The 144,179-nt window shown below is 39.5% G+C and overlaps 1 protein-coding gene across 2 annotated transcripts; it reads left to right on the forward strand.

Moving 5' to 3' along the window:
- The first annotated feature begins 38,031 nt into the window (after positions 1-38,031).
- On the forward strand, positions 38,032-104,940 carry Plod2 (procollagen-lysine,2-oxoglutarate 5-dioxygenase 2). Of its 2 annotated transcripts, XM_038323573.1 has the most exons (20): positions 38,032-38,360; positions 66,328-66,419; positions 66,741-66,877; positions 73,839-74,002; positions 77,075-77,187; positions 79,222-79,285; positions 80,846-80,943; positions 85,573-85,674; positions 88,117-88,242; positions 89,763-89,884; positions 91,763-91,867; positions 94,227-94,352; positions 95,957-96,098; positions 97,183-97,245; positions 98,172-98,285; positions 100,313-100,378; positions 101,718-101,822; positions 103,049-103,195; positions 103,295-103,420; positions 103,581-104,940. In XM_038323573.1, the coding sequence occupies exons 1-20, from the start codon at positions 38,252-38,254 to the stop codon at positions 103,734-103,736; spliced, it is 2,277 nt and encodes a 758-aa protein (XP_038179501.1). In that variant the 5' UTR covers positions 38,032-38,251; the 3' UTR covers positions 103,737-104,940. The 2 variants fall into 2 exon arrangements, with proteins under 2 accessions (XP_038179501.1, XP_038179502.1); XM_038323574.1 differs by lacking the exon at positions 97,183-97,245.
- Positions 104,941-144,179: the final 39,239 nt, after the last annotated feature.

Here is a 144,179-nt window from a genome sequence, read left to right on the forward strand (position 1 = left end):
CACAGAGGAGAGGAGGAGGCAAAAGATAGTAAGAGCCAAATCACTAAGATATTTGCTGTGATATATTCTCTTCCAAATGAAAAACAAAAACAGGAAAGAACATGAAATATAGTGGTTAGGGACAAGGGCTAAGAGTGGGAAGTGAATATGATCAAAATATAAATAATGTCAAAATTCTCAAATAATTGATTAAACCACTATTTTGGAGATTCTTCTATCTGTCTGTCTGTCTGTCTATCTAGATCCTTAGGATGAAAATGGGAATTATATTCATTTAAGAAAGTGTCAGTCACAGGTCCTCCTTTAAAGTCCACAGCATCACCATCCATGGGTAGTTGGCTAGGTTTAGAGTACTGGACCTGAATTCCCTCCTATTAAGCAGGCCTTCAGTTCAATTAGGCAGCTGTTAGTTACTTTAGGGATATAAATGCCTCTATAGTACCCCAGGTATATTTTGGTATTCTGGTCCTTGTTATGGTTTCTAAGCATTACAGCTGTGTCTTAGTGCTGTGGTAAAGCACCACAACCAAAAGCCACTTGGGGAGGAAAAGTTTTCTTTTACTTAAACTTCACAGTCTAGAGACTTCAGGGTAGAAGTTAAGATAAGAAACTAGAGGCAAGGACTGAAGCAGAGGCCATGGAGAAGTGCGGCTTACTAACTTACTCCTGTGGCTTCCTCAGCCTGCTTTCCTATAGTACCCAGCACTCCAACTCAGAGGGGACACTGCCCTCAGTGAGATAGACCCTCTCACATTAATCATTAATTAAGACAATGCCCTAGAAACTTCTGGCAGTTCAATCTTATGGAGTCATTTTCTCACTGAAAGTTCTTCATCCCAATGACTCTACTTTATGTCAAGTCGACAAATACCTATCCAGTGCATGGTCGGTAGGGATATTGATTACTTTTCTTCCTTGGCAACTTGTATTGCACCTTTCAATACTTTGAAAGCTAGCCCTCGGGAAGGAGGCCTCCAGGTCAGTTCCAGCTCAATTCCTCCAAGTCTCTTGTCCTAAGTGTGTGGTATCTTCAGCAATAAAGTTTTCCCTTCTTTTTCTGAAAGGCACACATGGGCAACAGTGCCCTTGTTGATTTTGCTGTCAACTTGATTCAATCTAGATTACCTGAGAAGAAGGAAGCACACGATTGAGAAAATGCCTCTATAAGATTGGCCTTCTGGTAAGCTTCATAATTAAAAATTGATGTAGAAAGACCCAGGCCATTTGAGTGCTGCCATCACTGAGCAGGTGGTCACCATCAGTTTAAGGATATTTAAATTATATCTATTTCCTACCTATTGTAAATAGAATAGTGAATGTGGCTGAGCAAGTATCTGTGGAGTAGGACATTGAGTCCTTTGTGTATATGACCCAAAGGTATGACAAGGTCATATGGTAGTTTTACTTGTAGCTTTTTGAGAATTTTCTGCCTGGATTTCCAGAGGGGCTGTACCAGTTTGCAGTCCCACCAACAGTGAATGAGGGTTCCCTTCTCCTACATCCTTACCAGTATTTGCTCTTTATTTTTTTTTTCTTACCATTAGCCATCCTGAGGTAAGATGAAATCTCAAAGTAGCTTTAGGTTTCATTTCATTAATTGCTAATGATGTTGAGAACTTTTGACATATTTCTTAGCTATTTTCATTTCTTCTTTTGAGAACTCTCTGCTTAGATCCCTAGCCACTGTTTTTTTTTTTTACTTTTATTAAAAATAGATTTTTCTCACATAACATATCCTGAATATGGTTCTCACATGTTACTCTTCACAAAAGGATCAGGAGTTACACCTTAACTATATGCTGTGTTCTTCTGGGTAGTGTTCGGTTAATTTTCATTTTAATGTCATATATAAAAACAGAACAGAATGGCAGCGTGTTTGATATTCTGGAATACAGCTGAGAAGGACTGGAGGCAGGAAGGAGGTCTTCTCTGAGGTGTGCTCTCTTCATAGTTCAGTATCATTCCTGCTAGTGCCACAGTGGTGCCAAGCAATCATACTTCCTGTGTTCATACATGTCTTTACACATGAAATCCTAACCAATGAAGACAATATTTTTAAATTCTCCACAAGCAATGTAATTTTTTTACCTATATCACAAGAAAAATAATATAAAACATTATATAACTAGTAGACAATATTAATTATAGCATAGTATATACATACATAATTCTCTTCTTGTCCACTTAACAGCGGGTGAATTTTTCTAGTCCACTCTTTCCATCATGTGTACCTAAAGGGCTTGGAGAGTCTCTGTTCTTTTGGTTTTTCGAGACAGGGTTTCTCTAGGTAACCCTGACTTTTCTGGAACTTGCTCTGTAGACCAGGCCGGTCTTGAACTCATAGATATTCACCTGCCTCTCCCTCTTGGTGCTGGAATTAAAGGCATGCGCCACCACCACCCAGCCCAAGTCTCTGCTCTAAAACCACACCTTGTTAAGGCGAAGGCTGACCACCAGCCTCATCAGGGATGATAAAATTGATGCTGTTTGTTAATGGAGACAGTGGACTCCCATCCAGCCTCTCTTCATAGTCAGGTCAGACGACTTCTCACTTTTAACTTCTTCCCAATTCTTACTCATCTAGAATCAAGCTGTACTCTGCCATCAGTATCTTTGGTTTATACTTCAGCCAGAATTTCTAGGCTTCCTACAGCAAGAGAATTTTGTAATCATTTACTTTGCAATCATAACAGCAATAGAAGGGAACTGCTGAAAACAACAAACCAACAAGCTAGCATGAAATTTGGTACTAGGTAAGCATGGGAAATTCTATAATATACGTATCAAGCAGTTCCATTGTGCTTGTGGATCATTACAGTATGGTAGGCCTCTGTTTTCTATTTGAAATGACATCATCTTTCAATGATCACATCATTAAATTCCAGGTTGTATTTAAATCTTAAAACTCCTAATATTGCTGTTAGATAAAAGATTGTTGATGCAGAAACACAACTCTCACCTCAAAGGGAACAAGGGAGAGTTTGTTCTGGAGCCAAATGTGTGTGGCCATGAATACAGATTTAGTAACCCCTAATTCCGTGTTAAATGAAAAAAAAAAACAGTTTCAGGAAGCTTTCATAGTAACAGACAAAAGAAAGTCATAAACCAGATACACTGGTGGGGAAATCAGAGAGGCAGGCTATAGCAAAACAGAGAACCTCAGCCATGGCCTCAGGCTCTCTGTGTTGTCTCTTAGCCTTTGATTTGGTGGAAACTGGTGTTCTGCTAAGTTAACATGTTCCAAAGGCTTTCATCTACCACAGTACATATTAGGTCCCACACTGAGGTGGTCAAGATACAGCTATTTAGGGGCTAAAGCTAGCCCAGGGTAAATTGCAATTGAGCTCGAGAACGTTTCAACCTCCCCACAATTGTAGACGTTCCAATTAGCCTAGAAGGTGCTTCAGGTGGAAGGTACAGCTTCTAAGAACTTTTGTCCCCACCACATTCATTATCCTAGACTCAAATAAAGTCTTTTGCCATCTTCACTGAACAACCTTTTAAAAACTTGGCCCAAATTGTCTTCACTAACAGTCATTAAGAACAATTAGAGTTTCAATTCTTGCACTGTAATATATAACAACAGAATTAAAATTGTACTCTCTTTCATACTATTGGTTTTGTAGCAATGCATAAATGGAGGGTACTCTGGTAAAGCAACTGAAGACCAAAGTATTGTCTGCTTTTGCAGCCTTCCTACCGCTGGAGTCAGGAAGCTGAATACGATGACGGGCGACAGGGGGCAGCACAGGCTTATGGGTTTCACTCGCAAAGCACACTCATTCTCAGCCAGACTCAATCTGTTGCCGTTCATGAGGTTTGAGGATTTGAGTCGGGAAGGGACCTTTAGGATCTACACATGAGGGAATTGAAAGAAACAGAGGTGAGACATCAAGGTACCCTGGAAACTCACCGCAGAAACGAGAGTGAAAGCACAGGTCTGGGTTTTGTTTTTTCTTTATTTTCTTTTCCATGTCCTTGCCATAAAACCACGACTTTCGCAGAGTTTTGAAAACATTTAACGCAACATGATTCACAACGTTGTTATTTTGAATTATTCTTAGTTTCCAAAGGTGTTTTCCAGCATTCATGTGGTCATTCTACATAAGTAACCTAGCACGTGTAGAGATACGCTCTCACTGCTGGGGCTGTCCAGTCCGCAGGGCAAGAAGAAAGAACATCAGCAACAGTTGCGTTCTTCTTGCTGCTTTGGAGGTCAATTTATCCCAGGGTGGTGAAAAATGCCAGACATCAGAGTTGTCCATCAGTCATTTGGTGGAAAATTATTCTTTCCAGAGATTCACTGGACTGATCCCTTAATGTGGACCCTAATGAGCTCTAAGGAACACCTTGGTCCTGAGGAAGAAGCCATTGTGTGTGGCTTCTTTGGGCTGCATACCATTTCTGCGGTAATGAGCTCTGTAATAACGGGAGCTCTGTGGGCGCCGCTGATGACTGAAGGCTTTGCAGGCAAACCTGCTGCATGAAGGACAAATAAACATGGTTTTGTTAGGAAGCAAACACTTTTTACAGCTTTGAGACTTTTTTAAATTTTACTTATTTTATGTGCATATGTGCATGCCCGCTTGTATGTATAAGGTCAAAGAGGGCATCGGATCTATTGAAACTGGAATTATAGGTGGCTGGCAGCCCCCATGTGGGTACTGAGTCATCACTCTAGCTCCTGTAATGTTTTTTTTTTTAAATAATGAAAATGATCCATCTGTTCCAGGTAACTGTTGGGCAAATGATAACCTTCCTGCATAAAAACACAAATTTAAAAATTTAAAAAGGGTATGTTTCATTTACATGTGTGTGATGACATTTTCAAAGCAGGGAAATCTACGACCATATTTCACTTGAATAAATCTATACTAGTCCTATATCCCTAGCCATGTCCTCCAGGTGCCTAAGAGAAGTTTCAGACAAGCAAAAATAAGATTTTATTATATTATTCATTTATTTTATATTTTTATTATTTTATTATTTTCATAATAAATTAAGGGGTTGCCTTGAATTTAGTAGATAAAGGAAATAAGACCAATGGCATCATTAATCTGCCTACATGTGGCCTGGCCTGCCTGCTGACCCAGCAAACACCTTTTAGACAAATGGCTGGGGTGTGAAAATATTTTATGCAAAAAGTTTGACAAGTCAAACGTGAAGCCTTATCAGCTGTAAAGATGGGGTGGCTATTTGATCTACTTGATTTCCTTATTACTTTTTTCTGGTTCCTCTGCTTCTACTATCTTCTTCATTCCTTTTGGCTTTCCTGTGGTTTTCTGTTTCTAAAGTGTCCCTGTTATTTCTTTGAAATATGGACAGAAGAAATCACATTCAGATGGTGTTGTTTCTTCACTTTATAACTTCTATAGAAAAATGCTTTTATCACCAGTATTTTGTGATCTTCCTGTGTGAATAAAATCAGTTTTGAAACAGGTACAGGAAGAAAACAAACATCACTTTTATCCTGGTTAGGCTAATTAAAGAACATGCCATATTCTCTTATAACAATCAGCCTAACGATGCTACAACAGCTTGAGTTTCTTCCCTGTCCCAGGCGACCAGAGGCCCCATAGAGTCTTTTCTATAAAATAAGTCCCATGGGTGTGCTAAGAATATGCACTCTCTTAGACAGGCTGCCTCCCCAAAGACACACAAAAAGGGGCAGATCTGCCCATGCCCACTCTTGCCTTTCACACTGATTCCTTGAGAAAGTCAACTCCATCCACAGCAAGGACACAAGGGCTGAAAAGTACTCAGGCATCTTCTCTAACACCTTCTCTCTGCACAAGAATGCTGTAGATTGTGAGTGACCGAGGTGGAGATAGTGCTCATCCATTCAAGCCTGTTGCCTGTTTTCTAGGCAACACTGCAGTTCTAATTTGCTATGAAGCCTGGGACACAAAGTGTTTCTGCACAGAGATGGAGACCTGGTGACTTTCCATTCTGTGCAATAGTAACTGGCTCTTATGTTTTTGTCAATGACCTTCTCTGTCTTTTTCTTTTCCCTGTGGACTCCAGTGTCAATGTCATGGTTGACACAGAGAGTTTCTTATACTGTGCGCAGATCTTAAGAACAGAAATTGAATGATAGAACAAGATAACAGAAATATGGACTTCTACCCAAGACTTTTAAAATAAAGTAATGCTATCCCATAGCTGTCAGAAAATCCAGTGGCAAACCTGCATGTAAAAAATGAAGAATATGTTTTTTTTTTTGCTCTGAAGAACTTTTACATTTAAGCACAACAACATATTTACCCCTGAATAAAAATGCTTTTCTTCAAAAAAAATTTAGAAAGAAATATAAGTGTGGTGTGTGTGTGTGTGTGTGTGTGTGTGTGTGTGTGTGTGCAGCTACCGCTAAAGGCCAGAAGAAAATGTGGGATTCCTTGGAGCCAGAAGTAGTCCTGCTCCAGTGTACTAGAAGTTTCCTTGGAATATGTATGAATAAGCATCTGTTCTTAGCTACTGATTTAGTTGTCTAAAGATAGATGCCAGACAGTGTTCTAAAGACTCTTGTGGGTTTTGTGTTGGTTAGATCAAGAGCTATTGAGCATTGGTGTCCAATTTCTTGTGATTACACTTGGAAGTCACCTGGAAGTTGTGGGAAATCCTACATCCTGACCAGATTCCATAGCAACAGCAGGGAACCACAGTTCCCCAGAACTCTATCTTGACTTCAAATTTAAGAATGTCTGCCTCCAGGAAATTTTCACCCAATTTGCATATAAAACAATAAAATACACTTTCTTGCTTTCATGAATTTTAATGAAATTACTACATGGAATACAAGAAGTCTATTTCAATGCAAATTTCAAACCGAGTGTGGAAGCCCAAGCCTTGCAATCTCAGCCCTGTGGAAGTTAAGACAGGAAGATCCTGAGCTCAAGGCCGCCATGGGCTGCATAATGAGACCCTGTCAGTGCACACATAAATGTCAATTTCAGAAATCAATATTTTTAAGTATTATTTTCAATCATGTGGGGGGTAGCTGTATAGGAGTCTGGACATACAGGGTCTTAGAGTTGGAGTTAAAGACAGTTCTGAGCCACCCAAATGGGAGCTAGGGAGCTATTTGGGTCCTTTAAAGGGGTAGTACATACTTTTAATGTCAGCCATCTCTCCAGGCCCCAAGCACCAGCATTTTAATAAAGACATGTTCTAGAAAATACTTGATACTTACTTCCACTCACAATAAAATAGTCTGCTTTTCTGAATACGCTTGATGAAAATCCAGTCTAATTGGAGAGCATCCTGTAGTATTTCCCTAGAATTTTACCTGTGAAATCTTGCAACCCTACAGACACAAAATTACTCTAAAAGTCACTGAAGAGCAATTCTGTCTGAAAAGAAGGAGAAAGGGGGTAAATTTTGGGGGAGAGAGCAGAGAAGAATCTCTTAGGTAATGTTGACTGGAAATGTCTATCTCTACCCTTCTCTACAAGTCCTGAATATTGAACAAGCTTCCCTCACTGAAAACAATAAATAGGAAGATGACTCCCAAACCCAACTCAATTCCCTTCCAACTGTATTAACCAAGTGAACTTGCTTTAGCTTTGCTAATCTTGTTTTTCTTTGTTTCTTTTTTTTAAATCTGAATCATGCAAATGGTTCTAAATCAAGACAGTACAGGTAGACTGGTGTGTGTGTGTGTGTGTGTGTGTGTGTGTGTGTGTGTGTGTGTGTGTAGAAAACTCAGGTCTTTTCTTGCGACTTACTATGTGGAAAGAAACTTCAGGGTACATATGTGTCTGCTCAGCTAGGAATTCAGAGAAACATATCTCCTGACTGATGATTTCAATGTCATTTTCCAATATAAACTATGCAATCTTCTTCTGAAGGAAAGACTATAATCACTGCCAATGTTAGAAACTCTGCTTCTCAGAACTTTCCATTAATCACACAACAAGAAATAATGAAAAATAATAACAAATGCTTGCACTGCAAATGAATGATATTCAACTGTGAGAATTATGCATCTCCCTCTCAAGTTCTGGGTGTTTTCTAGAGTCACAAGGAGTAACTGCAATTGTTCACTAGACTTCGTGGCCTGAAACTTGCAGCCACCCTTGCTAAAATGCCTACATCCTAGGAAGAAAGTTCTGTGCTCTCCATGGCCGTGTCTAGAGAATTAACTCCACAATGACCTAATTGCTTTGATGACAATGCTATTGTGAGAATTTTCAGATAATTGGATTTTTTTTGAATCTTGATGTAGCAATGATGTAAAAATGAAGAAAAAGGTTTTTCTTTGCTCTGTGTAAGGCAGGTTAGACAGGCTTTTGTACAGTCTCAAAGCAAACTGACCCAGAAATATCCAAAGAGATAAAAAAAAAAAAATCTGGTAACAAGGCTAACTGTAAGTACTGATTTTCTGAAGGGAAAGAAAAAGAAAAGATGAAAGCCAAGCCACAAGATTATCTCTTCTGAGACTGCAGCCATCCTAACTGAGAAAATAGTCATGTTCCCCTCTAAGTGGAAGCATGAAGTCATTGGAACCTACTGCTGAGTCACAGACAAATTTACCGGAATATCCTTCCAGTCTGGGAGACAAAGTAAGGGAAAATTGAAAAACTTTGGTCCCTTAAGTCTTGGTTAGCTCCTTCAAAACTCTCAGTAAGCTTCAGATTCCATTTCTGTTTTCAGAGCTCAGGGAAATCACATTACTTTAGGGTCCTCTTAAGTGATATTAAATCATTCCAAGCTTAAGAATTGTTTTACAGTATTCATGAACTAATCAAGCCACAACACATCCAACCATTCAAAAAGAAATATGACTACCCATATTATCTGTCTAGGTATAATTCAGATGTTTTACAATTAAAACATCTTTAGAATTCTAGAAATTTTACAAATGTGATCAACTGCATGTGTCTATCTATTCTAAACTAAATATTTATTCCTAGTGAAGAATTACTTACTTGGTGAGGAGGACTGCTTAGAGGAATGTGTTGTGGGATATTCAATGCATACAAGTTTCATTTGGGTTAATTAAAATTAACCTTGAGGCAGGAGGTCAAGTTAGCAACTAGCTGGCAGAAGGTAATCATAGAGAGTCAGAGACTTAAGCTTCATAAGCTGATTTCCAAAGAGAGTTTGGATTTGATGATCACACCTTGACCAGGTGTTGTTTAGCAGCTTTGAACACTTGGAACAGGTTAAAGAATCAAGAAAGAGGCCTGAGTCCTTTACTAAAATTATACAAGGTACCCAAGAAGCCTTCACTAATTTTTTTCATAGATTGACTTCAGCTGTCAAAAGAATGGTATCATATCCAGTAATCAGAAAAATATTAATTGAAGTTTTGGCTCTTGAAAATGTTAATTTAGGATGTAAGGGGATAATTAGGCCTTTAAAGATAAGATCAGCACCCATAGATGAATGGATTAGAAATACACCTGACACTGGACATCACATTTATGATGCTGCTTTAATAGAAAAAGTGATTCCTAAAATATTTAAGAAAAAATAAAATATCAGATATTTTAATTGTAAGCAAGGTCATCTGAAGAAGGATTGTAAGCAAGGCATTCCTGAAAACAATGGTTTGTTTTGTATTTTCTAGATATAATCCAAATAAAAGACCCCAGCCTTCTGGAGTATGCAGAAGGTGTGGCAAAGACCAGTGTTGGACTGATGACTGCAGATTCACAGGGGACAGTCAAGATAACCCTTTGCCATTAGAAGCACCTTAGGGGACCTCTCAAGGGCCCCAATATCAAATTTGTTTCAATAATTTTCTGTTAGCATTGAATAAACTCATCCACAGAACAATTAAAAGACTTAATGCCTGTTTTTAAAAAAACATATTTCTCTGGATAACAGAACAGCTTCAGTAGATAAAACCAAAAATTCAGGAGAGAGCATAAAATAAGCATTTTTGGCAAATTTCTAAAAATAATTAGAGACAACGCTAAAAATAAGAATAAATGACATTGTAATTGAAGATTTAGTAGACACAGGCACAGATGTAATGATAGTTTCATCAAAAACTTGGCATCCAGTTTAAACTCTTCAAGAGGTAAATATTTAGCTTCTAGTGATTAGAACTATATCTCGGCTGAACAAACTGAAAAATAGGTTAAGTATATAGGACCAGAATAAGAGATAGAAAAATTAAAACATATGTGGCTTACATAGCAATTGAATTTGTGGGAACATGATTTACTGCAGCAAGAAAACATGGATTAACATTCCTTCAGTCTCAGAAACAAGCCATAAAATAAAGACTGCGTCTGAGAAAAATATTAAAAGGTGTTATTAAGCTGGGCGGTGGTGGCGCACGCCTTTAATCCCAGCACTTGGGAGGCAGAGGCAGGCAGATCTCTGTGAGTTCGAGACCAGCCTGGTCTACAAGAGCTAGCTCCAGGACAGGCTGTAAAGCTGCAGAGAAACTCTGTCTCGAAAAACCAAAAAAAAAAAAAAAAACCCAAACAACAACAACAAAAAAAAAAACAAAAGGTGTTATCAAGAATTGTCAAAGATCATTCAGGTTGTGTTTAAGCAGAGCACAACAGCTGCTGATATTTCAAAGGCATCAACAGCCCCACTTTTAAAATGGTTAAATGGGAAAGAAACAGACAAGAGACAACAGAGTCGGGAAAGCACTCAGTAAATAGTGGAAAAAGCTTTGTGTTTATTTCTATAGCCCTTATATACCCTAATCCATAAATGAGGGGAAGGCAAAGGACTTCTTTACCAAAATGCAAAGAACAAAGTAGTACCTTCCTAATACCCATAATATCCAGTAACTACATCCTAGGTAAGAACATCCTGTTAGTTGCCACACCTTAGGTCAAATCTCTTGTCATAGTGCCTTGAAGGAGCAAGAGTAGGTCTAAGCTCTCTGACCTTTAGTTAAGGTGGAACGGATTTACTACTGTGGGTTCCCACAACTGACAAGTCTGTCTGGATGGAACAATGACCTTGGACATCATAAAAATTAGATCCACACTGGAACTGTTGGTACAGGAGCAGTTAAATGCTCAACCAGTTAGATGCTTGACCAGTCCTTGGAAATCCCCTCTATTTGTCACTAGAAAGAAAAATGGAGAATGTTGACAGACATATAATAATCCTCCTGGATATTGGAAGTAGACACGATCGCCGGGCAAAAATTGGGAACTTGAGGGTGGGGCGAGACGGGGCCAAGGGAAGAAGGGGAGAGAAAAGCATGAAGGGGAGAATGGGGGGAGCTCGGAGGAATGGGATAATTGGGATGCAGGAAGGGTGGATGTGGGAGCAGGGAAGCATGTATCTTAATTTAGGGTGCCATCTGAGGGTTGTCAAGAGACTTGACTCTAGAGGGGTTCCCGGGTTTCCAGGGAGACGCCCCCAGCTAGTTCCTTGGGCAGCTGAGGAGAGGGAGCCTGAAAAGGCCAGCTCCTATAGCCATACTGATGAATTTCTTGCATATCACCATAGAACCTCCACCTGGCGATAGATGAAGAAAATGACTGAGCCCCACATTGGAGCACCAGACTGAGCTCCCAAGGTCCTGATGAGGAGCAGAAGGAGGGAGAACATGAGAAAGAAAGTCAGGACCGTGAGGGAACCTCCACCTGGCAATAGATGAAGAAAATGACTGAGCCCCACATTGGAGCACTGGACTGAGCTCCCAAGGTCCTGATGAGGAGCAGAAGGAGAGAGAACATGAAAAAGAAAGTCAGGAACGTGAGGGGTGCGTTCACCCATGAAGACGGTGGGACAGAACTAACGGGAGATCACCAACTCCAGTTGGAATGGGACTGATGGAACATGAGACCAAACCAGACTCTCTGAATGTGGCCGACGGTAGAGGCTGACTGAGAAGCCAAGGACAAAGGCTCTGGGCTTTGATTCTTCAGCATGGACGGGCTCTGTGGGAGCCTTCTCAGCTTGGTTGATCACCTTCCTGGACCTGGGGGGAGTTGGGAGGACCTTGGTCTTAACATAGAGTAGGGAACCCCGATGGCTCCTTGGCCTGGAGAGGGAGGGGGGGGGGTATGGGTGGAGGGGAGGGGAGGGAAGGGGGAGGAGATGGAAATTTTTTAAAAAAATAAACCATATTACAGCAAGTGAAAAAAAATAAATAAAATAAACCATATAGTATATATGTAATATATATTTATTTTTTTATATATTTATATATTTATTTATATATTTATTTATATATCCATAAATAAAGTGATTCAACCAACAGGCACTTTACAGCCTGGAATTCTCCTGCCTCCTCCTCTATTACCTAAAGTATGGTTTATTATAGTGACTGATTTAAAAGAGTACTTTTTTAAATTACACGTTTACAAGAACAGGATAGAGAAAAGATTGCCTCCACAGTGTCCACTCATAATTCTCAACCTGTTAGAAGGTACCAGTGGGGAGTCTTGCCGCAAGGAATGTTAAACAGCCACCCCTTATGTTAATGGTTTTAAAACAGCCATTAGAAATCTTAAAATTTTCCTCAATCTATAGTTTACCATTATATAAATGATATCTTAGTGGCTGATTCAGATGCACATATCTTAAAAATGTTTTATGAAGAAAAGAGAATGTTGCCTTGTTGGAGATTATGAATTGCTCCTGAAAAAAAATATAAAGATGAGATTCTACTAATACCTAGGATATAAGACAGGTTTCCAGAAAATTCAACTACAAAAGTACAAATCAGGAGAGACCAATTACAAACTCCTAATGATTTACAAGAATTACTGGGAGATAGTAATTGGCTATGACCCACAATTGGTTTGACCACCCACAAAGTACGTAATTTATTTCAAAACTTACAAGATGATAAGGACTTAAATGTCCAAGAAAATTATCAGCTTAAGCTGAGAGAGAATTGGGTTTAGTAGAAAAGAAATTACAGGATGCACATGTGGATTGTTTGGATCCAGAGTTATTGTATTTTGCTTATTTTACCTTCCACTCATTCACCTATAAGTATTCTTATGCATTTTTATTTTTTTTCATGGGAGCAGAAAAGCTATGGATACCATCAAGACTGATAAAGATTAGATTTGAACAGAAGAGAATGCTTGATTAAGGAGGGATGATAGTTCATCAAACCGAGTGGCCATTCAATCCAAACTAAGTTATAATACTAATAAATGCTTTTCATTTTATCAAGATTAAAAATGTATAATAATAATAATAATTAATAATAGTATTTTTTGAATGATAATTTCCTGGAACCACAATTGCCTTATTGGCATGAAAGAAAAAATGGGTTTCTTAATTCAATATTAGAATGTTAAATTGTAGATTGCCATATGGCCCACACCATCTTGGACATCAGCGTTTGAGTTTTCTTATCAAATAAAAAGGATGTTTTTGTATTTTTGTTGTTTGGTATTAAAAACCCAGTTAAGAGTTTTAGAATGATTTAAGAAAACTCAAAGGATTACTGTAAAGATAGGTTATAATTCAAATTAAATATATATATATATATATCCACATAAACCAAGATACATTTAGTTTCAAAAAATTTTCCAATTAAAAAAACATGCTTTTTCTACTGCTAAAATACATTTTGCCTTAACAAAGATATAACCTGTCAAAAAAGAAACTCCTCAATGTTAGGTTTGAGGCAGAGTTTGTTTTTGTCTTTCCAGGAGAATAAAAACATTCAACTAAGGAATCTGGAGAGCACTGGACAAATGAAACATCTGAAGAAGAAGGATGAAGCATCCAGAGAAAATGCTCCAAGAAAAAGAGTAAACTGGCCTAATGGTATAGCACGCTGCCAACAAGATGGAATTTCATAAATCTTCCCAAATGCCTGTTTCTGCTGCTCTCTGAAAACATAAAAGGCAAATCGTCTTCTTTTGGTCCCTCAATTCAAGCAAAAATTAAGCTTGCTTTGGAGTTGGAACATGGATTTCTCATTCTCTAAACCAATGCATGCTTGTTAAATAAAAATTCAAAATCTCTGTCTTATGTCAGAAGGGCCACATGGAATGGGACAGAAGAAAACTAAAATTAAGTGACCATTCTATTGCCCACAAATCTGTTATTTCTTTAGTTTTATTCTGACCATTTATAGCTGTTCTTAAGATATAAGTATTATCTCATAATCTACAAGATTAATTGCATATATGTATATATCTTTAACTTGTATCTATATATCTTTCTGCCAGGATATTAAGTCATACAGGGTACTAACTAATTCTAGAAATAAGCTTCATCTAGCTTTCTGTACATGATTTTGGGTTTGAGTTTGAAGCAGGTAATTAGGAATTAAGTTTGTATACTCCAAATGCACTTAATAGATTGTGGCTCTCTAACCTTTCAGATTTCATCTGTATTTGGCATTTAAAATATTCAAGCTTTCTGCAGTGAACCATGGCCATTCCTAATAGCAACATTTGAGGTCTCCAAAAAGATTATGTGGCCCTACAATGACAAATCCACCCGAAGTGTGGTAATGCCATTAAGCTGACAAACGCCACCCAAAGATCAGTTTCAGACTACATACTACCCAGGACAACCTCAAAATTGCTAGCTGAGAAGGTCCAGCCTCACAGACAACTCTATGCAGGACTTCAGATAAGCCCTGCACTTTCCCATTACACAGAGACTGGTCAATAAATCACACAGCTAGTTCTCCTAGTACTTGACCATTATCCCAACTTTCTTAGGGATCCTCTAAAGATGCTGTCACCACCAGACAACAGGAAGTAATTTTAAGAACATGGCATCCACATTCCCAAGAGATGGCTGGGTATTTTTTGGTCCTTTGGTAGGTTATGATGTCTGTCATTGTTTGTGGAGGGGGGGAGGCATTGGTTGCAGGTTGCAACTGGTCACAGTCTGGGAAAAAAACTAAGCAAAGGAGGTTAGATTCAGGGATCTCTTTCTTAAATGAAAATAAGGGGGGATATAGAGATGATAGGATAAAAGGTAGATTATTGAATCTACTTTTAAACTTAAAAGGAACTATCAATCTCAAATAATTTACATTGTTATGGATTTTTGTATATTGCTAGAAATTTAAGGTTATTCTTGTTAGAACTATATATATATATATGACATGTGCTTGTCAACTATGTTCATAGCAGCATTGATTGTCATAGCCAGAACCTGGAAATAACCTAAATGCCCCTCGACTGAAGAATGGGTAAGGAATATTTGATACATTTACACAATAGAGTACTACACAGCAGAAAAAAATTCAGACAACTTGAATTTTGCAGGAAAATGGATGGAGCTAGAAAACATTATTTTGAATGAGGTAACCCAGACACAGAAAGACAATTATCACATGTACTCACTCCTAGGTGGTTTCTAAACATAAAGCAAAGAAAACCTGCTTACAAACCACAATCCCAGAGAACTTAGAAAACAGTGAGGATACTAAGAGAGATTTACATAGATCTAATCTACAAGGGAAGTAGAAAAAGACAAGATATCCTGAGTAAATTGGGAGTATGGGGACCTTGGGGGAGGATTGAAGGGGGGAGGGGAGCAGAGAAAAATGTAGAGCTTAATAAAAATCAATAAAAAAGAGTAAGAGCAAAAAAACAACAAAGTACATGTGAGGGCTTTTAAAACCTAGAGGCTGAGCTGAAGATATGACTCAGTGGTTCACAGCACTTACTGTTCTTGCAGCAGATGCTACATGGTGACTCAGAACAATCCTTAACTCCAGATCAAGACATCTGATGTTCTCTTTTATTCTATGGGCACTAGGCATGCGTGTGGTGCAGATAAAAATTCATATGTGTACAAACAAATACAAATAAATGATTTTTTTTTTAGAAAAACCTAGAAGCTCCTTGTTATATTTTAAGGGAAAATTCTTTGATGAAAAATTTGAAAATCTAACTTAAACTCTGCCTTCTAGTACATTTATTTTTTCTTGACTCCCAGAACCTTCTGCTATGAAATCTAAGATTTTTTCACCAATGTGTAGCTGTTTTACTTTGTTATCTGTAGGGCCCGGGTCTGCCCTTGTTCCTGGGGCTCACCTTGAGGACGGTTTCTGGTCAGATGACTAAGCATCCTGTTTGTTCCTGTGCTCCCTCTGCCCCGCCTGGTGATTTGTTGTAGGGCATTGTTGACTCTATTGTTGGTATGGTAATTTCTCACCTGCCTAGGTGGGAGTCCTTGTGCAGCAGTTAGATATGGTAATTTCCCACCTGCCTGGGTGGAATTCCTTGGGCAGGAGTGGGGTATTTAAGATTTTCCCCAAGGCTAAATAAACGGCATTCGGCTGATCTCCTTTCGAATGACCCAGGTCTCTTTGTGTGTTCTTTCAATCTCCAGGCCCTTGTCCGACTCGCGTAAGGTACAGTGGCGCGCGAACTGTACCGAGGGGTAACACAGAATCGGGTGTTACAGTTATCTGTAGCCTTGTATGATGAATGAAAATTACTTTAAATGTGGATAGGATTCCATTCCTATGACTCACTCTAAGATGTGTTCTGTAGAACCTCAGCTGTCAGATGTTGTCCTTGGTCTATCCTCTGCCGGCAGCAGAGCAAAACTTGCTCTCCAGGCTTAGAGATGGTCCATGTAGGACACACTGGCTTCAAAGTACAAGACAGATGATTAACATACAAGTTCTTTCTTCAAAAATGTTTCTGCCGAATTTCATTTGGTGTTCTAGACTCATTAAAAATGTCTCTGGTTTCATGAGAATAACTACGAATACAATTTCATTTGTGATTAGGTCTACTTGCCTGTATGAGGCCAGAGCAAGCCAAGTTTGAATGTGTTGCAGATAACTCAAGTCCATTTTTATTAATCCCTCAAAACCTACAACTTGTCCTTTAAAAATTCTCACAACTCAGCAGCCTGGGAAAATGTCAAGCAGTGTACAATGAGCGACTTACAAGAGGAAACTCTTGCAGCATCTGCTGCTCGTAGTGCTCGTGGGGAATTGACTGGCTTTCCCAGTACTGCCATGGCTTCTCATAAAGCTAGGAAGCACACAGTTTTATAAACTCACCATAATTTTATAGTTGCTGGAGGGCAGTTTTATGAGCATCAATTCCCCCCCCCCCTTTTCCTACTGACTTCATTATTAGATTCGAAAGGTGCTCCAATAGATAAAAATTTTGGTTCTAATCACATCTCATTTCAAACTTTATTATTTATTTTTTATTTTGGATAAAAATTCACACTATGTTGTAAAATTGAAAAATGACATCATATTTTGCTTATACTAGAGACTTTCAAAGTTTTAGGACACAAAATATGGCCCAGCTGAACTTCAGGGGTACAAAAATGCACAGCATACAGAAGTTCTCTCTGAAAGTCTTTATTATCAGCTTAACCCTAGGTTCCTAGAAGTGTAACTAAAAGGAAGTGGTGACATAGAGATTCACATACAAAGATTAAAAGAGAAGAACACATGAAAATAATGAGGCGCTACTATAATAACATTAAGAATATGGATTCGGGTTCAACATTACAAGAGATGAATTCTTGCTTTATTAGCTGTCACATGGAATGTAAAACAGATAGGTCTTAAATACTGAAAGCCTGCTCAGAAGAGTGAACCAATGAATTGAGTCATTATATGTAGCCAAAAGGAGAGAAAAAAAGTAAATGTGTTCATTCATTCATCAGGTGGTTATTACATGCCTGCACTTTCAAGGCTCTATGCCAGGGATTTAGGGGAATGCAAACAAGAGTCAGGCATGTCCCTGACTGAAAAGAAAATACAGCCCTTGTATGAGGACCGTAGTACACTCAGAAACATTGCCATTCCTCTGTCATGTTAGAAAATTAAATAAAGTTTGGACATTGCTTGAACATTTGCTTGTTTCCTTACTCTTCAGATAAGTAGATCTTGTGAGCATCTGGTGATAATCATATGTGTGATAATATTAAGCAATTGCTCTCAAAAAGATGAGATAATTTATCAAGGAGAAATGGGTGCAGAGGGATGCCAGAGGAGAGGGGAGCTTTCTTAGCTGCAAAGTTCCGGAAAACTCTTTAACTGATGAAACTGTTTACTGTGTTCCTTTTTCTTCTGAAATTTTGGTAATATCAAATTAATTCTTCAGTGGGGAAATTAATGTTGATAATAAAGTTTTAAAAGAATATATGTTTACTATGTTGGTCACTCAGAGTTTATTTGCAGGTTTCCAAAAGCTAACACTTGGCTAACTGTAAGTTCAAATTCCACTGTGAAGCAAAGCAATTCTTAAAAAAAAAATTAAAAAAAGAATTCATGATTTAGGTTATTGAATTTAGGGGATCCAGCTATGCAATTTTCATACAAGTGAAAAAGTTGCTTTGTCCTCTGTATAGAAGATGTGGGCCCGAACAGTGGTCCAGCTTTGACTGTGTATCAGTTAAAAGGAGATTTACTCCCTAAAGACTGTGAAGTACAAGAGCTCAAATAAGATCAGCCTAACAAAGGATAACAAATCAATGCCACCCTGTACTGAAAAAGCACACAGCTTTTCTTTCTTATCCTCTTTAGGAGCCACAATATTACAGCCAGGCTTAAAAGCTGCACTTGAATGCTTTTAAGGGTTTAAAAGCTAGGCCACTCCTGTTTTTAGAAAGGAGGTCCTTTGTCTGGAGATAAGATATGTGAAAAAGAAGAAAAAGTGGACATTGGCAGTTGGAGCTGTCCCCAACAGAATGGTTGGCTTCTCATCCATCAACCTGTCTATCCACACTGGACCTGACTTCAGCACACTCATCTCTCTCTGGTCTTGTAGAATATCTTCTTGTTGCATGTTAAGGAGATTTGGGGCATTTGAGGTAAACCTTCATATTATTATAGTGTCTAAAGCAAAAGAGCTAGAAGATAAAGATGTGCAGGCATGAAGTGGGTTATAACAAGCACAAAAAAATCATCCATATGTGACACACAAGCAATATATTTGAATAAATAAAACAATTTTTATTTAACAATAAGAATTCAGAACAATAGATTATTAAAGCTCAAATTATGACACCCAAATGTTGAGAGTGGCAGATAAATTTATAGGATTTTCTAAGAAGCAAGAACATGAAGGAAAGAAAATTCTACAAAGCAGTAGAAGATAAGAACATCAGAGGAGCAAATGAAGGAGAGAATAGAGAAAACAGAGAGGAACAATTTTAAGAAAATAATCCAGTGAAAACCAAGCACTGTGTGGCAAACACTTACCTGTGGAACGCTGCTCTGCCACCGTTAGTGAACTTTAGAGTGTAGGAATCACACAGGACTTTAAAGAGGAGAACAAAGGACAGATAAGACAATGTGTTTTAAACACAGACCTAATCCAAGTCTGACTGGACAAGCTATCCAAGATTCTGGAGGATGGAGCAACCAATCTAGAGTTCTGTGTTCAAGAAAATATTAATCAGAGCATGAGAAAGGGCAGGACTGAACATTGTAGTGTGTTGAGTTTCAAAACACTTTCATCCATCTTTGGGAAGTAACTAGAGAATGAGCACTCCCAAAATAGAATAAGGGGCCATGTGGACTTGAGGGATGAAGAATTGAATGGGAAGAAATAGCTCTATCTGTCAAGTTAGGTCCAGGATTTAGAGCAAGCATTATGTCTAAGAAGAAAGGAAACCAAATCAATATGACTTGACCATCTTGGTAGATATTTGACAGTTTATCTTAAAGACTAAAAATGTTATGATAGCATGTAGAAAATGAAGCATTAGATTTAAAAAGCTATTGATAGTTCAACAAACTCTAAGCAAACATAAAAGCTGAAAATTTATTTAAAAAAAAGAACATTTAACCATATAGCAGAACAGTGAACATTTGTACAACTATAACCTTGCAAGTCATAGGTGTTTATCTAATTAAAATAATCACACACTTTGAGCAAATTGAGGTAGTGAACACGTACTGCCTGTGCCTTCAATCTCCTCTCATAGTAGCTGATAGATATATAATGGTTATGTAATCTTTTATGCACCTTTTCTAATGCAATCTACACTTGCTTAAATTTCCAGAACAAATGTTCTCTCATGTGATCCAGAGAAAGATGAGCTAACCCGAGTGGAAATTCCTTTAGCTTGGTGTGAATGCTGAAGGAATGACCGTGGAACCAAATTCTGGACATAAAAACATAGAGATAGAGACCTAACTCAGTATGCTTGGCAAAATATTTTTATACTACTGGATACCCTTGTATGCTCAATGAACATTTATTTTAATATTAACCCAATCAAGAAACTTGAGAAAATAGACCATAGATCACAGATATGAAGTGGTTGAGTTAGGTTTGGATTTCTGGTTGGCCTGAGTTAAGGGTCTTTTTTGGTTACCGAGCTTGAAGGTCACAACCTATCTCTAAGTTAAGTCCAGTCACCTCTCATCAAAAAGCCCATCAGGAGTCAAATTAAAAGTAGAAAACAGAACAAAGAGATTTATTCAGTGTGGCCTTATCAAGAGTGGGAAAAATGATTTAGTAAATTCCCCAAGTACATCTTCAGGGTCCTGAAGGGAAATGAAAGTTTAAATAGTGGGGCAAGGGCATGGACATCTTAGCAGTCCTACCAACGTGTGGCCACGCCCACCACTGACTCATCTTTGACAGGTCTTCAGTTTCTCTCTGAGATGTGGTCTGATAGGTTGTTAGAACTGAATCCCCTCTCAGGAAGACAAGCTTTAACCTTGGTTTGTGCCTTTTTATTTCTCCTCCCAGAATGAGATTTCTGAGGGAAAAGTCACCTTTCTTTGGAGTTCATTGTATCAACAGTCTGTTAGATTAAGAGACACAGTGTCTCTTTAGAATATCTTCATGTTTGCCAGGCTGGTTACAACTCTAGTTCATGCTTTGTTACTGTTGTGAATGACCAAAGGGCTGCAGAGATAGCCTGGTTCTTGAAAGCACTTGTTGCTCTTACAGAGGATCCAGGTTTGGTTCTCAGAACTCACATGGTGGCTTACAACCATCTGTAACTACAAATCCTGGGTGATCTGACACCCTCTTCTGGCATGGCAATGTGCACAGTGGTACACATACACACATACAGGCAAAACACTCATACATATAAATAGGTTAAAAACAACAATAACACAGACAAAAATCAACTTAGGGAGAAAGAAATATTTGTATATGACAGCTTAAAGTTTATCACTGAGGAAAGCCTGGACAGTAACTCAAGAAAAAAACTGGATCCAGGCACTGTAGCAGAGACCATGCGGATACATTGCTTACTGACTTGATGTGCTCTTTCTCACACAGCCCAGAGACACCTGCCTACAGAGGGCACTGCTCATACTGAGCTGAGCTCTACTATATCAATTAGTAATTAAGAAAATGCTTCACAGAAATGTCCATAGGTCAATCGGATGGGACAACTCCTCAACTGATGTTCTCTCTCCCCAGATGTGTCGAACTGGCATGATATCAGCCATTACAAACCTGAAGTAGCCACAGAATCCTATTGTTTTTGATGAATTGTCTAGATAGAAGGAATAAACATGGATGTGTAAATAACTCTATAATCGTAAATGGAGTTCTTTGGGTTGAAAAGTCTCCCAAATTCTATTAATGTCATAGACAGACCAAGTATGACAGAGACTCTGAGGAGTGTTCAGGCCCCAGTGCCATGACAGACATCATGGCAATGAGTTCTGAAGAAAGGAATATGGGCCCTTGTAGCATAAGAGGGTCTTTTCTTATAGATTTGTGAGGATGGGACTGATTACATAGCACAGTCCCGCAGCCAGTCTCTGATGCTCAGACAAGAGGTCAGGAAGAGTGTGGTGATGTAGGTGTGTCTTCTATCTATCTGTTGATTTCACTGGTTAATAAAGAAACTGCCTGGCCCATTTGATTGGCCAGCCCTTAGGTGGGAGGAGTAGACAGAACAGAATGCTGGGAAGGGAAGTTAATAAATCACCATACCTTTGCTCTCTGGATGAGACGCAATGAAGCTCCAGCCCAAGATGAACATACGCTAGAATCTTCCCGGTAAGGCACCACTTTGTGGTGTTACACAGATTATTAGATATGGGTTAATCAAGTTGTGAGAATTAGACAATAAGAGGCTGGAACTAATGGGCTAGACAGTGTTTAAAAGAATACAATTTGTGTGTTGTTATTTCAGGTAAAGCTAGCCGGGCGGCCAGGAGCCAGGCGGCAGGAAGCGGCCCGCAGCACCTCACTACAGTGTGGGGAGCAGAACAGATGGCCAACAATACCCCTTTTGATACCTGAGTGAGAAATCTAGGCAGCTGGAAGTTCTCTAGCTAGAGATTAATGAGAAAGTTCTCAGTAGAGTCATTGTCAGTGTCTTGTGAGAGGGAGGACCGCTCTAGGTGTTACGGCCTGGGAAGCAGTCTGATCTGGACTCTGACTTCACATTCCCACATGGATATATGCCCAGGAATGGGATAGCTGGATCATACAAACAGTGATTCTACTTTTAACTATTATAAGTCCTTCATATTTGAACTTGTACTATTTACACTTCAGTGAACATGGTTTCCTTTTCCCACACACTGATCAGCATTTGATGACAGCCATTTTGGGTGAGTTTTCATCTTCATTTACTTGATGGGTAAATGTGACTGGAAATTTGGAAGAAATCTTAATAGAATTGATACATGTTATCTTGGAAACTGGGGTCTCCTCCTGGGGTTGTTGGTCTCATTAATAAAATAATTTAATAATAGATTGAAAAGGAATCTGGAGGGTAATTTTGTTAGATTTAAAAGAAAATCCCCAGTGCAGGCAAGCTGTAAATCCTGGCAGCTGCCTGGCGGAGGAAGATGGAGCAGAGAACAATGAACCATGCAGTTGAGTTAAGTAGACATGGATGCCAGCCACACAAAGAAGACCTGCAGCCACATGGTGGCAGGCAGGTGAGTTTTAGAGAAAGTGAAGAAAATCATGCTTAGAAAAAAGAGAGAAGAAAATGACAAGTTATGTTCTTCTGACTAATTCAGAAGCAGATGGCCTGTGGCTCTGTGAGCAATTATGAGAAGAAAAAGTACATTGTCTACAATCAATCCACCCATTTCTTTAGTATAATTAAAGATGAATGCCCTTCATGCAGGGTGGTCCCTTGGCTGGATGATTGACGTGCACTCTTGGAATGTTTGGTCTCGACCCTGGCCAGAGATTCTAGCCTCTGAACCAAAGGAATTTTTCCTAAATGAGTTTTTATTGTTCCTGCAAAATAAGGGTGTTGAAATGGTCATGGTGTCTCTGCACAGCAACAGAAATCTTAAAACAGTTCATTATACCACTTGTTAATTTATTGGTTTTTCAATTGTTGAATCATTCCTGTTTCTCCAAGACAAAGCCAATTTGAGGTGGTAGATGACCTTGTTTACATGTCTATATTTGGGCTGCAAATACTTTAAACAGGAATTTTTACATGAATGTTCATCAGGGAATTTGTTTTGTTGTTGTTGTTGCTTTGTTTTTACCTGGGTTATGGTATTAGAGCAATACTGGCTTTATAGGATTTGGGGGCCCTTCCTTCTGTTCCCTTTCCTTCTCTCTTTCTTCCTTTTTGTCTTCCTCTTCCTTCCTTCCTTCCTTCCTTCCTTCCTTCCTTCCTTCCTTCCTTCCTTCCTCCTTCCTTCTTTCTTTTCTTCCTTCCTTCCTTCCTTCCTTCCTTCCTTCCTTTCTTCTTTTCTTTTTTTCTTTCTAAAAAATTTAAGAATTGCAATTTTAAATCTTTAAAAGTCTGGTAAAATTCTACTGTGAATCCATCTGGACCTGAGCTTTATTTTTCTTCAAACTTTTTATTAGTTTTATCTCCTTATTTGTTAATAGTTTGATTAAATTATTGAACTATTGTTGGTCTATGATAATAATTTGGATAAAGCTAGAAATTTGTCCATTTCTTTTAGATTTTTCTATCTTAATAAAATATAAGGTTTTTAAATTGGCCCTTATAATAGTCTGGATTTCATTAGTGTCTGTTGTAATATTTCCCTATTCATCTCTGATTGTGTTGGTTTGGTTATCTTTTTTTTTCTTTTGGTTAATTGCACTATGGGTCTGTCAACCTTTTTAATCTCCTGAAAAACAAACAATTTTTTGAATTTGATTTTTGTTATTAGGTTTTTTTTGCTTTGTTTTGTTTTGATCTCGGTAATTTCTGCTCTGATTTTATTGTTTCTTCCCAAGCTCTTGGGTTTTTGTTTGTTTTCTTACAAAATTCTTCACTTGCATCTTTACATCAGGCTTTTTTTGTTTGTGCATATTTTTAATTTTTTAAAAATATGTAGGCACTTAGAGCTCCAAATTTACTAATTAGGTCTGTTTTAATGTGTTTCTGAGGTTTTTATATGTTGCATTTTCACTTTCTCTTACTACAAGCATTTCAAAAGTTTTTTTTTTTCTTAGTTTCTTCTTTGGCCTACTCATCATTTAGTAATGTGTTGCTTAATATCTAAGAGTGTGTGTAATTACTAAAGATAGTTATTTACAATCTCTGAACTTGTTAAGATTTATTTTGTGCCCTAGTATGTGACCATTTTAGAGAGGCTCACATGAGTTGCTGAGTAGAATGTACATGTTTGTTGTTTGTATGGAATAGTCTGTTTTTAGCTAAGACCACTTTAGATAGTTTTTTTTTCTGAATCTGTCTGTTTAGTATTTTGTGTGCATGTACACTTGTATCTGCATGTGTATGTCTTTCCTTAATTTGAAGAAGTTTTCTTCTATGGTCTTGTTGAAGATCTGGTCCATGCCATTGACTTGAGCTTCTTCTTATCTACTCATAAGTAAAGGATTTTGTCTTTTCATTGTGTCTCATTGATGGGGGGGACTAACCAATCCCTTGTTTGAGGGGCGTGACCCCTCCGGGGCTCCAAACAGATCTTTGATGGGATTGAAGATTAGATAATTGTAGCTACCTTCTACATTATTTAGACTCCTTGAAGTAGAATGCTTAATAAAACTTTTGTTATATGTTTCTTGCTTAATATTGTTTGCTGCTTGTAATTTTATATTTATTATCTGTTCTTATTGTATATAGTTGTATTTCGTTTTAAATCTGTCTTATTTAGACAAAAGGGGAAGATTATGGGGGACCTGACCAATCCCTTGTCTGAGGAGCGTGACCCCTCCAGGGCTCCAAATACCTTTAAAAGAACCGGTTTTGTTTGTTTGGACCCTCTTGGTTTCCTGCTCTTCACTGGAACTCTGGTTTTGTAAGTTTCCCCTTTTTCATCTTTTTATTAAAACTAAATCTTTAGCCTGGTTAATTCTGTTTGTCATTCGTTTACACCCGTACATCTCATAGCTTCTGCATGCTTCTTTCTTGTGTGCTTTGTTTCTCTAGTTCACTTAGTTTATCTTTAGTCTTGATATTTTATCTTTAACCATTCTACCTGTAAGACATTCCACTAAGTTTTTTAATTTAGTTATTGAGCTTTTCAATTTTATCTTAATTCAACTTGAGCTCTTTTCAATAATTTTATTTCTTTATTGAAATCAGTTTGCAATTTCTGAATTGTCTTCATTAGTCATTTTATCTTTATGTTTGTATTTCCTTGGGTATCAGTTTATGAAATGTTTTTGTCTTCTTTAATATCCCTGAAATTTTTTATGAAGATCATGATTGTGCTGTGCATCAGATATTTCTCATTGGATTCCATTTTTATAAGACTTGTAGACATGGGATGAGATATACTTTAATGAGTGGGGTATGATTGGATTTTAAACCTAGGCTAGGTATGGGATTAAGAAAGGTGCAGGCAAGCTAGGGTGTAGAAGGCTCACCATAGAGGATGTGAAATCCATGAAGGCTAACTGTCCTAGTAGGCATGCTTGGGTCAGGCTGTCTCTCCAGGTTGGACTGGTATACAGGATCCAGAAAGAATATATTCTAAAGTGACACTATGCCCCTCACTCTGATGACAGAACTATTAAAGCAATAGGCCACTAGAGACTGTAATTCTCCATCGGAATCTTATACTGAGAGAAGGGAAAGGCTGATGTCGGGTACCAGAGAATGGTCCTGCCTCTCTGAAAGAGATTTTACACATGTCTAGAAACTTACTAGATTAACCTGATGATGGAGAGATGGGGATAAAGATGGGTCAGTGGAGAACAGGATCACATCTTGACTGGGACTACTGCTGACAACTCTGGTGCTCTATTTAATCTCATCACAGGATTCCAAAGATAAACTGGAACAGGATCACTGAGTCTCTTTTTCCTTTTCCCCAATGTCTTCACATTGTGCACATCTTCTGTCTTATCCTTTTTACAATTTATTTGGCTGTTCTGATTGGCTTCTCAAAGTCAGGTGGGTGAACCAGGCTTCTGGAAATACAGACTGTGACTCCAGTGTTTGGTAATAGTTTCTACATTTCAAGTTTTACGTTAGGATCTTGACTCATTTTAAATGATTTTTGCTCAGAGTGAGACATATGGATTTTTTTAATATGTAAGTTTTCCCAGTAGTTTTCATACAAAAAAATGGAACCAACCTAGATGTTGATCAACAGATGAATGGGTAAGGAAAACTGCTACATATGTTCAATGGAATTTCATTCAACTGTAAAGAAAAATAAAATTATCAGGAAAACAGAAGAAACTTGAAATCATTGCATTAAGCAAAGTGGCCCAAACTCAGAAAGGTAAATACTGAGTATTTTCATTCATATGTAGATTCTATATAATAATTTTATGCATGTGCACGTGTGTGCATATATGTGTGTTATAAAAGTGGAAAGGAGATTATGGAAAGGGAAAAAGTGTTAAGGGAAGGTTGGGAGAGAAAAAGGCAGAAGCAAATAAAGAGAATAAATGTGATGCAAAAATAAAAGGTAGTCTGGAGGTGAGATAAGAGGGTAGGGGTTGAGAAGTGGGAATGGAGGATCAACCAAAACAAAGCCCGTGCAAAAATGCCACCAGGAAACCCACTACTCATGTGCTAACTTAAAGAGAAAGAAATTAAGAATATTAGATGAAAAAGTAAAATATCTTCATGAGAAAGAACTTAGAGAATATTTAAGTTAGGTGGCAAGCCCTTTTGGTCAACAGTAAAAACTACAAATAAGAAAGACAAAAGGAAGGAATAAAGGAATGAAAGAAAGAAGAGAGAGACAGACAGACAGAAAAAAATTGTCTCCTATTGTTTATGCTTGACATCAATATTTGGTCGTTATTATTTTTTAAAGTGATAGAGGGTTCAAAATTTTATATTTCTTTAGTTTGTTTTAAAAAATGAATGCTGTAAACTAACATAGACAATATGTTGGTCCAACGGTTGACAAGAAGACTCAACAAGTGAAGATGCCTGCTGCTGAGCCTGATGACCAGTGTCCAATCCGCAGGGCCCACATGGTAGAAGCAGAAACTGACTTCTACAAGTTGTTCTCTGAGCTTCCCGCATGTGCTGTGACATGGACACACACACACACACACACACACACACACACACACACACACACACAAAGCAAATAAAAATTTAATAATTTCTTTAAATGAGACAACACAAAAGATCATAAACCTCACGTTTTATTATTTAATGATATAACAATATCAAGCACATCTTAAACTATAAACAAGTTATCTAGATAAAGTTATTCAAATTATTTTCTAATCTAGGATCTTGAAATATCTTTAAAATCTCTACTATCCAATACTCAAATAGCATTTTCTACCTTTTATTGAGGCATACTATAGATCTGAGAAACCCAGCATTGTGTAGGTATTTGAAGGGAGAGTCTGACTCTTCTTGGAATCTGGCAGTGTCTGGAATGTGATAGCAACTCGACCTTTGTGAGCTAGAGCCATGCCTCTGGTAAAGACGGTTCCATTCTGGTTAATGCTGTTCCATTCTGACAACAGCAACACTTCTTGCCTTTCCTGACTTGCTGACTCCTTCGACCTTCCGATGATGTCTATGTGACAGCTTTGAATGGAATAAAGAAAAAAAAGAGGTTTTCCTACTTTTAGGATTTTTTTTTTGGGCATTCTTGCTGCATGGCTGTTATAAATGTTATTTGTTTTGAGTTAGGCAATAAATATTCAGTGCCTAAAAGCCAAACAATTCAAATGAGCCATTAAAGTAATTCATTTCATAGTGTTTTCCATTTTATGGATTTAAAGCTTTCATGGAAAAACTGAACCTTATTTAAAAACACACTCTAAGTGATCACATGACTTTTAGAGCTTATACCTGCATTTTTGGGTAGATGTGGATTATCCTTTGAACTTAGTGGTTTTTACTTTGGGGTAAAATTCATGTTAATTATCTCTAAATTGTGACTTTTAGCTATCATATTAATGGCTACAAGAGAAAACCAGAAGTGCCCACGTGTTTTAACAAGGTAACATTACAGCTATTTAGGAAAACACTGTGATTAAGTGGAAGATAAATTAGAGGGGCAGCTTCCAAATGGCAGCTTTTTGGTGCTGGAGGGTATGATGAGAAAGTCAGAGGACCTTATAAAGCAGGTGTCTGCAGGAGCTGGTGAGCATCTCACGTGCCGTGAGCAAGAAAGCTGCATGCTCATTACAGTGAGGTTCACAAAGGATCAAATGGCTCTGAACTTTGCCATCTGTGCCTGGAATACGGAAAATTACACCTGATGTGAAGTACAGCTTTAGAAGCCTGTAATGTAATGGAAACTTTTCCGAAGGAGACGGCACGGGCTTTCTGAGGTGGTGTGCACAGACTCAGCATTCATGGCCACGCTACAGCGTTTTCTCAGTTGGTACACCCTTTCAAGCACATGCTCCTTTTCAGTTCCATGGCAAAGGCGTCTCCTGTAGTGTATGCCACCGCACTCATATTCCAGACTGAGTGTGGCCAGTGTTTGCATGACATATGTCTGAATAATGGTCACTTGTCTAAGACCAAAGCTTTATAACTTCTGTTATTTCATATCCTGTTCAAAGTATATTATAGTATCATTATTGACAATTATTTTCATTACTGATGGATCTCTGTTTTTTTAGACATTAGATTATACTTCATTTCAGAGTGACATTCTTGAAGCACTCACCATAGGGCATCATAATGGAATTATGTAACTCAAACTGCTCAAACTGCTCTTGTTGTACCAAACAATGTAACCTCTCTCTCTGTCTCTGTCTCTCTGTCTGTCTCTGTCTCTCTCTGTCTCTCTCTCTCTGTCTCTCTGTCTCTCTGTCTCTCTCTCTCTCTCTCTCTCTCTCTCTCTCTCTCTCTGTTTGCGTCTACCAGAATCAGCTCTGCAAGTATAAAGATTGGTACACCACCAGCAGCGGCAGGGCATGAAAGGAATCACTCAGTAGCAGTAAGTATGTAAAACAATGGTTTGTGCCACCAAGAGGGCAACAGGAGGTAGAGGCTCAAGGAAATGGTAAAATCACATTGTTTGGGACTGTATGTAATGGTAATCTCAGCTTGAGATACCTCAATGTAAAAAGCACAGCTCTTATCTCAATAGGACAAGATTACTCTGGAGCCAAGTATGAATAACTATAGACACAGGTTCATAATTCACAAAATACCATCTTCCAACATGGTAGCAGTTCCATGGAGTTTTGATTGTAACAAAATGAAGTTATATTATTATAAAAATAAATTTGTGGGAACAGCAGCAGGTTATAGAAAAGTAGGAAATCTCTGCTATAGGTCTTGGCTGCTATCTGATGACATTCTTAGCTTCTGGGTTGATGGAAGCTAGTGGTCTCTTATACACTGCCAATACATTTTCTTAAAAGTCACAAGGATGGATATTAAGGGAAACTGTTGGGGCAGCTGGCCCAATCCCTGCGTTCAGGGGCGTGGCTGCTCCAGCGGGGTAGCCATGCCCCTTAAATAGGATTGGGGAGCCGGAAGGCGCCCCGTTCGTTTGCCCCGCGCTCACTCCGCTGGACCCTTGGTTCTGTAAGTTCCCTTATCTCCCTTTGTATTAAACTTAAATAATTATAAAAGGACTATTTTTGGTTATTTCCAATCTTCGCCACATCAGGAAACACAGTGGTGGGCAATGGATGACCATAATTAGAGTTAAAGGAAACCAAAGAACTTGGCTCTTGACCTGACACATTCCAGCTCTCCACAATCACAGACATTCTATTGGCTTTTTTAATCTTTTTGCTTTATGTGGGTTCTGGGAGTCAAACTCAAGTCTTCAGTCTTGTGAGGCAAGCACTTTAACTGCTGAGACATCTTATAGACCCTATCTCAGAGGGTTTTTTTTGTTTCTTGCTTTTCTTTTTTAAATTTGTTTTTTAGAGACACCCTTGACTGTTCTGGAACTTACTTTGCAGACCAGGCTAGCCTCGATCTCAGAAATCTGTCTGTCTTTGCCTCCCAAGTAGTGGGATTAACAGCATTAACAGCATGTGCCACCCCCCCCCCCCCCCCAGCTGCACAGAGGTTTTTATCTGTCAACCAGCATTGAGGAATCTTTAATACAGCTGTGACTTTTTCTTTTAAATATCAATCCATAGTGGAATTCATCTAAATGTTTCATTCTAGTCCCTATTCTCCAGCCACAGCTTGCTATCTGAGTTGAAGGGTGAGGAGGGAAGAGGAGAGGCGAGAAGGAGAGGAGAGAGGAACCAGTTTATGATCTGACAGGGACTGTTTCTATTTTTCTCATGGAGACCAAGCTGTATCCTGCTGTAAGTGATTTTACACTGTATAAACAGACTGTGTCTTTTTTTCAGACTGTGTTTTTCCTTCATAGACTCCATTCTTTTTAATTAATTAATTATATTTAATTGACATTTTTTCACTTATTTTGCATACCGACTAGCTTCCCCTCTCTCCTTTCCCTCCCACACCTCTCATCTACCCCTCTCCCCACCCAGTCCTGCTCTGTCCTCATTCAGAAGGATAGGCCTCCTATGGGCTTGAATAAAGGCACATCAAGTTGAGACAGGACCCAACTTCTCCTCCTGCATCAAGGCTGGGTAAAGTAATCCAACATGGTGAAGAGGTTCTCAAAACCCAGCTAAGTGCCAGGGACAGATTCTGATCTCACTGCTAGGAGTCTTACAAATAAACCAAGCTACACAACTGTCACACACATGCAGAGGGCCTAGGTGTTCAGAGTTCATGAGAGCCATGAGCTCAGGTCAGCTGTCTCTGTGGGTTTCCCCATCATGACCTTGACCCTACCCCCTACACCACCCTTCACCCCCCCACCCCCTCCCACCCCTGCTCATACAATTCCTCTTTTTCTTCAGGAGAACTTCAAGAGCTCTGCCTGGTAGCTGGATGTGGATCTCTGCATCTGCTTCCATTAGTTAATCGATAAAGGCTTTCGGATGACAATTAGGATAGTCGCCAATCTTATTACAGTAGGTTGTCGGTTCAGGTACCCTCTCCACTATTGCTAGGGGTAGTAGCTGGGGCCATTCTTGTGGCTTCTTGGGAATTTCCCTGGCACCAGGTTTCTTCCTAATCCTGAAATGCCACTCCCCCATCAAGACAGGTAGACTCTGTTTTGCAAGAAGGGTTTCGTTCCATGTTGCAGAGAGAGGATAATTGCATTTGGTGGACTTGTAAACACTCTCATCTGCCTGGCACTATACAGCAAGCGCAGAGTGATACTTAGCTTATGCAGAAAAGCAGAATTACCTGATAAATTTATAAAAACAACTGGGACTAGTGGAGCATAAGGGAAGGTAAAAATCCTATCAGGAAATGGAGCCCAAGAACTTACTGAACTTCAGGCTGGGGAAAAGGTTAAGCTAGCTCACTTGGACCCCATGAAGTGGAGGACACAGACACTGCCATGGTGAGAGGCCCACAGCCCTGCCATCTGACCACCCAGTGTGTACACAAAGGAGAAGTAGGCAGAGAGCTCCCAACTGTCCTAGGGACTTCAAAAAAGCTCTGTGGATATAGCCTACCTATACTGCCATTCATTCATCACCCTTTGTCTGTCTGTTTGGACCTGTCACCCAACTGGGCACCCATTGCTTCATCTGCATCTGGTCCTGCTCTTCCCTCTATAGCTAGTACAGTCCCACACCTCACTCCTGCAGCTGAACTCTGACCTTACATTCTGTCTCCATGGCAGCAGCATTTCCATAATATCTCCAGTCTGGGTTCTCCATATTCCTCCTGCAGAGACTTTCATGCATCTCAGTTTCCCAGCCTCTTACTCTCAAGATTCTTTGAAACTCTTTAAACTCAGCTTCAGTCTCTTTAACCCTTTTAGCTATTCTGCAGCTGACACAAAGGTTTTATATTTATGGTGTGATATGGAAAGCGTGGTCTCAGAGCAGTTGTTAGCTATTAAGATTGAAAACAAGGAACATGTGTTTAAATTTGGCTAGAGTCTTAGAATTTCTGTTGATGCGATGAAATGCCATGACCAGAAATTACTTGTAGAGGAAAGGGTTTATTCCATCATACAGGCAAGCCCATCATCAAAAGAAGTCAGGGCGGGAACTTGAGGAAGGAACTAAAACAACCGTCATGGAGGAGTGCTGCTTATTGGCTTCCTCTCGTGGTTTGCTTAGCTTGCTTTCTTTTAGCATCCAAGACCATTAATCCAAGAGTGACATCACCCACAACAATCTCTAATTAAGAAAATTGATTACAGACTTATCTTCATGCCAATCTATGGAGACATTTTCCTCAATTGAGAGTCCCTCTTCACAAATGTCTGTAGCTTGTGTCAAGTTGATGTCAAACTAGCCAGCCCAATTGGCGGTCAGAAAAGTGGGCCTACTTTCCATACCCTATGAGTTAATGTTTGTTCAATAGATCCTGACCCTGTTGAAGGACCCAAGCATGTTTGTCTATGTTTATAAAGCAGTGTGTTCATGTACTGGTCTTTTAGTCAAAGTCTTCTTTACACAGACCTGTGTACTTTTTTGGTGTAAAGAAAAGAATCCTAATACTTTACTGGATAAATGAAACTCAGGCTCTGGGTCACTGAACTGCCTCAGTGACTTGAAGCCTTTTAACCAGAAGCCATCCCTGAAAGTCAGTGTAAAGAGATAATTCACTCCTACAAAATTATTCTTTGAGCTCCACCCCTTACATACCTGTTGTAGCACACATACAACCCCCTGCTAAAAATAAAATATTTAGGCCCTCTATCTAAGAGTTCTATGGCAGTGGCTAAGAGATAATTTTCTTAATAATTCATGATTGTGACGTGGCTTTCGTCCCAAACAAGACTAAGCTACAATTCCCAGTCACTCCTCATATTCACAGCATATTTATGACACTTGAGATTTCTTAGCTTCAAGGCAATGTACCCCTGGGCCATACTTACTTAATTAAGGAAACATGAAAACCGAAAACAAGAACCAGAAAGAAATCACTAGAAACTACTGTTGAACAAGAAAACATGACAATATCCCATTGCTAGTCAAAGTTAGTGGAGTTTTAGTTATCTGTGTCAACAGACATGTTGACTGTGTCAACAGACATGTTGATATGACTGGACTTCAGTGAGACATGCTTGGATGGTAAATGTAGCCACCACAAATGTCTGCTGCTGGGCTTGTGGGATGACTCACAGCACAGACAGCTCTGTCCCAATCATTTTGACTAGTCAGAAAACATCTGCTAGAATCATCTTCTCAGAATATCGTGCACGATTTGGCTCTCCTTTTGGTCCTGGCCTACTTTTTTTTTTTTTTTTTTTAACTTGGCTCAGTTAGTTTTCTGTCTGACATCATTTTCCAATGTACATGGACTTTACAACTCATATCTACTTAGGGAAGATCCCACATAAGGTAACTAAAGCATGTAATTAAGATTTGAACAATGATATTTAGTCTGAAAGTGTTGGTTAGGAACAACGATTTCTTATAGAAAACTATATGCTTATTTATCTCTAATGAAACATAAGAAATGAAAGTAAATTTCTAAAAAAGATCACAATAAAAATCAACCCACGCTTGTTGTTTTAAGTAACTAGCTTTGCTGGCTGAGAATTTGATAGGCTAGGCAGCTCACTTAATTTTCTCTTACTGGCTGAAAAGGCATTCGATCTTTAGTGTTTAGGGTGTGTGTGTGACTAGAAATCATCTTTGCTTAGTTCATAGCTTGAAAACCTGGAAACTGGCTGGGGACCCTGGAGCATGTTACAGACCTTCCATACTTGAAGGGCAGTTCCAGCTTTGTGGTAACTTAATCATCCCTAAGTGGGGAAGGCTGCACTCTGATGTGCTCAGAAAACGCCTGGTTTAGAAGGAGTCACAAAGGAATGCTCTGCTGTTTTCTCTCATTCTCCACCATCTGGCTTCTGCTCCCTTCTGGGGCTTAGATCTTAAACTTGTATCCCGACCACTCAAACCACTCTCCTTCCTCTAAACTCTTTTGTGGATCCGTTTTGTTTGTCTGACTTTATCCGTTTCCTCCCTCTCCAGAAAGCCCTCTTTCTTTCATTTCATTTCTCGGCTGTCTGGTTATTTTCCTTCCAGTTTGTTTCTTATAACGTTCCCCTCTCTGTCCACCCCAGGTATGAAGTATGTTCCTAGAGCATTACTTCTCATTCACTCAACAAATATGCACTGAGTAAATATTCCTTGACATTTTTTTCCTCTCACACCCATATCCAGAGCATAAAAGTTGTTGGCTGTACAATAAAACTTGATGAGAAATCGACTTGGATTTACTAGTGCCAATGCGGTTAAAGCCACTATGGTCTCTTTGCTGGCCTTCAGTCCTTAAATCGGTCTCTAGTGGTGCTTTTCGCCATGACCTATCCCTTGGTTTTTCATCTAACATCTGGAGTCTCATTCTTTCTTAACCCTCCTCAAGGCACACCTCTGCTCTGCTGACAACATTGACAGGACTTTTTGTTCACCTAGGTCAAAGGAGGAAGTCAGGCAGGTTCTCCATATGCTCAGGTGTTTGCCTCTTCCTCATCAGTTCTTTTTTTATATATGGTTTATTTTTTTATATTTTAAAATTTCCATCTCCTCCCCTCCTCCCCCCCCCTTCCCTTCCCTCCCCTCCGCCCATACCCCCCCTCCCTCCCTCTCCAGGCCAAGGAGCCATCAGGGTTCCCTACTCTATGTGAAGACCAAGGTCCTCCCAACTCCCCCCAGGCCCAGGAAGGTGATCAACCAAGCTGAGAAGGCTCCCACAGAGCCCGTCCATGTAGAAGAGTCAAAGCCCAGCGCCATTGTCCTTGGCTTCTCAGTCAGCCTCCACCGTAGGCTTTATCTCACTATTCTTACATAATACGGAAGCCAGTTTGGTCTCTTGCTCTCCCCTAACTTCAGGGTCTCTGCATGTCTGTTTATCGTGCCAGGATCGCCTTGCCCACACTACACAACCCAATTATGTTCTCTGTAATGCTGTCCCAGAACCGTTTACTAAATTTACAGCAAATTTCTTCTTTCATGTTTTTACTTTTCCTGATTTCTCTGTATCACTTATTACATTCATAAACTTAATATCTTTTTCCTCACTTGGGAGTAAAAACGCCATAAATTTTTCACTTATATTTAAAAAATGTCTAATAAAGCAGCAAAGGAAATCGGCTTGAACAAACACTTAGCACGACATAAACTCCTTGAATATCCTGCTCTATCCAAGTTGTAGGCAGAATCTCTAAGGAGGAGGAGTGGGTTGTTTGTTCCTTATCTTTATACAGAAAGGTAACATGAACAAGGAGCATAGGCTTACTCTTGATTTTCCTTTGATCTTACCATTTTGAGCATGCCATTCTGACTTCTTATACTCCAGATTTACACAAACATTGGTGGTTGCTGTATCTCTGGGCACAGCAGGCTGGGAATGTGTGGAAAGCAAGAAGTGTTTCATGGTCCCCCAGTCAACGAATGATAGTGTTGGAAGTGAAGATAGCCCAGATATCTTGTACCTTGGCTAGGCTATCTATGTGGGGTAAATTTTACATCAGGTCTGTTGAATGAAGGGTCCCACCCACTGGGTTAGACTACAAAATGGATCAACCCCCAATTTGTCTTTTCTCAAATTTTTCAACCTCACCTACTCAGTTTCTTCTGAACACCACACAAAATGCTGTTCCTGTATTCTTGGGTCAAGGTTGGCCTATACAGGAACCAAAATGATGTCAATGATTGCTACACAAACTTTGCAGTGTAAAAATAAAACATCTGTCCTGCTTTGGGAGACAGCAAGCCAGATCAAACAAGTATAGGATATAGAATGAGGTGGCTTAATATCTTAGTGGAATTATCTGAATTCTAGTCTAATGGGTTAAGATTGTGTCCAGATCTTCTGTAAACTCTTTTTTGAGTCTAGAGATGAAAAAAAAATCATGAGTATTATGGGTCTAGCAATAAAATAGAGTGCCCCAGTTTGGGACCCAATGCAACCACAGGAAAGTTGGCCAATAAGAATAGAACTTGAGCTGTAGCATTAGGGGTGTGTTACTTTAGCAAGCAAGCAAGAATGGAAAGAGACAGAGAGAGTGAAAAGGAAAACGGTAAGACCTCCCTGGGTGGGTGGTCTTGAGAGCAGAGTTGTTGTTATTTTTTTCTGAACCCATGTGACTTAAAGCATCATTAGCCAAGACAAAGAAACTAGGTGTGAGATCTGGATTTGATGAGCTAAGTGTTTGTCATGGGGACATTCAAGTAGACTTACCAGCAGAAGGCAGGGCTGGCAACCTGAGATGACAGGAAGGATTTGTTTTCACAACGGGACACTTTCAGGCTGTGATTGAAACATCTGGCTATTTTGAAAATCTCAGAGACACTTCTGACATTGAGACTCAACAGAGCAGGAGAAGGTCATAGTAGCCAATAATTATTGGTGGACTCTACAGGTGAGCATACATGGAAATTCCAGTACTAGCCAGGCAAATTGAGGACTTCAGAGGTTCCGGAAGCAGGAAGTCAAATTAAAGGACCTTGGTAGTGAGAAGTCTGGAATTCTGGAAACATAGTTATCCAAAAGACTGGCCATTCTTCTGAAGGCTGGATATGCTTGCCCTGCCTGGATTCATGATGCTGTACTCGCCACCCACATTGTAAAGAATCCATCCCTCAGGGATTCCTTCTTCAGAGGAACCAAACCTCACTTCATCCTTCCTTATTTTAGTCTTCTCCAGTCACATTTTCCGTCTTTTTACTTCTACACACATCTGACTTTTCCGCAACTTTTCTTTATTACAAAAAGAGGGCGTGGGGAGGGAGACAGACACACCAAAATCTTCAAAACACTGTAATAACCGCCTTGGGTCTAGTCTCAGGAATTTTTTTCCCCTCTAAATGTCAGACTCCAAATATTTAAAAACTTTCCTACCTGTTTTTAATATGCCAGCTACTATTCCTCTTGTTTTTAATGCCAATTTTACAAAAACTATGATCATGAACTTGAGTAATTTTAATTTCAAAAGTTCTGAGTTAGTATGAGTATTTCCTTACTCCTCTTATTTCAGGGACATTTAAGCAGAAGATTCTTGAATGCGGTCAATTTGATTCTTTTTTCTTTCAGTAAGCATACTATGGCGTGTGTGAGACAAAGTTATCAAAACTTTCATTGACACACAATTCAGTTTAAATTTTGGGCTAAAGTGTGAGAATACAGGAAAAAATGACTGCATAGGCACACTTATCAAAACCCCAAGTACTGGAGGTGGCTCCCAGGAGCCCAGGAATGGGCTCCCCTGCACCGTCAGAAGTATTTTTCCATGTGTTGGGCAGGAAGATCTTGTAAGACGCAGCCTCAGGTTACAAAAGCTGGCTTGGATTCCGCCGCATTTACAAGCTTCGTTACTGGAAAGAGTCTATGGCTCTCCTGGCATTAGCAGCCCGGAGAACTGTTGATCGGACAATGAGAAGTTTCTGTTTACAGAATAAAATCAAAGCATGGCCTTCTCTGACATAGTGATAGCTAAGCTAGGAAGCCAGAGTGTCCGGGGATGGATTCCCCATCACCCTTGCTGGGAGTGACAAGTCAAGCAGACTGAAGCTCCGCAGCCACCTCTCACCACCGCGCGAGCGCCCGGTTCAGCAGAGGAGGTCTGGCCAGGGCGCGCCTCGGAAGCTTCTAGAATGCGGGGAGTGGGAGCAAAGCGCTCTGCCCGCAAGGGAGCTCCGGGGAGCCGGGGCGTGAGGCGGTGCACGTAGGCGTAGGCGACTCCGAGGGTGGGGGCTCAGCCTCGACGGCCGGGGACGCGGGGTCCTGGAGCAGCGCCCCGCCCCCGGCCCCGCCCGCCCGCCGGGGCCGCTCTTAAGCGGGAGCCGCCGGCATCGCCGGTTCGGCCGTCTGCTACTCGCGCTTCTCCGCGTTAATCCCTTCCGTGCCCTCCGCCCGCTCCGGTGTCCGTCCAGTCCACGCCATCCGCTCGCCACCGCCGCCTTCCGCCGCCGCCCGGGCTCGGGTCTGGCCCAGCACGCTCCGGGGTCTCCGCGTCTCGCGAGAAGTCGCCGCCGCAGGCCTCCCGGGCTCCCGGGCGCTGGGGAGAATGGGGGGCCGCGGAGCGAGGCCGGGGCTCCTGCTGCCGGTGCTCGCCCTGCTCTCGTGGGCGGCGGGCCTGGGCGTGGCGGAGGAGATGCCCTCGTACATCCATGCAGGTGAGCTCCGCACGTCGGCTTCCACGGGCGGGTCTGGCGGGCACCCTGCACCTTCTCTTGCCGCTTCGGGACCTAAGAGCGGGAGCTCCGTGCTTTCTGATGGATGGTGACAGTCACCCCAGCGCCCCGGGAAGCACCCGCCACCCTGCCTCTGTCCCTAAACCGCGCTCGGGACCCACTGCACACCCACCCACCCACTACTTCTGGTCCATTTGGGGACGCGGAGTCAGGCTTCCCTAAGCCCTGGCCGTGGCCGGTTTCGGAAGCTGAACCAAAACTAGTAGTTGGAGGCAAGTTCGTGTGAACAAAACTTTTTGGGTTCAGCCAGAGGAGAGCCCCGCCGCCTATTTGTCTAAGCACGACTTGCTGCGCTTTATCGCGCAAGGGAGTTCTTTGGCGGTTTCCACCTCTGTGCCCTGGGCTCAACTCCCTGGAACAGAGCCTTGGCTTTAAATGACCTGATGTAGCGTTAGTGGGTAGATGCGATAAGTCTGCCTTCTTGAATAACTAGTTAGATCCTTTTCTCCTGGAACCTAAACCCACGAGCAAACATTTCCACCTCGGGATTCCAATTAAGAGGGTGACATTTGGCACAAGTCCAGCTGGTCTGTGTAGCCCATCGTTTTGTCTTTCTCTTTGGGCAGTTCATGAAACTTAAGCGCTTAACAGCCCCTGCGTCTGTGAACAGTGCCTGCTTTGTTGGCTACAGAAATGGATTTCTTTATTCTATCAGTCACAGGGAAATCTGAACCTGTATGATTATTGTGAATTGGAACTAAATTTAATCACACATTGAAGGTTTTTCTTTTAGCATAACACTTGAAAACCACACAAATGCAAATAGAGACATACAATGTAAAAACCTACCTCGAAAAGTTTCTTTGTTAAAACACCCAAATAAGCTTTTATTGATAAATAAAAATAACCTTGAAGACTTGGCCAATTTCAGAGTTTGGTGTCAGAACTTTTTTGTGTATGTGTTTTATGCCACTCCGATGCCACCTCTCACTTTTTACAGAGGATATCCATGCCACGCTGCTACCTTTAAATTTGTAGTCAAAACTCAATTCCTTCCCTGTGCAAAATTTCAAGTATCATGGAATCAGATGTTAAAGTTCTTAATGGAGTGTAACATCAGAGGAAGGGAATTTCAGATATGAATGTTTTCCATATAAAATCCAGGGTTGGCATCTGAGACTTGGTTTCTTTGGTAGGTAGGCACAGAGTTCGATTATAAACTAAAGATTGGAAATGTTAGTGTGTACCAATGGAGCCAAGCAGAGCAGTCTCCAGTCTTGTGACCTACGTACATAGGTGCTCTTTCATGCTTTGTGATAAGCTAAGAAATGCAGGAGATACATTGTTTGGTAATTTTGTTAGATTGATCAGCGGTGGTTAGTTTTATCCCTGAAAATCATTACATAAATCTGGAAATAATCTTTAAGGTCTAAATTGTTTAGTAGGCTTTCAGCAGAGTGCTGATCACTTCTGACCCCCGTTATTTGTCAGTGTGTCTGAGCTAGTCAGTAAAATGTGTTCAGAGTGGGGGAGATGGCTCTGTTGGTAAGGTACTTGGCCTGAAAGTGTGAGGTCTGAGTTTGGATTCCCCAGGGTCCACTTTAAAGCTGGACATGGTGGCCTATGCTTCTAATCCCATGGACGATGAGATCTCAGACAGACCCAGGCAGATCTCGGGAACTGCGAGGCCAGCTAGTTTATGTAGCCTGCGTGGCGAAGATGCATGCTAATGTGAGACCCTGTGTCAAACAACGTGACTGGTAGACTCCTGAGGTTGTCTCCATACAAGGCAAACCCATGAATGTGTTCTCACCCTCCCACACTGAAGGAATGGATTCACTCAACATTTCTTGGTTCTATTGATACTTTGAGCCATTTTTGCTCTTGGTGGCTGTCTTATGCATTGCAAGTTTGACTGTGTCCTTGACCTGTACCCACTCAGTAGCACCCAGCAATAAATGTGAGAACAAAAGAAGTCTTCAAAAAACCAAAGGTCCGTCTTCTAAAAGGCTTGAGAATCCCTGTGCAAGATAAATCGCTGTCCTACAAGCAACACAACTAATGGTATGGGGAGGATAGTGGCTCCTCCTCTGCCCTTCCATTTATTTTGGAGGGTTTTTGTGGAGCTCCTGGGTTCCTGTGATCCTCTCACGTCAGCTTCTAGAGTAGCCGGAACTACAGGTCTTCACCCCTTGTCTCTCTTTGTTTTTTTGGAAAGCAAATTTTTCTAGCAATTTTCCACTATTATAGTGAATGTGCTTTTGGAATATACTTTCTGGCTTTGGGATGTGTGTTCAACAGTTGGGAATGTCTTACTTGTTACAGCAACTGAAAGGTCTGCTAAGTGCGTGCCTTTTGGCCACCCCTGCATTCCAGACCCAGAGAGAATGTAGACAAGATTTCAGTGAAAACCATCATTTGTACTCATTCGTCCTTGAAGCATTTGTCAGAATTATCTTTCTTGGAGCTTTCCCGGGGGGAGCTCTTCAGTCAGGTTCATATGTGGATGCTTGGTTCTGTGCTCCGTGCCTTCTAGATGAGAGGAGGAGAGTGTGTTCCTGCCAAGCCTTTGCTGCCTGCATACTTGAGTGCATCCAGACTAGCGTGCGCTATTAGAGGCACCCCGACTATTTTATGAACTAAATTGGGCAAAGACCAGAGCAAACTTGAAGGAAATGGTTTCAGACATTTCTGTTAAGGCTGGTATTTTTCAGCGATGTTCATTACAAGCTCTTTAATTTGCCGTGGTGCATTTGAAGAAGACAGAAAAGACTTGTCCCTATCTGCTGATGGAAACCAGCACTTTACAGGGTGGAGATGGGGAGAGGAGTTCCTGGAGAGGCTGTGGGGAGGGAAGGAGGGAAACTCCTCTGCACTTTGTCTCTCTGTCTGTCTTTCCTGTATTTCTCCCAGTCTCTCTGTCTGTCTTTCCTGTACTTCTCCTAGACAGTCTAGCACTGAGGACATTCCTCCCCTTGCTGTCTTGTTTTTGCTTGTCTTTCTTTTACAACTTTTTAATATGGTTGGTTTACACAACTCAAATCTGTTTTGCTTTGTGTTTATGATTTAATTACTTATAGATTGTTTGAAATATATTTTTGCTCATTTTTGCAGTCTTTAGAATGAAGGCCTAACCGTTTCACCACAAAGAGATTCACCGTTTATTTTGTTTAGTTTAAGGGCTCCTTTAGGAATTATGAAAAGTAGCATGCAGCCATTGAGGTTACCAACTGTTCTTTTCTCGGACTTCAACTAACTTGGCCCAGCGATTTTTTTTTTTTTTCTCCCTTCGGGACCCTTGCTACCAAGACTGAGCAATGCAACCATGTCCCTTCAGCACCTTGTTTCCAAGTCATTGTTCGTGGGTCTTGGCTACAGCTCATGTTTTCTCCCGATTCCTTTTAATAAATGATGGTGCATTCAGTTTTCCTTCAGGTGCTCGTGTGCCACAGTCCATTATAAGGGCTGAGCTGAGGTTTGAGATGGTCCACACCTCCCACAAGGCCACTGGGGAGCAATAGGAGTGCTTGGACCCTTTCTCCAGGCTGTTCTGTTTCTCCATGCCCTCCCTGCCCTCATTACTGCTCTGCTAAGTATGGGAAAGAAATAGCTGGGACAGTGACTTAGAGAGAAGGGCGTTTAACAGGGAAAGCGTGCTGTTCGTAGGTTATGTGCATAGTTCTATATGTGCAAGACTGACCGCCAGTTTGCCCCTCAGCCAGGGACAGACTGCAAAATCCATAGATGACGCCTGGCTATTTGTTTTCCTAGTGCCTTCCAACAAAAAGACTTCCCATTTTGGGGTGGATGGAAAAGATCAGAAGGAAAGTAATACATCATGGCATGTGAGAACTTTATGAACTTTACTCTGTACTGGCTGCAGCTGCATTCATGTGCTGGCACACTGTCTGTGGTGGCATTTGTGCTCCCAGGCGGAGTTGAGTAGCTCTACACAGATGGCATTGACTACTCGGTCTAAAATGTTCGCTTGCCTGTGCTGGTCCTTGCTGTAGGAGATGACATTCTCATTGAAGCTGTAACACATGTAGATGGCTCCTCTCTTGGAAAGAGCCACTTTTGGGACAGTAGCAGCTGGCTCTGGGCATGCCAGACACCTGGTTTTCATTTTAGATCTTGCCAGTGATTTGTGCAATTTCTGAAATATAACACTTGAATCTAACTCAGTATATACTTTAGTGTAGATAACGTTTATGTAGTCAAAACAAAATATGTTTACTTTGGCCAGATGGGAAGGAGATGCATTTTTCTTTTAAATTTATATTCTAGAAATTTGTTCAAGGACCTTGGTGGTGAACTTTGGCTTAGTCCTTTGAATGAAATAATTAGTACATTTGTCATTCAGAATTTTTAGTCTCTTGTAACTGTGACAGTAAATCAGACTGAATGGAGAATGTAGTGTCTTTTCAGGTGACTTCAACTATTTTGTGTTTGTATTTTACTTTTTTTCCTCGGTGAACACATTATACAGGAGTGTTTCCCAAAGCTGTTGAGATTGTAGTTAGCCCCACATAGTTACTCGGAGTAGTGGAATATGGGCAGTATCGCTGTCCTGAAGCTGCCCTGAAAGCTTGCTTTGTTAAGCCATTGCTGACGTTCAGTAGAGCGCTGTTAAATTATTACCCTACTCACTGGCTCACAAGGATGCGTTTTATACTTGGGAGCCTTTATTATTTCAAAATGTAACTCCAGATAAGTTACTGTTTATGCGAAACTGCAATTTATAATTTAATATATAGTAATTTCATCTAAGTTTTAATATTTTTCATTTAGGGTAGCTTCACTTAGATTGGAGATGCATTATTTTCATGCAGAAGTGTATTTTTTCCTTTCTTTAGCATTATGAGTATTTTCATTTTAAAAATCAGTTCAAGCCAGAGTGTTTACACACTTGCCTGTTTGGCTCATGACTTGCAAGTTTCCTCATAGTCCTAAGAGTGTTGCATTCCCATTAACATGAATTTTCTTAGAGTTCTTAAAGGAGATGATATTATGGGCAGAGTGGCCTATGGTGACTCAGTTTGTTAGTTTTCTTTAGAATTTCTGTACTTGCTACCCAGACTTTAACTTAATACCTGGTCTGTTACCCAGCCAGTGAGACTTCTATATAAGGAGGCCTTGGGCATCTTTACTCATCATGGCAAGTGCAGCCAACACTGAAATTATTCCTTTCACTGCTCTTCTTGATTGCCACTTCTCACAAAACAATACCAGCATCTGTGCAAGTTTCTGAGTGACAGGGACAGTCCCTCATTGCCAGGATGGGGAGAGCTCTTGCCTTGGAGTAGCCTTCCCGTCTGCCTGTAGATTTTTGTTCCTAATAGACAGCTGTACTTAAGACTCTTTACCAGAGATGCAAGTCAACCAACCACCACATTTCAGTTTTTTATGCACATGATTATTACTATAAACAGCCCCCTGTGTTGATTTTTCGTTAGCATACAGTAATATGTGGGGCTAAATGTGGACTTGTCAGGAGGTATTTCTGTCAAAATAGGGTGAATTTCTCAAGTAGGCCAGAGTTAAAATTCCATCTCATTTGTAGTATTGATTACTTATTATTTTAGTATTATCTAGTTTATTTCTGGATGCATAAGCCATCCATTTATTGTGTTAACTTACTTTTGACTTACTTGCTTTAGGGTTGCATGTCAAGTGCTGCTTCTTAGATCCCCACAGATGGGGTCTTCACTGCCACTGGTCTCTTTCCTAGCCCCTCTCTTTACCACCTAGCATTTCCAGACAACTTGGACTGCAGAGGTGCTGTGTGAGACAAAACTATAGCCATGGTTGCACAGATGACCCTTCTCCAGGAGTGCCCTTCGAACCTTGTCAACACTTCCCTCTGCCAGAAGTACAAGAAAGGATTTCCCTGAGTCTTACTGGGTGATGTCAGCCAACCTTCGGCCTATTTTCTTATTTACAACACCTCCCCTCCCTATAGTCTCACCAAGGACCTTAAAATAACTAACTGCTCTTTCTGGGCTGATTAGAACTTCCCTTTCACCCCAATGTCTGGTCCCATTCTCCAATAAACCTGGCTAGAAAATTGGTCCTACTTGTTGCTCTGTTGGGTTCTTTTCCTTCCTGTAACCTAGTAGTATGCAGCATGGTTGACTCTCCTGCAGGCTTAGCAATAAGTGATAGAAGTGCATGGGTTGAAGCACTCAGTTCCTGATGCTGGAGCATTGTTGGTTGGTAGGAAACATTCCCACAAGCCATCCTTCTTCCCTCTAGAGCCCAGGGCACATCTCTGCCTCTGACTTTAGTTTAGTTAGCTTGGAACTATAGTTTGTATACGGTTTTTGGGTGCTAATTACTTAATACCTATCACACAGAGGTGAGCCAGTTATTAGGTACTTCTCCTTTTTTTATGGTAACGTCTCACTTATATAGCCCAGGATGGTCTAAACCTCTGGTCCTCTTGCTTCTCTCTCCTTAACGCTGGTTACAGTCCTGTGTCACCATGCATGCCTTCTATTTTCAGTGTTCTAGATTGAGTCTCAACAGTTCCTCAAGCATTTAAAAACTCTTTTTCTGTAAGTATGGTAAACACCAGCAGCTATTTTGTCTTGAAAAATTCTGCAAACAGTTATTTAAATCACATCTTTGAAAACCCAAATAACCTGGCTAACCCACTGTCCCAGGAAGTCTTGCAAGCCCTTGTGCCCAGGGCCGGCTGGTTGTTTGTTTGGGTTTTTCCAGTCCTGCCCAGGCCAGCTCTGAGGCCTCTTGTCTTTAGAGGTACCAGCTCCTATTCCAGCCAGGCTGGTATTTCCTGGCTGCTAGGGCACTGTGGCTGTGACCAGAATGGCCTGCTCATCCAGGCCCTACTCATTCCTGCCGGCCCCTTCTAGAGGACAGTTCTCTTTTTCTTCTTAGTTTAGTTTAGATGAGGTTGGAATTTTTCAATCAGTGACTTTACTAGGTAACCAAGGGCAAAACAAAACCAAACCCGAGTCTGGAACATCACCAAAGCAAAGCAATGAACAGACATACGCAGCAGACAGAGTTCTCAGTGTTTTCTGACCTCGGCGTCCTCAAAGCCTCATGCTCCTGGCACAGCCTGGGTTCCGAAAACCCTTGCCTAACTTTATTTGGCTAATGCTTTATCTCCTAGTTTTCCCCAGCACAGTGTTTCATAGACAACTGTTTTCCAAGGGAGGAGTCCATGACATTCAAGGTAGAAAAGAGCTAGTGGATGTCATATTTGGGACCTCTTGGCAACACGTTACTTGCATAACCCTACCCAGTTAGCAGTCCATTTTCTTCAGCAGGAGGAAGACTGTGTTTTTATTTATTTACTTATTTGTTTTACATATGTAGTTTCTTGTTTTCTTTATTAGTTCTTTGAGAGTTTCGAGTCTGTACATATTTTGATCATATTCATCTTACCAACTCTTCCCAGATAGAACTCCTTCCCTACCCACCCAGCTGTGTCCTTTTTACAAAACCCTACAAGACCAGTTTGTGCTGCCTAAATATTCTTCCAGTGGAGCTGGTAAACTAACGCTTCTGTTCTGCTGTAATTCTTGGTTTTGAGCAGTGATCTACAATGGCTTTTGTGATTCTCTAGTTTACTAAACACTAATTTAATTAACTAAACTATTTTTCCCCTAATAATACTTTTCTGTTGGTAGCTAACAGTACCACAGGGTGCATTGTTCAATACTCTAGATACAACAGTATTTCAGGGCTCAGATATTTATTAAATGATGTTTTGTTGCTTTGTGTGGAGGGAAGAAAAAAGTGCCACAAGCAAACCTACCATAGGCGCAGTTCTTTTGTACACTGAAATGGTAGAGATCTTGATAGGGAAATAATTCATATGTAAAGCTGAAGAAATCAAAGACCCGTTAGGATAAATCATGGGAAAGAGTGTAGACAGCTGGCGCCAGGAGGCAGGGATCTAAGGTCCCTTGGTTCTGCAGCCGAGCCCCTGGCCCCCAGCAAACTTGATTTGCAGTGTATGATCCTTCCCTCACTGATACGTGATACTTCTTGAATTCTAAATGTAGGATGAGTGGCAGAAACCAAGTACTGCCAGAATCAGGAAAAAGGCCTTGGGAAACTTACTGTTACTTTATTAGGCAAAAGAGGACAGAGATGCACAGTGGTCTTGTCTTTTGAAATCTGTGTTTGCTCTTAGTTACTGTAGCTCACATGGGATTTGACTGAAACTTGATGTGGCTTTTTTCTTAATGAGTTTTTGCTTTAGAGGTAAGATAATAATGGCAACAGTTACTAGAATTAAATTTACATTTTAAAGTATCACAAATGCTCCCTGAGAGAAAAACAGTCTAGTATTTATATGAAGCTATTTTCTGTCTTCTCAGAGGAGTCAAAGAAGCCAGTTATTTAAATATCGTAAAGCAGTTTAAAAGAACTGTATATTCTGTTGCTTCCTTCCTATTTAAACTTATAAATCAACAAGGGCGGACGCTGGTAACTGTAGAATGTTCAAAGTAAGCCTATATAGTGTATGCTATTTAAAATTGGCCCTCTTCAGTTTGTTACAGAAATAGTTAATTTGTCCTATAGTTTTAAAATATGACATTTAGTGAGACAGACCCATAAGTTCAAAAGAAATCACGTTATACGAGAAAAGTGCAGGAATGTATGTGCTCACCTATATGCCTGCACCCATGCGTGTGCGTGCATGCTTGCATGTGCTGTTAGCTACAGAGATCACCCTTAAGCCTTTAGAATGGAGTGACCCGTGAGCATGCTTTCCCTGATACGTTCTGGACTGCTGTCTCAGCTGTGTTTGTTCTTGTGTTTGTACCTCCAGAACAGAATGTTATCTAGTGAGTGGCACAATCTTACTGATAATTTTTTTTTTATCTGCTGTTTCCAAAAGGACCACACCCACCTCCCATAGTACCATAGGACCAAACTTAGGGTCTTGTTCTTGCTAGGCAAGCGCTCTATCACTGAGCTAAACTCCCAGCTCTCCAAAATGACTTTATGTAAATTAACAGAAGAAGTTCAAACAAGACAGCTAGAAGAAAAGAGTGTAAATTGAAAAAGCAAAATAATTTTTGTTATGATACTCTCAAATTGCAAAAAAAGCATTTGTCTTATATATTGGGGAATTAACTATAACTTGTTAAGGGAGCAGATAAACATTAACAATTATTTTTCTAATATGTTATGTATTAAAGAAATATCTGGTTTATTAAATGATAAACTTTTATGCATAGGTGTGCATGTACATTTACACATGTATGGGTTCATGTGAATGTGGGTACACATGAGCGTGTATGTGCATGTGTGTGAAGGACATAGATTGAGGCTGAGTATCATCCTAGATCCCTCTGCACTTTGACTTATTGAGCTCTCTCCCTGAACTCAGTGCGTCAGTATTTTAGCCAGCCAGCTTGCCCCTAGGATTTCCCAACTTCCTCCATGTACTGACATTATTAGTGTGCCATATCCACTCAGTTTTTAATATGGATACTGAATATTCAAATTCTGGTCCTCAAGTTTGGGGGCAAGCCCTTTATCTACTGAGCCCTCCTCCCCTTCCCAGCCACTAATTAACTAATCTTTATCTTTCTAAGTATTGCATACTTGATAGTTTTTATGCTCTTAAGTGCACTCATTTTCCACTACTGGGTGTTAGGTCTTAAGTAGCCACTCCCATCATATAAATCACTTAATGACCCAGTTACCTGACTGAGGTGCTTGTGTGGCTTATGATGATGTTGATGGGATTAGATGCTCCCTGCTGAAGTATGAATGTTTTAAAACATGCACTAACTAAAACAAAAAACAAAAAACCCATCACTGATAATAATACATTTCCTTTCTTCTATCCAGGCTTGAATCTTATAGGCCGCTGTGAGCAGCTCAGTGTTAAGAGTGCTTGACTGGCCTGTCAAGGACCTGTGTCCAGTTCCTAAGACTGAAAATGAAAGTAAACAAACTCCTCACGCATGCAAGACGTGCGTCTGTCTCAGTAGTCGTGAGCACCCACGTGTGAATTAATTGAGGAGTGCTTTTGAGTTTAGGAAAACCTTTTGAGAAATACTCATGCGAAGAGGTGATGGAGAAAAGGCAGAGAAATCTATTTGAAGTGTGGAAGAAAATTACAAAATATATGATCTGAAAGGGTGCAGCCAATTAAGAAATCAGAAGCTGTTGATAGGCACTGGCATTGGAGGTATTTTGATTATGTAACCTAAACCTTTAATTCTATCCAAAGTAGAAATATGTTTTGGACAGTTTCACTGTAGGGTTTTATCTAGGTTATGCTAAGTGATGCCATGGCATTTATATTGACCATATCGGATGGACTCTTCCAGCTGTTGTTGCTAGACCATGTTAGACACACACACACACACACACACACACACACACACACACACACACGCACGCACGCACTATGTACAGACACACACACACATATGCACGCATGCACTATGTACACACACACACATTTATTTGCAGGAAATCAGCTGGCTGCTTCCATGAATAGCAGAGATAAAAAAAAAAGTGTGGATATTATCTACTGTACGTGGTTGTTCTGCGGGGAACAGGACGCTGATTCACATGTCTCTTGGTACTTCTAAGTCTGCTCTGCTGTGAATGGCCTTAATAGCTGTATTAATTCCACTTCATTCTCTTGAACATTACAATGAATTTAAGGACAGTATTACTTTATTTTGAAATGCTGAGAGAAACGTAGAAGGAATATGGAAGAGTGCTTGCTTTCTGAGAATAACCACAAAGCACTGATAGATTCCAAACGGTGAGTTAAAAATACCTATGATGTTGCCTCTGATACTGGGATACATGATGTACTTGAAAACCAAAGCCTTTATAAACGGTTCGCATAGTAACTGAGTGACAGATGATGTAGAAAGTGTAGGGCTCTAGTTAAGAGGTTAACGCTTTTGAAAGAAAACAGAGACTTAAGAAGATGTCACGTTAGCACGTTATCCTCTGCAAAAGCTTCTTAGCCTCTGAATTATCATAGCTCTCTAACAGTAATATTGAGACCTAGGCAATTATTTAAATATAAATATAATAATACCTGTAAAAGAAGCATGCCTACAAATAGAAATTGCCCAATTTGTGCTATTTTGTGCCACCTTAAGAAATATAATTCTAGTTAGCATTTTTAAGTTGGAGCCTAAAATAGTAGAATTACTCTTATGTTCAGATAATAAGAGAAATACAGGATTCAGTGGGTTTTTAACAGGCTAAGATATAAAGACAATATTTTCCTAGGGACTCAAAGGAAATAAATAATACATTTAACAATGTGGATACTGTCTTTCTGGTGATTCTGATTACTTACTCAGTTTCAAAAGTTAATTTTCTCGATTTTTCTGTTATACTATTTTTTCCCCTTCATTTTTTCCCCCAGCTTTCCTTGGAACCAATGATCATGAATCTGATTCCCCTCTCCCCTCCTGAGCCCTGCAGATTCCCCTTATTATTCCAGGCGCTCAGATGTTGTTTCAGCCATTATTGCTGTTACCCCTGCTTTTTTAACTTCAGTAGAAGACTATGCACAAGTTATTAAAGGTCTCAGGCAGGTAAGGGCTTTAAATAAATAATCTGAAGCTGTGACTGTCTCAGTTCTTTGCTGCTGTGTCTCAGAAATCCTCAGAAATCCCTTCTCCAGGAGGTCTGCTCGATCTAGTCTGTTATCTCTGTTCCTGACCTCTCCTCACAGCCGGCTCCACTGTACTCTGGGTTGCAGAGTCAAATCTCTCCTGCTTAGGGGGTTTCTGAAAAGTCAAATAGTGTGAGGTTTTTCAGAATCAGGGAATTTTAACTGAAATCTGTTTTTCTTCTTATGGTAGGGAGAGAGAGAAGGAAGGGTGGGAGAGGAGGGGAGGGGAAGGGAGTCAGGTCGACTGACTGAAACCCCAGAGCTTCTTTCGCACAGGACACAGGGCAGGGAGAGTGTGACTCAGCTTATCTCTAGTTACAGTTATACAGTGTCTGATTGTCAGCTGTTTATTTAATTTTCCACTGTGTCCTTTTTACAGAGTAACTTTTGTTAGATTTTAGCAAATACTTAGTAACTCCAGTTACTTTTCTGAGGAGGCATCAGGTCTTTCTCAGGAATCTGAGAAGGGTCAAGAGATAACAGAAAAATTCTGCCTCATTGATTAGAAGGAGGGAGGGACTTGACTTAGCCTCCTAGTGCTCAGGAAACTGAAAGTACTGGAGCAAACTGCCTTACTAGCCAGGAGCAGCAACAGCAGCAGCAGCAGCAGCAGCTAGAACTGCTTACTGTTTTCTCACTGTTGCTAAGTAGCCACTGAGTAGCCTCTCCCTAGCTTCTGGTAACTATGATTCTATTTTCAGGGTCTAAGAGATCAGTTTATTTAGATCCCATATCCCATGTATGAGTGAAGTCATGTGTTGTGTCTTTCTGTGCAGGCTCTTTTCAGTTAACTAAATGATCCCCATTTCGTCACTGTGATTCTTTAACTTCCCCACCTCCAATACTTTTGGGTTTCTCCTGGTTCCTGTCCCAGAACTCACTGTGTAGTCCAGGCTGGCCTCTAACTCAGAGATCCACCTGCCTCTGCTTGCCAAATGCTGGAATTAAATGTCTATACCACCATTTCTGGCCCTTTAACTCGTTTATGGCTGAGGAACATTCCATTGTGCATATGTGTCATGTTCTCTCAAGCCACTCAAAATGAATTAAAGACTTACATTTAAGGATTATACACGTTTAGTCAGCTGCATGGCAGTTGCAACTTTGTGGCTTTGCATGTGTGGGGTATGCTTGCACTGATATGCATGTGCTTTGTGACTTTGCCTGTGGGGGGTGTACATGCAGCAATGTGCATGTGCTTTGTGGCTTTGTGTGGGGGGTGTATGCATGCATGTGCTTTGTGACTTTGGGTGTGGGGATGTGCAGGCACCGATATGTATGTATTTAGAAGATGCTTTTAAAACCTATTTGCTTTCTTTAACCTAAGATCTGTTTGTTTTTAGCTATGTGTACACCGGTGGGGTGGGGATGTGCTCTTGAGTGCAGTTGCCAGCAGAGGAAAGAAGTACCCCTTCTTTTGGGATGTCATGGGGCTGGAGTTAAGTGGGCGTGGCCTGTGTGGTGCTCGGTCCTGGAGGAGATGGTAGCACTCTTAACTGCTGAGCCTTCTCACTGGGCCCAGCTTTCATTTTTACTGAAGGGAAGACAAATCTTTAGTGAGTCTGGATTTGTTTTGACGCCATGTGTCAGTGAGTGCAAGCTTTCATCTGGAGCATGTTCTAAAGTAAGAGGCGTCAGAGCACCAAGAGAATCATGAAGACTGATCAATATACATACTATATCTTTACTTAAAACTGTGGTTTTTCTCACAGTGAAATGGATTTCTGTAGCTGAAAGTACAGTTGAGAGTAAATTAAATATGTGTGTGATTCAACTATCAAGTAATAAGCAGAATATTGTGATATTTTCCTGTTCATGTACTTTCATGTGTTTTGTATCAATGTTGACAAGCATTTGAAGGCAATTTTGTATTATGTCTTGCTTCAAAACATTGCTCATTTTTCTGTAAGTATTTCTCAGGGTTTGTTTGCTCTTAGGTTATGATTTTATGTGATATTTTGGTGTCTCTGAAGGGGTTGCTCCAGACTGCCTATGTCACTGCTCACTGTTGCACAAATACATCATTTAATGTGATGTGTAATATTTAATTAATAACTAAATTGTAGTAATATTATTGAAAATACACTTTGGACTCCATTTTTACTTACTTGCATGTGATTTGTAAAAGAAGGATGTGTTGTGGAGCATGAACTTTTTTTTACATAGCAGAAAGCTGGGTGTATTGTCACCTGGCCCTCACTTTTGTAGAATCATGGCAGCTCTGCTAATACCACAACTACTGATTTATTTCTTGAATTTGTAGTGATTTCTTTACTTTCTATTTACCAGAATAAGATTTTTTTTCTTCCCTTCATTTTTTTTTTTCTCCTGTGAGATGTCATATCATTTTACTGGAATACACAGTCAGGTTTAGTGGAGGAAGCACAGTAAAGAATTATATCAATGAATGTGAATCCCAAAGGGGAAAGAGAGAGAGGGAGGGAGGGAGGGAGGGAGAGAGAGAAGGAGAGAAAGAGAAGGAGAGAGAGAGAGAGAGAGAGAGAGAGAGAGAGAGAGAGAGAGAGAGAGAGAGAGAGAGAGAGAGAGAGAAAGAGAGAGAGAGAGATCTGGTGTAAGAATGATGGAGTTGGAAAATACCATTTTAGGTCTCTTCGTGGCTTTGTTCCATATTTGTGCTCTAAGTGGGCTGGGGGATGCATTGTTTTTGGAGAGGCGGCTGCAGCAGCAGAGCTTAAGTAACAGCTTCTTGAGCCCTGGGTGTGTCTGCAGAGTAGCCAGAGCAGTGGGCTTGTGGTGGGTGGTGCCCAGAGTTCATACCCAGAGCTGGAGAGATACGACTCAGCAGTTAAGAGCACTGGCTGCTCTTCCAGAGGTCCTGAGCTCAATTTCCAGCAACCATATGGTGGCTCCCAGCCATCTATAAAGGGCTCTGATGCCCTCTTCTGCCATGCGGTGTATATGCAGATAGAGCACCATGTACATACAATAAATAAACCTTAAAGTAAAAAAAAAAGAAAGAGTTCAGGCTGACAGACAGACAGGGAAGGAACACAGCGGCAAAGAGTCTGGACTTTACTGAAAACAAGAGTAAAACTGCTGAACTTTTCTGCGAGGAAAGAGAACATTTGTGTGGCTTGTCAGGCCACCTTTCTAATGACAGTGTAAAGAACTGATTGATGAGGTTGCAGTGATTGCTGTGTGGCCTTTTAGAATATAGGTTCTCGTGTCCAAGGGAGGAGGTGCTGGTGTCAGAACAGGAGAGGTGGCCAGGGGAGCCTGGGCCAGTTATGCTGATAGAACTTACAGGCAGGTTGCACATGAACATGAGAGAAGAACATAGGATATAAGATGTCTCTAAAGTTCACATATAAATGACATGTTAAATGTTTAAATTTGCTTCAATTGTCACAGAGTAAAAATGCACTCTGCCTGCTCTAAAGTATATTCTGATGTGGATGTAGACTAGAACTTTCTGAGAGCCGCTGGTGACTGTTTTAGTAATCACTTACTAAAGTGTTTAGCCTTTTTGTCCCTGCAATGTTATCCGAGGGCTTAATTTAGCGGTGTGCTGGGGTGGAAAAGCTGAAACAGGATTCTGCGATTCTGCAAAAGGACATGGAGCGCAAAACTCCAGGAGTATCTGGAACAGCTGCCGTAGGTCATTGACCCCATGAGTTTGGGACACAGCATTCTGCAGAGCTTTAGTTTTAGAACTGAGAAATTAGGTTCCCTGGAAACTCGTACAGTCCCAGCAAGGGAAATGGAAATAAGCAGGGGAAGCTCGCTCCAGGGCTCTAAGATCAGTGCTGATGTTCCGCTGAGTCAGCTGAGTCTGTTCCAGTGTGATAGCGTATTTGATTGGATGCCTGATTAGCATGCTACTGGCTGACACTCCTCCCTCATCCCTCATACTCTCTTGCAGTACACTAATTAGAAACTTTATTTTGAATTTATCTTTTTATTTACTTATTTACTATCTTTTACAAATTAAATTTATTTAAAGGCAAGCTTCGCTTTGTATGTTTCAGTTTAAGGATTCATGTTCCCTGGGAATCCTTTCCTCCTGCCCTTTAGTTTTCGGGGTTGCTTTGCAGTGCCTGATGGTCTTTTCTACTAAACATGCAGCTCAAGCAATTTTAAAAGCATGTTTAGAGGCGGTGTCGGTAAGTGTTAGCCCTAGCTGTCAGTAAGGGACGAAAGGGGAGAAATAGCTGGAAAAGAGACTGAAAGGAAGAGGAAGAAGAGAACAAAATGGTGTTGAGAGGCATCAGTGGAGAATGGATGGACGCAGCTGGACCGTGAACTTGGCAGTAGGCAGCTCTGCTAATAGACAAGGGAATTCATTACATTGAATAGTTTTCTACTTTGTGAAGAAGGGAAAACTTTTTCTACACACTCCTCACTCTCAGTGGCTGCGATACAATACTCTGATAAAAGCAGGTTAGGGAGAAAAGGTTTTTCCAGTTACAGTGCCTTTGGTGGGGATACCACAGTGGCAATAGCTTGAGGGACCTGGTCACATTGTGTTTACAGTCAGGAAGCAGAGTGTGATAAATTCTTATGCACAGCTCTCTTCCTCCTTTTTGTATAGTCCAGGATCCCAGGCCAGGGGATGGTGCTGTCCACGTGGGTGGGTCTTTCTACTTCAGTTAGCTTAGTTAATCTCTCAGGTGAATGTGGATCTCATCAGGCTGACAGTTGATAGTAGCCATCACATTATTCTCAGTGATTCAGAAAGTAGTTTTCTTGGTGACAGAGGCTGGTGGTAAGAGTCGGTTCATGGCTGGAGAGATGGCCCAGCAGTTAGGAGTATGCAGAGGTCGTGAGTTCAATTTCCACATCAAACCACTCAGTCTGACTGTAACTCCAACTCGAGCACAGCAGCCGCTCTGGCTCTGTGGCCCCTGCACTCACATGCACTTACCCCACCCCCACTTAAAACTAAAAACAAACCTTAAAAAGAATATTTTTAAATGATGTGGTTTAAATAGTAACAATGGTAGTTCGGCTACAGTATGTTTAAAGGTACTTTCAAAGGTATAAACATTTTCTTGATCATTTTTAATTTATAATTCTGAGGGACTGGAGAGATAGAGATAGCTCAGCAGTTAGGAGAATAGAAATGACTCTTACAGAGGATCTCTGGTGTGATTTCTGGTGCAGCCATGGCGGACCACAGCCATCTGTAACTTTGAGTCCCAGGGGATTTGACTTCCTTCCCGAGCACCAGACAGACATGTGAGTTTCTTCTTTGAGAAATCTTGGAATTAAGAGCATTTGGGAGCCGGGCGGTGGTGGCGCACGCCTTTAATCCCAGCACTCGGGAGGCAGAGGCAGGCGGATCTCTGTGAGTTCGAGACCAGCCTGGTCTACAAGAGCTAGTTCCAGGACAGGCTCCAAAGCCACAGAGAAACCCTGTCTCGAAAAACCAACAACAACAACAACAACAAAAAAAAAAAGCATTTGGGGCTCACTGGGAGAGGTCAGCGATTCCGAGGAAATACCCATCGCTAACACTGCTTCTTGGCTGTAGAAGTCAGACATGGATGAGTAATAGCATGAAGCTTTGAAGCACTGGGCAGAGTGCCCCTGCATTGTAAGAGATGCTTGGAGCGCTTGCCATTCTGAGGATGCTGGTCAGAAACTGGTCGAATAGGATACTGGTTAAACTATCAAGAGTGAGGATGACCCCATCTCCTGCTCCACAAGTGCCCTACAAGAATTGCTGACTGCTCAGATATGCTGACCAGTGCCTCTGGGATTTATATACCAGTGCCTTGTGTGGATTTATACACAGAGGTTGGATTGCATTCAAAGAGCTATTTTACAAACATCTGCTTTAAATGTGCATTATCTTTATGACTGATTGGTGCATTGCTGTGTTCTTCTGGAGTAATCCTAGTGTTTAAACAGCTACGCGGCCTGCCACTTATTTCTATTATTTTGTAGCAAGAAACTAATTGAATATGACCGCACAGAATACAGGGCAAGAATTGGGGGGAGCCAGGGAGAAAAGGGCTAGCTGGGTGACATTTCATTGCCATGGTCCTCGTCAGTGGTTTTTGCCAACAGGATATTCTTTCCCAGGCGCGTTTCAATGTACGTATTCCAAACCGTGTAAACATTGTTTCAGCAAGGGTGCACTTATGTGGGAATGTACACCAGTGACTTGTTTAGTCTACAGATTAGTTTAAAATGAGGATAAGTCCCTGAATACCGACTGCCCAAGTCTGGTGAAATTTGAACTAATGTGAAGGGCAGAAAGTTTTGGTTCTGGGATGAGCTCAGTCGCCACCGTTCACACAGGGCAGTGAAACCCACAGTAGCACATTTAGGTTTCTTGCTAGTTTCTGTTCATGATTCTCCTTGGAACAAGCAGATATCAGCACAAGAGAAGCTGTTCTGGCAATGTTCCTTTCTAGAGGGAGAAAGGAACATCCAGGTTCTTTTAGGATCTGCATTGTCACCGTAGATAACTTCCCATTTAAACGCTTACCATTTACCCATGCAGGACACTTGTGTTCTGGTCAAGTCATCTTAAATAATTTGGAATTCCTTCTTCCCTCCCTTCCTCACAAACTCAATGTAAAATGCCAATTAGTTCAAAACACACCAGATTGGTTGCTTTTCACATCCTTCACTGCTACTGTTGGTTCCCATCATGATCTCTAGTCTCGAGTGTTCCTGTAGACCCTTTCCTAGCCAACAGTGCCTGAATTTATCATTGCTTCTTTCAGCGAAGCCAAGCAATCCTGTTAAACTTTAGTCAGATGATGAGAAAGCCCTCTTGCATAGCACTAATTGCATGGTCCCCAGAGCCAGATTGTCTGGACCCAAATCTGGGATTCAGTCAGTTCAAATACATTTATTTAGGGCAGTGTATTTGATGTAAACTAGAGAGCATTAGTAGTTGAATCTGATGAATAGTAAGTAGACATTGTTAGTATTGCTATTAGCAGATGCTGATCTTGGCATCTGTTATGTTATCCCTTTCCCCAAAATTCTGATAGCTTCCCATGTCAAGGTTAAAATCTGCAGTGGCCTGTGAGTCCCTGTGCAATTCAGGAGCAGGTCTGAATTTTGCATGTGTCACATCTTCTCTTTCTTGATGACTTCTGGCCATATGCATGCCTTTCTTGTCCTTCCCCAAACTAGACACCATGCCATACTTTGTATCCATTGTTCCTCTTACTAGAAAGCTTCCCCATGTTACCTGCATGGCTCACTGCCCCAGCATCAGACCTTCCTCTCAGTGTGTCATGTGTATGACTCAGAACTGCGGCGGCCGTGATTCCCCGTGTCCTCTCCATGGCCTTTAGCGCAGAAAGCTGGAGCGCTGTGCTTTGTGTTTGGCCCTGACAGCAGAGGTTGATTGTTTTCTCTTTTACTCATTTTGGAATACCATGCTTTTAGGACCCTGTCTGCCACATGGTGGAGTGCAACACACATTGAAGCAGCTGGTGAAATTCTGGCATCTTCAGAATGTGTATCCCTCATTTGCAAACCTTTCAGAAACGCACTCTCCCCACCCCCAACTCGGGGCCTGGTACTTCTCAGAGCTCTGCATGGCCTTTTTCATTTTGGCTTCCAGATGCCGTTTCTCTCAGCAATACATTTAACCATTTCTTTTCTTTTTGAAAGCAGAAGATGGAATTCTCTTGCCTCTATTTCTTATTATCTAAATCTTACCTCCTTTTCAGGAACTGCCTAGTTTTTTTTTTCTTCTGTAGAATAATCCTGAATATTCTTCAACTGCTTCTCCTCCTCTGTCTTGTTGTATCTCATTGTGGATATTTGCTGGCATACCTAGGTCAGTAGTTGTATAATGTGATTACCTGCTTCATCAGTATCTCTTGGTGCACAGAAATTTGGTTCTCTGCAGTTCCTTGTACACATTAATTGAAGAGCATTGTGACCCAGCATCTATCTATGCCTTGGATAGTTCTGACACATGTTGATAAACCAGTTGACAAGGACATTGTCAACTGATGGAACAGACTGGCCGTACCTGACATTAAGGAACTAGTTGGTAAATTATTATTACTAGCACTGAATTATCAGGATTCAATGGTCCCTTGGTGTAGAAAAACAAAAGTGGGAATGGGGGCCCAGAACTTTAATGTCCCAAGAAAGAGTAACATGATCATTTCTCTGAATGTATGAGAAACAGAGAGATGTCCCACAGGACAAAGGACAGTGAAGGAGATGAAAATCTGTCAATGTTGACATCTGTGGTTTGGACTGTCTTCTTTTGAGCACATTTTGGATAATAGATGGTTAGCTGCCTCACTTCCTGTGGGGTTTGCTGTGGGCAGATTTTGAGACTGGTAAGCCATGCTAAGGCTAAATGTGGCTCACATGGCTTCCTGTGATGGATGAGTGAGTACCCTAGGTTCCAGTTTCAAGATTAGAGTATGAAAGGACTGGGGACTAATGGGGAAAAAGTAAAAGAAGGACAAACTTTGTAGAAGAACTTAAATTGAAAAGCAAATAGGCTAAGGGTGGTGTGTTCTTCTGGATAAGGTTAAGTGGGCTCAAGTATGGTGATTGCTTCTTAGCGACAAATTATATATATATTATAATCAAAGTGTCTTTTGGGAGCTGTGCATCAATTAAGTATTTGTCTTGGAGACAGGCCATGTATGCTATGTATCCTTGTATCTCTTTAGACACCTGAATAATTTCATCATTTAATCTAAAAGATAAATTATAAAGAAGGAAATACCAGTCGTGTGTGTGTGTGTGTGTGTAATATTTTAAGTATTTTTAAAAGAACTTTTGTGCATGAGTGTTTTGCCTGAATGTGTGTTTGCACCACTTGTGAGCCTGGTACCCACAGATGCTAGATCTGCTGGAACTGGAGTTAGAGCTGGTTGTTAGCCCCACCGTGTGGGTGCTGGAATCAAACCTGTGCTCTTAATCACTGAACCACTGCTCCAGCCCTGTCTGTGTGTAGATATATAAAATCTTTGACTTGGTACAGTGAAACTAGAATGTTTGTTTTCCTTTCTGAAACACTCCAAAAACTGTTAACTTTTTTCAGTAAGGTAAGAAGAATGTGATGTTTGGTGCTATAGCATACAGATGATTTTTGTGATGACTGTAGTAATTCCACAGAGGTTCAATCTGTAATGGTGACATTATGAGTCATTTGGGAGTTACCTTTATAGCCCCAAATTATCATCTCCATATTTTTAGTAATCTCTTACATGGCAGTTTCTTCTGAATAATGTGACTTGGAGTAACAGGAAGGACTTAGAGTCTGGCTTCCTGGAATCGTTGCTGAAAAACCTCATAGACAGAGGAACTGCTTCTTACTTTAATGGACTTGTTTATACATAAAGGCAGACAGGTTGGGCATCATCACCTGTTTCTGTTTCTGAGGCTTGTTGTGTTGGGAATTAAAGCCAGGCCATGAACATGCTAAATAAGCAGTCTCAGAGCCAAGAAACAACATTCCCTGTCTGATAGGTCAACCCTTTAAACATAATTCTGTAGTGTTCGCACTGAAATGCAGGATGGAAAACAGCTATTCCTTTGTTACTGAAGATGATAAGTGAAGTTTAGGATTTTGTTTTCATCAGATTTCAGCAGCACATGTTTCTGGGTCTTCTTTAATTGGAACATTGTCCTAGAGCATGGTCTCTGAGGTCCAGCACAGCTGACTACGGCCTCTGTTGCAGGGCAGCTCTTACAGTGTGTGAGCTGCTGGGAATATATGTTATCTTTATCTCTGGTTTTTTGTTTGTTTGTTTGTTTTATTTTGTTTTAGTCCCTAAATAGTCCCCCTTTTGTATGAGCATAGGGAATATTTTTAGTGCCTGTATAACATACAGAATAAACAGTAACAGGTCAAATGTGTTTCAACAAGCTACATAATCTACTTCCAGATTTTAGGAAGTCTCTGATGAAGCATTTGGCCTGCAGATGGGCTGGTTCATCTTTCTATTTTGGAGATTGATGCCTCTGAAGCCTTGGAATTGGATAATATATACTCTTATGGGGGTAGGTGGGTGGCAGCTCTTTGATTCATTGACATTAGAATTACATTTAGTGTTCACATTTTGAGATATTTGGAGATATAGAATATGCTGTCAAAAATTCTGGAAAATTGCCTTGTAATTTAGGACACACATTAGTTTTCTTATGTAGCTCATTTATTTTGGATACCTTTTATTGTTTGTGGTACTGACACATCTTCCTCAGTTAATTACTCCTCTCCCATCATAGCCAGCTCTCTAAAATTATACAGAAAAAACTTGGGCCCCCCCTAAAGGAAATGAGTTACCACAAACAGTGGCTGATTCTTTTTTCCCCTCTTACCCAAGCAGAACTTCTCAGTCCCTCAGTTATTACTGTATAGAATGACTTCCAGATCTCTTTTGCTCTGGTCAGATTTCACACACTCCACTCCTCTATGTAGCTATCTGTGTCTTGTGATTTTCACCTCTGGGGTGGAGCTGACAATTGTTACCTGCCTTGTTAACATGGCTGTTTTCTCTGCTTGCTTTGGCATGAATTTTTTGAGTCTACGTTCAAGTTCGTCAGGTTTTGTGTTGTGTTTATGTTCATTTTAAAAATTTAACTCAAGCTTTACTTGCTTGAATTACAGCCCCATTTAGCATGATCATTCTTTGGTGTCTGAATTTTGTTTTCACATTACAAACTCCAGAAGGAATTTTTTGGATCTCTGTATATAGTTTTTGGCTACCATCCAATCCTTGCATAATTTTTTATTTCAATGTTTCTGGGAAGGAATTACTGTGGATGTGGGGGAGTGGGTCCCCTTCATTTTTCTTCTCATTCTTTATCAAATTGAGGTTGGGCTCTTTTAACATTCAAGTCTGAGTAATTGAAGAGAAGCAGAAGTGTGAGCCTAGAGTATCAGATGTTGGTGAGCTATTCTTACAAAGTAATTCGGAATGAAGTGTATCTTGTACAGATTAAATAAGTTATATGGCTTATGTTTTATGAATCTTCTTCTTAAGCATGTGAATATTGTTGTAACAAGGGCATAAATTTATCTAAACTTGTCACTGTGTGATGGCCAGGTTTTCTCATTTTAATTTCTGTGATTAGTGGTTGTTATCATTGCTATAAAGTACATGACCAATAATATTTTATATTGAAAATTCCGTCTCATGTTAGGATAGAGTTTTATAGATTTAATCTTGCAATCGTTTTTACTATAAAATATGTTAATTTTGATTTTAATTGCAATATAAATGACCTACTTGCATACTTGAAAATGTCTTTAAGCTTCCACAGGTTTGTGCAAGTTACTTTGTCTTCCAGTCACTATATGGCTATCTATAATAATAAATATAAAACAAATGGCTACATATATTATCATAAGAAACGGTCTGTACGGGAAACAGTATATCCAATACATGTACTGTTTATGTTCTGAATTCCCGTATGTGTTCAGTTTAGTTTGAAATAGGTCTATAGAAACATGTTACGGTTTGGAGTGTTTGGGGAAGAGCCCTTGTAATGGCCTCAGTGATGTCTGTCACTGCTTGAAACTTCTGCTAGCCGCCTCTACTGGTCCCAGAAGAGTTGATCTGGCAGAAAGAAACTGCCTTCTGCTAGGATAGATTATCATTTGCTTTCTTGCAAATGGCTAGTGACATCCACCCTGTCATCCACAGTGAGCACACTGCTGTGGCAGTGAGCTTATCCTGGTTCGTCTGTGCATTTCCCACACTTAGAAAATTGTTGAGAAAGAGAGATGGTGACAGGCGCCGCCTATTCCGACTACTAGCCCTTCTCTCTGTACACTCTCTCTCTCTTTCCATCTTGCAGCTGAGTGGAAGCGCAGATGAAAACATGCTCTTGTCTCCCATTGTCCTTTTGAACTTATGTTAGGAATTGCTCTTGAGGCCCTTTTGTCCTGAAAAGTTTCACAATTTCACAAAATAAAAATTACTCCCTAGCCACCTACACTGCAATGCCTTTAGCTTGTTAGATTGTTTGTGTGGCTCAGTACTTAGCAACAAATGCTACTGGAAGACCTAGGAAAAGATGTTTTAAGATTTATCTTTTTCTCTGTATGTTTTCCTGTGGGTGTGTGCCATGTGTGCAAGTGCTCCCTGGGCCAGAAAAGCATTGTCAGCATTCATGTTCTTAACCACTGGGTCCTGTCGCCAGGGTTTGTTTGTTTGTTTGTTTGTAATCCAAATTTACTATTAAACTGGTAGCTGCAGGATCCTAGGAAAGTCTTACTTTCTCTTTAGACTACCTTTTTTTCTTTTGTTTATAAGAAGTGACTTTGTTATTCTGTCCCTGAGATAGTAACTACACTGTTAGGCAATGAGTGTTAGTGGGTGACTAGGGCATGCTTGCCTTCTGCATGACTTATGGGTCTGGCATCTATTTGTGGTCTTCTCTGAATTCTGAGTCTTGAAATGATGGACAATCATATAACTAACCTGCTGGCATTTTTGAGGGTATCAGGTCCCTCCTACACCTGTCTCTCAGGGATGCTCCAGGAAGACTGAGGATTCAGCACTAGTTATCCTCCCACCTCCAAGTTTATCAGGCTGTTTCTAAGCAAATGCAGCTCTTGGAGATCTCTGGAGAGCCACATGTAGGTCCAAGTCTTTCCTGGTGAAGTCAGACAAGACAGGGTTCCTAGCAGCCAGCATGTGTGAGATGTTGGTAACCTGGTAGCACAGCCTGTGACATTCTCAAGCTCCTTACCACAATTACAAAACCCAGCGAAACAATCAGATGGTCAACAACATGGGCAACTTAGGTACAGTGAACAATGCTTCAGAATTGCAAATATTGTAGACAGGGCCTGGACTCCCACTTTCCAAACACCACCGAGGACCAGCCCTCCAAGCAGGCCTTTCTCAAGAGAGACAGCCCAGGCTTACCATTCCTTCTCTGCACACACAACATTCCAAAGTTTGCTTTCTGCTCTTGAAGCCTTTGCCAGATGAGACCACCTGAAACAGTGGGAACAGACGGAATGTACAGATTGACACCGATGTTCTCCTCCTTGCTCTGCAAATAGCTTGTTTTGGTGACAGTAGCTAAGTCACTTATCCTATTTAAATCTATTCTCTGTATCTGAATGCCAGATAATGCTGTGTTTGTAGAAAATGATTATGAATACATATGCATGTGATATATAAAATCATTTGTCCATGAATCCACTTAGTCAAAATGTTTATACATGCAATATATATATATATATGTTTGAAAATTTTTTTGTGCTCCATTATATGTGCAATTTTATGTATCATTGATAATAAATTTAAAATGTTTATTAATCCACGGACTACTCGGTGCTATAGAAAACCTGGTGGTCTAGTTAATGGTTGAGGACATCTTGACTTTTGGAATACCATCTAGTTGGAAAGAATTTGAACATAAGTTTTCTGTTCTAATAAACTTGTAAGTGCAGTTTCTGGAGATTGTTGGAAGGGAGCAGGGGAGTATGAAAACCGTATGTGCTCTTGACTGCTGAGTCGTCTCTTCTGCCCTTATGTTGAGCTCTTGAATTGGGTGTTGAAAGTTTTCGAGTGGTTCACACCAGCACTTTGTTTCCCTTTCTCTAATATTAATTACTTAGGTTCGTTTCTCTTAATAGTGATGCTGAAATGCAGGTGAGAAGGCAGCTCTCTGTGGGTGACAATAAAACACACCTGCCTTTACAGCAGCTGTGGTCATTCTGCATTGGCTATTAGCAACAGTACAGGAGCAATAAGGGTCTTTATTTGTCAAATGAATGATAGACAGTGTCACTTGTGAATTTTTTATTGGGCTCGCTAACATTTTTATCATCCTAATGGTCACACTGAATAATGAGTCCTATTAAGATGATAAAAATTAATTTATGCTAGTAATGGTAAATGTAACCATCTATTCAGTCAAATCTCTGAACTTGTAGCAGTTTTTGGTTCATGTAGAAAAAATGTTTTAAAGTCATTATAGAAAAAGAGTCCCTTATAAAAGTATTCTCTTCCTAAGATCTGGTGCTGGGTTTTAACATGAACTGCGAATGGTGAACTGCCAAATTATTAATCAGTGAAGCCATGTTTTAAATATTAAAAGTGAAATTTATTCATATTTATTTAGTTTATGTCTTTATATGTCTGAGTGTATTGTTTATGCTTGTGTTCATGTGAAAGCAGTCATATCACAGCATTCCAGTATGGAAGTCAGAGGAAAACCTTGGGGTGTTGTTCCTCACCCTTCTACTTTGTTTAAGTCTGGGTCTTGGGCTAGAAAGATGGCTCAGTAGTTAAGAGCACTGGCTGCTCTTACAGAGAACTTGTCTGTTTCCAGCATCCACACAGCAGCTTTCAATTGTCTGTAACTCCAATCTCAGGGGATCCTAAACCTGCTTCTCTGTCCTTCGCAGGTAGGAGGCACACCTGTGGTATACACACACATGCAGACAGAGCACCAATACTAAGAAAGCAAATAAAATAGATCTTTAACACAAAGACTGGATGCCACTGCATATGGCCTGCTGGCTGAGAGCTTCTGCAGATTATCCTGTCTGTGCCTTGTGTCCCCCACTGTGAAGTATGCTGGCATTACAGACCCTTGTACTGCTGCTGCACCCAGCCTTCCTTGGATTTTAGAGAGTCAGCTCAGGAGGTCACACTTACCCATCTCTCCAACCCTGGAAAATTTTGTTCTCTAAAAATAATAATTTAAAAATATCTTTAAGATACCGTTATTCAGTATCTTAGTTACTGTTCTGTTGCTGTGAAGAATCATGGTGAAGGCAATCTTCAAAAGAAAGCATTTAATTAGGGACTCGCTCACAGGTTTAGATAGTCCGTGATCATCATGGCGGGAAGCAGAAAGGCATGGAGCTGGAGTAGCAGCTGAGAGCTTTACAACCTGATATTCAGGCACCAGAGAGAGATGATGGGGCTGGGGCTGGGGGAGCAGACAGACTGACAGAGACAGAGAAACAAGGCAGATGTTGGACTTGGAAGGAGCTTTTGAAACTTCAAAGCCCACCTCAGTAACACCTCCTCCACCAAGGCTGTAGATCCGAATCTTTCCCCAACTGTTCCCTGCCTGGTGACTAAGCATTCAGATATACATGAGCCTATGGTGGCCATTCTTATCCAAGCTGCCGTACGCAGATCCTCACGCCATTTATTACTAGATGGCTTTATTTTTATTTGCAACATTATTTATTAAACCAAAAATTTTGTAAGATACACTTCTTTTTTAACAGAAATCTAAAAATGCATTACTTTCTTGATGAAAATGTTTTTCCTTTTGTTTTGAATAATGAGTTTATTTTATCTACATTATACTGGTTTTCTATAGTAAATTATTTTTAGAACTTGAGATGCAGAATTATCTTAGTTTATTAACTGATTCCTATGTTTCATAAATCCTATGTCTAAAGATTGTGTATGATTTAGAGGTCATGCAGGACCTTTTCAGTTTTCTTGTATCTCTAGGCAACAGAGAATTAAGAGGGATAACTTGGTGCTTATAATGTTGAGATGTTAGTTTGGCTGTTTTAGTCCATGACTGCTCGTAATTCTGGAAACAGAAAAGCTCCCACTCTTTAGTTCTTGCTGGAAACGATGAGTCTTTTATGAATTTTCCAACATCCTTTTGTATGATAAATATTGTCCATCTGTCTACAATAGCTTTTATAGATATTTGTCAATAAATCTTTAGTCTGCCTGCCTCTATTAAGAATTACTAGACTAAACAAAAGGAAAAGCCACTATAAAAAGCCACTAAAAGGTGCATATTTACCATTGTTAGCTTTGCTAATTTTGTTCCAATTACAAATAAGGGATACAAATGTAACGACTTTTAAGATTTCTAGTACAAGATTTTATGAGTAGGAGGAGAAGTAAGACTTTTTCTGAAATCTGCTTTCAATTTGTTACGTTTATTTTAGAGGCTAAGAATTAGACTTGCAGTTAGGCCAATGATTTCCGCTGCTGAGTAGATAAGAGCTCGCTAGGCAGTCACGTCATAATATGCCTCAAATCTGGTTTACAGGTAAAGCTGGCTGATGAAGTGATAGCCACAAAAGTTTAACCCTTACGGGTAAAATAGGCATTTTATGAAAACTTTTCTCTTGTGTTTGAAATCTCACTTCAGAAGCCGTTTTCACTGAACCACTAACGAACTTTTTGCTGTTAAAATAATTTCTTACTACATGGCTTTCTCGTTAGATAACTCACCTGAAGTGCCTTTATTTTAGTAATTCTTTGTTTAGTCTTATCTAAATTAACTAATCAAAAGCATCCCCATGAAATGATGAAGTTTGTAATCACTATAGTATAGCATGGTGTGGTGATAATTTCTTGTTGAATCTTTTTTTTTTTTTATTTTTTGCAGATAAACTACTAGTCATAACTGTAGCAACAAAAGAAAATGATGGATTCCACCGATTTATGAATTCAGCCAAGTATTTCAATTATACTGTGAAGGTATGATTTATCTTTCAATAGTGGGACTTGCTAGAAGGTTTCTTCATTTAAGTTTGAAAAACAAGAATAAGAGAAAATGAGAAATACTTTCAGATTCCACTTCTATGGGTTAGAGTCAACTTTTGAAATGTGTGGTATGGTGTATTAGTTGTGGGTGGCATTGAAGAATTATGACCTGCTTATGTATTAATTTTCTTTTCTCTAGCATTGTGCTTTTATTATAAATAAAAAGTTGGTTACTATCCGTGTTTCTTTTGACATTTTTATGCTATTGTTACCATTGGCATTTTCCTCAGGATGAATTTTTTATTTCATTCATAGGTTCTTGGTCAAGGGCAAGAGTGGAGAGGTGGTGATGGGATTAATAGTATTGGAGGGGGCCAGAAGGTGAGATTAATGAAAGAAGCCATGGCACAGTATGCCAGTCAGGAGGATCTGGTTATCTTGTTTACTGAATGGTAAGAGAATCATCCTATGGGTTTTTCAATCTGTATTGTATTACTTTGAAAGATGAAATTTGTAACTGAAGTTTAAATGTTGAATTATTTTACTGACAGAGAATCATTATTGTAATAAGTCTATTTTTCTCAGTTATAACTGGTTTCTCTAATAAGCAACCTCTGTCTAAGCTCCAACTTAAAAGCAAGATTGTTTTATGCTCATTTTTTTCATTAACAGGAACGTTTTTCTATGTAAAATAAATTTATTATGCATGAAAAATCACAAGTGGGCCAATCTTATATTAAAGGCAATGAGTTATAATAAGAACTAATGAGAAAAAAGGCGTAGTTTAACGTTTTTGTGAAATTCATTTTAATCTTGAATTAAAAGTTCAATAGAGATTATACTTAAGTACACAATTGAGGGAGACAACCAAATGGATTCTGTTTAACAATCAACAGAAGTATCTTGTAAAATAACAAATACAAAGCCGGGCGGTGGTGGTGCACGCCTCTAATCCCTGCACTCGGGAGGCAGAGGCGGGCGGATCTCTATGAATTCGAGACCAGCCTGGTCTACAAGAGCTAGCTCCAGGACAGGCTCTAAAGCTGCAGAGAAACCCTGTCTTGAAAAACCAAAAAAAAAAAAAAAAAAAAAAAAAAAAAAAACAAATACAAGATAGATAAGAGACCCTGTGCTGTTAAGAAAAAAATAACCTTTCAGGCATTAATTTCTTTGCACTTATTTACTTTTGAACTTGAGCTGAAATCCAAAGGAATACACATCCTAAGCATACATTTTGTCGTTGAGCCATCCCACAGTCCCCAAATGCCATTTGAATAGTGCCATATTCTCCTAATTAGTTTGAAATACCTATACTCTTTCCTAAACTTCTTATGTATCTTAAAATCACAAAGTTGTGCCATTTACATAACCTCTTTGTGTCTTCCTATTGTTACAGTGTTGGTGCTGATCATTCATTTTCAGTCCTGTTGAGTTTACCTCATAGGTATAGGAAAGTCATCTTAAGTCTTTTCTTTTTCAGTAAACATTATTTACAGATAAAAATAAAGGTGGTGGTTCTTTAGCAAAACTCTATGTGAGGATGGCATAAGCTTTGACATACAAGTAGAAATAATGACGTTCCAGTGCCACACTTTATTAAAACTTCCATGCTTAGAATTTGATGTCTTCCAAGCAGGAGCTTTGCTTTCTTGTTTGTACCTTTTATTACAAGATGAATTGTGATATGGAAGGTATGTTATGGCTTGTGCACTATGAAGTTTTCTACATGATCTAGTATTGTCATATGTGTGTGTGTGTGTGTGTGTGTGTGTGTGTATACACACACACGTTATAGACTATCTAGATTAAATGCTGAGCACATATTTCCTCACATCACCAAGCTTGAACCTGACCACAAGCAAATTTGGATTTCGATTTGTAGTAGATAATCTGTAAATAAGCAACCTCATTGAAAGTAATCTGATGCTTAGGTTCCTGAGTCACTGAATTTGAGGAACCTGGTTTTCCCTATGCTTCCCTTCCCAGCCTCCTTTCTTCCCTACTCGTAAGATTTAGTCTTGGAAAGTTGGCAGTTTGGGAGCCATCTGTTCCTGACAGATAGAAGGGGGGCGTTATGAGACACCCGTGTCCTGGGGCAGGTCAGTGTGGTTCACCTCTATTGTATTGAAGACTCAACTTGGTAGAAAAGACAAGAGTAAGGAAGGTCCGGTGTCTCTAGGTACAGTCAGGTCAGTCATGTGTCAGCGGACTGGCTAGATATTCCTGAGAGCAAAGCTTTAAAAGCAATACCTATAGTTTTACGTTAAAAAAAAAAAAAAAGGTTTATTTGATGACGCCTCCTCCCTGGCAGTAGTGACAGCTTAAGTGTGCAGACATGAAGGGCTTGTTATTAGTGATGGTCAGATTTCATTTTCTTAGTAAGAAGGAATCTAAGCACACCACTGTGGATCCTTGTTTCTGTACTAACTCTTTATTTTTTTCCAAGAAAGGCTGAAATTGTTAGCTGTCTCTTTAAACTTAGTTCACTGTGGTCAGTTCATTGGTGCAAATGTGCTAAAAGAAAAGTTAAATAGGAAATGGGTGTGTTTTTGGTTTTCACACTGTGTGTTCTTTTCGATATTCACTGGCTTTAGGGAGTATAGTCATGGACACACAGAAGTACATGATCTCCAGAGGCTTTTTCAGCGTGTGATTGCAGATGTTTGCTATATAGGATAGCTGTGACTGGTGTGTGTGTGTGTGTGTGTGCTTATCTTTGCAGGTACTTAAGGTTTTATAGTGTTGCATTGGGGTTTGTCTCTAGAAATTCCAAGTTGCGTCTGATGATGGAGACCTTAGACATAGTTTTCAGGTGTGGGCCCGCATCTGTTTCATTTTGTTAGTTTTTGTTTCAGCCAATAACTTACAGTTAATGGTTCCAATGATTGTAATTTCTGTTTAATTCTATGCATGTGATGATCAGTAAAATATTGGATTAGGGAGGAATGGTATAAATTACAGGAGACTTCTGTGGCTCATCTCCTAGGCTACCCAATAGCCTTTACTTCCTGTTTAGATACGATGTAATTCATTTATTGGTTGAGTCACATAGTTGTTTATGTTCAAGCTCCTACTGGGCCCGTACAGATGATAAAGTCCTGACTGAGTTCAGCTTATAAAGGAGAAGATGAAGACTGGTTTAAGGAAGGCTTTCTTTATGAGGTTCATAGAATAGAATGCATGTTTTGGTTGGTAAGGAGAAGTAAAGGATAGTGGGAGATAACTGGAAATAAATGAGTTTTTTTCCTGCCATGTTGGTGTCTGGAGGAGCTGACAATGGAAATGGGCCTTGAAGGCAAATGGTTTGGACCTAGGTAGAAAATACATGTCAAGTAGATGCTCATTATGAAGACACAATTGAATCCACATGCAAGAACTGAGAATAAGTTCTGAATAGGATCATACCTGGAGATTATTTGTGTGAACCTGATCCATGTGAATTTTATTTTATAAGACAGGGATTCATGAATGTGTCTTGTGTGGCCAGTTATTGTTCTGTAGCTCAGGGACCTACACTTGCTTAGCTCGTTTGTGACTGCTTTTGTACCAGCCTGGCAGAAATAAATTTTTTGATAGAGTCTATATGGCCTTCAGAGTCCAAATTGTCTTCTGCAGGCTACTGTAAATATTTGGTGACTCGTATATTAGGCCATAGCAATTGACTCTGGGGTTTGTTGATTTCAAGAGAGTGTTAGACTACTTGAACAAGGAGTGTGTATGACAGGGATGGTAGATCTCAGGGAAGGTGCATGTGAAGCCTGGGGGGGGTCTGTCTTCAGGAGGACGAACTGGACAGTAGGGTAAGATGGAATCAGTAGGACAAGGCAAAACGATTTTGATGGAAGCTGCCATGAGAAGAGGCGAGTCCAGGATGGATGACGGAACTTCATCCAGTCTGGGTAACTGTGGTTGAAGGTACCACAAAAATAATACAGAAGCACAAACACTCATAAAAGTCTCAATGACCTGTTGGAGATAGAACTGTGACATGCCTGGGTTAGTCTTATGGGTTTTGCAGGACTTGGGGCTATTGACCATGCTTAAATGTGGAAAGTTTTATTTTATTCTTCATATTTAAGTGGGCTGAGTTCCTGTGAGAATTATTTTATGACCTCTGTGCATTTGTTTTTTTGAAAAAATACATTTTTTTTTTACATTTTTGTGGTTCAAATAATTTTAAGTAGAAAAACTTTCTTTGAGAAGTTTTAAATAAGCACAAAGACATTTTCTGAGGAATTTAAACAGACATGTGCTAGAATGAAACGGGGAATGTTTCACCATCCTTACCTTTTTAGCTGTGTGCGGTGGCACCTGCCGGTACTGCCATTACTTGGGAGGTGAAGGCAGAGGGATCAAGAGTTCAGGGCCAGCCTGGGCTTCTTAGTGTGTTCTTGGCTTGCCTCAGCTACATAAGACCCTTTCTCGGAAAAAGAAGTATTTTACATTTTTAGCCAAAGTAATATTTTTACTTGTATGAAAATAATTTTTTTCATGGACCTTTAAAGAATTATATTTTAAAAGTAATGTTTATAAAGTACTAACTTATTAAATGGAACCTCATACTCCTTGTATAAGCTATTGACCTCTTTAATAGTCTGAGATACAGTTCTATCTTAGTTCTTCACTAGAGTTTCAAAGATGAAAAACATTTGCCTCCCAAATGGTAACTTTTTGGGGGCAGTACTGGGGATGAAACCCAGACTTACCTCACTGGAGGCCAGTGGTGAACCTGGAGTTAAACTTCCAACCTCATTGAGTATATGGTGCTACTTTCACATTTTCTAAGGTTAGATTAGAAATCGTGGTTCTTTGACCTACCAAGCTACATTTCTTTACTGTTTTCAGAAACTATCTTGGCCTCCTGAGGCTCACTGTATACCTGACTCAGAGTTTGAATTTTGGCATCATCTTATTTTTTTCTCTCTAACACACACACACACACACACACACACACACACACACACACACACCACCACCACCACCGCCACCACCACCACCACCACAACAACAACTAGTGCTTTGGAATAAAACAAGTATGTTAAAGGTAGGACTGATAAATTCAGTCATACTACAAAGTGTGTTTGGCTTTTATTTTTTTGTAAATCAGGTTAGTTTATTTATTTAATTTTAAATAAACCACATCAAAAGTTAATTTTGATTTTCAATAAGAACAATTTTTTGATCTAAACCTTATTGCTTAAAATACACATATTTTAGCTGGGCAGTGGTGTCACACGCCTTTAATCCCAGCCCCAGGGAGGCAGAAGCAGGCAAATCTCTGTGAGTTCGAGGCCAGCTTGGTCTACAAGAGCTAGTTCCAGGACAGGCTCCAAAGCAACACGTAGAAATCCTGTCTCAAAAAACAAAATAAAACAATCACATATCTTTAAAGCTTATTTTAAGCTCATGCACACACACACACACACACACACACACACACACACGCACACTTGCTCTGACTTTTCTAAGCAGTTCCTCCTCCAGTTAATAACCAGCAGCTGTCATGTTTGCTCACACACGTACAGTGTGCTAGCAGCTGTTAATCAACAACGTTTCTAGTCTCTTACCCTGACTTATGACTAAGGAATTAAACACGGTTAAACAACTGGCTTACTGCTCTGAAAGCTGACAAGCAAAGCTTGGATCAGACATCAACCACATGCTATGATAGATCTTTTGACTCTGCTCTTAGTACTGCTAACAACATCTCGCCTATTGATTGTGAAAAGACAAAACCTTTATTCTACTGTGTACCATGTGTCTGTAATCTTTCTGTGTCAGTCTGCTCATCTGGATTTTCATGAGCAGAAACTTAATTTTGGCATGCAATACTTCATAGTAGAAATAAAAGTAACTGATAAAATTTAAATTTTCTGGAACAATCACAAGTAAGAAATTAGCTGATGTCAACATTGCTTTTAGCTGTTATTAGAAAGGGGGAGATGTCAAGAGTCGTGGATTGTATGAGTAATTTCAGCCCTTGGGGTTGAGCTAGGAGGATTTCAAGTTTGGGCCATTCTGGGATATATTGTGAGACTCGTCTCAAAATAAATTAGTAGGTATTAATTTTGATTAACAGTTACAGAATTTAGTTGTGCAGTTTTTACTCGTCTTTGAGTCTGCTGGTCTACTTTGTAAAACACGTGCTTTCACTGGTCAGCACCCTGTGCGGAGGAAAGAGCAGAGCGGTGCTGCCAGTGTCCTTTATAAAGGGCTGGGCCTGCTGGGGATGTCCTAGTTCCGTCACACTGCTGGGCAGAGTGAGTCATGTGGCATGTCTTCCTTTGCAGTACTTTCTACTAGGGATTGCCATGGGTTCACCTTACGTGAACGGTCCACTATTAAAGGGACAGGTATTGTGTCTGCCTAATGGAGAACAGAAACTTACAGTATTTTTGCTAAAAGTTACCTCAAATATTTTTTGGCTTTAAAAATATGTCATAGAGATAAGCAAAAATGTGTTATATTTTGATAAAAGATATAAGTACATTGAGCTATAAGTTACTAAGTCTTACATGTGCATATCCAGTGAATACAGCTGGAGAGCATAGATGGAGTAGCTATCTTCCTGACTGGTCCTCATAGTGAATCTGCAGTGTTAGCTCCTAAGGAGTCCTTTGCAGAGCTCAAGTTTATGAGCTTGCCCTTCGCATTGGCTACCTAGGATAACATTATCTTAGTGTCCTGCAGGCATTTGGCTTTCAGGTACATTGATGTAAAAACAAATACAGATAAATTTGACGTTGTAATAAGCTGGGACTTTCTTCGGAGAGTTTACATTCCTCATAATGGTTTTCACAGTTAATTTTCTATTGGGTTGTGATTCAGTGAATTACTTTGGAACAAATAAAGTCCAGGAAAAAAAAAACTGGTAAAACATTAGACCTTAAATTATTTTATTAATTTTAACTTTGATTCAAATTTATGGAGCTTTAAAAAGATGAATTGTCTGATGAAGAGTCTGTATTACATAGTATATGCTTATGACAGTGTGAGACATTTATCTAAACCAGTTTTCAGAGATAATGGTGGGTTGGTATACATGTCACTGAAATATTTGACTCTTAAGATGGAAACTTTTATAAGTGTTTATGCCTGTGCCTACAATTTATATGAATCGTAAGACTTGCACACTGACTTACAATTTTTATTTTGGAGATAAATTATTATCTATTTTAATGAAAAATATCACATATTTCTATTTCATTTGTCAGTATAGAGTAAAAGCAAAATCTAATGTAGTTTATATGATGTGAGGTGGGAGGAGGTTGTCTGACTTGTTCTCAAAAAAGATGTTAATCCTGTGTGGATTCTAAATTCTCAATTTTTTAGGGATTTTTTTTTCCTCATTGTGTGCTTAAATTCTGAACCATACATTCTAAAGCTTGTTTGTTTGTTTGTTTTTGGAAACAGTTTTGATGTTATATTTGCTGGTGGGCCTGAAGAAGTCCTGAAAAAGTTTCAAAAGACAAATCACAAAATTGTCTTCGCAGCCGACGGGATTCTGTGGCCAGATAAGCGGCTGGCAGACAAGTACCCTGTAGTGCACATTGGAAAGCGGTACCTGAACTCGGGAGGTATGAATGATGCTGCTGTAGATGGGAGGCATCCAGCCTCACAGCCGTGATCTTGCTATGATATGCTCTGAAAGTTTGTGTGCATCCCCTGCCATATCCATGTGTGTAGGCCATGGGGATGTCTGAATTTCCATGGTGCAAGTGAGAATTCAGGGCTTCTGATTACCAGAAGGTTTGGGGTTGAGGACATTAAGTGTACTGCACATGATTAAAAACAGCCACTTGTTAATGTGATCTTTAAAATATATTGTGTTTAATTGCTTATTTTGGCTTTGTAGCCAACATTTTAAATAGTGTCTGAGTGTATAGAAATGTTGCATTCTCTAGTGAGTCACCACAGATTAATTAACAATGATCACACACATGCCTTTAATGATAAATGAAAATTTGACATTGGGCGTATTGTGACTACAGAAGTTGTTTTTCTTGAACTGAGGTTAATGCAAACACATTAGGATGGAGGACACTTGTTTTGTGTAAGAATGACCTGTGAAAACCCTAATTTGGTTTCAAATGAGTGAGTTGATTTAGTGTAGAAAAGCAAAATTAAAAGAAAAAGTTGCAGATAGAAAACCAAGCATCAAATTAGGCATTTACAGTATGCAGCAGTATCCTGGCTGAGAGAGCAAACAAGGAGACACCATTGTCAAATCAAGACTCACAGCATCCCGCAGAAATGGAATGGGGAAGAAGCAGCAGTACAGGGTTGCTAGAATCCCTCCCTCAGTGAGCTTCTGGTTTCCTGTTGCATTATGGGATAAACAGTGGTAACCAGTGTTGGTTCAAGCTGTTCAGTTAAACAGTATGTTTACTACCTTAGCTGTTAACTGTTTTTCCCATTCCAGAGCCAGGGGTTAGCCTGGCCCAGGACATAGTTTTGGATACATGTGATGAGAACCTGCTTGAATCTGACACAAGAGAGGGCTCTTAGCAGTTCAGCAAGCTTAAATAAGACATGCTAGTTTACCAGGATAGTGTATGTTATAGCATGGCAGAGAGATAAGATAGGTCCAGTTGCAAGCCATGATGGGAATTGGGTGTTAGGAGCAGTCCTTGATCCACAGTGGATCTTGTTCAGACAGCTCCATAAATACTGCTTGAGGTAAGCATGTGTGGGTGGCAGACATAGCTTAGTCATCTGTGGTGACAAGCTTGTCATTTCTCTGCAGTGACTCGAGCTCAGCCTTTACATCTCTGCCATTTTACCCATCCACCCCACAGTCATAATTTAGAACCTCTCAGTGTATGAATCATGGACCTCTGAGACCTCAGGTTTCAGCCTGTACTTTTAGCTCCCCTTTCTGCCATCCCAACACATATTGTCTGTGCCTTTGGGACCTCTCGACCCTGGTATATCTTACCAGACTGTTCACCATCTCCAAGGGGCATTGTTGTATTCAAGTCAGTTTCTAGGATTGGCTGTGTTAGTCTGCTGACCTCACTGCCTTGTTATGAGCTGGCTGCTCACTCTTTACCCTTTGGAGCCATTGTCATAGGTTTGGTGCTGTTCCTCTGCCCTGACCACTGAGCTATGAAGCCCTCAGTCACAATAAATAGTTCATTTTGCAGTTTAGCCCTTATTAGAGGTTTTAAAACGTAAATTTTAAAGATGATATATAGCTTTGGATTAGGTTGTATTTTGCATTCAATTATTTTTTTTCCTGGAAATTGCATGCATATCATATCCTATGGTAGACATTCTTCTGGATAGCAAGCTGTAAAGCCACTGAGGGAAATTTCTGAGGGACTGTCAGTGCTGTGGAAATGGCAGCCATTAGCAGGTAAGTGCTGCTGTAACTGACACAGGGAAAGTCCTCACAGATAAAGCACCAAGCTTCTATCTCCATGGTTTATTAGAGAGAGGACAGCAATATGAGTGTGTGCAGTCAGAGTGTGTGATTGCACAGACAGCTTGTGAGAGACATTTAAAGGACATGAGTTGTGACTTAGTAAAAATGTACCATTTAGTTTAAGACATGTTAATTGAAAAATAATAAATTATGAATGCATCTGAATGTAATTTTATTTTACTTATTTAGAGGTATTTGGCCTTAGAAGAAGGGTAAGGGAGCAATTTTTTATAAGAATAATATGTCAGTGAAAAATGACACATCAATTTTTTATTATTGAAAATTATTCATAGTAATTAAAAATACATTGTCAGGCTCGAGAGATGGTCTGTGGTTGAACACTCACCGCTTGTCCAGTTCCTGGCATCCCTATCACATTGCTGAGCTCAATGTAAGTCTAAGTCTTGTAACTCTAAGTCAAGGGAACCTGGCATTGTCTTCTGACCTCTCTGAGCACCTGCACACTCATGGCTCACATACAAACAAGCAGGCAAAATAAAATAAACTTTTTAAAACTGTGGTCTGTGTGTGGTGAGTGTTGTCTGTCAGTGCAGCAGAGCAGCTGGTTGCATGGCTGAAACTCGGGAAGACCTAGAAAATGACTCCGTTGTCTCTGTCTTTATAGACATGTGCTATTAGCAGATTCATCACAAAGGCTCCAAGGCCAAGGGGAAGACTTCAATTTTAGATTTCCTTTTTCCAGACAATGACATGTAAAATCTAGCCAGAAAAATGATCTACCAGGCACAGTAAGACTGGTTTCAAGTAATGGAAAATATTCCCAAAATTCCCTGGATAGAAAATTTCTTGAGGATTTTTGTAGTTGATGACAACCCCTTTGCCTACTCTGGAATCTTGGCACAGGGGGAGACATTTCCTCCATTCAGAAGCAGTGGTTCCTTTTCAGTAGGTTCAAGAAGGGCCGTTCACAAGGTCTAGAGGATTCCATTTCACCCTGCTATGTCCCCAGTTAGCCTTTCCTTAGTAACCTTGCACAAAGTAAGTTCTTATTTATCAGTTAACTTCAGGAATGCATATATTTAAAAGCATCCTCGATTAGCTTGCTTTGTATTATAATTAGTATTGTCTCTCCATTATAGCATACATACATAAACATTGGACCTCATGACTTTCCAGCTTTGTCAGCTATTCGAATGAACTAACGATGGCATATGCTTGGGTCTTTGCATTCTGAGCTGTCTGCTGTGTTTGTGTGTTGCAGGCTTCATGGGCTATGCTCCGTACATCAGCCGTCTTGTCCAGCAGTGGAATCTGCAGGATAACGACGATGATCAGCTCTTCTACACAAAAATTTACATCGACCCAGTGAAGAGGGTGAGGGAGAGCTTGCAGTTTCTCTTTTTGCTGCTTTGGTTGCTTTGAATTTTATATTTTCCTCAGTGAGGGGTCAGAAACAAAAAGATTTTGGGAAACTGAATTGCAAATTATTTTTGTTGGTATCACAGTTGAAACTCTCCACATCGGTGGAATAAGCAGTGAGTAGGTGACCTCGGTATCCCTCCTTTGTATATGAGAAGTCTCTGATTGTCTCTGTGTCTGTCCAGTGGCTGAGTCAAAAATCTTGCCCAATTTAGGTTCATTAAAGAGAAAAAAATAGGTTTAAGACCCTGTTATTTGCCATGTTGTGTGGAAACACATCACACGACTAGAAAATTCAGGGCCACCCTCTACCAGCGTGCAGCCTCAGCTGCTGTAGACTCACTGCCAGGTCTCTTGATATCAGAATGGGAGAAATAAGTAAAGTTTCTGAGCCTGGAGACCAAACCCAGCTCCAGACAATGATGTCTGTGTGGAGCAGACATCTATCATTAAGACACGATGTTCTAGCAGTAACACTTTTAAAAGTCTACCATGGTGCCTGGCAATGCTTTGTTTGATACTTTGAAGTGGCATATGGATAAGCCCACTGAGAAAGAGTTTGTCACACTGGAATGAACATCTCTGTAAGACTTTTTGGAGTTTGAGGGTGCCTCACCATCGTCCAGGTGACTGGTATTGAAGATATAGCATGGGACATGGTCCTACGTAGACAGAGCTCATTGGGTTTTATAGCCAGCTGGAGGACTAAGAATGTTTGCAAAGGGACTGAGCAGGTGGCTAAGTGGGCAAAACATTTGCCTTGTCAGCTTGACAACCAAGTTGGGATTCTCAGTACTGCATAAATGCCAAACAGGCTCACCTGTGGTCTCAGTTCTGAGAAACAGCTGGAGGTCCCTAGACAGCTGGCTAGCTAGATTAGCTGAATTGATGTGAGAGACCTTATCTCCACATTAGGTAGAAAGCAATTAAAAAAGATGCTCAGTGTCTACTTTTGGCTTCTAAATACATTTATACTCACACTCAGGCAAACACACACACACACACACACACACACACACAAAGACACACACACACATAAAACACACATGTACACTGGCCATAAAAGGGGGAACAGAAAAAAGTGCTTTAGAGTATAAATTATGGAATGAATAGATCATGAAATTCCAGAGATTATGGCCTGAGATTCTAGGGGCCAGAGACAGAGCCTTATTTCCTAATAAAAATATTGTAATTATCACAGATAGAATAACTAAACATAGTAGTGGGCTTAATAAGAAATATATTTGTCAATATGTTAATTTTTTCCCTCTGAGATAGTGTCGGCTCCAACAATGGTGTGCTACTTTCCAGCAAGGTAGCTATTCTCTGTTCCACACTACGTGTGGAGTTTGTATTTTCAGTGTCTCTGTGACCAGATGGCTGTCGGAGCCCTGGTCATGACAGTCAGACAGATAAAATGCAGGTTGGTTGAAAAAACAACAAAGTGCCATTTAAATTCGTGAGGTCTCTTTAGCTAGCCTTTCAGGAAGAGCCAGGAAGTACACGTACTTATGTGACAACATATCAGGTAACTACACATAACACATAAATGCAATTTCATGCTTTTCCCAATACATAGGCCATACTGAAAATCTGGGGACTGTTAAAACCGGTCTGCCACAGGCTTTATAGAGAGAGTTCATAAGATTGATTTAATCTTTAATTCAGAGAAAAAAATGGAAATTATTTGAATAATTTCAAATTTAAAATAATTTGAAAAAAATATTTTAAATAATGTGAAGTTACATTTTCTTTGTTTTCTGTGCATTTGTGATGTTTCTTGCATTGTGACTTCTGCACCCTGTCAGCAGGGAAGCAAGGCCTGTCTGTGTGTGCGTCTACCTGCAGTGCTGTCTGTCTTAGACATCTGAATATTTTCATTAATACACTGAGCAAGTATTTTAAGCTGTAAATTACCCCAAAGATGCATACATCAATTTGACTGTTTCTGTTATAATTTTCAATGTTGCCTATTTCCTTTTCTTTTAGGAAGCATTTAACATCACATTGGATCACAAATGCAAAATTTTCCAGGCCTTGAATGGAGCTACAGGTATAGATACACACACTGTCTTCTCTTAGTTGTGAATGCCTGTATTCAGCGTTCTCTTCTGCAGTAGACCATTTGAAGCTATGACCAAGGTGCCAGCCTCGAAAATGTTAAAAAAAATCAAGAACTGAACTTAATTCGATGTTTTCATATAGTTCAGAAAATTCCATTCCTAATATGAATATGCTTCTGCAGAGTGTGTGTATGCATCCAAACACTTATGGCTATCTGCATCGAGTGTGTGCACATTTGTGAGGACACTTATAGTATGTGTATAAATCTGCACACTTATGAGTATACTGTGTGCTCATACCTGCATATTCATAAATACAGTCTTACAGAGCATGCTCACTCTGAGTGCACTTATGAGTACATATAAAGAACATGTACAAAGTGACATACTTGTGAGTATATGTACAAAGTATGTGAACACACATGAACTTAACATGACTATACTCAGAACATGTGTTCACACTGACAGACAAGGGAGTACACTTTAGCAGAGTATGTACACATATGTGTTAGTACACTCCCATAGTGTATGCATATAACAACCTGCACATTTATGAATATATACACAATGTGTGCACACACCTGGATCTGTTAGTACACTCAAAAAGCATGTGTGCACAGCAGTTTATATGTGCTCACAGAGCATAGGGGCATACATGTACACTTGTAAATACACAAACAAGCATGTTTGCGTACTTGTGAGTGCATGTACAGAGTGTGTGCACACACTTGTGAGTATATATGCAGAGCATGTGCACGAACCTGCACATGAATGTGCATATGTCATGTATATATACCTGCACATTTTTAAGTGCTGCCTCAAGAACATGTGAATAAACCTGGATAATTATGACTAAATATACAATGTGTGCACCCAACTACGCACATTTGATTACTCAAACAGAACTGTGCATACAGTTACATATTTGTGAGCACACACACAGAGAACATGTCCACACCACCGTATGTGGGTACATCTGCACAGAGATTGCCCATGAACATGCTTGTGAGTATTCTTGGTGTTTTAATTTATGTGCTAAAACTCAAAATATTTTTATTTATTAATGCATATTATTTAAAAAGTTAAGAATATATTACAGTTCTATACAGTTCATGGTGCTGTCCATAGAGTGATTAGGTTCTTGGGATAGAAGGCCAATTGAGAGCTGCACATCTATCAGATGGCCAGCCAGCTGTGAAAGTCTTGCTTATGCCAGGCAATGCACCTTTGCCAAACACACATTGCTTGCTGTTTCTAGAACCTTCAAGGCTGGTCTGGGTCCACTACAAATAAGTTGTGATAGTGGATCCAGCTGGTGCCACACTGCGGGCAAACACGTCAGGGACCAGCAAAGCACCTGACAACCCGGCTTAGTGCTCGGGCGTTTGGTTGGAATCAGCCTGTGACTACCTGTACCGTTCTTCAATTTGGAAATTGGCTAAATTGGACAAGATAGTTTCTATGCATTGAAAAATGTGATTGTGTGTCTTGGAAATCCATAGACCTACAGATGTTTGAAGTTAAGAAAAACTTTTCTCTTTTTCACCCAGATGAGGTGGTTTTAAAATTTGAAAATGGTAAAAGCAGAGTGAAGAATACGTTTTATGAAACACTGCCGGTAGCAATTAATGGAAATGGGCCCACCAAAGTAAGTACCTATGCCCACTAACTGATTGTCTGTTTCTCTAAGTTGGACTATGAAGCAATATGGGAGGTCATCATGTCTTTAAAACAGGTTCTTTGAAAAACTCGAATGTAGACAGTTTATTTACGTTGTCTTTTATGCAGTGTAGCATCTGACTTAAAATAAACAGGGTTGGAGGACAACATCTATGGCAGCATTACAGGGTACTTAGGGAATAAAAACGTTGCAATGAACTTATTAGCAAAAAAAGTTCTAACCTAAAATAAATATGAAGCTTTCCAAAAACAATTAAAGCCTATTTTTTTATTAAAAATTTCTGCCTCCTCCCTGCCTCCCATTAACCCCCCTTCCCCCTCCACTCCCCCTCCCTTTCCTATCCAGAGAGCAGTAAGGGTTCCCTGCCCTGTGGGAAGTCCAAGTTCCTCCCCCCTCCATCCAGGTCCAGGAAGGTGAGCATCCAAACAGGCCAGGCTCCCGCAAAGCCAGTATGCGTAGTAGGATCCAAATCCAGTGTCATTGTCCTTGGCTTCTCAGCAGCCCTTATTGTCCACCATGTTCAGGGAGACCGGTTTTATCCCATGCTTTTTCAGTCCCAGTCCAGCTGGGCTTGGTGAGCTCCAAATAGATCAGCCCCACCATCGCAGTGGATGGGAGCACCCCTCGCAGTCCAGACTTCCTTGCTCATGTTTTCCCTCCTTCTACTCCTCATTTGGACCTTGGGAGCTCAGTGCGGTGCACCAGTGTGTGGCTCTGTCTCTATCTCCATCCATCGCCAGATGAAGGTTTCCTCATGGTCCTGACTTTCTTTCTCATGTTCTCCCTCCTTCTGCTCCTCGTCAGACCTTGGGAGCTCAGTCCGGTGCACCAATGTGGGGCTCCATTGTTTCTATCTGTTTCTATCTCCCTCCATCACCAGATGAAGGTTCTATGGTGATATGCAAGATATTCATTAGTATGGCTATAGGAACTAGCCTTTTCCGGTTCCCTCTCCTCAGCTGCCCACGGAACTAGCTGGGGGCGTCTCACTGGATAGCTGGGAACCCCTCTAGAGTCAAGTCTCTTAATAATCCTAAAATGGCTCCAACTCTATTTAGGTAAAAAAAAAAAATGGCTGTTGTATTTATTTGCATCATACTTGTCTGAAATGATTGGAAAATGCCACAAAGTCCCCATAGAACTAAGAGCTTCCAAAATTGGGTACCTATGTATAATCTATGTTTTAAATTCTCCTGTATTTCTTATGGCCTGGGGAAGTTTTTCTACTGAAGTATTCTATTTCAAGGAGACAATTGTTCAGAATGATATTTTGGAAGATATAAATATGTTTGGTAGTATACACTTTTAACACCTGAGATCTGGGGTGCAAAGGAAGAATAGCTATAAGTTAAGGCCAGCTTGATAATTTACTTACTTTCAGATCAAATACTTTACACTGCAAAATATCTATAACTGTTTTCAATAAATGTATTAGTATGTATAAATTTATTTATAAAAATTTAATATAGTTACATAAGTACATTTGTACTTACTAGAATAAAATTTTATTTGTGTAAAAAAATAAAGTAAAAAGGGTTTTCTCTTAGCAAGATTATGACCTTCTATTCTATAGGTACATACTTCACTTTAGTGTCTACCTTTTTAGGAACAGTAAAGATCAGAGACCCAGAGAGCAAGCTTTATTCCCCTAATAGTTCAGAGATTCTAGAATAATCACATGTGCTGCACGTGAAAAGAAGTAATTTCTTCAAATAATTTGGTTTATAATAAAATCAATGACCTTAATCCATGCCCCAAAATCATAGTTCTTAGCTGCTGTGACCTTGACTAATAGCTAGATAGGGACGGGGATGGGCCCTCTGTGAGTGCAGATGACATCATATTTGGATGTGCTTTGAAGAAGACTCAGGAAAGTTCTTGCTCAGTGCCCAGGAACCCAAGGCAGCCTCGCCCTTCAGCAGCTTTCCACACCTTCCCCAGCGGCCAGCAGAAATGTCCACAGTTGTTACGAGGGAAACAGATGCCCTGGTGTATGGGTGTTGGGAAGGGATGGGCAATCTCTGCCATGGGATGACAAATACCAGGGCATTTCCCATCAGTAGTACTGTTTCCCAACATTTACTCCTCTGGAAAAAGGGTAGAAGGTGGAAAGTTACAAAATTGAACTTTATTTCTGAAAACTGAACATTTTGCTTCTTTGTGCTTTACCCCTTAGGATTGTTTGCCATTTTCATATTCATACAGGGAATCTAGAATTCATGGCACAAATATTAAATTTTGATGTTATTTCTAAGTGGAAAAAGTGTCAGTCCTTAAATGTTGTGAGGATTTTTAATGTGTCCAGCAATTTCAGGGACTTTTACTTCCTTTAAAAATATTTTCATTGACATTCTAATGAAGATTGTGTATTTTGTATTTTTCATGTCCTTTCAAAGTAACATGTATTACAGAGCACATTATATATATAATGTATATATGTGTCTTACTTTATTACTCATCTTCATTATTTGTTAATCAGAAGTACTTTCTGTGTCTTGTTTTTGTTTTGTTATGCACTTTAAATGCTCCATTGTTTCCTACCCCTCTTTGAGAGGATGTCACTGTGTAGTATTAGGTAGCATTTACCTCGCCTTGTAGACCAGGCTGACTTTGAACTCAAGGAGATCCAGCTGCATCTGCCTCTGGAGTGCTGGGATTAAAGGTGTGCAACAAAACCATGCCCAGCCATACTGACTCTTGAAATGTCATAATGACTGTCATGACGTATGGTTTCTGACTTCAGAGGTCCCATATCATCCAAAGCTCTTGTGGTGCTTATCCATTTCTTAGGTTTACAGAGGTTCAGTGTATCGACCTCTATAGTATTTAGGTAGCACAAAAATGCTAATGCAGTTTCCTGGTTTTAGCACCTTCTGATTGAAGTTTCTGTGCAGTAGAAATATTCTGATAGACCTAGGGAAGGACGCTGGCGAAATGGCCGAGTTCGCTCCCTCTGTGCTGTACTTTAGGGTCTTAAGAAGCTGGAAATATCTTGTAAGCACTTACTTATGTGCTCTCACTTCTGTCTTTAAAATGCTTGACTTATTCTTTTGAATGTCTTATTTTTTCCATGTTAAAAAGCAAAAGCAACGACAAGAATAGCATGATTAGCTGGCAGTGGTGACACCAGTCTTTGCTCTCAGCACTCATGAGAGGCAGAGGCAGGTAGAGCTCTGCAAGTTCTGGGGCAGCCTGGTCTACAGAGGGAGTTCCAGGGCAGCCATCGCTACACAGAGAAACCCTGTCTCAAAGCAAAAACAGAAACAAACAAGCAAATATGAAAAACATGATTATATAAGCATAATGAGGATTTGAAGTGTGTTTTTACAATGGTGATGTAATTTACAGCAGACACTGTGTGGTATCAAGATTGCAAAGCCTGTAGTAACTTTGTTACGTATACATCTAGAGAATGATTCTGCAATGTCTCAATTTCAGAAAGGTTCAATATATTTTGAGGGCTCAAAGGAAATTGTAGTCTGCTTGTTTGTTGTGCCAACTTCCACCCTTTACTGACTACCCTTCAAAATATAAAATCACAGTTTTTACAAAATGAGATAAATCTCAATAGATAATTAAAAGAGAGGGGCTAGTCAGAGAGGAGGTGCCCTCTCAGATGGGTAAGCAATCTCCACGGCTGGTTTTCTTTGGTTTGTGGAATGACTCTTAATCCCTTGTTGCATTTGTCCTCTGAGCAGCACCCCAAAGCCTGGCTGACAGAAGTGTCTCTATGATGTAGGATGACCTTCTGTATATATGTTGCTTTTATTGTTTGATGAATAAAGCTGTTTTGGTCAGTGGCTTAGCAGAGTATAGCCAGGCAAGAAATCTGAACAGAAGTATATAGACATAGTAGGCAGAGTCAAGGTGACATCTTGTAGCTGATGAAGGAGACAGACACGGAAACCTTACTGGTAGGCCACAGCCTCATGGTGATATATAAATTCATAGAAATGGGTTAATTGAAGATGCACAAACTAGCTAGGAATATATCTAAGCTATTGGCCAAGCAGTGTTGTAGTTAGTATAGTTTCTGTGTGATTATTTGGGTCTGCGCGGCCAGAAAATGAACAAGCAGGCTCTGTTTACATCTCCAGAAATAGCTTTGTGTTCTTTGGTGGCAAAGCTGCCTCACTCTTTGTTCTGTGTGATGTGTTTGGTGAGAAGTCACCTTACCCTTGCCCCATTTACTGCAGGTAATGGGGCAATTTAAATGTCTGTGCTGGACATTTAAACACATTTATCTCATTACTGCATACTCGAATCATGGTGGTTTGTCTAAATGTCTTAATTGTTCCTTTAAAAGTTTACTTGGCCTATTTTTTTTTTTTTTTTGGTTACAATGGCAAATTCTAGTATTCCTTACATCAAATTATATCAAATAATATGACTTTTATCTTTTATAACAACTTGGTCATTTCTAGAACTTAATGATTCATCACCTGAAAAATGTATATATGTTGGTGATAAATGTTAGTGTGATTGGGGAATTTTGCCAGGTGCAGACAAGAATTCTCTGAAACTATGTAATTATATAGTGAGAACTTTGTGCCTACAGACTGCTTCTGTTCATCTGATTTTTCCTGCATTTATTAGATTCTCCAGAATTACTTTGGAAACTATGTTCCTAATTCATGGACACAGGAAAGTGGCTGTGCTCTTTGTGACGTTGACACAATTGACTTGTCTGCAATGGATGTAAGTGGAATTTATATGTGTGAACATACATCAGAAATCTACATTGTCATGAGATGCAGTGACACAGGAAAAAGGCAAATTGTTGTATAGTTTTCCTCGTATGTGTGATGATGCTTTCTAATGTAAAAGTACAGTGACTTAGAAAATCTAGAAGTCTGTGCTTTCTATTATTTTGAAAGCACTAACAGCTGAAAGTTGACCTTATTTGCCGTAAGTAGACTGAGCAACTGACAGCATGCCAATGAAGTCAGAGCAACACTGGTAAAAATAAAGTCCCCAGAGACGTGTGTGACTGCAGCAGCTGTGGAGTGGCAAGGTCCCACGACACAGGGCACTGGAACGCCCTAAACTAGTGCTTGATTTCTCACCACAGTCTGAAGGGAGGATAAAAAGTAAATTGTCTACATTTAGTAACTTCTGAATAGAACTCTATGTCACTTGAAAGGAAGGTTTTTGGCCAGACTTTGAAGCAACAAACTAAATGTTTCCTATCTGGAAAGAGGGCCAGAGCAGTTCTGAATGAATCCGCACCATGGAGATATTTAAACACTTGTCTTGATGCTTTTTGCAGAAAGTGGTGTTGTCCTCTGGAAGGAGAATCAATTCCTTCTGTTTGGATTTTTGCTTCTAATTTAAACTTTCTGATTCAAGGATAAAATATTAGTGTTGAGATTTTTATTCAGCATATAAATAATGTTTTTTGCATATAAATAATTTGGTTTCTGCGCTTGACTTACAACTTACTAAATTGTTCTAGAAAGGGAGAATTACTTATTCATAAATATAATAAAATTCTGTAGTTCTCAAAACATAGTGAGCATGCAACAGGGACATAGTAATGAAGCATTTGTAGGAGCTAAGATCCTGCACACAGCATATGTTTAAATGTGGGTCATAACAGCTTCTTACCTGGTAGAGTTAAATTTCTATCACATTTTTATTCATTTATGCTATGTATTTGTGTGCATATGTTTGTGTGCATGTTAGTACATTTTGTCTGCATGGGTAGAGGTCAGGGGAAGCTTGCAAGATTTGGTTCTCTTCTTTTGCTCTGTGAGCCCTGTGGGTTAGATGGACAGGATCAGTGGCAAACGCCTCACTGCCCGAGTCATCTTGTTGGCCCTACACATGCACATTTTAGATACAGTTTAAATTTCATAGTTAAATTCCTGCAATAAATATTAAAAGAGAAACTTGCAATGGATGTAAATTACTACTTTGAATTCCATCCTGCTTGTTTATAAATGTGGGATGGTTAACTTCTAAGGTAACTAGGATATTTGAATTAAACATTTTAGAGGAGATTATGATCTGCTCTTGACTCTTTTCTTCCATTCAACTGAAAACTCCTAAAGGGTAGGTGTACTGTTTCTAGTTCTTTGCATTTATTTCCTCATCTCGTAAATGGTGTTTGGGCCAGTGAACTGATAAAGCACAATGGACAGGCTCACTTCCTTGCAAGCAGACGTTCACATATGCAGATAATGGAGGGATCTGTGTGAGGAGACGGGAAGAAGTAGCCCACTCAACATTTACTATGTGCAGGATTAAACACATCTCTAGTTCAGTGGCAGTGGACTTGCTCTGCACGTCTGGGCTCTGTGAAGACTTCGTGCAGCTCTGGTTTTAGTCTCATTGCTAACAATTCGCTTGCATATCTGTTTTACTACCTTGATCGTAACCTTTTCAAACCAGGAGCTTCCATTCCCTTTGATAAAACCCCACCCATCACAAAGACTGCCATGGCCAATGTGTATTACAGATATTTTACATAGGTATATACCTAACACATGCTGAAAGTGGATTTAAGAAAACACATAAAATATTCACATTCAGATAATATGTTAACTAAAGAAAGTAGTTTTTCTTATAACATAATATGCTGAAAGTAAGTAGAAACAGCAAAACCTGTTAATAAGATGGGGTCATTCCTCTTTATCCTCCTTCTTCCCCTCCTCCTCCATCCCGTTCTTTTCTTTGTTCTTTCTCCTTACCTCTTCTTGTTCTCCAAGCCCAGAGATTGGGAGGCACTCTACCATCAGCAGCATCCCTGACCTAGAACTCTGGTATGTTTTATAGAATTTTTTCAAAACACCATTTAGCTTCTTTGAGAGGAGCCCAGAAGGAAGTGGATTACTTACACAGGCTGTGTACTATGTCATCCATATGGTGAACAGGATAATAACTTTTTTATGTTATAAATCTATGTTACAAGAGTGATTCAAGAAAATCACTTTGATTGGCTTCACAGTGTTAGAGGACTCAGTGGTTGATGCCAGCTTTGTGATTATGCTGACCTGAAAGTTATGTGTTTCTTGTTGTTTTATTTGTTCTGTTTCTTTTCTTTGCTTTGCTTGTTGTACCCCCCCCCCCGCTAAGATTTGAATAGAATTTGAAATTATACTGATCATAATTTGCTTTTGTGTTTGCTGTAAAACATAGGTCCATCCAAAGGTAACAATAGGTGTTTTTATTGAACAACCAACCCCCTTTCTACCTCGATTCCTGGACTTACTGTTAACACTGGATTATCCCAAAGAAGCACTTAAACTCTTTATTCATAATAAAGTAAGTATTTCAGTCTTGAGTGTTGAACGTGAGAATTTTTTTGAAGTGACTCCTCTTGTACCTTAAAACTAAGGAATGTTTTACACTTCTATTATGTCTTTTTATTATTATTATGTCTTAAGAATTGAAAGTTTAATGTAATATTAAGCTGAGCCACATGAAATTGAGAGTTTCTATAGATCAAAATGGCTGGATATTAGCCATTTCCACACAGTTTGTCAGCATAATTAATGAGGATGTGCAAAAGAGCCTGTGTTCCTTTGCATTTTGGTGACTCTGGGGCTTTCTTCTATTGACTGGCCCTTGGTTTTTGCAGCAATAATAACATAGCATCAGAGCTGACACACTTCCAGAGCACTGCCTCCCTCCAGCTCAAAGTAGCATGCTCCTCACCAGCGAAACACGATATTGTTATTTCTTCTGAGACATTCAGATCCTCCAAACATGTACTTTAAATAAGTCGTTTCTGTCAATATTTGTTTTATTTCTAAGTTGTCAGCTCCCGAGCTTCTTGTTTTCTGCTCTTGTGGTAATAGGTTTTCATTTAACTAATAGTCTGTTTTTGGTATGTCTTATAATCTTTCATTTTTTTCAGAGACCGTTTTCAAATTTCAGAAACCCACCTTTAGTAAGTTGAAAGAGTAAATATCAGACATTATTTGCTGTCCAGAATTAATCATAATATTGCTACTTAACACAAGCACCTAACACAGTTGTAGTTATACTTAACATAAGCACCTAGCACAGTTATGGTTCTGTGCTTTTTGTTGACCTTTTACCAAATTTCAAATGACCTTAAATTTCCTAACATCAATTTTTATCTTTTTTTTTAAGGCTGTGTCATGCAGCCTTACGTGACAACTGACCTTACCTTGCTGGGACAGCACTTTTGAGAAGGAAAAGTAAGATGCGATGCATAGAAAACTCCACACACACTGGTGCTGGAGAGGCAGTCCCCCTAACTTCAATACAGCTGAATTAGGAATCATCCTAAATCGATGGTTTTACACTGCTGGCTGGCTGTTGGTCAATGTGAATTTGCTAAATACTCTCTTTTTGTCTAAAGACAATTTTGTATATGGTTATTAATTGTACTCTTTGGCTTCAGAGATTATTTTTAAATTTTATTTTGCACAATGAGGCTGTTTATATACATAATATACTAATATTTATTACATTTAATAAACCTCATTTCTGAATTTTTATAGCAAATATCTAAGACTCTTAGGCAACAAGATATTCCCCCTTCAGTTAGAATTCTCTGTAATGACTAGGATTTAAGTATTACTGCAGGACTTGACCTTTTAGCAGGCACTGAATTAATTTTGAAGCAGCTTCTCCTTTTGGATATTGATATAAATCTATTTTATGTTCTTTGATTCTTTCAGATGATAGTTAAGTATGTTTTCTGTAATTGAATAACTCAATTATATAATTCATACTTTAAGCATGAAGTATTGTCTTTGTAAACAATTCAGTTTGTCTTCCATCTAATTTTTTATATTTAAAATTTTTTACAGGAAGTTTATCATGAAAAGGACATCAAAGTGTTTTTTGATAAAGCTAAGCTTGAAATCAGTACTATAAAAATAGTAGGACCAGAAGAAAATCTAAGTCAAGCGGAAGCCAGAAACATGGGAATGTATGTTTGAATAATATATATTGAATTGTTATTCTGGTAGATGAATTTTAAGAAAAAAATTTCCCTGATTTGTTTTATTAAAGTTGGAAGACACCTCTTTGTATGTGTGTGTCACAGAGCTGCAGGAGACACTTCTGTGTGGGTGTAGTTACACAGGAGTGGACATGGGAGTTATTATACTTTTCTTTAAACCAAGTCAAAATACTTAATCAGGTTATGAATTAGCTGCAGCTAAAGATTTAAACAAAAGAGATAAATGAATATTGTGACTATAAGAGCAAAATGCTTATATTTAAATTCATCATCCAGAGGCCATGTAGTAAAGTTCCTATGCGGAATTTCTGTGCTCTTCTTGATGTTGCTAAGACTCTGTACTCAGAAAAGCTGCTTTCGGTTCTTTAGTACTCCAGTAGAGTACTTGTGAAACTCTGCCACTGAGCAGTTGTGTCTCCAGTGAATGCCAGGCATTTTGAGAAGCTGCTTGTAAACATGCAAAGATACTGTGCCTTCTTAACAGGGGACGTTCTTGTCTGTTGCTGACTCTCATGCCTTGTACTGTGCAAGTCTAAGGCACAGTTAGGGTTTCTTCTTGGGAAGGGCTTTAGAGTCGTCAGAAATGGCCTGTATCCTTAACTAATTCATTGGTTAATCCCCTGAGTCCCTGTTCAGGACTCACTCTCTCTGATGGTTTTGAAGACCTGCTGTAAATTTTCCTATCAACTGTCCTGCTTGGTTGCTAGTTTGAAAAAAATGTACTTAAGAAGCAGAAAGTGGCCAGTAGGGCCGGCTGTGAGGCTGGAAAGGTGAAGCAGGCAAGAGTATCCTAAATGCAGAAGCCATAGCTAAATGTATCCTAAATGCATGATGATCTTAGGACGTCGCAGGTCATCATGGTGTCGTTAGTAGCTCGGTCCTTGATTTCCTATAGGAAACACTGCAGTCTCTCCTGGAAAAACATGTGAGTTAGCATTTCCAGTGAGCAGGCAGGGCATAATTGTCTTAAAAAGCACTCTATGCAATCAAGTGTAAAATATTAGTACTTAAGAAGCCAAGAAGCCTTGAACTTTATCTCCATAATTCCTTTCAGAAAATGTCATTTTGTCTTTGCATGTGTAAGGCTGGATTAATCTCCATCAACACCCCCCCCCACACACACACCACACTACAGCAAAAAGTAACTTGAATCCCCTAAAAATCTGAATTATGGTGATAAAGTATTTTATTTTGTGTATCTAGGTGTTTACATGTAAAAGGTAATTTAAAATAAATAAATTGGGGCAAGTTATTTCCTCTTTCAGAAAACATAGGTTTCACAAATTCCCATTGTTACCAGATGTTATATACATGTGGTATATGTGTGTGCATAAGTGTATACACCTATCATGTGTGCAGAAGCCAGAGCAGGCCACAAGATGCCCTTATCTATCAATACCTACCTTATTCCCTTCAGACAACATCTCTTACTTCCCTGGAGCCAGTCTGGAGACCAGCCAGTCCCAGCCACCCCCCTCTGTCTGTGCCCCTTAAGTACTGGGGTTGTTGGCCTGTGTGTTGGACTGTGCTCTGTTTTTTTACATGAATTTGGGCCAGAGTCCTTCTGCGTGCACAGCAATTGCTATTATATATTGAACCACCCCTATGGCTCCTAAAGGTTTTTATGCCTTAAAATATTTAGTGAATTAAATATGTATCTCACTTGTTCTAAAATTGTAGTGATGTCTACCTATGGATACATGGGTCGGTGACAGTCATTTTCAGTATCATGGCAGTTTTGATTGAAAATACATTAGAACATTCCTACTTAAATTTGCTTTACATTAATATTTCCAAGCAGGAAATTTTGCCTAATGCTTATTTTATTTTCTTTCTCAACATCAGGGATTTCTGCCGTCAGGATGAAAAGTGTGACTACTACTTTAGTGTGGATGCAGATGTTGTTTTGACAAACCCAAGAACTTTAAAAATTTTGATTGAACAAAACAGGTACTAAGATTTAACATGATTTCGTTAGTAATATAATTTCCCACATGTGTGTGGGTACACTAGTAAATTGAGGTAGGTCATATTCAACTGTCCTATACCTTTTAAGGTCCCAGTACTAAGTATTCCATTAGCAATCTTAGAAATGAAAGTGTCCAGTAATACAGTCAAACAGTGACTGTTATTGGTATTTGGTTTGTTTTTCTATTTAAAACTATATTTAATCATATTATCAATGTTTCTGATACTAAAAACTTTTCAATTTTTTTATTCTCCACAGATATTTTAAATATAAGTTTTCATAAAACTCGTCATTCATTTTATAGAGTTATAGTTCTAAAATCAGACATTTCAGATACACTGGTCTCTTCACAACCATAGTTGCATTTACTGTTGTACTGAATATCATGGAGCCCCTATCTCAATGATTCAAATGCAATGGAGTAAAGACATAGAGATCTAGATATAAGGGTCTTAATCCTACTTGCTGTACTACAGTTACTACTGATTGTGTTGCCATTCGCTGCTCCTCACAGCACTGTTTGTCTATATTAACACACCATTTCTCCTAATAAAGAAAAGATGTAGAAGCCAAAATGTTAGCATGACTTCTTTATGTTAAGTATCATATAGGAAATTTGTAATAACTGCTTCAGAAGACACTGAGATTATAAATTAGAAGGGCTTTTGTTTTTGTCTTTTAATTGTCAAAATACTTGATGTTAGTTACGGACATTGAACCATCATTTCCCTGAATACCCATAAAGCAAATTTCACCATTTTTTATAGTGCTATAGTTATTCTACGGTACAAATCTATGTGCTTCTGGCTAATGTTTGGTAAATGGAAAAGTTAAAAAAAAATCTTGGTGGGCGAGTTATATATATTTTGTAATTTTTCTTATGTGTGTGAGTGCTTGGCCTGCATGTGAATCTGGGTACGTGTGTGTGTTTGTGTGTGTGTCTGTGTCTGTGTCTGTGTCTGTGTGTCTGTTGCCTTTAGAAGAGGCTGCCCCAGAACTAAAGTTACAGAGGGTTGTGAGCTGACATGTGGGTGCTGGGAACTGAACCTAGGTCCTCTGGATAAGGAGCCATTGCTCTTAATCACTGAGCAATCTCTAGTCTCTATATAATATTTTATATATTTATCTTCTGTATATGTACAAGGAAGATGCCAGCTCATCTTCACAAGTGTTGGGCATGTTAATTAGGCTTCTTTGTGGAGTTCGTAAGCACTGTGGAAGAAACGTGAGCTTTTCTTAAATTGTATGGTGCCACTGAAATATAAAAGTAATTGTAGAGGAACATCTGACTTTTTACTCATATGGGAAATGTTGATGGTACAAATAAAGATTCCCAAGGGAAGTCTGACATATTTCAAATTTGTACTCTGTTAGTCTAAATGGTATCACTTTCCAAATAGTTATTAAAAGAGAATATAGTCACAGTGTCTTACTGTGTTTGCAATGGCTTTAACAAAAAGCCACTAACTGGCTAAATAATAAACATTTGAAGTTCATTTGACTCACAGACTTGGAGGCTGAGTGGTTTGGAATCATATGCACGGGCTGCCGCTGTGCTGCCTGTCTGCCTTGTGACGTTCTCAGCTATATATAGAGAGAGAGAGGAGGGACAAGCTGAGACTGCAGGAGCAGGAAGTGGGAGCAAGAGAGGAAACGAGTTTCAAGGTCCCTGCCCTTGTGTAACCTTCTCCGAAATTAGGGACCTCTCAAGGTGCTGTCTCAGTCTCTCAGCGCCATCAGGGTGGCAAGTAAATTTAAACCCTAGTTCCTGGGGACATTCTGTTCCAGACAAGAGGCTCTGTTTTGTTTCTGAAGTAAAGACTGACGTATTCATTGCTACCAGGCCAGCTTACAACTACAACCTAGTATAAAAAGTCATAAAATACTGGAGACAGATGGTAAAGTGATTAGGATTTGTTTAAGAAACATTGCCTCTTCATGTCTCAGCACATCTGTGTGGGTTGTTTTTCAAATATTCACTGACTCACTTAATACTGTAGAGAGCATTCAGTTTGCCCGTTTTACTTTAATTTAAATCCAATGACTCTCTTACATGTAACTAATGTATTGTTAAAATGTTATCTCAATATTTTGTTAGCATTTTCAATAATTTTTCCTTTCTGTTGCTCCTTTTAATTAACATACTAAAAATTTCATTGTATCCGTTGAAGAAAAGATGTTGGGATTTTTTTTCTTAAATTTTCTGTAATACACACACGCACACATATATGCACATACTCAAGTAATTTATTAAATAAACTTCCCTGTGTTGTGTGTCTTGCAGAGGGTACAGCTCTTACAGTTTGAGGATTATTAATGGTGTGGGTTTCCCTTTCTTAGGAAGATCATTGCTCCCCTTGTGACACGTCATGGAAAGTTATGGTCCAACTTCTGGGGGGCATTGAGTCCTGATGGGTACTACGCTCGCTCTGAAGATTACGTGGACATTGTTCAGGGGAACAGAGTGTGAGTTACCCGAGTGAATCTTCCTATCCAGCAGTGTAACAATCTGGTCCTATTGTATTGCTTGATAATAATCTTTATCTCTCTTCCTTCTGCTTAGAGTGAATTTGAGCAGTAGGAGCTCACTTAGGTATTTATACAATACAAGTACAAGGGCTCCTCTTTCTAGAGACACAGTATAGTTCACTTTTTAAGTGAGCTGATGTGTTGGATACTTAAGAGAAAGTGTGCTAGCCTACCATCCGGAAAAAAGAGAAACATTCTTGCCTAGTATCTTCTTAACAAAGCTGTTTTGATGTTTGATTGACTGTTAATTTAGAAAATACCATCTCTCATCTAGGAAGTAAATATTTCTTGCACTCATACTTGAAGTGGTGGATGGTAGAGGAGGAGCTTTACATCTGAACGATGCACTCTAATAAGGTTTTTCCCCCTTTTTGTTTTTTCTTTAGTTGTTATTGTTAGCTGCTAGTGTGGTAGGTAAGAAATTATTTTAAGACAGTTCTTTATTATTCACCTACTTTTATTGACTCTAAAATGACTTACATAGGGCATATATGTGATACTATTCATGGACTGGATGGAAATGAAGACTGTCAAATACAGAACAGTGCGTTCACGTTTATTGTAGTAAGTCACGGGTGTTTTGTACACAGTAGTTTCCTGCCTGACCTATCCACAGGATAAAGAGGGAGGGAGGGACCTTGCTCCATTAGTGAGCTTGAGGAGAGAGTGACGGCTGATGACGTGTGTATGCACCTGCATTTATACCCTTAGAAAGAAGAATCATGCATTCCACCATAATTAATGCTTGAATTTGCCTGACAAATTATATGGGGCTAAAGGCCCTTTGGTTTTTTTTTTTTGTGTGTGTGTGTGTGTGTTGTTGTTGTTGTTGTTGTTTTTTGTATTTTCTCATCTATGTAATACAAACTGATTATACTACATTTCCTTGGTCAAGGTTTTCCCTTTCTGTTTTCTAAAGTGACAGACACAGGCCTACAGGCTGGTACCTCCCAGATAGAGGGGTCCTCTCAGAATGGAGGTGGGAAAGGTGAAGACAGAGAACTGCCAACACTTACACTTGCAGCTGTATTTCATCTAAAAAAGTCCATGGATTTCAGTATACATACATATTATGTTGGTTGTGGTTGAAAGAATACACTCAATTATAGTGCTTATGAAGTTTTGTAGTATAAATACTTCTTCTATGGCCTATTTAACTTTCTAATACAGTCTTGGCACTAGTGTCTGCTCTAGGGATCCATAACACCTCTGGTTCAGTGTGTCATTGCTTTTGCTTTTTGATTAAACAGAAAATATTCTGTACAGTAGACTACAGTGACCTAACTGCAGCAGCGGTGGTAGGTGAGCCCCCACAGCCAGATACAACTTAAAGTCTGTCTAGAGATAGAGATAATAATTTCTCCCAATTCTCATTAGGATATATGTATACCAAAAAATTCATATTTGTCAAGTATCATATGCTTTACTGACTGAATAATTTATATATACAAATCCTGAACATATACAAAGCATTTATTTTAAATGTAAGCATGAAATACATTGTATGTGTGGTATTTTTGGAATGTATCTTTTAATTTCAGAGGAATTTGGAATGTCCCATACATGGCTAATGTATACTTAATTCAAGGAAAGGCACTCCGATCAGAGATGAGTGAGAGGAACTATTTTGTTCGTGATAAATTGGATCCTGATATGGCTCTTTGCCGAAATGCTAGAGAAATGGTAAGATACACAGCCGCGGCTTGCTTGACCATTCTGACAAGATGACCTGCTTTCCAGCCCGTGTGTCACTGTATTTGGATGCCCTTTTCGTCCTTATTTGTAAATACTAGCCAATTTTTTTGATTCTGTAATTTTTGGAGAATAATTTGTGAACATCTGTAGCATAGTCTTTAAATGTTAGCATAGGCCTAACTCATAAGCTGCATAAGAAGATTTTATTAAAAACAAAATTAAGAATAAGCTTTGTCCCCTTAAGAATTTATCATTATTCGCATCTGAAATTCTATACTAAAACTTGGGTTTAGTTAATATTAGTTTGAAATGTTCTTTACATGTTTAATAAGCTTATAATTTCTCATGAAATCAGTGACTACTTTTTTTCTAAGTGTACCATGTGATGCTGATGGTACACTCTTACAAAGCAGGCCTCCTAAACTAGGGAAATAGTATACTTAATTCATGTGAAAAGCAGATGACACATTAGTGTTTTAGAAATATACTGTTATAATGAAACATAAATGCTTATAGAAAATTTTTCAAACCACAAAAACATGTTTTAATTCAGAAAACATATATATAAGATTTTGTTTCAGATATTATTTTATTTCTCAATTTACATAAGCAGTCATAGCCTTAGGAATATCAGAAAGGTTGGCAAGTATTTTTCTTAGTTTAACAAGGCATGTGTTGTTCCAGTATGTTTATTGCCTGTGTATCTGTGTGCATCCTCATTGAACACACTCAATACCTTTAATTGTATTTGTGCTTATATTTGGCTGGTTTCACTCAACAGCGCATCCGGAATGGCCTCTGTTACTCATTTTCCCCCTTTGTCTTAATTATGTATCTAATGAAGTTTTGCTAAGGAATGAGCTTTGATATGTGTTTCACCAAACAAGTTGCAATAAAACAGTGGGAAGGCTGGAAGTGTTTTGTGTGCCCTGCAAGCTTTGCTTGTTTTGCATGTTGTCTAGGAAGGACATTTCACAATGTCAGCTTTTCATCAGAGCTGCTGTATTTATGTACCACGATGCCTGGCAAATAGGTGTGCACATCAACTGACCCGTGCTTCTCTTCATTTTAGACCTTACAAAGGGAAAAAGACTCCCCTACTCCGGAAACATTCCAAATGCTCAGGCCCCCAAAGGTGTCATTTTTATTTATTTTTATTCATTTTTCTTTATGTAACTATGTTAGATATGCTGTGTTGAGTGGCAGTAAAGTATCCTTAAGAGCCACCTTTGCATTGATTGGTAAAATGTTGGTACTCATGGGCTCCTTATCTGTCCATATGTGTGTGTGCTGTGGGGTTTTGGAGGAGTGTTGCTTGGTGGTCAGGTCTTTGGTCATTGAAGTAATTTACATTTTATAATTAGCAGGTGAGAGAAATAACCTCCAATACTTTTATTCAATGTTGTAGGGTTTGGGGGTGCTGTGGAGAGGAGAAGAAAGTAGGTATAAAGTACATCTTTAGAGATGAGGTTTGAGCACTTGCCCATGTGTATGCTTGCCACTAACCTTTTTACCAACAAAAACAGGTACAAAGAGACATCCTTGGCCCAGTGCTATCTGCCACATTTGCCATGTTTAGGGAAGAACAGGAGACTTCCCTCTTAACTCTCTTAAAATGCCTGGAGAACTCTCTTGGGTCTGAAACAATACAGCAGAGGAATATGAAGCACTGAAAGAAGTCCTTCTGGCATCTTGAGTTCTCATAAAATACGTGTTTCTTTGAAAGGAAATGAAGCCGAAAAGAAGATGCACGCCATTGCCGTGCATATCTGAAAAATATTTCTGCTTTCCAACAGGGATTTCTTTCCTTTATCTGTCTCTAGGATCCCTGAGAAAGTGACAAAGCAGCCCAAGTCTTCTTCTGATTGGCCATTTGTGCTGTTAGTTCTGTGTGTTTTCTGAGTTTCTAACAATTTTGATTTATTTTAAATAATACACATTTTATGAAAAATTAAAATGCATGTTTATGAATGAAATACAAAATTTAATGCAGTCTATATATTTTTCCCATGATTAAATGTCATGCACTTTGAGATTAATACTGCTGTTTTCGGTACATAGGGTATGTTTATGTACATTTCTAACAGACATGAATTTGGACGGCTGTTGTCAACTGCAAATTACAATACCTCCCACCTCAACAATGACCTCTGGCAGATATTTGAAAACCCTGTGGTATGTTTATGTTTAACTCCCTTGTTGCTTATCTTCTGTCGCTCTAAATGAATATAAATTGAGTAATAGTAGTAACACATAAATGCTTTTAAATGAGTGTAAATAGTTGCATTTTATGATCTGCAATATTTCTAAACTTGACCCAAAACTTTTTAAAAATTAAGGCATAATACCTTAAAGAAAAGGAAAAATCAGTTTCTTTGTTTTCTCTTAAAATTTCTACTTTCTGTTTTCAAAAGGACCATCCAGTGCTTAACTATAGTTTTAGAAAAAACATGAATCACATACATATTTTCAAAAGTGGGTGGGAAAGCCGGCGGTGGTGGCGCACGCTTTTAATCCCAGCACTTGGGAGGCAGAGGCAGGCGGATCTCTGTGAGTTCGAGACCAGCCTGGTCTACAAGAGCTAGCTTCAGGACAGGCTCTAAAGCTGCAGAGAAACCCTGTCTCGAAAAACCAAAAAAAAAAAAAGGGGGGGGGGGAGGGGTGGGAAAGACCTCAAGTTATTAACGATATAGTTTGGGGATAAAACTCACACAGATCAAGATACATCAAAAATTTAGTTTGGAAAAATGCCCATTATTTTTCCACTTAGTAAAGTGTTATGACAGTTTTGTAAATATATACTGAAGATAGCCAAAGCCCAATGCAAAGTAAATCTTTCTCCCATGCAAGGAAACATGCCAAGTTGAAGAAATTTGATTCAGATAGTAGTCGCTCTTGGGACTGTTAGGAGGATCTTTCTTCAGTACAGCTGGCACATTTTTCCCTCGAGAAAACTTTCTTGAATAGTCATTTTGGTTACCTTCCTAAAATGTCTTCTCTGCGCCGACAGTGAGTTTTGAATTACAAAGACTCAGGCTACCTGGTGAGAATAGTTTTTCATTTCACAGAAATAGCAGAATTCCAGAAAGAATTTTGAATATAGAATCCTCTGTTAGATGGGAAAAGATAATCTTTTTTGGCATTTTGGTATTTTAAAAGTACCTTTGTCCCATTTTACCTGCATATCTTCATTATTAGTGAGGTAGAAATGAAAATAATTTTCTTTTTTATGGAGAAGATAACATCTCCACATTTGGCCTGGGTTCTGAATTCTTGAGGGTTCTGATAGGTAGAATTACTTAGTTATCAGCGTCCAGGTGAGCTCTTAGTTTATATCCTGCATTGGATATATTTCTATAGGTACTTGGCTCTCTTGAGGGCATATGGAGAAAGTGCTGAGCTGAATAGGCTCTGCTTATCTTCCCGTGGTTTTGTTCACTCTTTCATTCTTCTGGGGCAGAATACTTAGTGATTTCCCATCTTCAGAGTTTTTGAAAGATAACTGAGATCATAATTGACTCAATGACTAGAAAGATGTTTTCAAATGAAGAGTTAGTGTTAGTGTCCAATCTAAAACTTTAACATCAATAAATACAAAATGATGACCCAACCTAACTGAAGTATGAGGTCTGTACCCAAACAGGGAGTCTTTTCTGCCCTTAACACGCTGAGCTACATTCCCAGTTCTATTTTTGTTTGTTTGTTTGTCTGTCTTTCAAGACAGAGTTTCTCTGTAGCTTTGGAGCCTGCCCAGGAACTAGCTCTTGTAGACTAGGCTGGCCTCGAACTCACAGAGATCCACCTGCCTCTGCCTCCCGAGAGCTGGGATTAAAGGTGTGCACCACCACCACCTGGTTTCCATTCTGTTTTTTACGTTTAAACACCACATGTTTAATTTCATATATGTGTGTGTGTATACATATATATGTATATATATTCTTAAATATTGTATATGAATCTATCCATTATAATAGTACTCAATTTTAATAGCCTGAGAAATTATAAATAAAAGCTTTGTTCGTTTCATGGTATGGTGTACCCATATACAGAACAGGCAAAGTTTAAAATATAAAACTGGCTTCTGAAAAGTACTATTTTGTCTAATTCAAAGCTACTTATACGTTATTTGAATAATTTTTCTAATGTATATACTTATTTATGAAAAAGTTACTTGTTTAAATGTGTGGTTTTTTTCCCCTTAGGACTGGAAGGAAAAATATATAAACCGTGATTATTCGAAGATTTTCACTGAAAATATAGTTGAGCAGGTTTGTACTAATAATTGTAACATACAGAGTGACTTTCCTGTAATTTCAACAAAACCTGATTTAAGTAATACTACATTAGCAGGAATTTTAAATGTGAAATTGTTGATTGGGTGCAATTCATGAGACTTACAGCTTTTAAATTTTTAATGGAGCCTAGCCTTAAAGCCTCACTCTTTAAAAAAAACAACCAAAAATCAATCTTTACTTATTTTACATACCAATCCCAGTTCCCACTCCCTCTCTTCCTCCTGCTTCCTCCACCCTACCCCCACCCACTCCTAGAGAGGGCTTCTCAGGGGAAGTCAACAAAGTCTGATTCATCAGTTTGAGGCAGGACCAAGGCCCTCCTCCCGTATCTAGGCTGACCAAGGTATCCCTCCATAGACAATGGGCTCCAAAAAGGCAGTTCAAGCACTAGGGATAAGTCCTGGTCCCACTGCCAGGCCTGATAGACTGCCCCAGCCACACAACTCTCACCTGCGTTCAGAGGGCCTACTTTGGTTCTATGCAGGTTCCCCCACTGTCAGTCTGGAGTCTGAACTCCCACTAGCTCAAGTCGGCTGTTTCTGTGGGTACCCCATCATGGTCTTGACCCTTTTGTTCATATTTTGCTCCTCCCTCTGTTGGACTGGACTCTGGGAGCTTGGCCCAGTGCTTAGCTGTGGGTCTCTGCATCTGCTTCCATCAGTTCCTGGATGAAGGTTCTGTGATGACAAGACAAGTAAGGTGGCCATCAATCTGACTACAGGGAAGGCAAAGGCAGGTTCAGACACTTTCTCCACTATTGCTTAGGGTCATCCTTGTAGATTCCTGGAAGCGTCCTAGTGCCAGGTTTCTTGCTAGCCTCATAATGGCTCCCTCAGTCAAGGTTTCTCTTTCCTTGCTCTCCTTCTCTGACCTTCTCCCATCTCCGCCCTCCAGTTCCCTCATTCGCTCCCTGCCTCCCCTTCACCCCTCCTTCTACCCTTCCTTTCTCCATCCCTCCCCTCAAGCTCCCAATTTTGGACAACACACAGATATGCAGCTGAGCACTGGTACTCCCTCCAGCCACAGAAGCTGGGGGACCATTGATAGAAAATGGACAGACAGTGGAAGCTTATCTTTGGAAAACACTGGATTCTCTTTCTTAAACAGTCCTTACTTAGAACGACCTGTTAAACATGCGTTCTATTTCAGTGTTCAGAACTGTCACTAGGATTTGTTTCATTGGGTCCGTGACACCATTGTTGTCAATTAAACTGTGATAAAATGGTTTTCTAGTGAAGACCTTCAAAAATGTCTGTATATTACAGCCATTTCTGCTGTTGCCCTGTCTTCTAACGGTGGCACTGTCTTCCAGCCTTGTCCAGATGTCTTTTGGTTCCCCGTACTTTCTGAAAGAGCCTGTGATGAGTTGGTCGAAGAGATGGAGCATTATGGCAAGTGGTCTGGGGGAAAGCATCATGTGAGTTGGGATTTCACGGGAAGAAGTCATGGGGAGGTGGGGCAGATAGCCAGAGAGTTCAGAGGACTTGTGTTACATATCTCTGAGACTGTGAGCTCAATGAATTGGCCATCAAGAAAACTTTTTAGTCTAATTTTACTGGTTGCTAATTGTTTTAAATCACTCTGTTCCTGGGTTCCTGTCTCACTTATGAGAGCAATTACAGTCTAGCCATGAGGGACTGGAGTTGATTAGGAATTGCTCGTCTTCACTGATCACTGTTCTTTTCCAAGGACAGTTTTTTACTCCCTGTGCTCCTTTTCCTGGTGCACTGTAGTGAAAAGGCTAGGACAAACATCCAGTGTCAACAGGGTTTGCGTCTGTTTGTAAAATAATAAAGTGGAGCCGGGTGGTGGTGGTGCACGCCCCCCTTAATCCCAGCACTAGGGAGGCAGAGGCAGGTGGACCTCTGAGTTCAAGGACAACCTGGTCTACCAGAGCTAGTTCTAGGACAGGCACCAAAGCTACAGAGAAACCCTGTCTTGAAAAAACCAAAAACTAAAATAATAAGGTAGAATCTATAATTCTGCTTTGTATTTGCATTCAGTTATAAAACTTGGCAGGAAATAATTCCAGCATTGATTCTATGTGTCTCCTTAAGAAACCACAGGGACAGATAGCCTGTTCCTTAACCTTACAATGGAATATGGGGGGGTATTGTGATGCTTACTGCATTTGCCCAGCCTGGCTCACAGCTTTGTAGCTGACCAGAAAGAGGTGCTTTCCAAATATGAGGAAGAACTCTGAGTCTAGGGATGGGGGTGTGCTGGTGAATAATTGCTGAAAGACTTGAGTTTCACCAAATTAAAGCAAGGTTTTCAGGGCCTTTGAATCAAAGAGCACATCAGTGGAATCTGCCCTGAGGGTGATTATAAAATGTTAGTTCCAGGGTGTGCGTGTGCACATGAGGGCTGAGGGAGTCCTTTTTTATCAACTTTATAGTGATATTGAACTCACATCTACAATCAGTAAGTAGAAAGTGTTTTCTCACCGAAGCTCGCTTCACCACTGATGCATGTCATGTGCAGAGCTCTTTCGTCTAAATGGTCTTGATCTTGTCACTAAAACAGATGGCACACCATAACCAAACAACTGTTCACTTTATTGTGCATTATGACTCTTGATTGAAAAAAGTAGAAAGATAATATCAATATAAATTGTCTTGTTGTATTAATGTTTGTTTCTAGGATAGCCGTATATCTGGTGGTTACGAAAATGTCCCAACTGATGATATTCACATGAAGCAAATTGATCTCGAGAATGTCTGGCTTCACTTTATTCGCGAGTTCATTGCTCCAGTTACTCTGAAGGTTTTTGCAGGCTATTACACAAAGGTAGTTGTCCTGATCCTCCTGCCTACCTGCTACCAGTTCCCTCCTAAATATACTCATGCGTTTGCATTGCTAAGCAAATCTACTGGGTTGCTTTCCTAGGGATTTGCACTGCTGAATTTTGTGGTAAAGTACTCTCCTGAAAGACAGCGCTCACTCCGTCCACATCATGATGCCTCAACATTTACCATCAACATTGCTCTCAATAACGTAGGAGAGGATTTTCAGGTAATTATGACAAACATTGAAAATTTTCAGGAACTCTGGCATTGTGGGGAAGACTGCTGAAATTTGATTTTCACTTGCTATTTAGATGGTGTGGTTTGAATATTGCTACTGACTAAAAACATAAAATACTAAGTTGATGTATTTGTGTTTAACTTTTTAGGGAGGTGGATGCAAATTTCTAAGGTATAATTGCTCCATTGAATCCCCACGAAAAGGCTGGAGCTTCATGCATCCTGGGAGGCTTACACATTTGCATGAAGGACTTCCTGTTAAGAATGGAACAAGATACATTGCAGTGTCATTTATAGATCCCTAAGTTATTTCCTTAACTTGACCTGAATCGTTCTTGGAGATGGATGACTGGCATCAACATGTATTTGAAGTTGTGCTTGAGAAGATGACAGGGATATTAAATAATGTCAACAGAACAACTTCACTTTGGGCCATACATTTGAAAACTTTTATATAAAATTGTTTGACGTTTCTCAATGTCTGCTCTGAGCCTTAAAACACAAGTCGAAGAAGAAAAAGGAAAAAGAGGTGAAAGTCGGTATTTATTTGTATGCTTTGACTGTCTCTGAAAATAATGACAGTTTTTAATAAAATGGCTAGGTACAAAGGCTTCGGTGATAATAAGCCTAGTGATGTTTTCTTATTTAAGAAAAACCTGAGATTTTATTTATCATTGTGGAGAACTATAGAATATGCTTATATATGAAAATCAGCAGTTCTGGAAACCTGGAATTTTGATGATTATTGATTTTATATGTAATTATTAAGGCATGTTGACCTCTGTGTAGGTTTGTTTTTTAGTAATTAGGATGAAAACCCAAAGAAAATATTGCACAAAGATTTTCCTCAAGAAACTTAGTGCAGGCAGCCAACGGGAGCATCTCCATTGGAAATAGACTTAGCATGGGAGGCGGATCTTCCTTTCTGTTGGAAAGTGGACCCCGGTGTTCCTCCAGGGCAAGCTCTCAGGGCAAGCTCTCAGGGGCCTTTCTGCTCTGCACAGTGCTTCACTGCAAGTGTCCTTACGTCAAGTAGGAATTTTGTTTCCTTCTGTTCTTTTTCCCCACTAATTCTAGAAAGTAGTGAGTAAGAAGAGTTTCATTGATATTAATAATACATTTCACAGTGTTTTTAAAACTTCTTAAGTACTTGAATTTCATATCAGGAAAATGGTTTTTAGCCTTGTTTCTTACTTTTTACCCTTAGTTGCTCTTTTTGTTACTTTTTTCCCTGGGGGTTGCCTTTCTTTGCTTCACTATAATCTATTTTATCATCCCTTACTCTCTTTATTGCTTTTCTTCTACCCTACATTTTAAAAATCTCCACAGCAAAAATTTTGAGATCAGTTTTTAATATTTTTCTGAAAAAGGTTTAAATATCCTTATTATAGCTACTATTTTTAATTTAAAGGTTAAACTTGAAGAAAGTTTTTATTCCCGGTGCCAAAATTCATTTTTCTGACTCTCTGTGTTAGAAAATGATGAAAAATAAAATAATTTTAAAATACACATTGTGATTTTTGTATTATTGATGGTTCTTTAGAAGAAAATATATTGTAGATTGGTCTGAGAGCATGTATGGATATAAGAGCTGTACTCATTTAGCTTGATGGTTTAGTATTATATCAGAATTACTACCTAAATTCAATTGCACATCTCTACTTTTACAGTGACTAGGGAGTTGGTATTACCCATTTTATAGGAGTGGAAATGAAAGCCGCTGTTTAATCAGCCTACACATTTGTCTGGTGGTAGTTTCGAGTCTGATGATCCAGGCTCTGTCCCAGGCAATGAGTCCATAGTGCTTCAGCTGTAGTCATCCTAGGCAACAGATTTGGGACGGAAGTTGAGTCCTCTTCTTGTCCTCTCCTTTGTAGCAAGCTTTCTTGTTAGATTGTTTTGGGGCTGCCAGCCTGCAAATAACAACATGAAGACTTGTGTTGTTGTTGCTTTGTTTCTTGAGACAGGGTTTCTCTGTGTAGCTTTAGAGCCTGTCCTGGAACTCAGACTGTAGACCAAGCTGACCTCGAATTCAAGAGATCTGCCTGCCTCTGCCTGCCGAGTGCTTGGATTTAAAGGCTATCACCACCCAGTGACATGGAGACTTATTAATTATGAAAGCTTGGCCTCAGCTTAGGCTTTTTCCCAACTAGCTCTTATAACTTAACCCATATTTTTTTAATCTGCATTCTGTTGCATAGCTAAATTACTTCTTAGTGGGGCACATCTGACTTGCTCAGAGTCTGCTAGTGAAATTGCGCACCTAGATTCCTCCTTCCAGTATCTCTCTTTCTGCGCATAGGTCCCACCTGTTCTCTCCTGTTTAGCTATTGGCCGTTTGGCTCTTTATGAGCCTATCAGAAGGTGCCTTAGACAGAGACCATGTTTGTAGTGTAAACAAGTATTCTGCAACACTTCTTGGTGGTCCTAAATATCCAAGGTGTATCAACTAGATTGAGAAAACGTTTTAGTAATGATTTGTTTTAGTAATGAATTTAATTACACTTAAGGCAGAGTGTTCACAGTATGCAGAGCTGGTCTGGCATTGGTGTCATCCAGATGCACCAAAATGTAAAGCAATGGAGTTCTTTCTTCAAGCTAGCCTGACAGCTAATGTCACACTGTTCAGGGGAGGTGCCAGAAGCCAAGCATCGTCTCTTCTGTGTTATAATTCATAGGATGTCACCTAGTGTAATGAACATCATGCCATGGCTCCAGAAATTGAATAAAAACAACCAGTTTAGCAAATTTTGTTTTTTTTATCTCATTTTACGAAATAATATAAAGTGTATCTTGGAGTCATACGTTGTGAGAGAAAACAAACCTCCCATAAGTAAGTCATGCAGTCTAAAAGATGGAAAAATGTAGGGTTGGGTAGATGGAGAACTGACTATTGAGAAACGGTGGGAAGAGTTTCTGGAGCCACTTCTGAGGCATGATAAACGCATTCTCTTTTAGGAATAACAAAATGTGACAGATATCTCTAGAAGAGAGGCATATGGAGGGGAGGGAGGTGTTCTATTAGAGTATCTTATGTATCTTAGCGTTTCTGTGACTGAGACAAAACCCCATGACCGAAAAGCAAGTTGGGGAGGAAAAGTTTATTTGACTTACAGTTCCACATTGCTGTCCATCAATGAAGGAATAAGGATCGGGACTCAAACAGGTCAGAATCCTGGAGGCAGGAGGCGATTGATGCACCAGCAATGGAGGGGTGCTGCTTACTGGCTTGCTCTGGGTTGCTCAGTCTGCTTTCTTATAGAACCCTGGGCCACCTGCTCAAAGGTACCACCTACAATAGCGTCCCCCAGTTGATCATTAATTGAGAAAATGTCTTAGAGCTGGATCTTGTGGTGACATTTCCTCAACTGAGACTCCTTCCTCTCTGATGACTACAGCTTGTGTTAAATTGACACATAAAATCAGCCAGTACGCCAGTTATATTAAAAACAGATCCATCTCTCTGTGTCTCTGTGTCTGTCTGTCTGTCTGTATTTCCCTCTGTATGTGTGTAAAATATCCTGGAGAACACATAATGGTGTGAAGTCCTGAAAGCATAAATGGATTTTGTGCTTTTCTGCTGTTGCCTTGTTATTGTAAACTCGCTATGTAAACACGTTTAGAAGCAGGAATACATTTCTGGGTGTGTGACTGGACGGCTTTCATATCCGCATGAAGGTGTCAGGTTTTCAAGGTACTGTTCCCATTTTTATGTTTTCTTCTTTATTCCTCTTTTCTTCCTTCCTGTTTGAAACCAGAACTTGCATTAATTACACCTCTAACTTTTCATTTGCTAACTGCATGGAAAAATCAGTATGAATGTCCACCAGAACAGATACTTCTGCTCTAGTATTTCAGTTCCATTCTGCTTTACCTTTGAAAATCTCTTATCTTTTATTGATAATTTTACAGAGTAAAAATGAAGTGGGGCTCCTAAGAAAGGGGTCCACATTCCCGCTTCCCTCTCTGGCTCTACACTCGTTAATTTGCCTGTTTGCCAAGAACGAAGAATTGTCACTGTTTGGACATGTTCATTTGGAGTGTGGAACCTTTTTGCACAATGGATGTCTTTAAATTGCAGACAAAGCTACTAGAATTTAAAATTGCTGTTCACAGTGGAGAGTCAGTCTGTGTAAATAACTTCCTTTCACTAGGTGATGTTTTAGAAGATTAAATTATTTAAGACACTGTGATTGCAGGCTTGTCGGCACAGTTTTTCTGTGGCCTTTTAGAAAACAAGTATAAACTTGGGACTGCTAGTAAGAGAAAGACAACGGCGAAACAAACTAGCGGCAAATCCATAAAGGCTTTTTGTTGATGTGTACGTTTATAGAAGACTTGAGGTGTGAACGCAGATGTAAAAAGTGATGCAGAAAGTACATGGCAGGATGCTCTCCTAATGCAAACAAACTGGACGTGGTGACACACACCTTTAATCCCAGCACTGGGGAGGCAGAGGCAGGCGGATCTCTGTGAGTTCAAGGCCAGCCTGGTCTACAAGAGCTAGTTCCAGGACAGGATCTAACACCACAGAGAAACCTTGTCTTGAAAAAAAAACCAAAAAAAAAAAAAAAAAAAGAAACCAAGAAACCAATGAGCATGTTCTGTTTTCACTGACAAATAGGTGACTATTTTTGAATGTTGATAATCTTTGTAACATAGGAATTTCTGGCTATATAATGGTTAAAAAGATCACACAGCTCATTAATTTTGAGTTCAAATAGCATGCCATAAAGATAGGTTGCCATCGTGAAACCTCAGTTTAAAGTAGATGCTGCTTTATCACTTAGAATTAAGGCGTGGAGAAGGTTCCCTGTAGATTTGTGTAGATGGGAAACTGCTCTGTGCACAATGGCGTCATCACTTTTAAAGTAATGTTCCTTAGAATGTTGTTCAGTGAACTTCAAGACAGACTAGCATCTCTCAGAAGAGCACACGGGATCAAGTCACACGGTGGTTGTTTCTGGCCAGAGCTCAGGAACAGTCCAAGCAGCACTGAGCAAATGGAAAGCGTATTTCCTACTAAGCATCAGCGGTGCATAATTGAGTAATTGGGACTAGTGTGTAGTTGCAAAATTAAGTTAGCCTCTTAGGTCGTGACTTACTAAATTATTTTCCTGTTTTATAAATATTTCCAAACTGTGGCATCACAGCTCCACCTTGTGGTTCAAATCTACACATGCACATCTAATCTAAGCAGGATGCAAAAGCTTTCATTTTCTTTTAGTTGTTGCTTCAAAGTTAGTACAAACGAAAAGTACAGAGATGATGTTTTTAACGGTTCTTTTCAAATGTTTTTGCTGTGATCTATATCAGTGTTTTAAAAGGAGGAGTTACAACACCTTGCTCTCAAAGAATGAGCACACTTCCGGTGATGAAATGCTTTGTCCTCAATTCTTGACTACGTTGTAGGCTTCTGTTTATGTTCAGTAGGGTCTGTTAGCCTGTGGAACTAATAAAACGTGCATAGAAAATGTCAGATTCAGGGACACAACTGTAACCGTTGGTGCTCTCAGGTAACAATCTACTGTCGCAGGAGCAGTCTCATAGGACTCTACTGTACACAGGACCATCTTTTGAGTTGCTGTATATGAAAAGAAATAAATAATGATTATGAATGATCATCAAAAGGCCTATGATTGTAAAATTAAGGACAAGATGACTGGCTAGAACAGTGGAAACCACGCGATTGAGTCTCTGAAAGTTACCAGATCTGCGTTTCTGACATTATTGATGTTCTTGCTGGTGTAAATGGAGGGAGGCGGGCCAAGTGGTTCACAGGTTTCCCTGCTTGGCATATTCTCACATTTTCAGCCACCCTTTCCTTGTGCCTTGGCTGTTGGACTGAACCAAAGGGGCCCAGCTTACTCTTTGACCTATCTCAAGTACAAGGAAGGGGAAATGTTAGATGCTTGTGGCAGTGAGCATGCAGAGCTAGTCCTGGACGGGCAGTGACATGAGCTCTTGTGACGTCATTTCCCTCCACATCAAGTCAATGTGGAAATCTAGAAGGACAGGAACCCATCCAGAGTGGTGGCCAGCAGAGCTCCCGAGTGAAACTGCAAACGAACTTACAACTTTAGTTCTCTGGAGAGTTCTCAGGGATCTCTCTCCAGACTCCAGGTGCTGCATTCTTCAAAAGCTCTGCCAGCAAAGCCGAGCACCCACTTCAGTCCAAGTCAGACATTAAGGGGTAAAGCCCAGCCACCAAGGTAGAATGATGACACTCATGAGCCATTCAGCTTCTGTGAGAAGCTGACCAGTGTCCCACCACCAGGGACACTGAGATGGGACACTGAGCATCTCTGATTATGTACATTTCCCTCTCATGGTCATGAATGTCCCAAGGGCAGAAAGCGAGTCTCTTCCTTCCACTGGCTTTCCAGTTCTGGAGTGTTTCGTGCACCCCGGCCACCCAGTGGAGAACCTACTAAATGCTTAGCTGTTATGGGAAGGTGCTTTTATTTCTGAAATTTTGTTTTGTTTGGACCAGTAGTCTCTAGGGGATTGGGTGGGGGAAGAAGCTTTGAACTTTATAGGTAAGTGTTTTTGAAAATGTATGGATTTTTATCTTGGTAGGAGATGAAGGTGTACAGTCTGTCCGTGAATGGAGTGAGTACATACAGCCTCTCACTGGAAGGACATATAGTCACTGGAAAGAGTGACTCATTAAGACTAACAAGAACTTACTGCCCCTGCTATTCTCATTATTTATTCAGTTTATGAATAACCTGCTCACTGGTGGCATGGGGTGATCTTCCAGTGGGCATTTTAAATTAACCGAATTGGTGTTGCATATCTTAAAATAGTGTATTTATTTGTGCTGCAAAAGTCTTGTGTCTATAGACTGTCTAAAAAGTGCCCATTGAATCCTCTGACTCTGAAGTTAAATATAGTTCTAAAACAGCCACTGGGAAAGAGATGGATTCAGATGGGAGGGGAGAGAGTGGCCTTGATGTGTTTACTGGAAGCACATGGTTACCCTGGCTACTGATGGTATTGCTCAGTGTGCTTGGCTGGCTGGTTGGACGAAGCACAATATCTTTTTGAATTGGTGTGAGAAATGGGACTAATATTATTTAGAAAAGTTAATATTAGAGTAATGTCTAAAGACATTAAAAGGCTAGAATTTAGAGACTCTTGGCTGAAAGGTGAAATAGTGAATCGCACAAACGGGAAAGTGTGGTTTGTAAAGGTATAAAGATGTTATTTTTAACTTCAGAATTCATGTGTAAAGGAAACTTGCAGTAAATTCAAAGGTAAAGTAGTAAGGAAGATGGTAGGCAGGTTTCAGCAGGAATAATACTTATTTATTTATTTTTATTTTTTTAATTTGGTTCCTTTGAGACAGGGTCTCTCTATGTAGTTCTGGCTGTCCTGAAACCATGATCTGTAGACCAGGCTATCCTAGGACTCACAGAGATCCACCAGCCTTTGCCATCTGAGTGCTGGGAATAAAGTTGTGAACCACCTGCCTACCGAATATTCTGATTTTTATTACGAAGCAGAAGTGGAAAACAGGCATTAACTCATAGGTAGCGTGTCACTAGTTAAATAGCCTTCCTCTTCTAATTTGTGACATTTGTTCTAGCAAGCAGAGTTTGCAATTCATTTCAGACAGTTTCATCCTGCAACAAATCGTTTTGTAAAAATTTAGCTCACTTTTAAACTATTTGTGGTCTAAAATGAAGACAGAACTAATTTTAAAATATATGCTTGTCTCTGTGATATAGTTGATCCCTCTCAGATGCTGCGGCCCTGGATGATGGGCGTGCTGGCTACAGGTACTCACTGAATAAATGTGTGTGCTTCCAGATTCCCTGCCTTCTCACAGGTGGGGTCATGTGACTGTGGATCACTCACCAAGACAAGCACTTAGCACCCATTTGGGACGCCCTTTAAGGGATGTACCCTGAGAAGACTGAGAGATCACTCTTAGAAACAAGGAAATTTCAGAGTTGCAAGACCCAGCACATTTGCATGAGCAGTAAAGTTGATTATTTTAATGAAGTAACAGACTTTACAGTTTGGCAAGCAGTTTATTTCCTTGTACCTGATAGTTTGAACAGATCCTCCATATTCTCAGGCATTTCAATAATTGATCCCCAGTAGCTGATACTGTGTAGAGAAGCTTAGGAGGCGTGGCCATGCTGTATGAAATGTGTCACTGGGGAACAATCTTTGAGGGTCCAAAGCCTCCCATCACCCCCAGTTCTCCCTTCTCTGTTCGCTGCTTGCAGTTCTAGATGTGAGCTCTCAGCTGTTCCTGCCCCCGTTGTCTTCTGCTACCAAGCTTCACCGTGATGGTTAGTGGTGAACCTCTCGAACCCTAAACCCCAAATAAACCTTTCCATCTATGAGTTGCCACAGTCATGGTGTTTCTATCACAGCAAAAGATAAAGCAGAAAGACAAATGGATAGTCACTGACTTAACCAACTTAGGTTTTCTTTTTCTTTTTTATTGAACTTTTGATGATTCAAAAACAGCGTGCATGCAGTATAAAACTCTATTCAAATTTTGCATCTTTATCTTTTCTCGGGTTATTGGTGTACGTAGTATTGTCTCTATGTTGCAAAGTGTCAGTGTGCTAAACTTCCCAAGAATCCGGGCCTTGGGTTTCTGGTGCTGTGCACCGCCATACCAGGATGTCAGCTTTGTTCTAAGTGCACGTTCAAAATAAGCATTTTCAATTTATTTTGCAAGTTAGGATGTAACTCCACTTTATTCAAGAAACGTCTGGATTTATTTTTTGTTGAATTTCCAATAATAAAATAGTAGCATCATCTGAAGCCTTACTGACTTTAATTTGTGTCATCTAAAAAGGGAACATGGTTGTTGGTCTCTAAGGCTGTGCAGTTCAAGTTCTGTGAACCGTTGGAATCTGATGTGTCAGTTCTACTGCGAATATGTTCGTACATCTAGGAACAATATGAAAGACTATGCACACACATGCACACCAACAAAGTTTAAATTATTTTAATATTTGTCATAATTGGTACTCTGGTTAAAATGTTTTACAAAATGTAATTCTAGCTTGCTCTGAATTTTCTGAACAGGTCTTTATATTAGAGATGTGACAGGAGCCAGAGGAAGACTGACAAATTATGTTAGGTGAAAAAAAAAATCACCTTTCACAAGTACAGCAATAACCTAAAACTATAATTTAAAACTACAAAGTGAAATTGAATTCAATAGCTTTCTATGCTTTGCTCAAAAAAAAATCAAAAAATAAGTAACTATAAACTTCTGGAACTGGAATTGATTGTTAGGAGAACAAAATTGTATCTGACCACAATTGTCTATAATAAAATACAATTGGGGTGTGCAGTAGTCAGAGTAGTTGGAGTCACCCAGAGTTTCTGAGCTCTATGAGGGTGTGTTTTCCAAAGAAGTCAGCACAGGTGAAAAGCATGGACTCAAGAATTTCTCTCCTGAAATTTTGCAGCACAGGAGGTGGTTAGAAGTATCGCTGTGGTCTTTCTCGCTAGGCTAAGAGAGGCCAGGCTGTAGTCTCCATTTTCCAGTAGATCAAAGCAGCTGGATTTAGCCCATGTTCCTTTAATTATTAATGTCTGGGAACTCTCAGTGGAAAGATTCTGTAATCAATTCTGAATTTTTAGTTATCAGGTTTAAAGTTTCCTTCTAGTGTACCATGGCTCCCTCCAGCAGAGGCGACGCATACATTCTTTTGACTGTACTTTCACAGAGTGCTTAACAGTTAAATTTATAAAGAGATAAAGGATGTTTCCTGCCAAGGGCAGATCTTAGATGTAGATCTAATGGGAGTGTCTCTGACCAAGGAAGCCAAAATCTTTAATCAAGTTTAGTCATTAGTGTCTCTTGTTCATTTTAATACCAATGTAGGAAGTGTGAAAATCTTAGGTATGAATAAATTTTTGCACAATAAGCCAAATTTTATAAACTAATTTAAATATTTGTTCATTAAAGTAAGTTCCATGGTTATTATATAATTTAGCAAGAATGACACAGATAGGTATAATTTTGTTTTTTGAAAGATTCTTTCATTTTTTTTAAAGCAGTCCTAGGATCTCATGAACCTGGAGTTACAAGCCGTTGTAAACCACCTGGTGTGGGTGCTGGGGACTGAACTCAAGCGCTCTTAACCACTGAGCCACTTTGCCAACTCCTGAAATAATTATTTTCAACAGAATTTTTTCTTACCTTAAGGCAGTGGATCCCTGGCATGTGGAGGCTTCAATGGGAAAGTGTATCAGCAGCATTTAGTAAAGTTTAATTACTGGGTTTTAAAAGGTCCATTCGGTAAAAGACTTAGACTTCAAATCCCTTTTCTCTAAGCTTTTATTTTTCTTTCTGTAAATGTTACTAATGTAACTGTCCTAGCAGAAATTAAGATATTCTAGAGAAACTATGAGAGACAGGTTCTTCTCTCTTCAGCTATCAGATTAGTAAGATAGCGAGGCCCCAGCAATTCAGATAAGGCACGCTGGGAGAAGGAAGAACTGAGTTCTCATGCCGGTCAGAGGAGAAACCCGTCTTCCCGGAAGAGACTTCAGGGTTTTGACAACTCCTTGCAGGAAAGAATCGAGATGAGACAGTGATGAAGGCTTGAAAACCCAAAGCACCCTGGGTCAGGACTGTTCAGTTGTGCGCAGGGCATCCCTACTGAAACCCAGACCTCAAGGGCAGACAGCGGAGATTGCTCTGGGTGGGAGAAGGAGGTTATTTACCTCTTTTCCTCTTCCCAATGTGGCCACATCTGAAGGAACCTCATTTATCTATTTTCTGTTTGTTTGTTTGTTTGTTTGTTTGACTATTGTTTGTCTCTTTGATGGGCCTGTTGAGGATGTGTAGCTGATCCTAGCTTTTCAGGCCAATGGGAACCCAGGGTCTGACTCCAGCACCTCCAGTAACGCTAAAAGCAGAACAATGTGTTTAGAAAACTATGTTCTCAACAGGAATTCATCCACTAAATCTGTATTAAGGTATTGAATTTTACCTTGAGGATCTCAATGCCTTATAATTATAGCCAATTTAGTCATGCTATTCCATCTTTATTTAAATTTTAGCCTTTAAAGCATTTTTATGATTTACTTTCATTTTTTGCTTTACTTTCTATTTTGGAACAATTCTTTACTTTAGGGTGTATTTAATTTATAATTTTAAATCATTTCTTATATAAAGAATTTTTCTTTTTTCTTTAGCAAAATACTTAAACAACTTGGACTTTTCTTTTTCTAATTTGGTGGCTTAATTTTTCCTCTCTCTCTCTCTCTCTCTCTCTCTCTCTCTCTCTCTCTCTCTCTCTCTCTCTCTCTCTTGCTATGTATTATAACATTTATGAAATGTGGGCTGGTAAGATGGTTCCGCAAGTAAAGGTGGTAACCGCCAAGTCTGAAAACCTGAATTGGATCATTGGGAACCTCATGGTGGAAGGAAAGAATCAGCTAGAAAAACCCTAAAGCTTTATAAAATGTGTATATTAGTCTGAATTCCCTGGGGTTGCATCCTGTAAGTGGAAAGAAACGAGGACCAAAGAAAAGGTTTGAACATTGATTGACGAGGAGTCAATGTTTAAAGATATACATTTCTCATGTTCTGATCTAGTTCTTACTGGTAGCTCAGCTGACACCAGGAGCCTCCCGTACTTTGGGTCATGCCACGCAGACAGTTCTAGCGTTTTCTCTCCACAAATCTGAGAACACAGAGTAACATTGCAAATGTACGACCCTAGGTTAAATACAGGACCAAGGCCAGTAATTCAGCTTACCCACAAGAACAGCAAGGTCATATTTGTGTCAAGACTGGATATATCTAGCTCAGACCAGCATCATTGGGGATGGTTAAGGGATCAACTGTACTTTCAGGAGAACTTCATGAAATGGACACTCCCAGGCATTCTGCAGATACCACAGTTTACTTTTATTTAAACAGTTTAAACAGTTGACTTTTTCAGCAGGAGCCAAAGCTATGAAAACTAACATTATAAAAGAATAATCCTGTAGATAATTTAATTTCTCTATAACAAAGTCTTGTTCTTTATTTGTTCTACCATCAACCTCTCCAAATACCAGAATGTAGAAATGTGGGTGCTGGAATTTCTCGTGTAGTGAGGATGGAAGTGGAAAACTCCATTCCCAGCCTTCCCAGGGTGGGGATCACTGTAGGTGAAAAGCTTGTGCTGCTGGAACACAGATTTTAAATAACTTTGGTAACACCCTGGATGTTTGACCTCTGAGTACCATGCACTGTGGGAAAGATACAAAGTTTTAGATTATCAAGATTAAGGCAAGGATTTTATTTTAGAAATTTTTTGAAATATTAAATTATTCCATTTTGTTTGTAAAATCACATGCAATTTTAGTCTGAGATTATTCTTCTTGAAAGTCATTCTCTGGAAAGAGAAATTCCAGCTAGTTCAGAAAGTGCCTACATCAGAAAGCAAGCTGTTGAATTGCAGGCTGTTTCTTGCATTTCTAGGGCAGCAAAAGAAAGCGGTACTGCAATTTAACTGTTTCAGAAGTTTCTCAGCAGACTGGAGATCTGAGGCTGGTGTGGTCTTTGCTTTATTTGGGAAGTAGTCACAGAACCTCAAGGAAATCTCTATAGGAGAAGGTTCTGTTATGGATGCCATTTCTTCATGCTTATGTGTTCATCCCACTCAGGAGTAGGATAGGAGGTGAGGTTAAGAAGTGCCCATGGAGAAAGAATTTCAGTGCTTAGCAGAAACTTTCCATCCCTTGCTTCACATCAAGACCTTCCAGCCTTCTAGGCTCCAATAACACTTGGGCTTGCTGGAGTTTGTATTTTTACCCAACTGAAATACTCCAAATGAAACTTCACTAAAATAATGATTTAACAAAAAATTCATCGACAGTTATTAATATAAATTGTGAACTGGAATGCGATAAGAAGTACCATTAGTTTTTATTAATAAAAGAATTTAAGAGTGGACTCAATGGAAGCTTGAGAACACTTTACTAGTGTTTAAAATGAAAACCCGAGGGTAGGAAAGCTGTAAATCTCCCAGGCATGGAAAAAGGAGAGTGGAGGAGAAAAGGAAGCCAGCAAGATCAGCCACTGGGCTGCAGCCAACACTGAGGTAGGGCGGGAAGCTTTAGCAAAAGAGTAAGTAAGAAACCAGAAAGCAATGGAGCCTTTAAAAGCATACGTAGGTACTGGCCAGAATCTGGAAGAAAAGGATAGAAGTGAAGAAAAAAAGACATTGTTAAACCTTTCTGAGTGAGCATTCAAAGGCAGGCAGACCCAGACACATTTTACTTTACTCCTTCCTGTGTACTGCAATAGCATTTGGGAGTTCTGAAAAGGAAAAGTCCATTGTCTGTTTGCCTGCCTTCCTTCCTTCCTCCCTCCCTTCCTCCCTCCCTCCCTCCCTCCCTCCCTCCCTTCCTTCCTTCTGTGATATAGGATTCTCCTCTGTATGCTGTGAATACCATTGGTTAATAAAGAAGCCATTTTGGGCCTGTGATAGGGTAGAGCAGAGCTGAAGGGGGTGGGATAAACTGAATGCTGGGAGAAAGAGGGTGGAGTCAAGAGAAGCCATAGATGCCATATAGCCCCACTGGAGACAGACACTGGAACTTTACCAGATTAGCCACAGCCATGTAACAATACACAGACTACTAGAAATGGGTTGAATTAAGATGTAAGAGTGAGCCAAAAAAAAAGCTAGAGCTAATGGACAGAGCAGTGATTTAATTAATATGGTTTCTGTGTGACTATTTAGAGTCTGGTCAGCTGGGAATAAGTGGCCTCCTACTATACTTCTCCTCCTCCTCCTCCTCTTCCTCCTCCTCCTCCTCATCCTCCTCCTCATCCTCTTCCTCCTCCTCCTCATCCTCCTCCTCATCCTCTTCCTTCTCCTCCTCCTCCTCCTCCTCCTCCTCCTCTTCTGGTTTATTTGTAGATAGGATTTCTCTGTGTAGAGCTGTCTGTTCTGGAAGGCACTATGCAGACCAGGCTGGCCTCAAACAAGAGATCCACCTGCTTCTGCCTCCTGACTGATGAGATTAAAGGTGTGCACCACCACCACCCAGATAAAGCCTATTACCTTAAGGTGAAACTGACACCATGGGCTGGTCCCCAACCAGGTCCCTGACTTGCATCACTGTCTTTACCCATAGGGGAAAAGACAAGGCAGGCCTTAAGTAGAGGTGAAGCCTGTTCTTAACAAGGGTGTCAGCTGTTCCACACCCTTGTCGGCGGTCTACATCAGTACTTTTCGTTTTAGCTCTACTGAATATGGGATGGTATCCCATGCTGACTTTAAAGGCCCATGTATTTATAGGTCTTTAGTGTTTTCTCATTCATAAGTCTTAGCCAACTTTATTATCTTTTTCTTACTGTTAAGTTCTTGGGGCATTTATCATATATGTATTAAATATACTCATAATATTCTATCCCACTCCAGAACTTGCCTAATTAACTTTCAGACAGTGTCTTTTAATGAACAGAAAATTTTAATCTTAATTTAAAAAATTTTGTGTAAGTACGTGTATGTGTTTTTCTGGGGTTGATGCATCTGAGTGCAGTGTCCTCCGAGTTAGAGGAGAGGGTCAGCTAACCTGGACCTAGAGTTAAGTTGGTTCTGAGTGTTCTAATGTTGCCGAGAACTGAACCTGGCTCCCCTTTAAGGGTGGTACATGTTCTGCACTACTGTGCCGTCTCTCAGGCCAAAAATTTTGATTGTTGATAAATTTAACCATCATATACATTTTAAAAAAGTTTAATAGTTGTTAGTTTTAAAGTTTAATAGTTTAAAAAACTTTCTTTAATTTAGAAATTTAATTTAGAATTTGAAACAGTATCAGTAGGGAAAAAGTCTTAAATTTTTACTTTGAGAGCAATGAGTATGAGAGCTTTATATGTATCTATTTTCTTTTTTCTTTTATATGTGCTGTATAAATATATGCATTCATTGGTGCACTAGCCTGTGTGTACTTTGAAGGCCAGAGGTTAATTTTGGGTGTCTTCCTCTGTTGCTTATTTCTGTTCACATTATTTTTTCAGGCAGGGGCTCTTACTGAATCTAGAACTCAGTGTCTGAGCAAGACTGTTTGGTGAGCAAGCTCTGGGGAATCTTCCTGTTGCCACCCCCTCCCCCAGCCCAGCTATTACAGGTTCTGTGACTGTGAACTCAGGCTCTTCTGCTTACGCAACAGACATTTTATCTCGTGAGCTGTACCCAGCCCCGATGTTGCGGATCTTTGTAACTCCATATAGATATCAATTATTTTCAGTTGAAAATATGAACTGGGTTGAGTAATGAAGATGTAGTGATAAAGGATGATATGTGGGTCTGACGCAAACCTCGCAAAGTAGGACCGCGATGGCTGCGGAAACTGATGGTCCCTTGATGTGATGTACCCAGAAGAGGAGAGAGCAGAGTGAGAGACAGTCACCAAGACACACCACCAGGTTTCTGTTGGAGACACTGGGTTATCGGCAGTTCCTTCTACTGTGAGAAAAGAATATTTGCACCAGGGAAGGCGGCAAGCATGTTTGGCATGATGAATTCTGGAAGTTGGAGGACGAACCACAGTTTCAGGAGTGGGTTTTGCCTGTAATAAGACGGGTGGGGATCTACGATGCAAAGGTGGTTATTTGCCAGCACACACTTGGATGAAGACCCCACCCACTGAAGGAGCGTAATGAAGCCTTCTGTAACGGTTTGTGCTAATGACAGAGCAGGGGAGTTCTGAAATGAGGACGCTCCCCTCTCAGTGATGTGGCAGCGAGTGGGAGGAGGGCCCCAACACCCATCAGTTATCCCGGGAGGTCTGTTCTTCTCAAAACCTCAGCTTTTCGCAGAAGGAAGGATTGTGAAAGGTATTTGTGCAATTTCTCTTTGGTAGTGAAATGGCTGAAATTAAATTTGACTATTGCGAAACAGAACTTGGAATGGAGTTTAAGACAGATGGAATTAAAACTCCATTTCATTGTCACTTTGACCTGTCCTCCCCTCTTCAGTTTTAGCAGTAAATAGTGAACGCTACACACACATCTTGTCCCGCCCTGTTTGCTTGTTTTCATTTCTGAGTAGGGACTTGTTAACAGATGCTGTCAATAATAGCAGATAAGTATAAAGATTTGCTTTAAAATACATGATATGCGAGCCAGCTCTAATTAAATCCTGGTGGCTAATACAATATAAAGGAAGTTTGCGTTTGTCTTTAGCTCTGTAGCTAGCTTACTGAACTCTAACCAGTTGGTTGCCAAGACTGAGCAGTGCTGCAGGACGCGGGCTCGAAGCTCTCCAGTGTCAGCAGGTATCTCCTTTTCTCTCTTTGTCCAAATGGCAGACATATGACTCAAAACACACGTAGATACTAGTTACAATGCAAAGTAATCACGAAGACCATTCGACTGAGCGTTCTTGAAACAACGAACTCAGTGCGATGCAGCAACTACCACTTTTGGAACATCTGCAGAGCAGGGGCCTGGGTTTTCACTTTGAAGTACCTAATGGTCATATGGGCTTTCCTGCGATATTCAGTACTCCTCATTTTCTATTTTGCTGTAAGATATTTGACGGCTATTAATAGACTATTACTTCTTTCAAGCAATCTTTCTGTTAACTCTTACACAATTACTTGCCTTCTGGTTTGCTGAAGCAGTCAGACAACACTTGCTGCAACAATGTCTATCAAAGCAGCTGACCCTGAAAACTCCAGCACTGCATTCATAGAAAGATGCTCTCCAAAACACTAACTAATTTTATCTTCTTCATGCACCTTATAGCATTTCAGAGCAACCATCTTGTCCTTTCTCTTCTCTTATTCCTCTTGGGAGTGTTGTAAGACTTCTTTTGCACAGCACCATTGTGAGGACTCCATGCAAGATGAAGGATGGGTTTCTTTGGAATGCTGTAAGTCAGTCAGGGTAACTCCATCCTCCAGCTGTCACCAGCACAATCAGTGTTTTTTAAACCAGAGCAATTCCTTCCTCATCCTGAATCTGACCCTGACATTTTCTATGGTGTTGAGTTCAACTGGAAAGTGATGGGATGGTCTTCCTCATAAGAGTCTTTACACACATCAGCGTTTCGGTGACTATTCCACTGAGCTCTAAATTTCCAGAGTTTATTGAGTGTACTCCGAAAACTCTAAAGTATTTAACACATTTTTATATTAGGGTCAATGCTCAGCACCAGTGCTTTTGAAATGTTTAGGAGGAAGAAGTGGGCATAGATTATACAGCCTTAGGCCAGTGTAGATCAAAGACTTGCATCTGTTCATATAACACCTCAGATTACCGTAAAGAGTGTAGGCATTCAACTTTCCCTTCCAGAATGTCTCCCAAATTGTGGGAGGTCCCTGCAGGCTTTACAGTTGGCAGGGAAAATGATCTGGGTGAGGAAAGAATGAAACTTGGTTCAGCCCAATTTTGGTAACTGGTGCTGAGCCAAGACTTCTTGGAGTCTGACATGAGTTCAGATAGTGTTGCCATATTTAAGCAAACACAATTGGAAAAATTTTCAGATAACAATTAACTCAGCCCTGTGATTATAACTAAGTTTAAGGCATATTTACAATGAAGTTTTTTACAACGTACACATGGCTTCTTCCATTAAAGGGGCTCTTGTTGACCTAGAAACAATGCTCAAGATAAGTAAATATAATGGGAATCGGGATTTCACCTAGCCTTAAAAATAAATTAGGCTGTGGTAAAGTACAAATGACACCTCTCACAAGGATGAATTTTATGACGTAGAAAGCAATGCTCAATGCTTTTTAGAAGGAAAGATCTCAGGTAAACAGACGTAATATTTTGGGAGGTACAGGTGGAACCTGATTCAACAGGTTGCACAGGGTATAAACTATATTTTCCCCCAGCATTCCTGGAGAACAGCCAAATACCTTCTCGCTTTTGAGAGATCAGCTGTGTGTTTAACTTTTTCTGGCTTCTCTGGTGCTTACCTGTGCGCACAAGGCCCTTGTCATCCTCTCCATCAAATCACGAGAAAATGTATTTGATAGGCCACAGTAAAGCTGGCTGTGGAGCAGCAGGAAGCGTGGTGGCTTCTCAGCTAAGCAGCAAAGACACGGCACACAAGCCAGGCTCTGGCCAAGCTCCAAAAGCTTTCAGAGTTCAGTGTGGATTTCCAGGAAGGTTGGAATCTACAGAAACTGACAGGTTCTGGTCTGGTAACAAGACAGTCTTCATCGTAAACGTCAGCCATGCTATTAACCAATCTGTGACCATGGCCAAAGTCTATTCCTGTCAGTGGGCCAAACGCCTCATCTGAAATAGATGTAGAAATTTAGGACTCTGGAAGCACTTACACAGAAGTCTCTCATTCTCCTTTCTTTTCCCATTTCTTACAGTTAAAAAGGTTTGGCCACTTTATAACTTACGTAGTTTTTCTTCAGAATATAAGGAAGTCAGCTGTGAAATCGTCACTCCAAGGATTGGCTGCATAAGCAAGACTGCTGCAACGGCGGTCTTGTTATCAATGGATGTGTTAACTTGGAAGAAGAAATTTTTGCAGGGACCTACCCCTAGACAAAGAACTACAGGCAATCATTACTGCTGCAAAGGCCCTCAACCTCTCTCAGCGATGTGCCACCTCATTGGTTGTCCCATGTGGAATTGTCATCCCTGGAACCATATGCACACAAACAACCTAAATGGACCCAGGATCTCGTATCTATATGTGCATTTTTTTTGCGTACACATACTTGCATACACAATGTTTATATATGTAGTAACGATAATCCAACAAAAAGAGGCTATCAACCTAAAAGTGGGGGGGGCATAGTAGGGATTCGAGAGAAGGTACTGGGGAGGGGCTGGAAGGAGAAGGGAAGGGGAGAAGTGATGTCATTTGATTTCAATTCAAATGTATAAAAATAAACCATAAAGAAAAACCTGAGTAATTTTATATAATCTGTGTTTCTAGTTTCTTGGGACAACTGAGAAGCTTTGTCCATGTGGAGTCTGGGTGGTCACAGGGCAAGAACAGAACCGTAGAAGCCACAGTGGTGCCATCCCTTTACACGGGGTTCAGACTATGTATTGCCACAGTGCCCACAGCCCCCTCAGCATCCACTCTGACCTCAGCAGGCTCTTTGGTTGGTGACCTATGGGATTTTAGGCCTATGATTTCCCCGCTAGCCCTCCTTTCATCGCAGCGGGACTGTAATTCTCAGTGGGCAAAGTAGTAATTACATCTTATTTATATTGCCATTTCAGCAGCCTGGCACACAAGCTGGAAAACCTTAGTACAAGACCAGACTAAATTAGCATAACGAGTTTTTCTCTTCTGCAGATTTTCCTTGTAGGTGGCAGACTTCCTACGCCGCATGTTTTTTCCACATCTTAGGTGCTGGCTTCCTCTCTGTTAAACAGTATATCCTCATAATCAGATGATGATGATTTTTAAAAATTAGATTCTTGTCTTCTTTTCAGACCGGATCATTTTTGGAACAAACCAAGTATGTAGCTCCCAATGCCATACATTATATTATTTAGCTAACCGTAGTTCTAAGGAGCCATACCATAATACCCCAATCCTGTAGGAAGTCCTGAATCGTGTCTCCATTGATATCTTTTCATCATCATGACTCTGGTCTCCGTGGGCTGACACTGCCCTGCTAATTCTCCTTCTCTGCTTTTCAAATGACAGCAAGAATGAAGAACAATACAGAAGCATTTACAACATGCATGTTTTATTAGGTTCTCCATTTGTTTTTAAGTAACTATCATTATACACTGTTCTCACCCCTTCCCCTCTTTGCTGACTTTTCTTTTTGATTGGAGATCCTGTGAAAAATCAGTCGTTTTTCTTTCTGAGATAATGTCTGATTCCCTATGTCCTCTTAAGCAGTAAGCAGTATTTATGCATTGGAAAGAGGACCATTTGTGTCTAACAAAGAAAAATGTGGCATTAGGCATGACCTTCCCACTGTTTCTGCCCTGGTCTAACCCAGGAAAATGTGAGGGTGCCACCCCCCAACTTTAGATATTTAATACTTATGTAGGTGCTGGCATTGGTTCCCTCTTGCCAAGACAAGGCAGAGACAGTTCTTTTTATGTCTCAGAAGTGATGGAAGGCAGTTTGGCCTGGAGCAACTTTTACTCAGCAATAATGTACCACTATTGCCATCTCTCTCAGCCTTGCCAGGTAACTCAGAATCAGGAGCCCCTCCTGATTCATGCTGATACCAGAAAAAAAATGCTGGGGTAAAGTTTTCCAGTCTGGCTAGCCAGAACTGCTGCAGATGCTACATGATACACAAATATCTAAGAAAGAAGGGAGAACTCTGCAGATCACCCCTCTTTATAGCACAGGGAATTTCAGCTCTCAAAGCATTTTGATAATATTTGCTATCATTTCCTGAGATGAAATTTATCTCTTGAAATGAAGAAAAATTTTTTTAAAAAATGAAGAAAACATTTTAAATAAGTACAGCAAGACCTATTAAATGTATAGCTAATTTAATGCTGTCAAAACTTGTACTTATGTTTTTAAATGCTTATGATAAGTAAAATAAGATTAAAAACAATGATAAATATTGTCACATAATAACCCAGGAAAAGTTGCAGGAGAAAGAAATAATAAACAGTAAAAAAAGCTAACTATATGACAGAAGGAAGAAATAGCAAAAATAAGTGAAATGATAAGTTGATCACTTTGAAAGGTCAATAAAATTCATTAAAGTAAACGTAAAAACTCACAAGTTCTAGAAATGATAAAGAGATTATTACATAACTTGAAAACTAAATAACAAAAATACAACAAACATTTTCTGCCACAAAACAGAAACATACATTGAAACTGCTCGTCAATGCAAATTTGAAAAATGTGCTGACATAAAAAACCTGTTATCTTTGTCTTTGGAAGGGATGAATTTAATACACACACATACACATACACATACACAGACTCTCACATACACACACACACTCATAGACATGTTACATCCACATACAAATACCTCTCTAATACATACTAATACACATACCCATACACACACACACACATTCATAGACACACATTACGTTCACATACACACTCATAATGCATACATGCACACTCACACACAGACACACATAGACATAGACAGACTCAACTGGCTCTACTGCTGACTGCAATAAAAAGTTTAAGAAGGCTGTGATAGGAATCCTAAGGAAGCTTACAGAAAAAGAACAAGGAAACACTGTAAACGTAATGTACCAAAGACTCACAGTGACTTAAAGGAAAAGTAGAGTCCTGTGTGTTGCAAACACAGATCCTCAGTCTTAGTACGTCAATCCAGCCATACATGAAGAGAACAGGGAACATGGTAAGGTAAGATTTTCTTTCAGGACTGCCAAGTTGATTTAACATTAAAGGGAATATTGATAGAATTGCTGCACTTACAGAATAGGAGAAAATAGTGTTTACTTATCCAGAAAACATTTGAAAAATTTCAAAATTCTGACTACAGTAAGATAGAATTCGCATTTCCCTCATGCCTAAGGATATAGCTTTAATAAAGTTTTAGTGGATTGACTTTCTCCCAACTGGATAAATTTACAGATACCATCACCATTCACAAAAAGTCTGAGTCCATTCTTCTAAATTTAGGGCACATGTAAAAGATATCTTTTTTATATACCACATATGTTAGAGCTCCTTACACAAACAGACTCTGTGTGTGTATGTGTGTGTTCTTGTTTGTATGTGTTTGGGTGGAAGCCACACCCCAGTCCCTGGCATCCAAAGAGTCTGGAATGTTCCTGTAGGGGCTCCAGTCCAAGCCCCCACCCGTGAAGCTGCCTCAGTTCAGACTCTGCCCCCGAGAAAGATGGCCAAATGATGACCCCTCCCCAAAGACACTCAAGACCGTGCCCACAGAGTATTTAAACTGTATCCCAGAGAAAAAGCACCTGCTTCTCAGTCTTCCTTCCCTGTCTCCTCTCTGTGGGGCTGGAAAGCCATCTGGGAGCGTCTGTATCCATTAAACCTGGGCTTGTTCTATGGTTAGATTTGGTCTGATTTGGATTATTGTATCGGCAGAGAAGCTTATTAGGGTGGAGAAACTTTTCAGTATGTAAATAGAAAAAAATTGTAAATGGCAAGGGAAAGCGTTTTATCTTCCAATAGTGAAAGTATGTAAGAATCTACAATAAGTTATTCAAATTCAAAAGTGAGTCTGGCCAGGTCAACATGCACAGACATGTTAAACAGAAGTATAAAGTATGATGCAATTATATCTAAAGCCAAAAAGTTTTTAAGCTTATCTCTAACAGAATATTTGCAGTGTGTAAGTGTTGAAAAACACTGCCATTGGGAATTTCTACAGAAGAGCTAAAGAGAAGAGAGCTGTGTCATGGTACTGAGAAGAGGAGCCCTGCCAGTAAATTACATCAACATTTTTCTTGAAAATGAATTTCAAATATATATTTTTGACATTTCGGGAGTCTGTCTACAAGCGTTCCAGTGATGTATGCGCATGATGTGTATAAATACGTGTATAATGTATTGTGGGGCCTTGTGAAAATTTCCCTATCCATATCTGGAGATCTACTGGTGTTGTCATTATGGCGGTCTTGCTTAGTTAACCATACTGTTGAGATTAATGAGTACAGCATCGCTGTCATGTCTAAGAGACACTTCCTCAAAGCTGTGTCCTGATCCTCTGCATTTTACAAAGTTTCCACCAGTTTGTTCCCTAAACCACAGATACAAATATTGAGTGTGGATGTAGCGACTGGGGTTTGCTACTATATGTTTAGTTGTTCTCTGTACTTCGACCAGCTGGGAATTTCTATTATGGTTTCTGACCATCACAAAATGAAACTTCTATGATGATTATTGATCATCGTACTTATCTATGGGTGTAAGGATAAGTATTTAAAATGAAATGAGACATTACACTGGTTGGGAGAAATGGTGGTAGTAGGTTCAGTTTCTGTACCTTTAGATGTCATGATTTAATGTTTTTATAACTGAATAGAATTCCATTGGGTATATGTGATATGACTTATTTATCAATCCATCAGTTGGAGGACATTTAAACCACTTCCATTTCCTTGCTATTGCAAATATAGTGATAACGAACATGGTTGAGCAAGTATCTCTGTTTTAGATATCTTGTCTTTTGAGTATATGTCAAGAATTGGTATTTCTCAGTCATATGGTAGATTTATCTTTAGCTTTTTGAGAATTTCTCCACACTGATCTCCATATTCCCTGTACCAGTTTACAATTCCATCAGCTATGAATGAAGGTTCTTCCTTCTCAACATGCTCACTGGTATTTGTTGTTAGTTATTTTCATAATCCCGTTAACCATTCTGACTAGACTGCTAGCTAAGGATGTTGAAAACTCTTAAAGATATTTAGCTATTTTTATTTCTTCTTCTAAGAACTCACTCTTTTAATCCATAACCCATTTTTAATTAGGTCATTGTTTTCTAGATTCTTTGTTGAATCCTTCATACATTCTGGATTTTACTTCTCTATTGGATACACAGCTAGCAAAGATTTTCTCCCACACTGTGCGGTTCCTCTTCACTTGATTATTTCCTTGCTGCACAGAAACTTTTAATTTTATGAAGTTCTATTTCTCAATTATTGGCCTTAATTCAAGAGCGAATGGAACTGGATTCAGAAAGTCCTTTCTTGCATATTTTTCCTGTAAAGTATGCTTTCTGTCGGTTTTCTTCTATAACTTTCAGTGTTTACATTGAAGTCTTTGATGCATTTGGTGTTGGCTTTTGCGATTGGTAGAGGTCTAATTTCATTTTTCTACACGTGAACACACAGGGTATTTTATTTGGGACTGTGTTGGATCTATAACTTGATTTTGACGGGATGGTCACTTTTACAACATTAATTCTACCAACCCATGAGCATCAGATATTTTATCTTTTAGTGTCTTCCTCAATTTATTTTTTCAAAGACTTAATGATTCAATTGTACAGATCTTTTACCTCCTTGGTTAGGCTTTTTCCCAGATATTATTTTTTTTCAAGATCATATTAGTGGAAGTAGTTTTATGGTATATTCCTCATTATGTTTGTTTTATGGTATACAGGAAGGCTATTGATTTTTGTAGGTTGATTTGTATCTTGACACTTCAATGAATCTGTTAACCATATCTCATGGTTTTCTCATACAATTTTGGGGGATGTGCTATGTAAAATATATCATATGCAAATCAGGATAATTTTACTTTTGTTCTATTTGTATTTCTTTAATTTCCTTCTCTTATCTTTTTAAAGATCTATTTCAGATGTATTTATTTTATCTTCTGTCTGTGGGTGTTTTGCCTTCATGTTTGTTTGTTAATCATTTGTCTGCCTTGTTCCTGAGGATACCGGAAAAGGGCATTGGATCCATTGGAGCTGTAATTAAAGGTGGTTGTTAGCTTCCATGTGGGTTCTAGGAATCCTCCTGGAGTCCTCTGGAAAGGCAGCAAGTGTTCTTAGCCGCAGAGCATCTCTGTGCTGTTCTACCTAGTGCTTCAAGTACTGTACTAGAGGAAGTAGATATAATGGAAAGCTCTGCTCCCTTCCTTTTAATGAGATAGTTTCTGGTTCATCTCCATTTTTGATGATGTTGACTGTGGGTTTGTTTTATATGTAGCTTCTTTTGATGCTGAGTTATATTTCTTCCAGAGTGCAGTAATGATATCGAAGGTCTTTAAAATACCAGTTTCCAGTCCTTTCACCTTTTCGTCTGCTTAGCTCAATCACTGCCCTGCCGTGGCTCTCACCATCAATTTCTGAACTGTACACTTACAAGTCCAGATGGGTTGTTAGTGGGGTGGGGCTTTTTTCTTTCTGAAACTCTTGACTAAATCTTAACCAAATCTTACAAGTCCTTACTATTTTCTGTTTGTGGACTGCTTAGCTTATTTCTAAGCTTAACAGAGTTTCCAGAAAGGGCCCAGTAATTAAAACCACCTTGACTGTCCTGCGAAGCAGCTGTTTACTTGCTGAATTGCTGATCGTGTTTATTCACTGATTGCCCACTCAGACTGGAGGGTGTCTGAAGAGGGGAGTCTTCAAGTGCACTGATCCCTAAGAGTCGTGACATGCTGGGATGCTAGGGACAGGTGTGTGTTTGATATTCATGATTCCAAAGGCTAATTGCTTCTTCTAATGGCTGTGCTATAGGAATATAATTTTCCTATTTGTTTTTAAACATCAGAAATGTCACATTATGGCTTTTAGTCCATAGGAGGGCAATGTTGAGCTGTAGGAAAATCATTCCAGATTTTTGCAAGAGAGCATATAGAACTGCTTAATTTAAAACTTAATGAATTGAAACAGGTTAACTGATTTAAACATTCTACAAGAAAACACTTGTTTAACACTATGCAGGACATATTGATGCTCCATCCACGGGTTTGCCATGCTGGAAATTGTTGACTGATGTCACGATCTTCATCACCCAAAGTCGGACCGTACCTGTCACTTGGGGGAATACTAGATTCTTTACTGTGGAAAACTGAAGAACTTGAATTCCTTAGATGTAGAATATTGTAGTTTATCTTTTGCACATGGCCTACAGCAGATGTCTAACTAAGGAGATGAGAACGCTAGTAGTTCTGATTCCCATGTTCGGTGACACTCCTGCTGGGGGCTTAGGTTTTGGTTGCCATTGGCCAAATGCTGTCCTAGAGGTTTCAGAGTCAAATATCAACCAAATGTTGTCTTAAATGAGTTATAACTTTTAAAAAATTATACATACATAGTTTTATTATCATTTGTGTGTGTGTTTGCATTTGGAGATGAGAGACTAACTTTCAAGGTCAATAGTTCTCTCTCTTCTCCTTGTTGAACCAAGTCTCTTATTTGAGCTGTTTCATGTTCAGGCTAGCTTGCTTACAAGCTTCTGGGTGATCCTCCTGTCTCTACTTCCCATTTCACTGCAAGAGTGCTAGAATTACAAATGCAGCCCATGCATTAGCTTTCTTATGTCAGTTCCAAGATCTGAACATCACTTATCGGGCTCCCTGTTTGCAAGCATGCTTACTCACTGAGCCATCTTGCTGCTATGACATGAGTATGAGGCCAAATTGAATTCCATCCAAATCTTAAGATGTGAAAGTTGGCTTTATTTTAGTATTATCATCATAGAAAGAGCCACAGACTGACATATAACCCCACCAATTTTGATCTGTATCTACAAAAAGTCAAATTAAAATTTTAACAGAATTTAAGTATCATTATGGGTTTGTGTGGGAAAAATAACAAATGCTGTGTTTCTGGTGAGACCCAACAGTGACAGTCTTCACTGGCTTGAAGATGTGTCTCTTTCTTCTGTACTGTACATCCCTCCCACATTGGTGCAGGTCTGTGTGTTTACTGCCCTAAGGCACAATCTGGGTAGGGAAACAGCACCATTTCTCCCACATTCCTGAATATAAAGAAGCAAGCAGTGATTGAAGAACTCAGCCTGCCTGTGTTTATTAGTTGCTTAATATATGATAAACAATGTAATATAATATATTGCTGCTAATTCAATTTAATCTTTGCAACAATAGCTTACATTTGTTATTAATATAACTTATTAAGTAAGGAAACAGAGCTTCACAGTGAGTAAATAATTTAACTCCACAAATCTTTCTGAGAGACGGAGTCCAGTGTACCAGGGGATTTACCTTCATCGATTTTTCTAGTTTAAAAGTGAAGTGAAACAGAAAGTAGGGAAGGTGATGCTGCTGTTGTTTCAGAGAACGGGGAAAGAAAGTAAGCTAGGCTGATTCCTCATTAGCCTTATCTGAATACTTCTCATTCTATATGAGGAGGGGGAGGTGAGCAAGATATCAAGAGAGAACACCATGGTATGATCTAATCCTTGATCTGCTAGTGTATCATACCACTTTTTACAGTGGTGCTTCTTCACTCAAGAGTATAATGCCCTGGTGAGTAGAAATGGCATCTTTAGGTTATCATAATCCAGTATAACAAGTGCAGCAAGCATGCTGATAGATTACTGCCAGCGCACTGGGAAAACACCACACCATGGAGGTGATATTGCTCATCATCAGACTGTCCAGTGTAGCTTCTGGAAGTAAGGGTGTGTTTGCACATAGTGTCCCAGTCTAGCCAGCATCCAGCATGCCAATTTCCTAGGAAAATTATAACTCAGAATTCTCCATAGGACATAGACAGGTAGGAAAACACACCATTATTTGAGGGAAAAAAAGGGTGGCAAGCAAAGAAAACAAAGAAGAAAGAAGAGATTGTGGGTATTGTTGTAGCATTATTAGATTGAAATTTGAATGCTGAGAATGGCAAGGGATTAAAATTATGCAAAATCCCTGCTCTCATAATATAATTTCATCATGCTCTCCACACTCTGTTTATACAAATGCATTAATATGCTTTAAGTGGGATCACTTACACTCTCTGATTTATCTAAAAAGCATGAACTGAAACTCATAGGTAGAAATCAGCCAGTCTAGCAACTCAATTAGATCAGGTCCAGGACTATTCAAAGCTGAAGAGGGCAACTCAAAAGAAGTAGTGAGGATATAAACAGTTTACAATGATTATCTTTTTGTGATTTTAGTATAAATATTTTAGAAACCTGGTTTCTATCCTAGTTGAGGTGTCTCAGTTCAGCTCCTAAGAGGTTTTCCACAAAGTCCAAGATACAGTTCTTGGCTTAGCTTGTTTGCAGTTAAGCAAGTTTCAAATTAAGTAAAATATGTTGCTTTGCATCTAAATAAAGTATTTAATTTGAAGTAAATTTATACTTAGTCATGGAAAGTTTTCTAAGATATTGCATCGAGTTTCCATGTATACTGTACACAATTTTTCTAACTGCTAATATCCTGTATCCTTATGTGACAGTTTATGAACCAATACTATTATATTGTTATTAACTGAACTCCATACTTGAGGTTTTTTCTAATGATCATTTTAAAACTCTCTGTCTCTTAATCCCCACCGCCACCTAGTGTGTGTGTGTGTGTGTGTGTGTGTGTGTCTATGAGTGTGTGTGTGTGTCCTGTGCCTGCCACAGAATGTATGGAAATCAGAGGATAACCTCAGCTGTTGGTCCTCGAACACCTTTGTTTTAGTTTGTTTGTTTGTTTTTGATGTTTTTGTTTGGTTTGGTTTTTTTGTTTTTCAAGGCAGGATTTCTTTGTAGCTTTGTAGCATCCTAGAACTAGCTCTTGTAGATCAGCCTGGCCTCAAACTCACAGAGATCCTCCTGCCTCTGCCTTCTGAGTGCTGGGATTAAAGACTGCTCCACCACCACATGGACAGACTCCACCTTTTTTACAGATAGTTTCTTAGCTGCTGCTGCATAAGCCCGCCTGGGTGACCTGTAGATTTTCAGGGAGTCTCTTGTTTCTGCCTCCTATCTTGCTATAGGTGTAGTGAGGTTATAAAGAAGAGATACATTTTGAGGGAAATTTGTTTGTGTTGTTTCTCTGAGACTGAAAATGGAGTCAGACCTTGGTTTGGAGGGCAGAATCCACATTCAGCTGGGCAGAGCAGACCATAGAGTTTTCTGGCCCACTCAGAGGAAGACAGAGGGATGTTCAGAAGAAAGAAGAAGGGTCTTAAAGAGATATGTGGCCTTTTTGATCTGGGAAGATGAAGAAGAGGGCAAGGTGATCATTTCTCCCTTGCTCCATGGATCTCTCAGGTTTATTCCTTAATATTTAACTCCCAAGCTTTACTTTTTAAAATAAAACAATAAGAGAAGTCGTAATAGACACCACATCCTTTAACATTCTTTGAATTCTCCTACACCTTAACTGTGATACAACACTCAATTCAGTTATGCCTCCCCAGACTTTTAAGTCTTTGTCATGACTTAAATTGTTTTGAGGTGTTCTAATATGGACATTTGTAGAAAAGTTTTCAATTTGTTATTGTGGTTTTGCTAGGTTAGTTGTTTTGGAGGAGACCAAAATGATGAACTGTTGAAGGAACAGTGGGCTGTGTCCAGCCACCCGGCTAGCTTTGCCCAAAATAATTACACGGAAACTGTATTCTTTTAAACACTGCTTGGCCCATTATCTGTAGCCTCTTATTGGTTAATTCTCACATCTTCCTTTAACCCATATTTAGTAATCCGTGTAGCACCACGAGGTGGATCGCTTACCAGGAGAGATCTTAACCTGCGTCCATCTCTGAGAGGAGAAACATGGCGACTCCATTTGGCGACTGCCTGAAGCGTCTCCCCACTCCTGCTACCCAGCATTCTGTTCTGTCTACTCCACCTACCTAATTTTCTGTTCTCTTAAAGGGCCAAGGCAGTTTTCTTTATTCATTAACCAATGAAAGTAACATAGACAGATAACTCTCCTCCATCAATGAACTGCCATTCCGTGACTATCAGCTGTGACATGTTCATAGCTTTACTCCCTTGTAAAAACATTGGCGCTTTTCTCTTAGTTTTGTTTCCTCCTATGTATATCCCCCTCTTAAACCTAAATATCCCAGACAGTTGATAGTTACAAGTCAAGAATTTCATGAGAAAGTTATTATGGATGTCTTAATTTTTGTTCATTTGTCTGTTTGCTGCATTTGTGCTTTATTTTATCTGTAGCTAGTATTATTTGTTCCTTTCTTTGTAAGATACTGTTCTATGTCAAGGGACCATGGGGCTTCCCAGCATTGTGGTGATTTATCCTGCTTTTATGAGGTGTAAACCACTGGTGTTAAAGTGAAGGGATTATATTCAGAGGTTGAATCTAATACATAGACTACGAATAGTATATTTTAGCTTGGAGAGCTGAGGTTGTTACATGCTCAATAGCTGTGTGAAGTGTACTACCTTTCCATTGCTGGAACCTCCTCTTTTTATCTTACACTTTTCAGAATCGGTACAATATACCTGATGTGTTTTGTTTATTTGAAAAAGCTAGGGACACTGTTCAAAAAAGGCACCCACTCTTTAAATGAAAATGTGAGGTTCTTAAAATAATACAGGTCAAATGTAAGGGATATAAATAATTGCTCTGAAGACAGATATCACTATTTCAGAAAGACCTGTTAATTCGCTATGCCCCAAACTGGTTGCTTACACTAGACAAGTATCTGCTAGCGCAATGGCTGCCCTTCCTCAGGAATCTTGCGAGGAAAACCGTCTCAGAATTGGTCATTGTCATGTGTCATTGTTTTGAGGTTTTGGTTGAAATACCACTGAAAACCTTCTCAGAATTGGTCACTGTAATACGTCTTTGTTTTAGGGTTGGTTAAAATGCCACTGTGTCTATTGCTTGGCCAATATCTTCTTATTCGGTGTACACTTACGGTCTTCTTTGTGTAAGGCTTATTTTAGCAGGATGCTGAGCTGACTTTGAACTGTGATTGTAAACAACTGTAACCTGAGAAAAAGAATTGGATGTGGGGTAATGATGAGAACCCGGCTCATACTTTGTCCAACAGCCAGGCTGGGGTTTCGTGGGACCTCAGCTGCCATGCAGTTTCGCAGTCACCACACACTTACACAGGCTGCTCAAATGATCGAGCATAGCAGGAATGCATTTGGAGGCGGGCAGGTTTCTGGGAGTCACAGAGCTCTTCTAGAAGTTGGCGGACCCCTGAATGCTTGGCCAAACTTCCCTCCGTGTCTCCATGTACCTTGTTCATCATTTTCCTCTTGAAGCAGAGTTTGCTGGCACTCAGACGGCTCTTCAGCTGGCTCCTACCCTATTTTCCTACACACGATCATCTATTTAAATGAAACCTTTATAAAATGAATCTACTCTTCAGGCTTGGTCCTTGGAGGGTCTAGGAGTAATACAGTGACTTGGAATCACTTGGCACTTTGACTTTTGAACGAACGTATTTTCGTGGTACTGTAGGGAGATGAGGCAATGTGAAGGGGAGCCCTGCAGGGTGCTGGTAGAATTGACTGGTGCAAAGCTTTGGAGCCCGAACTGGACCAGAAGAATATTTCATAGTAGTATAGGAAGGCTGCAGCAGCTCAAAGTCAGCAAAGGGAACAAGGGAAGAAAGATGTAACAATGGGAGACGCATTGTACACTACAGGAACCGAATCAAAGGCAGCTTAAAGATAATTGGAGCTATGCTTCACCCTGTTGGAGACAGAAGATAAAATGTGTAAATGGAAGATCTTGTATGGACCTGCGATGTTGCATTTTGCCCATACACACTAGGAGCTCTTGGTGTGGATTTGTATTTATGGGTGCTCATGCAAAAACTACATTATTACAATAACAATGAGCATGCATATCATATAGTAATTATTCTTAAATTTTTTTGAAGAAGTGGGCTTTTCTTTGTCCTTCTTTTATGTGTGTGATGTGCATGTGTATGTGGTATGTGTGTTTGTGTGTAAGTATTTGCTTGTGTGTGTGTGCGTGTGTGTGTGTGTGGTGTGTGTGGTGTGTGTGTGTGTGTGCATGTGGAGTCTGGGACTAATATTAGGAATCACCTTCCATCATATGTTCTTCCCTTATTCACCGAGGCAGAGTTTCTCTGTCACATCCAGAGCGCACTGTTATGGCTAGTCTTGCTGGTGTCAATGAAAACTTCTGAAAAGAAGCTGTGTTTAGCTGTGAAAAAATTCCTGGAAGAAATCTGTCTGCAGTGACTGACTGATTTCAGTACTAGAGAAATAACTGGAATATTGCAAGTTCAGAGGCTAATTACCTTGCCTTGGGATAAGTTCTGGCCCTCCCAAAAGTAGAAAGGGCCTTGCCTTTTATGATGGAACTAACATCCTGTGATAATAGATAAAAATGTTTTAAAATCTAATTGACTTAGCAGGCAATTAGCTTCTACCAAAAAACATCTCCCATCTTAAAAAAACAGTGAGAGACAGTTAACTCTGGAGCCATTTGAAGGACCATAGCCCAGAAACAGAGGTTTAGATTAGGTTACCCCCAATCCCACATTCCAGTGTGGAAGCAGTTTCAAGAAGTTTTTGTAGTTTTACAGAACATAAAAGGTCCTAAATCAAAAAAAAAAAAAAATTTAAAATACATTGGTGCTACATCAGAGAGGCATGTACTATGAGCTAGTAGAAGCGCTTCTATAGGCCCATCTCTGTGAACATCCCCATGGCCTTTGGTGGTAATGACTCACAGGGCATCAACACAGACCCCTGCTATGGTGGAGCCACAGACCAAGACATGGCTCTTGGAGGCAGGCAGCATGGGCTTAGACATCACCATGGCCTCAGGCAGCAGTACAGGCCTCTCACATCAGGCTGTTCCTCATCACCATCTCGTCTCCAGTCCTGCTTCTCTTTATAGTGCACAGACTGCTTCGCTTCTCTTTCCTTCCCATCTCTCCAACATGTATTTGCTCACCAGAGTGAAGGGGCAGCAAGCTGGGCCTCTACTTTTCAATTATTTTTAAAGGTGTGATATTATAAACAAGATTAAATACTCATTTTCTTTCAAATTAATTTTTACTTACTATTTTCTCTCACCTTTATCAACTTTTTGAGAATTTTATATAATGTATTTTGGTCGTATTCACCCCTCCTCCCCAGTTTGCCTTCCTACCCACCCAACTTTATGTTCTCTTCTTTTTAAATCAATCTAGTGCATCTGGCTATGCCCATATACTCTTGAATGCAAAACCTTTAAATGCAGGGCAGTCAACAAACAAGGACCTTACTCTTAAAAAATCGCTCTCCTACTCCTAGCAGTTGTCTATAGCCAACTGCTACTTAGCTGAGGATAGACTTAATACTCAAAAGCTGAATAAATGATTCCATTAGGTTTGTCAAACATATACGAATTCACTCTACACAGGACATTTTCATAAGCTGAAAACATAACCTCTGATCCTTCCTGGTCGATTTCCATCATCTTTGATGCTAAATTCAGCTATCTATGATTCTTGAGTTGGTCTTGTCTTTGTAAACTGTATTTGAAGACCATATGTACTGAAACTAGTATAGCATGGTTTTATTCACATCAACAGACAAATGTCATTATCATTTTTATTATGGTTATATTTCTAAGCAGTCACTTCATTTAAGTATATAAGAAACTGGGAAAGAACAAAATTTAAAAGCACTTCTTTAGGTATAACTGTTAAAATGAAAATATACAACTATTTGTTTCTATGAACTTTTGTAGACTCCTTTATATTTTGCATCTATTTAAAAGCTCAGCAAAACTTTAAGGAATTAAATCAAATATAGTGTATTTTAACCATTATAAAAACAATCTAGAAATAAAATCTGCAAATATTTGAATTAAGCAATAAACTAATAAACAGTGGGTCAATAAGAAATAAAAACATAAATTAAAACTGGGTTTTGGCTGAATGATGGTGGAAATGCAACCTTTGACATTTGGAAGCCAATTATAACTTTAATGTATACATTCAAATACAAGAAAGACTGAAAAATAAACTAAACTTTATATTACACAGTTATCTAAACATTATATTGAATTTGATGGAATGTTTTTTGGAATCAAACCCAAGCCATTGAATTGTGCTAAGTGTTCTACTAATGAACTACGACCATAGCCCTAATTAAAAAGAAGAGATAGCAATAAAAGAGAAAAATTCTGGGTGGTGGTGGCACCTGCCTTCAATCCCAGTACTTGGGAGGCAGAGGCAGACAGATCGTTGTGAGTTTGAGCCCAGCCTGGTCTACAAGAGCTAGTTCCAGGACAGGCTCCAGCTACAAAGAGACCCTATCACAAAAAAACAAAAACAAAGAAGAGAGAGAGAGAGAGAGAGAGAGAGAGAGAGAGAGAGAGAGAGAGAGAAAGAGAGAGAGAGAGAACATATATAACAAAGAATAAGGATGCTACTGCAGACATATTTTATGAGACTGAAAATAAGTGAAAAGTCTACCAAAGGTTCTAATGTTAGACACAAAGTACTCATCTAAAATAGGAAAAAAATAACTTCACTGAAGATTACATAGAAATTGAAAATATAAGTAGGAAGTTTTTTGCATTTTGGGAAACATTGCGGTTGTGCCACATAGTGAGAACCTACCAATTAGTCAAACAAAAGAGCAAAGTAAATACAGTACAAATATACTTTGATGCTCAGCATCAGTAGTTACTGGGAACCTACAAATCAAAACTACTTTATACTCTCTGCAACAGCATTTTAAAAAATCTACTAACAAACGAACCAAAAGAACAAATCAGAAAAGAAAATAAGGACATGTGGGATGAAGAGAAACAGGGCTGTCCGTACACTCCTCAGTTAAGCATGTAAAATGGTGCATCTGCTCTTTGACACATCTCATCACATTGAAGATGGATTAGCTTGTGACCCAGAAGTTCCCACTCTTGGATTTATATACCTAAATGAATAAAAACAAATGCTCAGACAAGCAGTTTAGCCACGTAACCATGGTAATAGCCTTCATAACAGCCCACGGAGGAAGCAACCCAAATTTCTATCAACTGATGAAAGAAAAAAGATGTTGTGTCATTTTCATAGGAATACTAGTGAGTCCCAGAAAGGAACAGGCTGCTCTTAGGTACTATTGCATAAGTGAACCTTATAAACATCACTGAGTGAAAGAAACCAGAGACAAAATGTTACACAGTGTAAATTTCTATCTGTGCAAGATATCCTCAAAAAGGCCAATTTTCAGAGACATAAGGCAGGTATGTGGTTGCCAGAAGTTGGGAGGAGGAATAATGAGTGGCTGCTAACAGGTGTATGATCTCTTTGGGGATTTGTAAAAATGTTCTAGAGTTAATAGCCTTGATAGTTGCACAATCTGTAAATATTCAAAAATCTACTGCTTTTGTACATTTTAAACTATAAATTTTATAGAATGTGAACTATATCTCAAAGATAGGAAATTAGGAATACATTTATGCTAAGATGTTTGAAAACCAATTAAATACTTTCTTGAAAAACACAATTTACATAGGACTTTTGGAGAAATCTGGGGACTAAGAGATGGCTCAATCAGTAAATGCTTGTTGCACAGGGATGAGGACCTGAGTTTGGAGCCCAAGCACCCATACGTAGAACTGTGTGTAGTGGCACAGCTATCAGGCTAGTGCTGGGGAGGCAGAGGTGGACATCTCTGGAGCTCATCGGCCTGCTAGTCTAGCTGAATTGGTTAGTTCCAGGTTGAGTGAAAGATCTTGCCTCCCAAAATAAGATGGGGATGGTGATACAGAAAGAAATGAAAAATGCCTTTGGGCCTTCACATGTACATATATGTTTGCATGACACAATAAGCATGTATGCATGAACATCTACATATATAGCACACATATTATTGCAAAAGGTAAATGGGTTGTTTGCTGAGATAATTGAATTTACAATTTAAAATTTACCAGTAAATTGTTCAAAATATTTATTTTCAAATATTATTTAAATACTCAAAATATTAATACTCAAAATATTTATTTAGTCTGAAAAATAATTATTAATAGTATATTTGATTCTAGAGAAGAAAATTTAGATTCTTTTTGAGTAGTCATGGAAAATCAGTATTATCTTTATGCCAAATCATCCAATAATTTTTTTTAATTCTTTATTTTTTTTATAAAAAAATTCCATCTTCTCCCCTCCTCCTCCTCCTTCCCTCCCCTCCCCTCCACCCATACCCCCACTCCCTCCCTCTCCAAGCCAAAGAGCCATCAGGGTTCCCTTCACCATGCCAAGTCCAAGGTCCTCCCAGTTCCCCCTAAGTCCAGGAAGGTGAGCAACCAAACTGACAAGGCTCACAGTGAGCCCGTCCATGCTGCAGAGCCCAAGCTCATCGCCGTTGTCCTTGGTTTCTCAGTCCTCCCCCACCGTCAGCCACACTCAGAGAGTCCGGTTTGGTCCCCTGTTCCATCAGCCCCATTCCAACTGGACTTGGTGGTCTTCCGTTAGATCTGTCCCACCGTCTCAATGGGTGAACGCACCCCTCACGGTCCTGACTTCCTTGCTCATGATCTCCCTCCTTTTGCTCCTCATCAGGACCTTGGGAGCTCAGTCCGGTGCTCCTATGTGGGGCTCTGTCATTTTCTCCATCCAATGCCAGGTGAAGGTTCTATGGTGATATGCAAGATATTCATGAGTATGACAATAGGATCTGGACATTTCTGGCACCCTCTCCTCAGCTGCCCAAGGAACTAGCTGGGGGCGTCTTCCTGGACACCTGGTAACCCCTCTAGAGTCAAGTCTCTGCCAACCTTAGAATGGCTCCCTTAATTAAGATATATAATTCCTTGTTCCCATATCCACCCTTCCTATATCCCAACCATCCTATTCCCCCATCATCCAATAATTTTAAGGAAAAATAAATCCTATTTGTTATATGAAGTTCCATGCAAACAAATACCCAAGAAGACAAGAATCATTTGCTCTAGGAATGTAAGAGTGGTCAAACATTACAAAGTTAATCAGCACTCTTTCCCACCCTTCACAAAGAGTGAAGAAGGCTTATGACTGACTCTATAGTGAGAGAAAATTGGGGGTATGGGTGGAAGGGAGGGGAGGGAAGGGGGAGGAGATGGAAATCTTGAATAAAAAAAATTATAAAAAAAAATTCAACATCCATGCAGTATAAGAACAGCAAGGAGCCTAAAAATAAGTGGTACTCTTTAACTCATAAGGTTACAAAGGGTAATGACAACCTTTAGTTACCACTAGCATAATAAGACTTTTCTCTTGGAATTGAAAATAGTCATATGTATGATCAGTGCTTCTAGTTAATACATCAAGAAGTCCCTGACTAATGCACTAAAAACCAGTGTAGAAATCAAAAAGAAAATGACAGTAATTAAAAATACATAATGATTTAAAACAAATTTACAAATGATTAGAAGATATTGGCAAGTTTAGCAAAGACACTATTGATTTTTCAAAATACACCGACTGTTAAGAAGTTTGAAATTGGGAACCTATATTATCACTTTCAAATTTATTACATAATAACTTTGAATAAAATTCATTGAAAAGTCACTTTGTTAAGCTGTAACTTCTGCATGTTCTTACAGGTTTCTTGTACCCTTAATCAAATTCCTAGCAATTTTTATGACAAATTGCTAAGTTTTATTTATTTATTTGATTATATTGATGTCATTTATGTGTATTTATGTATGGTATATGTGTGAAAATAGGCACACACACACGTGTGACATACTTCTGGGTTTCAGAGGAGTTTTGGGAGTTGGTTCTATCCTTTCCCCCTTGTTGGAGCAGGATTTTTTTTTTGTTTGTTTCTATTGCACTGGGTCCAAGCTAGTTGGGCTATCAACCTGTAGGTTCTTCTTTGGTCTCTTGTCCCTCAACTTCCACAGAAGTACTGGTAGTGCAAACGTCTGCAATCACATTAAGTTTTATACAAGTACTACAAGGATAGAAATCAGGCTCTCAGGTTTGAATATAAGTGTTTTTATTTGCTGAGTCATCTCACTGGCACAAAGTTGATTCTAGGCATGCAAAAGACCTAAAATTTATCAAGACCACTTTAAAAATAGGATGCACTGAAAATGAGCTCAGTGGTATTCTGGGAGGTTTAGTCACATGGTGCTTTGTCTGGGCAGCTTTTACTTCCCAGGTTTTTGGAGGAGGCTGCTTGTTTGTCCCAGCTGCTTAGCCCTGAAATAATCACACAGAAACTGTATTAATTAAATCACTGCTTGGCCCATTAGCTCTAGCTTCTTATTGGCTAACTCTTACATCTTAATTTAACCCATCTCCATTAATCTGTGTATTGCCATGTGGCAGTGGCTTACCAGCTAAAGTTCTGGCATCCATCTCCCGTGGCAGCTCCATGACTTCTCTCCTCCCAGAATTCTGTTTAGTTTTCCCTGCCAGCTCCGTTTTCCTACAGCTCTGCTATAGGCCCCAAACAGTTCCTTTATTAACCAATGAAAGCAACACATAGACAGGAGGACCTTGTACACCACCACATTGTTCCAAAAAGCACTAAGTGAGGGTATATGAATTCATTTTTTTTCTTGAAAGTGATGCTATTCTGTTTATCAATAACCAACACTGAGAGTAGCTGAAGGAGCTAGGTAAAAAGACATTTATTTTCAAAAGGCAAATCTTACAAAGTAGTTTACCCTATATGTATAAGTGACTTTTACTTTTTTGTGCTATGCATTAAATACAGGGCTTCACACATGCTAAGGAAGAAATTCTTTTCTGAATTTAATATTAAAATTCAAAGTTTGAATAAACAGATAACAGGAAAATATCAAAGTGGTAGACAAACCTAAAAGAAATGCTCTCATCACAGTTAGTCTTCAGAAAAATGCAAATTTATCCACAATACAGTACCAAATTGCACCCAGTGGAACTGTTCCAATTGAAATGATTAATAACATTTCTATTGGTGAGCATTGCAAATATTTAGAATATTTTACATTGCTGGCAAGAAATATTAACAGATAAGACTTCTTCAAAAAGTTGATGGTATACTAAAACTAAATAGACATTTATGCCCAACACTAATATTTCTGGGTATATGATTGAACAAAATCAATCACAGAGTTTATCTGTCATACATATGAAACAGACTCAATATTTTACTACAGAGATACCTGCTTATCAATGTTCATTGATGCTCCTATTTACAATAGTCATAAAGTAGAAGAGCTCAGATAGCCATCAACTGATGAATGGATAATAAAAGTCTGACACATTTACACAATGGAATAGTATTCAACTTTTAAAACAAAATGATAAAAATCTTCAAATGAATAAATGAAGCTAGAACCAATCTTTCTGAGTGAAATAGCCTAGATCCAGAAAGACAAATGTCTTATATTTTCTATCATGTATGGATGTTAGTTTTCAGTCCTTCAATATGTATGTGTGTTTCAATCAGAATAGCTACAGAGGTCAGGTAATGGTAAAGGGATGTAGGGTGAGGGGCTTTCAAGGGAGTGATAGAACACAGTGCTATAAAGGGTTGAAAGAGAATAATGTAACAGAAAGTGTTAAATTGTCATGGTGGATGAGAAGGCAGAGTAGAAGGGTATTTAGGTCATGGCAACTAATATTAAAATGTTTTAAAAGTCATGTGCAAACCTATAGTAGTATAAATTATATATACACATATATGCATATGTATATATATGTATATGTATATATACTAATACATAAAAGGAGCAAAAATTAATGAAGGAAACCTGTAGCAGGGAAATAATACCCATGCCAGATAATGTTAGGAATGGATACCTCTAATAAGTGCTACAGACCCCAAATTAAAGTCTATTGCAGTTAAACTGGCTATAGTCCAGAACTTGAGAGAGATTGTTGCTGAAAGAAACCACAAACTTGAGTCATAGAGAAATCAAGATGGTACTCACTTAGAAGCTTGAAACATATTGGCTAGAATTTATTGTGCTGGAATGTGCTATGTATGTTACCAAAGAAGAAAATTAATCACCAGTCTCATCCAGATGTGAACCTTGCAAGCCACACTAATAACTGGCCTGATAAAATATACATACTGTTGCAATATTGGCATGAAAGCTATGGGGGTAACCAACCATTTTCTAATTGGATCTAAGATCTGAATATATGACAGGACCCATACCTGGTACAGGTAGTAAGGCCAAGAACCTATTGCTACATAGGTAATAAGATCTATCTATGTAGAGGAGAACTCAATACTGTTTCTCTGATAAATAAACATCATATTAAAGTGGCTCCTAATGGCTTATTGCTATGCAAATAGATCAATATTGTTAATCATTTCAAAAAAATCAACCCTTCATTTCAGTGATTCTTTGTGGGTTTTCTTTGTTGTTGTTGTTGCTTGTTTGTTTTGTTTTATTTTTTCTGTTTCCTTAATTTCAGCCCTGATTTTGATTATCTCTTTTCATCTATTGTTTTGGGATTTGTTTGTTCTTATTTTTCAGAGATCTTCAGGTGTATCCTTAAATCATTATTTTGAAATCTCAGTATTTTTGAGGTAGGTACTTCGTCTAAACATTAACTCGTGGGTCAGCGTTCATTGTGTGTTATAGATTTCAATATGTTGTGTTTTTCATTCACATTCAATTCAAGAAATTTTTAAATTTCCTTTTTGATTTCTTCCTTGACCTGATTATTATTCCATAGTGTGTTATTTTCTTCTCATGAGTTTGTGTATTTTCTGTGGTTTCTATTGCTGTTGATATCCAGTTTTATTGCATTGTTGTCAAGTAGAATACAAGATATTGTTTCAGTTTGCTGTATTTGCTGGAACTTGCTATAACTATTCAAATATTAGCCCCCAGGGATAGGAGGGTATTAACTGTTCACAAAGGAAAAAACAAAACTTCTGCTTTTTGGTGCCAACCACTGCATATTGTATAGTCTTCTTCCTTTTTCTTTTACTAAAGATTTATTTATTTATTATGTATACAATGTACTGCCTGCATATATGCCTACATACCAGAAGAGTGCACCAGATTTCATTATAGATGGTGAGCTCTCATGTGGTTGCTGGGAATTGAACTCAGGTTCTCTGCAAGGGCAGTTATTGTTTTTAACGTCTAAGCCATCTCTCCAGCCCTGTAATCTTTTCATCTCTGCTTGGTGTATATAGGATCCTTGCAACTTTCAGAACAATAGTAATGAGGTATGTATATCTGTTCCAGGGAACACAATATATGAAATGACTCAAGATTGTAAGATAACAAGTATTATACAGAAAAAAATAGAATGTTTTATCTAAAACCTACAAAGGGTCTCACCAGGTAGCCTTGCCTGACATAGAACTCACTATGTAGAACAGGCTGGCCTTGAACTCAGAGAGATCCACCTATCTTTGCCTTCTGAGTTCTGTATTTAAAGGCGTGTGCACAGCTGGGAGGTTCATTGAGTATTATAAGAAATGTTGCATCTGTTATTTATAAACCAACAAGTAAGACCTT

This window comes from Arvicola amphibius, chromosome 3 (assembly GCF_903992535.2).
Source record: "Arvicola amphibius chromosome 3, mArvAmp1.2, whole genome shotgun sequence".
NCBI classification, from domain to species: Eukaryota; Metazoa; Chordata; class Mammalia; order Rodentia; family Cricetidae; genus Arvicola; species Arvicola amphibius.

Bases quoted from the DNA above. Each gene is read 5' to 3' on its own strand.
- Plod2 (XM_038323573.1), top strand. From the start codon at position 38,252: ATGGGGGGCCGCGGAGCGAGGCCGGGGCTCCTGCTGCCGGTGCTCGCC. The intron at 96,099-97,182 runs GTAAGATACACA...TCTTCATTTTAG, and splicing joins GCCGAAATGCTAGAGAAATG to ACCTTACAAAGGGAAAAAGA. The intron at 97,246-98,171 runs GTGTCATTTTTA...TTCGGTACATAG, and splicing joins AAATGCTCAGGCCCCCAAAG to GGTATGTTTATGTACATTTC.